This window comes from Coregonus clupeaformis, chromosome 14 (genome assembly GCF_020615455.1).
Source record: "Coregonus clupeaformis isolate EN_2021a chromosome 14, ASM2061545v1, whole genome shotgun sequence".
Taxonomy (NCBI): domain Eukaryota; kingdom Metazoa; phylum Chordata; class Actinopteri; order Salmoniformes; family Salmonidae; genus Coregonus; species Coregonus clupeaformis.
In genome coordinates, this window is record NC_059205.1 from 910,086 (window position 1) to 1,053,341 (window position 143,256).

Sequence of the window (143,256 nt, forward strand, 5' to 3'; positions counted from 1 at the left end):
AGGTGCTCTGTAACATCCACCATAAATGCAAGGTCCTGCATCCATTCTGCGGAATGAAATTCTAACACTGGTTTGCCCTTTTCTTCCATGAACTGTTCAATTTCTTCTCGTCAAAGAAACGCCTCAGCACAGCACCTCGGCTTAACCATCTTACCTCAGTGTGGTATGGCAGGCCATAGATGTGGTCTTTCTCTCTGAGAAGGCTGTCAAACTGATGGTGATTCAGGCTTCTGGATCGGATGAAATTAACAGTTTGGACGTTAAATACGATTCCAATGGAGTTTCCCCATCTCCTTAAGTAGCACTGCCCATATTTGACAAAAGATAGATCCCTCTAGCCATGACCATGTGAAGGTCAACAGTATTACTAATTGGAGTGGCAACTATGGACGGGATTCTTCAATGAAATGTTTGTCATTCAACAAGAGACTAGTTTTTAATGCACATTTCACTTGACAAATACTGCCCCAAACATCTTAATGTAAAATTGCGTGACAGACCGATTTGGCAAAAATGTCAATGTATGACAGATTTCTTGATTTATCTTAGTTGACTATTTTGAGGAAGTGTATACTGGCTGTTGTTGCTATGTCATCTCAAGACAAATTATAATATTGCTGCTTTTCAAGCAAATGTCTTTTAAAGAGAGTATGCAAAGCAGATGTTGGCGTAAACCAAACCTAGTATGTGGGCGCCTTAACGCTCAATCAAATGATCTACACAAATTCAAAAGTCTAAAAAGACACTGAAAAAGCACATTAATTTATGCTAAAGCACTTTGTCAACTTACTGATTAATCAAAATTATCATGTTACTAAAAACAAACCATGTCAGTTATTTTGCTCCTTTATTCAGACATTCCAATTATTGCAGGTACAGTGTTAAATAATGACAATAAAAGCTCTTTTAGAGTAAAAGGGAAAAAAAAAAAAAACGGTATAGGTGGTAACTGATTACAAAAAAAGAATCAGTTACAGTCCCAGCAAAAATATTGTAATCAGATTACACACTTTTGAAAAACTAGATTACTTCTTGGATTACTTTTTAATGCAGAACGTATGATTGCGGAAAAAATAAATACATTATGACACCTTTCTCAATGACATTCAATTCAGCATTGAAAAAAGGTTAAAGTTAAAATTTGTTCCACCTGAGCGAGTCCGACCACAAGTCAGAGACCACTGATGACGACAAATGTGTTTTATGATTCATTTTAATCTAATGCCTCCCAAGGGGAAAGTTATCGAAAGTAATCAGATTACGTTACTGAGTTTGGGTAATCCAAAAGTTACGGATTACAATTTTGAACAGGTAACTAGTAACTAACGGATTACATTTAGAACCTACCCAACCCTGCTGGCAGTTTGTATCCTACTAGTTCTGAACTGTGGAAAAGTAATGAACCGTGAATTAAAAACAAAGTGCACATCTTCTCCACTACATTAATGGATACATATATTTTTTTAAAACTTTAATTCAGAGAAATCAATATACCGTATGTATGCCTGTTGAAGGGGTAGCAATGGAAGGCAACTAGGACGCACCACAACCTTCCAGCAGCCTGTAAAGAGGCTTTAAGCAGTAAGGAATTGGGCATCTAGAAATGGAGCAACATGCTTTTTGAGATATATAGTCAAGTGAAGATGGAATGGGAAATTGGGAGTCCACAGTCTTGAATCTGGGGAGGTCGTTTCATTTTATAATTTTTATACACCATGCGAATTTTTGTCAATCTTCTTTTTCAGATGGTGTTTGTAAGCCAAGATGTCCCGGTTCCATTTGGTGATGGTCTGCTTTTCACATACCCAGATCTCCTGGGCCACCTAGGGAGAAAAGGAGAAATGGGGTTGAATAGGGACAAATGTGCATCAATCCCAGTTCTTCCAAAAAAGAATTCCCGTAAGTATATGTAAACTAGGACTATTTATGATAAGCCCATTCAAAAAAAATGTTGACTCCGGTACTGTATACTGGTGGAGTGTAATGGTGCAGCAGTAGTGTCCCAATGGCATGGAGGAGTATATTTTAACAGTGCAGCACCGGTGTATTCAGACAGTGTGGCAGTGGTCCACTAGTGTATTTAAAAGCAACCCTTTCATACAAAATAGTGTTCCAATTCTTTGATCCGCACCTGCTGGATGAGCCTGAAGTCGTGGCTAACCAGCATCATACCGCCTTCGTACGCGTTGATGGCGTCGGCCAGGGCGTCAATGGTCTCGATGTCCAAGTGATTGGTGGGCTCGTCCAGGAAGAGCATATGGGCATTCTGCCCAGCCAGCCAGGCAAAGCACACCCGGCACTTCTGCCCGTCAGACAGGTTTCTGATGGGGTTCACCTGGGAAAATGCAGAAAATTGGCACCAATGTCAGTAAATTAGGGCGGCAGGTAGCCTAGTGGTTAAGAGCGTTGGGCCAGTAATCGACAGGTCGCTGGTTCCAATCTCCGAGCCAATTAGGTGAAAGATCTGTCGATGTGCCCTTGATCAAGGCACTTAACCCAAATTGCTCCTGTAAGTCACTCTGTATAAGAGTCTGCTAAATGACTAACATGTAATGTCAATTGTCGTAAGACAGTCCCCCAATTCATATATAGGGTTTTAATTTAATTACAGACTTGAGTTGAATTTAAATTGACTACAACCCTGCAGACCTGGGTTCAAATATAAATCATTTTTTTGCCAAATACTTAAGCTACCCTAGGAGCTTGCATGGTGCAAATGGAAATAATGGAATAGTCCCAAAAGTACAAACCCCACTCCCCTGGCATGCCAGACAGGCTCAATCAAACGTTCAAAGTATTTGAAAACAGGTCTGCAACATGACAATATTTTAAGGATCACTAATGATCAAACTGACCTGCTGTTTGCCCGTCAGCCCATAGCGGCCGATGATCTTCCTCATATCCTCCCTCTCCTTGATCTCTGGGTAACACTTCATCATGTAATCCAGGGGTGAGAGGTCGAGTTCCAGCTGCTCTGTTAGATGCTTTAGAGAGGAAATAAAGAGTAGGTTCAGCCATGTGAATCAGGCAGATTTGTAAAAATGTCTAACTTCAGAAGTTGTCCCGTGACGCTTGTTAGGGGGTGGGGGGTCATAGAGCAAAACCGAGAACACCATCGTGTTTGTGCGAGTAATCTTTCCATAGAGGGGAAAGTTGGTAGACCAAACCGTTCTGACCCTAGACGTTTTCGTGAGAAGGCCGAATTTCGGGATGTCTCATGTTCTGACAAACACCGCTGTCTCTGCCACCTTTCACCGCAGATGCAGAAGGGCGACATCGGCGGAGGATTGCAAAACAAACCTGATCTCTAGCTTCAACTGACAGATTTTGATGGGGATTTTTTTTATAATGCTAATTTGATTTCCACAGGGGCGCAGACATCAACTCCAAGGTGTTAATGTATGGACATCACTATTTATAAATTGGGATGTCGCTTTTCAACCATAAGTTAAAAATAAAATCACTGGAGGACGTCTTTAACTTCAAGTAATACAATAAAAAACAAAAGATGCCACTGACCATCCCTTCATAACCACAGCACAGAATCAGTTGGTGGAGCTCCATTGTTTTCTCTCTCAAAATTTGCAGTCTACTCCAAATTTGGCATTGTAGGAACATACATGAATTAAAGGTTTCTGACAGACTTGTCAAAGACAGTTTAGGCTATTAGTGCACTTTAAAATGGTATGCTACCTGGTGATATCTGCCAATCTTGACGTGGGAGTTCTTGCGGATCATACCGTCAGTAGGGAGGAGCTGAGGACAAAGAATGACGAGACGTTAGCAGGGGCGGACCGGGGACGTTAGCAGGGGCGGACCGGGAGTAGCAGGGGCGACCGGGACGTAGCAGGGGCGGACAGGGGACGCAGCAGGGGCGACGGGACGCAGTAGGGGCGGACCGGGACGTTAGCAGGGGCGGACCGGGACGCAGCAGGGGCGGACCGGGACGTTAGCAGGGGCGGACGGGGACGTTAGCAGGGGCGACAGGACAGGGACGTTAGCAGGGGCGGACAGGACAGGGACGTTAGCAGGGGCGGACAGGACAGGGAGCAGGGGCGGACAGGACAGGGGAGCGTAGCAGGGCGGACAGGACAGGGAGTGCAGGGGCGACAGGACAGGGACGCTAGCAGGGCGGACAGGACAGGGACGCTAGAAGGGACAGGACAGGGACGTTAGCAGGGGCGGACAGGACAGGGACGAAGCGGACAGGACAGGGACGTTAGCAGGGCGGACAGGGACAGGGACGCAGCAGGGGCGGACAGGGGACGTTAGAGGGGCGGACAGGGGACGTTAGCAGGGGCGGACAGGGGACGTTAGCAGGGGCGGACAGGGGACGTTAGCAGGGGCGGACAGGGGACGTGAGCAGAGGCGACAGGGGACAATAGCAGGGGCGGACAGGGACGTTGCAGGGGCGTGACAGGGGACGTAGCCAGGGGCGACAGGGACGTTAGCAGGGGGGCGGACAGGGGACGTGCAGGGGCGGACAGGGACGTGCCAGGGGCGGACAGGGACGTTAGCAGGGGCGGACAGGGGACGTTAGCAGGGGCGGACAGGGGACGTTAGCAGGGGCGGACCGGGGACGTTAGCAGGGGCGGACCGGGGACGTTAGCAGGGGCGGACCGGGGACGTTAGCAGGGGCGGACCGGGGACGTTAGCAGGGGCGGACGGGGACGTTAGCAGGGGCGGACAGGGACGTTAGCAGGGCGGACAGGGGACGTTAAGCAGGGCGGACAGGGGACGTAGCAGGGGCGGACAGGGACGTTAGCAGGGCGGACAGGGGCTGGACAGGGGGACGTTAGCAGGGGCGGACAGGGACGTTAGCAGGGGCGGACAGGGACGTAGCAGGGGCGGACAGGACGTTAGCAGGGGCGGACAGGGAGCGTTAGAGGCGGACAGGGACGTAGCAGGGGCGGACAGGGGACGTTAGCAGGGGCGGACAGGGACGTAGCAGGGGCGGACAGGACAGGGGACGTGCAGGGGCGGACAGGACAGGGGACGTTAGCAGGGGCGACAGGACAGGGACGTTAGCAGGGGCGGACAGGGACGCAGCAGGGGCGGACAGGGGACGTTAGCAGGGGCGGACAGGGGACGTTAGCAGGGCGGACAGGGGGACGTTAGCAGGGGCGGACAGGGACGTTAGCAGGGCGGACAGGGACGTTAGCAGGGGCGACAGGACAGGGACGTTAGCAGGGGCGGACAGGACAGGGACGTTAGCAGGGGCGGACAGGACAGGGGACGTTAGCAGGGGCGGACAGGGGACGTTAGCAGGGGCGGACAGGGGACGCTAGCAGGGGCGGACAGGGAGAAGCAGGGGCGGACAGGGGACGTAGCAGGGGCGGACAGGGGACGTTAGAGGGGCGACAGGGGACGTAGCAGGGGCGGACAGGGACGCGTTAGAGGGGCGGACAGGGGACGTGAAGAGGGGCGGACAGGGGACGTTAGCAGGGGCGGACAGGGGACGTTAGCAGGGCGGACAGGGACGTTAGCAGGGGCGGACAGGGACGTTAGCAGGGGCGGACAGGGGACGTTAGCAGGGGCGGACAGGGGACGTTAGCAGGGGCGGACAGGGACGTTAGCAGGGGCGGACAGGGGACGTTAGCAGGCGGACAGGGGACGTTAGCAGGGGCGGACAGGGACGCAGCAGGCGGGGACAGGGACGTGCAGGGGCGGACAGGGGACGTAGCAGGGGCGGACAGGGGACTAGAGGGGGGGACGGAGCAGGGGCGGACAGGGACAGGGACGTTAGCAGGGGGACAGGACAGGGGACGTTAGCAGGGGCGGACAGGACAGGGGACGTTAGCAGGGGCGGACAGGACAGGGGACGTTAGCAGGGGCGGACAGGACAGGGGACGTTAGCAGGGGCGAGACAGGGGACATGCAGGGGGACAGGGACAGGGGGACGTTAGCAGGGGCGGACGGACAGGGGACGTTAGCAGGGGCGGACAGGACAGGGGACGTTAGCAGGGGCGGACAGGACAGGGGGACGTTAGCAGGGGCGGACAGGACAGGGGACGTTAGCAGGGGCGGACAGGACAGGGGACGTTAGCAGGGGCGGACAGGACAGGGACGTAGCAGGGGCGGACAGGACAGGGGACGTTAGCAGGGGCGGACAGGGCAGGGGACGTTAGCAGGGGCGGACAGGGGACGTTAGCAGGGGCGGACAGGGGACGTTAGCAGGGGCGGACAGGGGACGTTAGCAGGGGCGGACAGGGAGTTAGCGAGGGCGACAGGGACGCGAGCAGGGGCGGACAGGGACGTTAGCAGGGCGGACAGGGGACGTAGCAGGGCGGGACAGGGGACGTTAGCAGGGGCGGACAGGGGACGCGGCAGGGGCGGACAGACGTTAGCAGGGGACAGGGGACGAGGGGCGACAGGGGGACGTTAGCAGGGGCGACAGGACGATAGAGGGCGGACAGGGGACGTTAGCAGGCGCGACAGGGACGTAGCAGGGGCGATAGGGACGTAGCAGGGCGAGACAGGGGACGAGCAGGGGCGGACAGGGACGCAGCAGGGCGGACAGGGACGTAGCAGCGACAGGGGACGCTAGCAGGGGGGACAGGGGACTTAGCAGGGCGACAGGGGACGTGCAGGGCGGACAGGGACGTAGCGGGCAGGAGGCGTTAGAGGCGGACAGGGGCGTAGCAGGGCGGACAGGACGAAGCAGGGGCGACAGGGGACGTTAGCAGGGGCGGACAGGGGACGCAGCAGGGGCGGACAGGGACGTTAGCAGGGGCGGACAGGGGACGTGCAGGGCGAGACAGGGGACGTTAGCAGGGGCGACAGGGACGTTAGCAGGGCGGACAGGGGACGTAGCAGGGGCGGACAGGGACGTAGCAGGGGCGAAGACAGGGACGTTAGCAGGGGCGGACAGGGACGTTAGCAGGGGCGGACAGGCGGCAGGGGCGGACAGGGGACGTTAGCAGGGGCGGACAGGGGACGTTAGCAGGGGCGGACAGGACAGGGGACGTAGAGGGCGGACAGGACAGGGACGTGAGCGGACAGGGGGAAGGACAGGGACGTTAGCAGGGGCGGACAGGGACGAGCAGGGCGGACAGGGGACGTTAGCAGGGGCGGACAGGACAGGGACGTAGCAGGGGCGGACAGGACAGGGGACGTTAGCAGGGCGGACAGGGACAGGGGGCGTTAGCAGGGGCGGACGGCGTGCGGGGCGGACAGGGGACGTTAGCAGGGGCGGACAGGGACGTTAGCAAGGGGCGGACAGGGACGTTAGCAGGGGCGGACAGGGAGCGTTAGCAGGGGCGGACAGGGGGACGTTAGCAGGGGCGGACAGGGGGGCGTTAGGGCGGACAGGGGGCGTTAGCAGGGCGGACAGGGGGCGTAGCAGAGGGCGAGACAGGGGACGTTAGCAGGGGCGGACAGGGGAGCGTTGCAAGGCGACAGGGACGTTAGCAGGGGCGGACAGGGACGCTTGAGCAGGGGCGGACAGGGGACGTAGCAGGGGCGACAGGGGACGTCAGCAGGGGCGGACAGGGACGTTAGCAGGGGCGGACAGGGGACGTTAGCAGGGGCGGACAGGGGACGTTAGCAGGGGCGGACAGGGACGCGAGCAGGGCGGACAGGGGGCGTTAGCAGGGCGGACAGGGACGTTAGCAGAGGGCGGACAGGGGACGTTAGCAGGGGCGGACAGGGGACGTTAGCAGGGGCGGACAGGGGACGTTAGCAGGGGCGGACAGGGGACGTTAGCAGGGGCGGACAGGGGACGTCAGCAGGGCGGACAGGGGGACGTTAGCAGGGGCGGACAGGGGACGTTAGCAGGGCGGACAGGGACGTGCGCAGGGGCGGACAGGGGACGTTAGCAGGGGCGGACAGGGACGTTAGCAGGGGCGGACAGGGAGCGTAGAGGGCGGACAGGGACGTTAGCAGGGGCGGACAGGGACGTTAGCAGGGGCGGACAGGGGCGTTAGCAGGGGCGGACAGGGGACGTCAGCAGGGGCGGACAGGGGACGTTAGCAGGGGCGGACAGGGGACGTTAGCAGGGGCGGACAGGGGACCGGGATGGGATGTCTGATCAGAAACATTGATAAGTTGATAAGTTGAAGAGCCATCGAAAGTGCCCACAAATTATTCATTTAAAAAACATTTGAAAATCATTTTACTAGCATAGGCAACTGAACAGAAAATAGAAAAATGACAGTTTACAGGTGGTTTCTACTCATTGACCCTCACTTATCAGTAAAAATGGTACCACTTTAAGGTAACGCCTCATGGCATGGCCGAACAGCAGAACAATTAGTTAGCTAAATTACCATATATAAATCATAATGCCAAGACTCACCTCTCCAGTGAGAAGTTTGAGCAGGGTGGACTTCCCGGCCCCGTTGGGCCCCACAAGGGCCACTCGGGTGTCGAGGTCTATGCCAAACTCAAGGTTCTTGTATATATGGGGCTGAAACGTCAAAACAAGGGAAAAAACACAAGACAAATTCACACAAACCATAGTGAAAAACATGATTGAGTATAGTTTGGAGCTGGAATTTCTCTTTTGTCATAAATAAAAACAAATAGATAAACATTCAGTTAGGCAGAAGTGAGAGAAGGTTTGACAATCACCTACCTGGTCATCAGAGTACTTGAAGCTGACATTCTGGACCATGATGACCGGAGGGGGAATCTTCCCACAGGGAGGAAAACAAAATGACAGGGTCTACAAAAAGAGAAGAAGAAGAATGAGCTTCCTGTCCTCAGTTCTGAGGTAGGAGTTCAGGATGATTTGCAGATTGTCTGATCCCTGCCTTGTGGCCTACCACCCTGAATGGAGCTATGGGATTATGGCTTCTCTTTTGCAATTCTATAAAATAAATCTGTTATCCTGTAATTGACTAACCCCGTGGCATCCACTGTACACTTTTCTGCATCACAATTGACCATAACTATGGCTGTGAATTAATGTTCAGAAATTTCTCAAATAGAGATCACCCAAACTCTGGGGACCTGCCTTCCATAATATCCACTTTTACTATGGTCCAGAGAATGTTCTGACCATGTGACTTGCCCCGGGCTGTAGTCAAAACTAGTTACACACAAAAAAGAGCACCTGTTTCTACCCTATAAAATGGGAAGCACTGTCACCTTCATCCACCGAGTCAAAGTCACTGAACAGACTTACTTTGTCATTGGAAACGCTCTCAGTCAGGCCAGAGGCCACCATCTTCTGCAGCGTCTTCTCTTTACTCTGGGCTTGACGAGCCAGCTTGGCTGAGCCGTGCCCAAACCGGGCTATGTAGTTCTGGTGGGGTGTAAGGAGAGAAAGATGAGGGAGGTTTACAAAAATAACTGTTTGGTGAAGCACTCCCTCTCATCACCGTGTGTCACACTACTTTATTGAACTTTAAAACGGTTTGGATGAAACGACCAAGCCAAGCTGGTGGTTCCAAAATAACCCATCACTATGGCCTGATCCATCACATATTACTGCCGTCAGCCCGACTTTCACATAAATATTGCCAAACCACTAGTGTATGAGGAAGCGTGTTTAGAGAAAGTGAATCTTATATACCTTCATGTGTTTGATCTGGTCCTGCTCCCAGTTGAACCTCTTCATCTGGTTCTCTTCCAGCTCCTCCCTGGTCTTTATGTACTGGTCGTAGTTGCCCTAACCAGGAAGTAAACAAACAGTTTTTACATGAGTACCATTTTACACTTGAAATGGGATGTACTCGCACACTGGAGTCCTTTTCCTTTGTTCTTATGACTTGATTATAGTAACTTTTATTCAGAGTAACTCACCAAGGGCAAATACAATATAAAACAAGTAGATGGTTGAAGTCTGAGTAAGTATCTGGGCCTAAAACTAACTTTTGTATATCAGCCACTGTGGCAGGTAAAAAATAAATAAAAATTATATAATAATAATAATAATAATATAATATATATATATATAGTGGCTATTTGAAGAACCTCAAATATAAAATATATTTTGATTTGTTTAACACTTTTTTAGTTACTACATGATTCCATATGTGTTATTTCATAGTTTTGATGTCTTCACTATTATTCTACAATGTAAAAAAAAATTACAAATAAAAGAAAAACCCTTGAATGAGTCCAAACTTTTCACTGCTACACACACATACAAATAATCTACCAGCCACTTGAGTAAATTAGACCAACTTTTATGCCGCTGTTTCTAAAAACTAATCTTTCAGCACTCACAGCCCCCCCCAGCCAGGCAGTGTTGCTGCGCTAGGTGGGATAACTATAACGTTAGGATTCACATTTCTTTGTGCATTACCAGATATGAAACAAAACGTCAGAAATACTTTGAAAACAGCTACTGCAATATTTATTTTGCTATAAAAACACAACTCAACCTTGTGCCCATACTTGACTATTTTTATTAAAACGCTCAAACTGTAGAGCCCCGAGTGTGACCACGCGCCAACGCGGCTGGTGAATTAGACATACTTACAGGCCAATGCCAAAATCTACCCACGTTTGGCAGGTGGCCGGTGTTAATTTTAGGCCCGGGTATGTCTCCCGAGTGGCGCAGTGGTCTAAGGCACTGCATCGCAGTGCTAGCGGTGCCACTAGAGATCCTGGTTCGTATCCAGGCTCTGTCGTAGCCGGCCGCGACCGGGAGACCCATGGGGCGGCGCACAATTGGCCCAGCGTCGTCCAGGGTAGGGGAGGGAATGGCCGGCAGGGATGTAGCTCAGTTGGTAGAACATGGCGGTTGTGGGTTCGATTCCCACGGGGGGCCAGTATGAAAAATAAATAAAAATAATGTATGCACTCACTAACTGTAAGTCGCTCTGGATAAGAGCGTCTGCTAAATGACTAAAATGTAAATGTAAAATTATTCTAAACCAGATAAACACCTCATTGGTCCATGTTGGCTCATGGCAGAGTGGAGCTGCTCTTACCGTGTAGTATTTCAGCTTGCGCTCGTGTAAGTGCATGATGTTGGTGCACACGCCGTTAAGGAAGTCTTGCGAATGGGAAATCAGGACCAGAATACGTTTGAATCTGTTAAAATTGGAGAGAGAGAAAAAAATGTGGACACTTCAAAATACAGACAAATCTTGAGTTACACCAAACATGGGGATTCTTCATCCAATGTCAGGGATTATAGTCAAAGTATATAGCTAGTGGTTAGCACAGATGAGGAAACTTCATGAGCAATGTCTAAAACATCTCATCTTGGAACTAGTAGTCCCCTGTAGCTCAGTTGGTAGAGCATGGCGCTTGCAACGCCAGGGTTGTGGGTTCGTTTCCCACAGGGGGCCAGTATGAAAAATGTATGCACTAACTGTAAGTCGCTCTGGATAAGAGCCTCTGCTAAATGACGTAAATGTAACTAACAAACCCTTTGGCATCCATTCTATACTCTTTGGCACGCTGCTGGGATCAGATAAACGCTTCGGTCTAGTTTTTGTCAACGCGCCCCCGCGCTGACAACACACTGACAACACACTGACAACACGCTGACAACACGCTGACAACACGCTGACAACACACTGACAACACGCTGACAACACGCTGACAACACGCTGACAACACACTGACAACACACTGACAACACACTGACAACACACTGACAACACACTGACAACACACTGACAACACACTGACAACACGCTGCCAGGCAGGGACACTATAATTCGGCCTTTTGTTTACATCATGTCACAGCAGCAAAAAATAGCTTAAAAACGAGTAGATAGCGGAAAACAACAATGTTTACATGATTTTTTTCCCCAGTTTACCTCTGGAGTTATGGATCAATCCAAACCACAGTAGGTCATAGCAGAAACCTGACTTCAACCAATCTAAGGTGGCTTTTTCAGGTTAATAAAAGTAATGTCCTACAGCTCACACACACACACGTAAATGGCCTTACTGGCTAAGCTCCTCCTCCAGCCACACACAGGCGTCCAGGTCCAGGTGGTTGGTTGGCTCATCCAGCAGCAACATGAAGGGCTTCAAGAACAGGGCCCTGGATTCCAGGAACACACAAACAAGACCCAGGTTAGGCAACATGAAGGGCTTCAAGAACAGGGCTCTGGATTCCAGGAACACACAAACAAGACCCAGGTTAGGCAACATGAAGGGCTTCAAGAACAGGGCCCTGGATTCCAGGAACACACAAACAAGACCCAGGTTAGGCAACATGAAGGGCTTCAAGAACAGGGCTCTGGATTCCAGGAACACACAAACAAGACCCAGGTTAGGCAACATGAAGGGCTTCAAGAACAGGGCTCTGGATTCCAGGAAAACACAAACAAGACCCAGGTTAGGAATTTTAAAACAGTTACTTTTTTTGGGGGCGCCTATCCCACCCCCCCAAAACATGAAAAACAGGGCATTTGCGAATGAAAAACACCTATTCACTCTTTAGGTGTGATTTAGATATTTAACATCTTACACCTTTTAAATCTATAATTGTTTTTATGACTAAAAGCATTTGGGCAAAGTGAAACTCAACACAAGAGAGGCGTGCACAGAACTGTAGGGATCAGTTAAACGCTTCGGTCCGTTTTTGTCACTGCGACGTTGCACTGTAAACATACTGCTTGGCGGTGCCGCTATCATTCGGCCTTTCTTTACATCATTTCCAAACAGTTCTGAGCCCAAAGCCTTATAAATATATCCCATAGTTGGAGTGTTTTGTTAGGAATCTAAGTTATCTATTCAAGTAAACAAGTGGAAAAGAAAGTTTGATGTTATTTACCCAATTCCAAACCGCCCTTCAGAACCCTTGCAGCCCGGCCCCTACCCCTTTCATGAAGATCTGACAGTTTTCTGCAGCGATGCTTGAGAGTGTCTATGAAAAAGACTGGGCTCAAGGCCTGTATTCATAAAGTGTCTCAGAGTAGGATTGCGGATCTAGGATCAGGTCCCACCTGTTACGATTCAAAAGTTAAATAACGGATCCAATAAAATCAGCACTCCAACTCTGTGATGCTTTATGAATACGGGCCCAGGCTTTTGTATTGTACAGGGTGTGTTTTGTACCTGGCCAGAGCGACGCGCATCCTCCAGCCTCCACTGAAGTCCTTAAGCTTCTTCTGCTGCATGGGGGCGGTGAAGCCAAGACCGTGGAGGATCTGGGAGGCTCGCACCTCCGCCTTGTCTGCATCCAGCTCCTCCAGGCGCTCGTACAGCTCCATCAGCTTCTCACACTCGGCTTTAGGGGAGAGAGAGAGAAAAAGGAGAGAGAGAGAGAGAGAGGGAGTAGGAAAAGAGAAGGCAGATGAGAATTTGGGTAGAAGAGAGTGAAAAAGAGAGGAGCAGGATAAGAAGAGGGCGAGAGGGAGTGGTGGAGAGAGGGAGTGGTGGAGAGAAAGAAGGGAACTTTTACTCTACAGTTTTCATTTTAACTGGTTGGGGGGGTGTAATCACGGTTGTTATCCCACCAAATAAGCCTTTGTGCCCTCGCCCGATGCTACATCATGAAGGCAACACATTCTGTAGGACTATTCGGGACATGGGAGGTAGTGTACCACGCCTAGGAAGGGAAGCTGCCACATTGAGCACAGTTCCCATGGTAACGTGGAAATACTCTATAAACTACTACAACCAAGCAATCATTATAAAGCAATCACAATATCCCCACGCAAAACCTGACTCACTATAGAAGTCACCACAACAAGGTACAAAATGTTTTGCTAAACGGGAACAAATCTAAATTGCTCCATTTGAGACACTATTAGCGATGGTCTTCCTGGTTGGACAAAGTAAGCGAGGGGTGGATGCAAAACACTCACAGTCCTCGGAGGCCAGGCGCTCTGCCTCCTTCTCCAGATGGATCCTCTCCTCGTCCACCTCCATGACACACTGCAGGGCCGTCTTGTCGCTGGGCGCCATCTCGCGGGTCAGGTGGTAGATGTCAATGTGCTCTGGGATAGGTATCTCGCGGTGGCCAATGGCTGATAGCAACATGGATTTACCTGGAAAAGTAGAAAGATTTGTGAATGTGTCATTTTAGAGTCCCCATAGAGATCACATTTGTATTTCTAAATAAAGGTGGTGATAGTTCCAATAAAACGGCTGAGTTGGTTGAAAAAGGCGTCCCACAGAGACGGGTGTACCCACCACGGAAACTGACGTAGCAAAAAGGTGTCCCAAAGGCGCTGGGTCGTGTTTATTAGAGCACACCGTAGCAACAAAAAAATTTGCAACAAAAAATGGAAAATAGCGTTTCCTACCCAAAATGCTGTTTCAGAGGGGTTTCTTCCGTTTTATGCCTAGTGAACAAGACCCAGGTGGCGGTAACGACTTACCAGTGCCGTTGAGGCCAATGAGGCCGTAGCGGCGTCCCGAGTTGAGCTCCAGGCTGGTGTCCTGCAGCAGCTCCTGCCCGTGGAAGGTGAGCGACAAGCTGGCGACGTGGACGTCTGTGCTGTTGGGGTGCGACGCCAGCACGCCGGTCACTGCCCGTGCCTCAGTTTTCTTCAGCTCAAACTCGTCCATCTCCTTGGTCAGGATATCCACACCTGTGACACAGCGGGACGTTTAGTTAGTAATTTTTTTATACATGAAAAGGGTTACCCATCTCCACTGACAAGACATATGCGTGCCAGTCAACCCATATTTAACATGAGGTAACAACCACCCACTTACATTACATTTTAGTCATTTAGCAGACGCTCAAATCAAGAGCGATTTAGTGCAAGAAGAATACAAATACATCTCTGAACACCTAAAGTAACTGAAGAGGATTTAAACTTGAGCCCTTTAGTTTCTCTATAATTGGCAACTATTACCGTTGCTTTCGGCTCCATTCTGCTGGCCTTGCTCTGGTCCCTCTCCCTCTCCGTCCTCTCCTGGTTTTTTGGCCTTCTGCCGGGATTTGGCAGCTTCCTTCTTCTTCTGCGCCTTCTTCTTGGCCAGGTCGGAGGGCATGGCTGCTGCGGACCTGGAGGACTAAATTAAACCTGAAGACACAGCGAACGGGGAACAAAGTAGGGGAAACTGGGTCAGTAATGTTGTGTTGCCTGCATCTGGATTATCCGAGAAGCTAATGCGGTAGCTAAGCAGTCTTCAGGTGAAAGTCATTTTGTATTGTTTGATGCAGCGCCTACAATGGAACAGAGTAGCAAGCCAATGTTGGGTGTACACCTATTTTCCACTAGTTAGCATAAGAGTAACGTTATATAACTGCTTGAATTAAGGGGGTCGCCTGTTTGTTAGATTCATGGTGACTTGTTGCTGACCAGCTAAATGACAAATTCAATGCATTTAACCCTGATAAAGCCCTGCTTGATTGGGCTTTAGTGGAATGGCTTGCAAGTCCTCCCTTCCAGCCTTAGTTGACATCAATGATATATATTAACCCTAGCTAACATACTGGGGGCACTGTTTTGAAGCCACAACCATTTTTGTACTGCATCGCAGTGGGCCCCGTGTAGCTCAGTTGGTAGAGCATGGCGCTTGCAACGCCAGGGTTGTGGGTTCGATTCCCACGGGGGGCCAGTATAAACAATATAAAAATAAGAGCGTCTGCTAAAATGACTAAAATGTCGATAGAGACCCGGGTTCGAGCCTAGGATGTTCTTGTCCCATCGGCTCTACGACGCTTTCGGGTTAAGCGAGCAGTGTGTCAAGAAACAGTGCGACAGGGTCGTGTTTCAGAGGACGCGTGGCGTGGCTCTCGACCTTCGCCTCTACCTGAGTTGCAGTGATGGGACAAGACTAACTACCTATTGCAAAAGGGGTTAAAAAAAACATATGTAAACATCACTAAGTAAATATAAAAATTGAGTACCAATTTCATTGTCCCCACAACAAATCCATACATGTCATTTTGTGTTTGAACCATTTTATTGAAATACTGCAGAATTCCATTCATTCCTATGGAGGACTGGTCCTTCTGAGGAGCACCAATATGGCGGCCGGTGGCTTCAAAGTCTCTCATTAGCTACATCGCATTAACAATCTAGTGTCTATACACATCATTGGTTGCCATTCATATGAATCGCAATCAAAGCCGAGACGTTGAAAATTGCTAGTCCATATCTGGTTACATCGCTGCTGGATTTTACGCCAAGATCGCTGACGGTATGTAACTTGCTAATCATTCGTGCATTGAATTGGTGCCGCTGTGGTGTTAGCAACCAGTGCATTCCGGGCCTAGCATCGTTACTCAACACCAATAAATGCCAGATACCAGCATCCTTTTTCTTGTAGCTAGCCTAGCAAGCTAGTTCACGTTCTTACAGGATAGCAGTAAGCGCTGAAGAACCGGGGTAGTTAGCCAGGTGGGTAATGTAATCATTTCCTGCCATTTACCTAGTTAGCTATTTTAACCAATATCCTCCATAATTTAATCAACTAGCCAACTGCAATTGCGGTAACTAACTAGATGCGAAACTGGCGCCCTTGACCATTATATTTGGAGGCTGAAATATTGAGGCCCCTAAATTACCAAGCTAACGTTCGCTAGCTAAAGGCTAACCGTTATATTCAACCAAAGGCCAAATTGTCTAGCTAAAATTACCTCCGAATCTAGAGTTAGCAATCTTATCACAAATCCAGGAATCCCGTGTGGGCCTTCTTATCCTTTGATTTGACAGATGCCAATAATTCCGCTGGCTAGGAATCCAAAAACGATTGATGAGTCAGACTCCCAAGTAATTATTCAGGTAACTGGTGGCTAATGCCGAAGCAACTCGTGGTCCTTTTTTCACTGCATTGTGTAACTAGCTAGTTTACCGGCGGTATGCTAGCTCGACTTTAGTTAGCTAGCTAGTTACTAATCCAAACGAACAGATCCAACCAATAATGTATCACTTGCCTTCTTACTCAATTCCACATATAAAATATTATTCGTGACTATGTCAGGTGTGGTTTAAATATAATGAAAGCTCTTTCTTACCGGTCTTGTACCTGTTCACCCGCGGCGGCGACGACGTTAGAAACGCACAAGAAAGAATTAGCTCGTTGTCGAGCGTTCAACGCCGGCTCACCAACCAATGAAACGCCGAGTAGTCTTTGTAGCCCCACCTTCTCATTTTAATATAGTGCGGGTAAAATAGGAAGGGTTGGTGGGAAATGGTGTCTTCTGTACGTCATTACCGACAAAACAGTATCAAGACGAGAAATAATTCATTATTAACACATAGTGTGGAGTGGGCCTCACAAGTCAGCGTCAGAACACGTTTTAGGCTACATAGATATCCTGGAAAACAAACATTCGGGGGGGGGGGTCAATTCAGGAAGTAAACTGAAATACCAATTCAATTTTTTCTAATTGAGGAACATTGGAATTGTTAGTGCAGTCTTCTATATTGGTTTGCGGCAGTTTTTGAAATACATGGCATGACAACATTGAATCATAACAACAGCAAATACATATAACCCGTAACCAAATACATCTATCTACAAATTGCACTGGGAGGACTGGCTTTAGCAGTCAAGGTTAACCCTAACCTTAACCTCACTAAAACTATACCTAACCCTTGTTCCTAAACCTGACCTTAAAGCCGAAATCCGCATAAGGTGAAACAGCGCCACTGTTCGCCCCAGAGCATTTGTTAATGTTTTATAGATTAAACTGAGGCGCAGAGCATCCAGCATCGTAAAAAAAAATACTTTTCAGTACACACTCTGCTGTTTTATGCAATTACGTGCAATGATGTCAGAGGGAAGCAAACACTGTTCATTGTTTAAAGTAACTTATTTGTTGAAGTAATATCGCAAACAGGCCTGGCAGTTTCACCAAGTACGGATTCCAGGTTTAACCCTAATTAATTTTGACCCCAATACCTGATCTTAAAGGGGCAATCTGTGATTGGTATGTACATTTTGGGACTTTTCAATTAATTATACTATTGATTTTTGAAGAATATAACTTATAAATGCCTCATGAGCTTAGTTCAACTGTCGTACCCCATCAGAACCAAAAATATAAGCTTGTTTTACAATTAAATTGTTTACAAACCATGGAGTAAACAAACACTGTAGACTATAGCCTCAAAACATGGTTAAAACCATCATTTTGATCTCATGGATGGTCAGTCCTTGCATCCATAGCTCTATGAATTTGAGAGTGGTTGCATTTCTCCAGCTGTTTGGGGGAAGAGTGGCGGTGTGGCACTTGTTTAAACTGAAGATTTCCCCTTTAAGTTTTCGTTCTGCCAATCTTATATACACTTCCTATCTAAAAACAAGGGGTAGACTTTGCATATTTTGAACCCGATTGAACATCTCTGGAGAGACCTGAAAATCGCTGTGCAGCGATGCTCCCCATCCAACCTGACAGAGCTTGAGAGGAACTGCAGAAAAGAATGGGAGAAACTCCCCAAATACAGGTGTGCCAAATTTGTAGCGTCATACCCAAGAAGACTTGAGGCTGTAATCGCTGCCAAAGGTGTTTCAACAAAGTACCAAGTAGGGTCTGAATACTTATTTAAATGTGATATTTCCTTTTTATTTTAATTTTATTTTTTATAAATGTGCACACACACAAACTGTTTTTGCGTTTGTCATTATGGGGTATTATGTGTAGATTGATGTGAAAAACAATATTCAATCCATTTTAGAATAAGGCTGTAATGTAACAAAATGTGGAAAAAGTGAAGGGGTCTGAATACTTTCCGAATGCACTGTATATCTTGATTAGATAATTATTCAACCCCCTGAGTCAATACATGTTAGAATCACCTTTAGCAGCGACTAACAGCTGTGAGTCTCTCTGGGTAAGTCTCTAAGAGCTTTCCACACCTGGATTGTGCAACATTTGCCCATTTATTATTTTCAAAATTCTTCAAGCTCTGTCAGATTGGTTGTTGATAATTGCTAGACAACAATTGTCAGGTCTTGCCATTGATTTTCAAGCATACAGTGGCATGCAAAAGTATTCACCCCCCTTGGCATTTTTCCTATTTTGTTGCCTTACAACCTGGAATTAAAATGGATTTTTGGGGGGATTTGTATCATTTGATATACACAACATGCCTACCACTTTGAAGATGCAACATATTTTTTTGGGTGAAAGAAACAATAACTAAGACAAAAAAACAGAAAACTTGAGCGTGCATAACTATTCACCCCCCTTTTGCAGCAATTACAGCTGAAAGTCTCTTGGGGTATGTCTTTATAAGCTTGGCACATCTAGCCACTGGGATTTTTGCCCATTCTTCAAGGCAAAACTGCTCCAGCTCCTTCAAGTTGGATGGGTTCTGCTGGTGTACAGCAATCTTTGTCATACCACAGATTCTCAATTGGATTGAGGTCTGGGCTTTGACTAGGCCATTCCAAGACATTTAAATGTTTCCCCTTAAACCACTCGAGTGTTGCTTTAGCAGTATGCTTAGGGTCATTGTCCTGCTGGAAGGAGAACCTCCGCTTGCTACAGACTCCCCTCAGCCCCGAGCTGTGCCCTGGACACCATATGTGAACTGATTGCCCCGCATCTATCCTCAGAGTTCGTACTGCTTGGTGACCTAAACTGGGATATGCTTAACACCCCGGCCAACCTACAATCTAAACTAGATGCCCTCAATCTCACACAAATTATCAACGAACCTACCAGGTACAACCCAAAATCTGTAAACATGGGCACCCTCATAGATATCATCCTGACAAATGTACCCTCTAAATACACCTCCGCTGTCTTCAACCAGGATCTCAGCGATCACTGCCTTATTGCCTGCGTCCGTAATGGGTCCGCGGTCAAACGACCACCCCTCATCACTGTCAAACGCTCCCTAAAACACTTTAGCAAGCAGGCCTTTCTAATTGTCCTGGCCCGGGTATCCTGGATGGAAATTGACCTCATTCCGTCAGTAGAGGATGCCTGGTTGTTCTTTAAAAGTGCTTTCCTATCAATCTTAAATAAGCATGCCCCATTCAAAAAATTCAGAACTAAGAACAGATATAGCCCCTGGTTCTCCTCAGACTTGACTGCCCTTGACCAGCACAAAAACATCCTGTGGCGTACTGCATTGGCATCGAACAGCCCCCGCGATATGCAACTTTTCAGGGAAGTCAGGAACCAATATACACAATCAGTTAGGAAAGCAAAGGCTAGCTTTTTCAAACAGAAATGTGCATCCTGTAGCTCTAACTCCCAAAAGTTTTGGGACACTGTAAAGTCCATGGAGAATAAGAGCACCTCCTCCCAACTGCCCACTGCACTGAGGCTAGGAAACACTGTCATCACCGATAAATCTACAATAATCGAGAATTTCAACAAGCATTTTGCTACGGCTGGCCATGCTTTCCACCTGGCTACCACTACCCCGGCCACCAGCTCTGCACCCTCCGCTGCAACTTGCCCATGCCCCCCCCATGCTTCTCCTTTACACAAATTCAGACAGCTGATGTTCTGAAAGAGCTGAAAAATCTGGACCCCTACAAATCAGCTGGGCTAGACAATCTGGACCCTTTCTTTCTAAAATTAGCTGCCGAAATTGTCGCAACCCCTATTACTAGCCTGTTCAATCTCTCTTTCCTAACGTCTGAGATCCCCAGAGATTGGAAAGCTGCCGAGGTCATCCCCCTCTTCAAAGGGGGTGACACTCTAGATCCAAACTGTTACAGACCTATATCCATCCTGCCCTGCCTTTCGAAAGTTTTTGAAAGCCAAGTTAACAAACAGATCACCGACCATTTCGAATCCCACCGTACCTTCTCCGCTATGCAATCCGGTTTCCGAGCTGGTCATGGGTGCACCTTGCCTAGCAGTGATTTATAGATGACCTGGAGCCAGTGGGTTTGGCGACGAATATGCAGTGAGGGCCAGCCAACGAGAGCATACAGGTCACAATGGTGGGTAGTATATGCCTTGTTGCAAACAGGATACATGTTTTGGAATATTTTTATTCTGTGCAGACTCCCTTCTTTTCACTGTCAGTTAGGTTAGTATTAGGGAGTTACTATAATGTAGTTGATCCATCCTCAGTTTTCTATCACAGCCATTAAACTCTGTAACTGTTAAAGTCACCATTGGCCTCATGGTGAAATCCCTGAGCGGTTTCCTTCCTCTCTGGCAATTGAGTTCGAAAGGACACCTGTATCATTGTAGTGACTGGGTGTATTGATTCACCATTCAAAATGTAATTAATAACTTCACCATGCTCAAAGGGACATTCAATGTCTACTGTCTACCAATAGGTGCCCTTCTTTACGAGGCATTGGAAAACCTCCCTGGTGTTTGTGGTTGAATCTGTGTTTAAAATTCACTGCTCGACTGAGGGACCTTACAGGAAATTGTATGTGTGGGGCACAAAGATGAGGTAGTCATAAAAAAAATCATGTTAAACACTATTATTGCACACAGAGTGAGTAAATGCAACTTATTATGTGACTTGTTAAGCACATTTTTACTCCTGAACTTATTTAGGCTTGCCATAACAAAGGGGTTGACTACTTACTGACTCAAGACATTTCAGCTTTTCATTTTTAAATAACTTGTAAACATTTCGAAAAACATAATTCCACTTTGACATTATGGGGACCAGGACCCCCCAAAAAATCTCTATTTAATTCATTTTAAAATCAGGCTGTGTAACCAAACAAAATGTGGAAAAAGTCAAGGGGTGTGAATACTTTCTGAAGGCACTGCCCCCAAAAGGAAAAAATCCCACTCTAACCCCAATCTATTTGAATAGAGGACTAGTTGGAAAAAAAGAGGTCCAGACGCTTTCTTACAGAGGTTTAGATTTTATTCAACTCTGTAGTGAGAACATGGTTTCCAAAATGAAACTTTGCACAGAGACCCTGGAGAACAACGGGGTGAGAGCTTCACGTTCATTGGCGTTAATGACCAAATGGTCCTCAGTCCTTCCACTAGGGACTAGATGTGTTGGAGCCTGAGAAGACAAAAAAATGAATAATAAGTAGTTAATTATACCGAAATAGTATGAAGGACTTGAAAAAAATGCGTAATAAATATATATATTAAAATAGTATGAAGGAAGGTGGGAATGTGAGTGTGCCTGCAGGTGTGTGGATTTATGCTTAAGCAAGAGATGAAATGCCTCTGTCAATTATCTCTCAACAAGCTGTTCTCCCTGACGAATGCTTCACATTCCAAAAAACAAGTCTGAGTTAAGATATTGCTCCATTGAACTTGCCACCACAATAGAGGCATTTCGATATCATGAAGAGTGCCTTGTACCTCCTCGTGTTTTGAACAGGGCTGTAGACTTTACCTTGGAGTTCTGGGCTACCGGAGGGCTCTGAATGGGGAGGAAGGAGGGTTTGTTTCCCCTCTGGCTCTGATGCACCTGTGCACCTGTTGAGAGGAACACTGTGTCAAAAGAGGTCATGCTATCTCACCCATTGGAATACATTGCGTGGAGTTCACCTTGCAATCATAGCATAAACACAAATGAAAATGATGTATTTACCACGTCATGTGTCAAATTTTGCCTGCTCGGCTATTAATCTTCTTCTTTGATAGGTTACCTTTGAGGTTAGCTACCCTAACCCTACTCACATGGAAGGGTGGTAGCGTCTCTCCTCCCCATCCAAGATGCAGTGGTAGGTGCCGATCTCCAGCTCCAGACGCATTTTGTTGCCCAGCAACGTCTCATAGTCGCGGCGCTGCTGTTCGACGTCGCCGCGGACGTCGCCCAGCTCCGACTCCAGCTTGCCAATGACGGATGCCAGGTTCTGCAGCTCGATGTCGTGCCAATGCGTGGCGTCGTTCAGCGAGTTCTCCAAACCGCGCTTCTGTTGGAGCAATAAGAACAACGTGAAGGCTCAGGCCAGACCGCGCTTCTGTTGGAGCAATAAGAACAACGTGAAGGCTCAGGCCAGAATTCAACCGTTAATAACCACAAAGAAACACGCTTCATATCGCACAAAACAGCAACAAATATTTATGAAGATGGAAATGTCCACAATATATCAATCTTTGAGAGCGGGAGGTGTGCTGACTTCGAAGCGGTTGACACCTCCAACCCCCCAGCCTCCCCTGGATCTTACAGCCAGCATCACGATATGTATGTACCAGTGCTCTGATGGACTCAGTTTGGGCCTGCAGACTCTGGATCTTACAGCCAGCATCGTTACACTCCGTCTTCAGACTCTCGAGCTCCTCCTCCTCACGACTCAGATTACTGCCCACACTCTCTGCCTGCTGAACTCACACACACACACACACACGCGCATATATACACACACGCACTCGCACACATATACACACACACATATACACACACACACACACAAATGTACAGCCGTCAATCTACATCAAAGAGCAGGTGTGTTTCATTTGTTTTGACTGGCCCCTTTAGTAAACACAATAAACCTCAAGCTGACCTCAGACTAGATAAACAACTGACAGACATGTAAATAAATGTCAAGTACACCTTAATCTATTAAAAGTAAATGGTTGTTTCCCCCCCCTGTTATTCAGGTGTTATAGATTGTACACATGAGGACCTACAGTATGAACTTACCTTGTATTCCAGGTAGGCATCGGTCTCGGCACGGTTCTTCTCGATGACTCTTTCCCAGTGGGAGCGAATGTAAGCCAGTATCTGGTCCAGATTGGTCTCAATGGGAGTGTCCGGCTCGTCCACCTCGCCGCCTACCATCTGCTTGTAGAGCACCCTCACGTCCTGTAGGGGGCAGCAGAACGCAACACTAACACACCGGGTTCATATAAATCAACTAATGATCTTGATTTGAGATCATTAGCTCGATGAGGTGTAGGCTCTCACTCTATGGAGGCGAAATGATTGTCAGTGGAAAATGTTAGCAGTTAGGGTTTCAATTCAGTTAGGGTTTCATACCGTATTTATTCCTATGCTGGGTAAGTCAACTAAATGAATATCCGAAAATTGTCTTGTGGATTCTAAGTGAGTAAAATCCCATCAGCTTGTATTCTGAGTGGATTATCTGGTTTATGTGCTTTATTGTTTTATGCTGGACCCACTTCCTCATGGCTGCAGGCCAGGTCCCGAAGCTCAGCCCTCATGCTGTCCATCTGGCTCTCCAGGTCCGACTTGGTCATGTTGGCATCGTCAATCACCTTGTACAGAGAGCCGATCTCCTCCTCCACCGCCTTCCTGAAGGGCTGCTCATCCTCATACCTACAGGACCACAGAAGGAAACGGAGACAGAGGGAAAGTCGAAAGTCAAGGTGATCTTCTCCTCGACTCTCCAGGTTCTGACGTTTTGCGAAGGAGGTGAGGAGAGAGGATGTGAGGGGATGAGAGAGGATGCAAGGAGGCGAGGAGGCGAGGATGCGAAGAGAGAGGATGCGAGGAGAGAGGATGCTCACCGGTCCTTGAAGTCCTCAGCGTTGGCCTGCACATTCTCTGTCTGCAGCATTAGCCTGGCAGTGTGAAGGATGGACTCACTAACCTGTGGGGTCAATTTAGCAAATTGTCAGTCTATCCACTACAGGGCAACAGATGCTCTGAAGTCCAACTTAGGGTGCATTTTTCCATAAATGGGTGTTCTGCATGCATGTATAAAGCACTATTACTTGTTATAAACTGGGTCATTTGAGCCCTGGATGCTGATTGGCTGAAAGCCGTGGTATATGAGACATTATATACTGGGTGGTTCAAGCCCTGAATGCTGATTGGCTGACAGCCATGGTATATTAGACTGTATACCACGGGTATGACAAAACATTTATTTTTACTGCTCTAATTACGTTTGTAACCAGTTTATAATAGCAATAAGGCACCTCGGGGGTTTGTGGTATATGGCCAATATACCACGGCTAAGGTCTGTATCTAGGCACGTTGCGTCGTGCGAAAGAACGGCCCTTAGCCGTGGTATATTGGCCATATACCACACCCCCTCGGGCCTTGTTGCTTAATTATACACACCTTTATAATGTCTTAATATAATGCTTATGATATCTGTGGTCCTCTGTAGCTCAGCTGGTAGAGCACGGCGCTTGTAACGCCAAGGTAGTGGGTTCGATCCCCGGGACCACCCATGCACAAAAATGTATGCACGCACGACTGTAAGTCGCTTTGGATAAAAGCGTCTGCTAAATGGCATATTATTATTATATATTATTATTATCTTCAACGGACTCAAAATGTCTTATTTAATCAGGATCCTTATGGGAGGATAACAAGACCAGACATTTTGAGCAGTGGTGTATTGGAGGGTTAAAGCAGGTAAACACCGAATACACACCTTGTTTATATTGCGCAAACATTTACCCACCTGTCGCTGAAAACCACGTTGAAAATATAGGGAGTGTTCATTTATTCACCGCGAACGGTGATCAGCGTTTACCCACCTATTTTCTATACCACTACATCACTGATGCCTGATGCCTCACACATGCCTGTATCAAATCTTAGTGTGTTATAATGGCATCATAATGGCATCATAATGCATCATAATGGCATCATAATGGCATCATAATGCATCATAATGGCATCATAATGCATCATAATGGCATCATAATGCATCATAATGGCATCATAATGCATCATAATGGCATCATAATGGCATCATAATGGCATCATAATGGCATCATAATGCATCATAATGGCATCATAATGCATCATAATGGCATCATAATGCATCATAATGCAATATGCCTCATCTATGGAAGCATCTGTTATACTTCAACATGCTAATAGTCTCACAGCGCAATAAACAATTAAGGATCCGCTGGGCCCGGTTGTATAAAACATCTTAGTTAATTTCCCCCATATCTTTCCCTTAAAGTTTCCTTAACTTTAAATCAGAATCAATGTGTGTCTTGAATGAATCTATTTTGTGATCTCTTTTGAAGAGACTTTCAGTCAGTGAATCAGGTCATCTCCATGGTAACCAGAGACTCTTTCTGCCTTACATGCCTTCAAACTACCATAAAACCCTTAAATGATGTCTTTACCTAAGGAAATGTTTGAGGGGCTCTATGCAACACCCTTAAACAGTTCCTTTAGGTGAGGGAAAATTATTCCATAAGGGAAACGCTTAAGATGTTTTATGCAAACAGGCCCAGAAACACTGCATCGAGGTTAGACTCCCCTAAATTAAAGCACTATCCAATGCAAAGCCTGCCACAATCTCCAGCTCCGACCACCCACTCAATCAGTGCTTCAACCTAATGTCATCAGGTGGCAGGTATAGAACAGTATAATGCTGCATCACTGTCATCAGGTGGCCGGTATAGAACAGTAGAATGCTGCATCACTGTCATCAGGTGGCAGGTATAGAACAGTAGAATGCTGCATCACTGTCATCAGGTGGCAGGTATAGAACAGTAGAATGCTGCATCACTGTCATCAGGTGGCAGGTATAGAACAGTATAATGCTGCATCACTGTCATCAGGTGGCAGGTATAGAACAGTAGAATGCTGCATCACTGTCATCAGGTGGCAGGTATAGAACAGTAGAATGCTGCATCACTGTCATCAGGTGGCAGGTATAGAACAGTAGAATGCTGCATCACTGTCATCAGGTGGCAGGTATAGAACAGTAGAATGCTGCATCACTGTCATCAGGTGGCAGGTATAGAACAGTAGAATGCTGCATCACTGTCATCAGGTGGCAGGTATAGAACAGTAGAATGCTGCATCACTGTCATCAGGTGGCAGGTATAGAACAGTAGAATGCTGCATCATTGTCATCAGGTGGCAGGTATAGAACAGAAGAATGCTGCATCACTGTCATCAGGTGGCAGGTATAGAACAGTATAATGCTGCATCACTGTCATCAGGTGGCAGGTATAGAACAGTAGAATGCTGCATCACTGTCATCAGGTGGCAGGTATAGAACAGTATAATGCTGCATCACTGTCATCAGGTGGCAGGTATAGAACAGTATAATGCTGGATCACTGTCATCAGGTGGCAGGTATAGAACAGTAGAATGCTGCACCACTGTCATCAGGTGGCAGGTATAGAACAGTAGAATGCTGCATCACTGTCATCAGGTGGCAGGTATAGAACAGTAGAATGCTGCATCACTGTCATCAGGTGGCAGGTATAGAACAGTAGAATGCTGCATCACTGTCATCAGGTGGCAGGTATAGAACAGTAGAATGCTGCATCACTGTCATCAGGTGGCAGGTATAGAACAGTAGAATGCTGCATCACTGTCATCAGGTGGCAGGTATAGAACAGTAGAATGCTGCATCACTGTCATCAGGTGGCAGGTATAGAACAGTATAATGCTGCATCACTGTCATCAGGTGGCAGGTATAGAACAGTAGAATGTTGCATCACTGTCATCAGGTGGCAGGTATAGAACAGTAGAATGCTGCATCACTGTCATCAGGTGGCAGGTATAGAACAGTAGAATGCTGCATCACTGTCATCAGGTGGCAGGTATAGAACAGTAGAATGCTGCATCACTGTCATCAGGTGGCAGGTATAGAACAGTAGAATGCTGCATCACTGTCATCAGGTGGCAGGTATAGAACAGTAGAATGCTGCATCACTGTCATCAGGTGGCAGGTATAGAACGGAAGAATGCTGCATCACTGTCATCAGGTGGCAGGTATAGAACAGTATAATGCTGCATCACTGTCATCAGGTGGCAGGTATAGAACAGGAGAATGCTGCATCACTGTCATCAGGTGGCAGGTATAGAACAGTAGAATGCTGCATCACTGTCATCAGGTGGCAGGTATAGAACGGAAGAATGCTGCATCACTGTCATCAGGTGGCAGGTATAGAACAGTATAATGCTGCATCACTGTCATCAGGTGGCAGGTATAGAACAGGAGAATGCTGCATCACTGTCATCAGGTGGCAGGTATAGAACAGTAGAATGCTGCATCACTGTCATCAGGTGGCAGGTATAGAACAGAAGAATGCTGCATCACTGGCATCAGGTGGCAGGTATAGAACAGTATAATGCTGCATCACTGAAGCCTCAGCAGGAGCTTCTTAACTTAATTCCAGGATATGGTACAGGTAATGGACTTGTATATAGCTTACATTCGTGTGTTTTATTTCTCATGTGTTTTTCAACAGTCTACTGTTGTATTCTGCGCATGTGACAAATAAACTTTGATTTGATTTATCAACCTTGCGAACAATTCCAACAACTCCCTCTCTTCTTTACCCGTCTGTAGATATCTTCCCTGTCCTTCTTCACCCCTCTCCTCCCTCTCTCTCTCCCATCCTACCTGTCCGTACCCTCTCTTCCCATCATCCTCTCCTTCTCATCCTTCCTTTCTTACCTGTCTTCAGAGGTCCTCCCTTCTCTACCGCTCTCCTCCCTCTCTCTCTTCCCCCTCTCTCACCCCCCCTCTTACCAGTCTGTACCCTCTCTTCATTTTCAAATCCCTCTTCCATCTCTCTCTCTCTCCCTCTCTCCCTCTCTCTCTCTCTCTCTCTCTCTCTCTCTCTCTCTCTCTCTCTCTCTCTCTCGTTCTTCCTTACTTACATGTCTGTAGACGTCCTCCCATTCCTGTCTGAGGGGGCCCCAGGCTCCGGCGCTGGATGACTTACGATCCAGGCAGTGTTTGATCTGCTCCTCCAGCTGCTGGTTGAGCTGCTCCAGGGCTCGCACCTTATCCCTGTACTCCATCAGGCATCCGTTGAGGCTCTCAGCGCCCCCGGGGTGTTGCCTGCCACTGGTCCCGGCCCCGTGGGGCATCACAGGCGCGACCGTGGTCCTCAGCCCCTGCAGGAACACACTGCTGATGCCTAGGGCGCGTCGCGACACACGCGTGCCCATGCTGGAGGCGGCAACCATGGGGGCCGTCCCGACAAAGACACCCCGGGGGGCATTGCTGATGCCTGTGGTGCCAACCCTGGTGTTGGCGCTACCTGGGCGCTCCTTGGCGGCAGGTTGGCTCAGGAAGGAGGATCGACGTCTCGGCAGAGGCATGGCCCTTGTTCTTGGAGAATGCGGGTATGAGATGGGATAGAGTGGGAGCGTGTGGGTGTGGGGGTGTGGGGGTGTGTCAGAAGGCTAGGCTAGTCACCCTGCATGGACATCGTTGATGGGCTTAAGAATCTGTTCGGTGACCTGTTGTGTCTCTGGGCGCATGGCTCTTTATTGTGGCCTGGGCTTCTGGAAAGCAGAGGGGCTTATTGTTCCCATGTGGTGTTTGTGTTGTTATTGTGACAGTGGGACTGGCTCAGGTTGGTGGATTGGGGCTCTTTGTGTGTGGCTGCTGGTTGTTCTTTTTTTGCTGACTCAGCATTGGAGCCCTCTCAGGAAAACTCCATCGAGTGCTGGCTTGCCCACCCCATCCCCAAGCACACACCGCCACCGGTACTTCGTCTGACTGGACAAAATCTGACTGGAGATGCTTCTACCTCCTCTTTTTGTATGTGTGAGTGTGTAGTGTGTGTGCATGAGTGAGTGAGTGAGTGAGTGAGTGAGTGAGTGAGTGAGTGAGTGAGTGAGTGAGTGAGTGAGTGAGTGAGTGAGTGAGTGAGTGAGGGAGTGAGTGAGTGCCAAAATCCCAAAGTATCCATTTAATATGACAGACTGGAGAAGAGCCAAAGGAATGTTCAGTATAGCCTGTTTTTGAAAAGGCCATAGTTGGGATATGTTTGATTCAAATACAGTCAATGAAGGAATTAACTGAAATCTGATTAATGAATTGAAAAAATTAACTGGTATTTTAAGTGTTAAAGTGTTTAAATTTCAACACATGTCCTGAATTGACCACCCTGGAGATGTCTGAGCACGACTCCTGTCTCTGGGTGTGGTCTTCTTAGCCACAGAAACATACTAGACGGTCCAGTGAGTACTGTCAAGAGTACTGTCAAGACTTCATGTGGTATTCTGTAGAAGGCTTTATTAGCTTCGTGGGGAACAAAGGCCATGCGATGATGCCATACAACATGGACCATAGAGCGCAGGTTGAACACCAGAGACAATAGAGTCACCACTCACCATTCCTGAATTCTCTCCAGTGTGAGTGAGTGGAATGGATGGTTTTTCTGCCATGTCACGTATACCAGACAAGCTAACGTGTGCACGAGTTGGTGTCATAAGAAGAGAATGGCCCATTGAAATCAGGTGAAGTGCGTTTGATTTCAGTGATCAAAACAGACAGGTGTAAAACTCAAAAAAGTTTAATGGAAATGTCCTGTTGTGCCGTGCGGTGACAGAATAGATCAAGTCATATCATCTGGATCGAATGGTACAGTTCCCACATATGCTGAGCACTTGTTGGCTGTTTTTCCTTCACTCTGCCGTTCAACTCATCCCAAACCATCTCAATTGGGTTGAGGTCGGGGGATTGTGAAGGCCAGGTCATCTGATGCAGCACTCCATCACTCTCTTTCTTGGTAAAATAGCCCTTACACAGCCTGGAGGTGTGTTGGGTCATTGTCCTGTTGAAAAACAAATGATAGCCCCACTAAGCCCACTAAACCAGATGGGATGGCGTATCGCTGCAGAATGCTGTGGTAGCCATGCTGGTTAAGTGTGCCTTGAATTCTAAATAAATCACAGACAGTGTCACCAGCAAAGCACCCCCACACCATAACACCTCCTCCTCCATGCTTTACGGTGGGAAATACACATGCGGAGATCATCCGTTCACTCCAGTATCTATGCTGCAATAGTCTGTGTGCCGGGGGGCTAGGGTCAGTCTGTTATATCTGGTGTCCTCTGTGAATTGAAGTTTGCTCCCTCTAATTCACTCTCTCTCCCTCTCTCCCTCCCCTCCCGGAGGACCTGAGCCCTAGGACCATGCCTCAGGACTACCTGGCCTGATGAATCCTGGTTTCCCCAGTCCACCTGGTCGTGCTACTGCTCCAGTTTCAACTGTTCTGCCTGCGGCTACGGAACCCTGACCTGTTCACCGGACGTGCTACCTTGTCCCGGACCTGCTGTTTTTGACTCTCTCTCTGAATGCTTGGCTATGAAAAGCCAACTGACATTTACTCCTGAGGTATTGACCTGTTGCACCCTCTACAACCACTGTGATTATTATTTGACCCTGCTTGTCATCTATGAATGCTTGAATATCTTGATGAACAATCTGGCCTCAATGGCCATGTACTCTTATAATCTGGGGGGTGTGTATTTAGTGTATTTAGTTTAGCCTTCAAAAGAGGTTGAAATCCACGTTTTAGGGGATTAAGCTAAATAAGGCGGTCCTTCCCCAGCACCTGCACTTTAGAGCCAACCTACCTCTCACCTTGATTTCAGAAATCACTTATGTACCATTTAGTGTTCGAGCAATTTGTGTTTCAGCTGCGGTTTGTGCCTGAACTAACCTCACGAGCAGGTTTTAGAACGATAAATAATAATTTATCAAGGAATGTAAGCGACATCCTCTACACATTATCTTATTACGATTCAACATTTTATTTATTTCACCTTGACATAATAATAATATAATGTACTCTGAGTGGCGCAGTGGTCTAAGGCACTGCATCGCAGTGCTAACTGTGCCACTAGAGATCCTGGTTCGAATCCAGGCTCTGTCGCAGCCGGCCGCGACCGGGGAGACTCATGGGCGGCGCACAATTGGCCCAGTGTCGTCCAGGGTAGGGGAGGGAATGGCCGGCAGGGATGTAGCTCAGTTGATAGAGCATGGCGTTTGCAACGCCAGGGTTGTGGGTTCGATTCCCATGGGGGCCAGTATAAAAAAATAAAAAAAATGTATTCACTAACTGTAAGTTGCTCTGGATAAGAGCGTCTGGTAAATGTAATAATATAATGTGGCATTTAGCAGACACTTTTATCCAAAGCGTGTTACAGTCATGAGTGCATACATTTTACATGTGGGTGGTCCCAGGAATCAATCAGACTCATCCGGCGTTACAGGTGCCCTGCTCAACCAACCGAGCAATTTATAATACTAGGCTGTGCCATGATCAACTGTAAATTAAACAGGGTAATATATTAACTCTCACTAATTGAAAACTAGGTTAGCCTAGGCTACAATGGAAGTCCAATATTTGTTTAGCATTTCCATGTAAAACAAAAGCTATTCATTAGAAATCATTAAATTATGGAAACATCTTCATTTACAATCATTTCTGTAGCGTAATTTCTGCAATTGAGTGCCATAAAATAGAAACCTGGAAGGCAATTTTTATTGATTTATTATGTAACTACAATCTCATCTTTATTTAGGCTACATTAATCTTTGCAATTCCACATGAGAACCCCTCATGGTTATAAGGAATCACAGCATTTGTACAATTTGACAGTTTACCTGTAATGAGGGCGAAGCCTGAAATTATAATAACAAGACAAACATATTTTGCTAAATGACAAAAAAATAAAATAATTTGGCCATATATACGGAAGCGCGCCACATTGGTTCATGTGTCTAAAACCGCACCTGCCCCTTTCCCATCATTTATGAGAGACCGCTGATTGGACAGACAACTTGACTTGTAAACCGTAAACAGTTTTGCAGCGATTCAGCTGAACTCATTCTTGTTTGGACAGATTAATCACATTTAACCTAATGCACGGCTGTTCTCTCAACCAATGATGTGACTGATTTTAGTACACTGCTCAAAAAAATAAAGGGAACACTTAAACAACACAATGTAACTCCAAGTCAATCACACTTCTGTGAAATCAATCACTTCTCAGTTCCTATGCTTCCTGGCTGATGTTTTGGTCACTTTTGAATGCTGGTGGTGCTTTCACTCTAGTGGTAGCATGAGACGGAGTCTACAACCCACACAAGTGGCTCAGGTAGTGCAGCTCATCCAGGATGGCACATCAATGCGAGCTGTGGCAAGAAGGTTTGCTGTGTCTGTCAGCGTAGTGTCCAGAGCATGGAGGCGCTACCAGGAGACAGGCCAGTACATCAGGAGACGTGGAGGAGGCCGTAGGAGGGCAACAACCCAGCAGCAGGACTGCTACCTCCGCCTTTGTGCAAGGAGGAGCAGGAGGAGCACTGCCAGAGCCCTGCAAAATGACCTCCAGCAGGCCACAAATGTGCATGTGTCTGCTCAAACGGTCAGGGTGGTATGAGGGCCCGACGTCCACAGCTAGGGGTTGGGCTTACAGCCCAACACCGTGCAGGACGTTTGGCATTTGCCAGAGAACACCAAGATTGGAAAATTCGCCACTGGCGCCCTGTGCTCTTCACAGATGAAAGCAGGTTCACACTGAGCACATGTGACAGACGTGACAGAGTCTGGAGACGCCGTGGAGAACATTATGCTGCCTGCAACATCCTCCAGCATGACCGGTTTGGCGGTGGGTCAGTCATGGTGTGGGGTGGCATTTCTTTGGGGGGCCGCACAGCCCTCCATGTGCTCGCCAGAGGTAGCCTGACTGCCATTAGGTACCAAGATGAGATCCTCAGACCCCTTGTGAGACCATATGCTGGTGCGGTTGGCCCTGGGTTCCTCCTAATGCAAGACAATGCTAGACCTCATGTGGCTGGAGTGTGTCAGCAGTTCCTGCAAGAGGAAGGCATTGATGCTATGGACTGGCCAGCCCGTTCCCCAGACCTGAATCCAATTGAGCACATCTGGGACATCATGTCTCGCTCCATCCACCAACGCCACGTTGCACCACAGACTGTCCAGGAGTTGGCGGATGCTTTAGTCCAGGTCTGGGAGGAGATCCCTCAGGAGACCATCCGCCACCTCATCAGGAGCATGCCCAGGCATTGTAGGGAGGTCATACAGGCACGTGGAGGCCACACACACTACTGAGCCTCATTTTGACTTGTTTTAAGGACATTACATCAAAGTGTGATTTTGTTGTCAGCACATTCAACTATGTAAAGAAAAAAGTATTTAATAAGATTATTTCATTCATTCAGATCTAGGATGTGTTATTTTAGTGTTCCCTTTATTTTTTTGAGCAGTGTATAATCTTTCTAAAGCAGAGCTAAGCTAACGACACTGCAATAGCCCCTACCTGTTTTCAAAATAAGTGGCCTTGCGTGAAAACGCATTGAAGTCCAATCACACATGCTCTCTGTTTGGGTACACTACTGGAACAGGGCATTGAATGGGAAGGTATGTAATCCATTCTAAATCTATGGGTTCAACCTGTTGTCCATCTCTAAACTGTCATGGCTGCCTCAGCAGCTCACTCTGATGCAGCATCCTTTAATATTATAGTGGATGTTAACTAAAGGATCATCTTTCTGTGGCATGTTGTCCCAACCAGCACATATCCATTTAGGAATTTAATTGGGTTCATCTCATTTGAAGTGAATTACTTTACTGTCTGTCTACATCAGGGGTGTCAAACGTCCGGCCCGTGGGCCGGATCAGGCCCGCAAACGGGTTTAATCCGGCCCGCGAGATGATTTTGTAAAGTATAAAAATGAGCTGCAATTTTTCAATAAAAGAAACTGCTGTTCCAATTGTGTCCACTGGATGGCGCAATAGCAATTGTGTTAAGCAAGCAAACTGTTTATACCGGGGCAGAGCAAATAGGTCAAGCAAGTGCAGCCAGTCCGGATGAGCTTTGTTTTGCCCGCGATATTTATTACGGCTTCTACTTTTAACATTATGTGCTTTGGCACCCTCATTGCCCCAATATGTCTCTGTCAAAAAAGAGAAAAGTGGACGCAGAGTGCAGAGTGTTCCAAGAAAAATTGTCATCCTTCTATTTATTCACGGAATTGAATGGGAAAGCTGTATGTTTGGTGTGTTCACAGCGTTATTTCTGAGAGACATTACGCGTTATTCAGGGATATGAATGGCTGGCGAAATGTTGCAGTGCTGAAAGAATATAACCTTCGTCGCCACTATGTGAGTCTTCATGCCGACAAATATGACAACTTTCAAGGACAGCGGAGAAGAGAGAAGGTGAATGAACTGTTGGTGGGTCTGAAGAAACAGCAGTCTGTGTTTACTCACAGCCGAGACATCAGTGACGCTGCAGTGAAAGCTAGCTACCTCATTGCTAATGAAATCGCAGTGGCTTCAAAACCATTTAGTGAGGGTGAATTTGTAAAAACATGCATGATGAAGGCAGCAGAGATTGTGTGCCCTGAAAAGCACCAGGCTTTTTGCAAATATCAGCCTGACAGAAACACAGTTGCAGACAGGATTTCCGATCTTTCAGTGGATTTGGACAGCCAGTTGAAGCAAAAAGTAAAGTCATTTATTGCGTTTTCGGTTGCAATTGATGAAAGCACGGACATTACAGATGTTGCACAACTGGCCATTTTCATCCGCGGAGTTGATGACACATTGACCGTCACCGAGGAGTTCGTGGAGTTGGTGCCGATGACAGATACAACGACAGCAGCTGATATTTTCACTGCACTCGTCGGAGCGCTGGACAGGGTCGGAGTGGACTGGTCCCGCGCTGTCAGCCTGGCTACAGATGGTGCGCCCTCAATTATCGGGAAAAAAGCAGGCGTTGTGACAAAGTTCAGAGAGAAAGTGCAATCTGCAAATGGAGGACGTGATTTTTGGACTTTTCACTGTATTTTGCACCAGGAGTCTTTGTGTTGCAAGTCATTAAAGATGGATAACGTCATGAATAAAACAAAGCTGCGCTCAAGGCTCACGCACAAGCACTTGAATCACATCCTGAAGTTGGCTGCCACTCAGGATGTGACACCTGATATTGATGCGCTGGTGAAAGCTAAAAGATGCCAGGTATCAGGAGTCAAATAAACTCTGCAACCCCACTTAAAGTGCTGCATGAGACACCCTGATATAGTTCTGTGATCTGTGATATACTTCTGTGAATCACTGAGGCATTGTGTGTTTGTGTGTTGTTTGTCCTCAGAATTTCAAATAACTTGAGGTGTTTTATGATTAATAGTGATGTTGTGCTTTTGTGCACACTGTCCTCAGGCTCCAGCTTTATGTTTATATGTTTTTATGTTGATGTGCTATTGTTTTTAATTGATTTTATTTTATTTGTATATTTAACCTATTCTTGACTCTGTGGTTCTTGCACTTGTTTGGGGAACAGGATTTCATTATTTGTATCTACATTTCTGCCTGAGAAATGACACCCTGATATAGTTCTGTGATCTGTGAAACAGTTATGTGAATCACTGAGGCATTGTGTGTTTGTGTGTTCTTTTTCATTTAGAATTTTCAAATAAACTTCAGGTGTTTTATGATTAATAGTGATGTTGTGCTTGTACTATTTTGGACACACTGTCCTCAGGCTCCAGCTTTATGTTTTATGTTGATAGTATTAAAACAAAGAAAACAATCTGAAGTTGTTGTTTTTAAGTTATATATACCATGATTTTACCGGTCCGGCCCACTTGGGAATAGATTTTCCTCCATGTGGCCCCTGAGCTAAAATGAGTTTGACACCCCTGGTCTACATAGTAAAGTGAAAAGTTGTAATACATGTATAGGCCTACAGCTGCATGAGGAATCACAAGAGGGAACTGGGGCGGCAGGTGGGCACAGATATGAAAAAGTCGAAGTCAATAGGAGTTGCATTTTTTCCCCCATACAACACTGATATACAATGAGTGTACAAAATATTAGGAACACCTTCTATTTCCATGGCATAGACTGACCAGGTGAATCCAGGTGAAAGCTATGATCCCTTATTGATGTCACTTGTTAAATCCACTTCAATCCGTTTAGAGGAAGGAAGGGAGACGGGTTAAAGAAGGATTTTTAAGCCTTGAGACAATTGAGACATAGACTGTGTATGTGTGCCATTCAGAGGGTGAATGGGCAAGACAAAATATTTAAGTGCCTTTGAACGGGGTATGGTAGTAGGTGCCAGGCGCACCGGTTTGAGTGTGTGAAGAAAAGCAACACTGCTGGGTTTTTCACACTCAACAGTTTCCTGTGTGTATCAAGAATGGTCCACCACCCAAAGGACATCCAGCCAACTTGACACAACTGTAGGCAGCATTGGAGTCAACATGTGCTTGGCCAGCATCCCTGTGGAACGCTTTCGAAACCTCAAGTCAATATTAGAAAGGTGTTCCTAATGATTTGTACTCTCAGTGTATATATCGGCTTCATGAAAACCTTGCAACCGTGTGAATGTTCACTTTTCTGTTGACTTCTCACGGTTCTATGAAGTCTAGACAACGGCTTGCTGATTGCCCATTGGGCCAGGTGTGAATGTTCCGGGAGGCCTAAACCCACCCAACCAGTTTCCATCCACTGTCAATGGGCCATGCTCAACTGAGAGCCTGTGAGAAGGTCTGTGAAAGGCACAATCATGTATGTCTTTTTACATAAAAGTGTAAGTTAACAGGAAGGGATAAACCAATATCACGATATGCCTTGCTCATATCGATATATCAAGCGATATTGATATCATGGATATTGGTGCCCACCACTAGTTTTTATGATTATTATCACTAGTCAAGGATCATATCACCTCTACCTTACCTGTCACCCTAGACCCACTTCAATTTGCTTACTGCCCCAATAGATCCACAGACGATGCAATCGCCATCACACTGCACACTGCCCTATCCCATCTGGACAAGAGGAATACCTATGCAAGAATGCTGTTCATTGACTACAGCTCAGCATTCAACACCATAGTACCCTCCAAGCTCATCATTAAGCTCGAGGCCCTGGGTCTGAACCCCGCCCTGTGCAATGGGTCCTAGACTTCCTGACGGGCCGCCCCCAGGTGGTGAAGGTAGGAAACATCTCCACTTCGCTGATCCTCAACACTGGGGCCCCACAAGGGTGCGTGCTCAGCCCCCTCCTGTACTCCCCGTTCACCCATGACTGCGTAGCCAAGCACGCCTCCAACTCAATCATCAAGTTTGCAGACGACACAACAGTAGTAGGCTTGATTACCAACAATGACGAGACCGCCTACAGGGAGGAGGTGAGGGCTCTGGGAGTGTGGTGCCAGGAGAAATAACCTCTCACTCAACATCAACAAAACAAAGGAGATGATTGTGGACTTAAGGAAACAGCAGAGGGTGCACCCCCCTATCCACATCGACGGGACCGCAGTGGAGAAGGTGGAAAGCTTCAAGTTCCTTGGCGTACACATCACCGACAAACTGAAATGGTCCACCCACACAGACAGTGTGGTGAAGAAGGCGCAACAGAGCCTCTTCAACCTCAGGAGGCTGAAGAAATTTGGCTTAGCACCTAAAACCCTTACACACTTTTACAGATGCACAATTGAGAGCATCCTGTCGGGCTGTATCACCGCCTGGTACGGCAACTGCACCGCCCACAACCGCAGGGCTCTCCAGAGGGTGGTGCGGTCTGCCGAACGCATTACCGGGGGAAAACTACCCTCCCTCCAAGACACATACAGCACCCGATGTGGCCAAAAATATCATCAAGGACATCAACCACCCGAGCCACTGCCTGTTCACCCCGCTATCATCCAGAAGGCAAGGTCAGTACAGGTGCATCAAAGCTGGGACCGAGAGACTGAAAAACTGCTTCTATCTCAAGGCCATCAGACTGTTAAATAGCCATCACTAGCACATTAGAAGCTGCTGCTGCCTATTGAAATCACTGGCCACTTTAAGAAATGGAACACTAGTCACTTTAATAATGTTTACATATCTTGCACTACTCATCTCATATGTATATACTGCATTCTATTCTATAATATTCTACTGTATCTTAGTCCATGCTGCTCTGTCATTGCTTGTCCATATATGTATTCTTAAATCCCATTCCTTACTAGCTTTGTGTGTATTGGGTATATGTTGTGAAATTGTTAGATATTACTTGTTAGATATTACTGCACTGTCGGAGCTAGAAGCACAAGCATTTCGCTACACCCGCTATAACATCTGCTAAACACGTGTATGTGACAAATAACATTTGATTTGACCTTTTGAAGGGTGAGTTACTGCAGAACCGCCGAGCCAGATGCAAGGGGTTTTTCCTCGGCTGCTCCACTGAGTGAATTCATCCAGTGCATTGTTGTCCTCAGCATTGTGGACTGCTACCAGATGAGCACCAGACTTCTCTGATTTGCAGTGAGTCTCTGTGTGTGTGTGTGTGTGTGTGTGTGTGTGTGTGTGTTATGGAAACAAAGACAACATATTTAGGGTTGATTCAAATGAATGATGCTTTGGTGTTAAATTGCACAGCACAGATACAGAACCAGTGGGCACAAACTTATTAAATCAAGGTTGTTACCATGTAATTTCAACAACAAAAATCAACGTTTTCCCTTCTGAATGACATTGAATCAATGTGGAAAAGTGACTGGATTAGTAAAAAGTCATTAACCGTACAGTATAGGAATTGTTGTATTTTTTTCACCCAATGCTTAACCTAAATCTATTGACATGGTTCAAAATGTTGTTTATTTCACTTTGAATTCATGTTATTTGACAACTCAATCAAAATGTAAATCAAAAACTAGACATTGAACTGACATCTGTGCCCAGCGGGGAGGCACACCACTGTATGTCTACCTTTAACTGACATCTGTGCCCAGTGGGGAGGCACACCACTGTATGTCTACCTTTAACTGACATCTGTGCCCAGTGGGGAGGCACACCACTGTATGTCTACCTTTAACTGACATCTGTGCCCAGTGGGGAGGCACACCACTGTATGTCTACCTTTAACTGAGAGATAATTGGTATGTGGGCCAAAACCCGAGAGAAGTCTGAATTTACCTCAGCTGCCGTATAGTCCAAAATCTGGTTGAAATGCTTAACCCAGTAGGAACCCAGTTTGTACCAACTAACATGGCCATGGCATGGCTCAATGACAAACGTATTTATTGGATCAACTGTTGAATTATCTAAAAAGAGGGAGAACAAGGGAGATAGGAGAGAAGGCAAGTGATACAAGCAGACAGAGATAATATTATAGCAAGTAAAACAGAGGTAAGGCTGTAGGGGGGAGTTGGGTACAACTGGTGGGTCCATCCACTGTCAATGGGCCATGCTCAACTGAGAGAAGGTCTGTGAAAGGCTGTAGGGGGGGGAGTGGGGTACAACTGGTGGGTCCATCCACTGCCAATGGGCCATGCTCAACTGTGAGAAGGTCTGTGAAAGGCTGTAGGGGGGGAGGTGGGGTACAACTGGTGGGTCCATCCACTGTCAAAGGGCCATGCTCAACTGTGAGAAGGTCTGTGAAAGGCTGTAGGGGGGAGGTGGGGTACAACTGGTGGGTCCATCCACTGTCAAAGGGCCATGCTCAACTGTGAGAAGGTCTGTGAAAGGCTGTAGGGGGGGAGGTGGGGTACAACTGGTGGGTCCATCCACTGTCAATGGGCCATGCTCAACTGTGAGAAGGTCTGTGAAAGGCTGTAGGGGGGGAGTGGGGTACAACTGGTGGGTCCATCCACTGTCAATGGGCCATGCTCAACTGTGAGAAGGTCTGTGAAAGGCTGTAGGGGGGGAGTGGGGTACGTTGTGCCAAAGGGTTAGTTGAGCAACCCCTTGTTTCTAGGGAAACCATACACAAAATATATTAAATTAATGTGACCAAATATTTAGGAAGAGGTCATCATTTCATGGAGTCTGTGAAGGAAGAAACCACATGGGAAAAGTGTTGGTAGTCAAATAAATGTATTGTGTTGTAGGTTTCATGATGCTTGAAATCCAAATCAAAGTAGATCATTTTAAGATTTGTTTCATACATCAGTTGAGGTCTCTATAAGCTCGCTTTGTGCACAGGGGCATTGTCATGCGTGATTCATCACTCCAGAGAACGCGTTTCCACTGCTCCAGAGTCCAATGGCGGTGAGCTTTACACCACTCCAGCCGACTCTTGGCATTGCGCATGGTAATCTTAGACTTGTGTGCGGCTGCTCGGCCATGGAAACCCATTTCATGATGCTCCCGACGAACAGTTCTTGCGCTGACGTTGCTTCCAGAGGCAGTTTGAAACTCGGTAGTGAGTGGTGCAACCGCGCTTCAGCACTCGGCGGTCCCGTTCTGTGAGCTTGTGTGGCCTACCACTTTGCGGCGGAGCCATTGTTGCTCCTAGACGTTTCCACTTCACAATAACAGCACTTACAGTTGACCCGGGGCAGCTCTAGCAGGGCAGAAATTTGACGAACTGACTAGTTGGAAAAGTGGCATCCGATGACGGTGCCACGTTGAAGGTCACTGATCTCTTCAGTATGGGCCATTCTACTGCCAATGTTTGTCTATGATGATTGCATCTGTAGTGATTAGCGAAGTAGGTTAGCTTGCCTCTAGCATCGCCGCTAAAACCCCCAGGATTACCGCTAAACTCTGTATTCATCCTTGATTATTAAATTCCGTTGTAGAAGAGGGAAGAGGAGAGTGGATGGTCCTCCGCCTTTTCGTAGCTAGCTGTGCTGTGTGTTCTGTAGTGATTAGCGCAGCTACCCTGACCCTGACTTTTTGGTGTGTTTGATGTGGGAGAGTGTGGGCTGTGCCAGGGACCGTGTGGGCTGTGCACACGGAGGAAGGTGGAGCTGTACGCGCCCGATTAATCAATATTTATAAGGAGCCATACGTCAGTGTTCGGAGGGTGGAACTAAACCAGCAGTTCCACACTAGGACAGGAATTACATTGAAATAGTGCCCGCAACTTCCTCTGGAGGGGTCCTTTAATCAATAATCATCGCCTGACTTTTTTCTTTCTTTTTTTACCTGGCCTCAAACTAATATTTAGCAAGCAGATGGGGACAAGCGGGTCTACAAATACCAATACAACTCTTGTGTCAGCCTACAAAAACACCCAATCACCGTGTCTGCACATTTGTTGTTGTTTTTTGCTAGTTAGCCAGTTATTAGCCAAGTTCTAGCTAATTTCTGGTCAGCAATGGGGGAGTGATTGCTTCGTACAAGAGCACAAAACATATATATTTCTAGCCATCTTTGAAAAGCAAGTTAGGTAAAAAAGTGTTGTTTTTCTCCTAAAGGGGTATTTTGAGTCAGGCTTGAATATGCTAAGAAGCCAATAGACAGAGGGTAGCCAACATATTTTCTTATTCTCTGTATGGTAATAATAATGATACTTTTATTTCTTGCTTCACACAACACTATTTTCTATTTTTGGACAAGTTTTCCTACCCGTCAGCAAGTTACAATTATAGACGCATGTTCACTCAATAGGTCTCACATCGAGGTTATTAAAAAGCAAGCGAGTAAGTTTAGGATCATTCAATAAGTTCTACAATTATCATGGAACTTTAAGGCATCAACTTGAATGCATCGCTAAACAATGGATATATAGCGTTTTGCAAAAAAACTAATTTTAATACACACCTAAAATCTATGATTAAAAAATAAGAGAACAGTAATATTTGACATTGGTGGATATAGTGCTTTGGAAATAAACTCTTCATTTACAGTTTGAGAAATGATGAATACTGTAAAATTCTATATTTTAACATCATGAATATATCAATTGACATCAATTGACTTTGGAATATAAAACAACTATACCAAATCATATGAATGTGACTGTAAATACCACATCGTCATCCTCCATCAGCCAGTGTGCTTCAATAGGACAAAGTGGAAAATGTCACTCTTTGTATTACCATTTGGAGTTATGGTCCCAGCAAACATGACCCCATTGACCCCATGTAGGTATTCAGTGGGCAAGGTGGGCACGGGCTAGCCCACACCTGCCCAACAAGGGCTAGCCTACACCAGCCCAACACAGGGTAGCCCACACCTGCCCAACACGGGCCATTCATGTTTTTTTGTACAGGGTATTGGTATTTTCATGATGTCTTAACAAGTTTGTAACATAACAACCTCCCTTTATTTTCTGCCTAAAAGATAGGAATGATATGTAGGGGATCGAAGGACCATGAAGAATGAAACAAGTGGTATTTACATTGAATGAAGGTAGTGACCACTGCAGGTTGTCCGGGTAAATCAATGTAAATAAATGTGCTCAAATAACAGTACAGAGCTATATAATGGTTATACAACATGAATACCATTAACTTGAGCAATGTACATTAATAATGAGAAGAAATAAAAACCTTTCCCAGTAATGGCAGGACGTATGCAATCCAGATTGTGTATCAAAGAGCACATGTAGGCAAACTGGTGATGTGGCATTCAACCTTCCAATATGAGAGCAATAGTATTTGCCAGAGGGGCAATCTTTAGAGTGTGATTGATTTGCAGGTGAAGCGCCGGCTACACAGATAACTTATAGTGGCAATGTTAGGTTAAGCTGAAATCCTGCATATATGTTTTCACACAACGTGCAGGTATGCCCCACCTGCCGCATGGACAGGTGGGCACGCTACACCCTCTTACCTGGGAAGACTCCTAAAAAACGGCGTCCTAAAATGCCCGCAGAGGCTTTCAAGACCAGGCAGTATCCTCTGCATCTCCACCTGAATTCCAGGTTTTATGAGCATCAGGAATGAGAACCCGCTGGGACATATTGCATAGTGGGGGGGGGCCATGGGAAAAAGTCATTATAGATTTTATAACAAAGTTATAGTAACCGATACCGTGTTGAAGTGAGGCAGTTCATTTTTTTAGCAATGATTAAAGGCTGAATTCGAACTCAAGCATTAAAAGCATACCATAACTGACATACAGGTAACTGACAAAATAAAGGAAACACCAACATAACGTTTCTTAATAGGGTGTTGGGCCACCGCGAGCCGCCCCCATTCTCATCGACGGGGCTGTAGTGGAACAGGTTGAGAGCTTCAAGTTCCTTGGTGTCCGCATCCCCAACAAACTATTATGGTCCAAACACACCATGACAGTCGTGAAGAGGGCACAACAAAGCCTATTCCCCCTCAGGAGACTGAAAATATTTGGCATGGGTCCTCAGATCCTCAAAAAGTTCTACAGCTGCACCATCGAGAGCATCCTGACTGGTTGCATCACCAACTGGTATGGCAACTGCTCGGCCTCCGACCGCAAGGCACTATAGAGGGTAATTTGTAAGTCGCTCTGGATAAGAGCGTCTGCTAAATGATGTAAATGTAAATGTAGTACGTACGTCCCAGTACATCACTGGGGCCAAGATTCCTGCCATCCAGGACCTCTATACCAGGCGGTGTCAGAGGAAGGCCTTAAAAAGAATCAAAGACTCCAGCCACCTTAGTCATAGACTGTTCTCTCTGTTACCGGAGCGCCAAGTCTAGGTCCAAAAGGCTTCTTAACAGCTTCTACCCCCAAGCCATAAGACTCCTGAACAGCTAATCAAGGCTATCCAGACTAACTGCATTGTTGGTTAAGGGCTTGTAAGTAAGCATTTTACTGTAATGTCTACACCTGTTGTATTCGGCGCATGTGGCAAATAAAATTTGATTTGATGTCAATTGCTTAATTAACTCAGGAACCACACCTGTGTGGAAGCACCTGCTTTCAATATACTTTGTATCCCTCATTAACTAAAAGTTTAAGCCATTGGGGGGGGACATCTTTCAAAATTCATGAGTTTATGAGAAAGTATGTAGTTTGACAGGCAATTCATTGCATTTAAAGTTACAAGAGCGAAAAGAGACTAAAAATAAAATAGAAAGCCACCAATCAAAAGGGCAGGTGCTCCAACGACCCCTAGAAAATCACCAATCAAAAGGGCAGGTGCTCCAACGACCCCTAGGGCTCTATCTGTACCTGATTTGGGGGTGTGGTCACAAGCCCCATCCTGTTCCTCCACTCCCTCAACCCCCACTCCCTGGCTCCACAGTATATAAATCCAGATCTGCTTGCTTCGGAATCTGCTCTCATAGACAGCTCTCTCCCATTCTCTACATCTGCTGCCTATGCTGTGATCCTCAGCTGCACATCATGTCCATGGCTTGGTCCTCCAGGATGTCGGCCGGTGGTGGCCTGGGCCTTTCTGGGGGCGGTGGAGCCAGGTTGGGCTTTGGCTTTGGGGGAGTTGGAGGTGGTTTTGGGGGAGGTGGCGGAGGAGGCTTGGGCATGGGGCTGGGCTTGGGAGGAGGACTGGGTATGGGGTCTGGGCTGGGGTTGGGTGGGGGAGCAGGGGGTGGACTGGGTTTCGGTGGTGGCTTAGGTGGAGGTGGTGGTGGAGGTTATGGTGGAGGTGGTTATGGTGGTGGAGGTTATGTTGGAGGTGGAGGTTATGGTGGTGGTGGCGGCGGAGCCCTGATGGCCAGTCCTGCCTTCGCTATGGGACGCACCATGGCAGCGGGGGGGGTCAGTGCTGGGTCGGCAATGGCATTGGGTACCTCTCTGGGCCCAGCATTGGCTCCTATGCGGTCCCGGCAGGCAGAGAAGAACATGCTGTCCGGTCTCAACGAACGCTTCTCCTCGTACATGGGCACAGTGAGAGCCCTCCAGCAGGAGAACGCCACCCTGGAGGCCAGACTGTCCCAGTTGACGGGGGGTGCGGACATGGGGTCTCCCGAGTCCTCCGGGACCACCACCGCGGAGTACGAGGCTCAGCTCGGCGAGTACCGCGGTGTCCTGGAGACTCTCACCCTGGACACCATCAAACTGGAGATCGAGCTGGACAACGTCCGCGGCACCGCCCACGAACTCAAGGCCAAGTGAGTGTCCGTATTTTATTTCACTTTCAGAGAATATTTAATATCTTGGTTGGAGCACCAGCACAATACAACTATAAATAGGATAACTTAGTCCACCTTTATTTAGCCAAATACGGTAAGTAATTGAACATTCAGGAAGCAGTTATTACTTTATTCGGTTGATACAACTACATGAAAACTGTAAACGGTGATCCTTTAAGATTCCTCAATTTGTTGAAACTATGCCTTGACCGGATAGCTTTTATGTTGAATGACACTTTTATCCTAGTCCCATATTCATCTGGCCGCTCTATAGACAAGCTTGGGCTTAGATGGAACTGCACTGTACAGCTGTATGGTGCATTAAAAAGGTTGCATGTTGTTGCAGGTTTGACTTTGAGCAAGGAGTGAAGTTTCAGCTAGACTCTGACATTTCAGCCATGAAGAAGGTAAAGAGAGTAACCTATGTCCGAAAATGTACACCGTATCCCAGTAACAAAGATACATGTATTTTACTGGGATACGGTGTACATTTTCGGACATACACAAAAATTCCCTACTCTCCCTCAAATTTGTACAGCTTGTAGATGTACCACTATCACTCTTTCTTACCAGGACATAGATATGGCATCTGAATTACGCATTGATTTGGATGCCAAGTACTCCAGCTTGAAGAACGAACTGGACTTTGTCACCAAGATGCAGGAGGAGGTAAAGAGAATTAAGTGTTAACGTTAAGTAAATTAAGTATGATTATACTAAATTAAGTATGAGTATAGTAAATTAAGCATGGGTATAGTAAAATAAGTATGAGTATAGTAAATTAAGTATGAGTATAGTAAATTAAGTATGAGTATAGTAAATTAAGTATGAGTATAGTGAATTAAGTATGAGTATAGTAAATTAAGTATGAGCATAATAAATTAACGATGTTATTATTTTGATATCTGGTTGTCGAAGTGTATGTGTTCATTGCAAACACCTGCCTCTGTCCACCTGCCTCTGTCCACCTGACTCTGTCCACCTGCCTCTGTACATCCCTGTCCATTGTCTATCCACACAGGAATTATCCACTCTGCAGTCCAAACTGGGCACCACGGCTATGGACACGTCTGTGTCCATGATCGAGGTTGACACGGGCAAGTCCTTCGACATCTCCAACGCTCTCAACAAGATCAGGGTGGAGTACGAGAAGTCGGTGCAGCAACACAGAGACGAGGCGGACGCTTACTACAAACTGAAGGTGTGTATAAACATTTAATTAGCGTCAACGATTTCCTGCACCTATCTAACCAGTTACCTCAGACAGACCAGGCAAGGCAAGGCAAGGGTAGGCAGTCTGTTTGTCATAACAAAGCATCCTTTTTGATACTTTCTTGTAATCTGTATAGTTTAACACTACTCAGTGACAACTACCTGGTACCAAGTGACAAAATGGTGCTTGTTTAAAATTAGCTAATCCCAAAAGAACGTAAATATCAAGTAAAATAGTGTAAACAATAAGTTTAACCGGCGGAGTGTCTCTCTCTCCTCTTGCAGATGGAAGAGATACAGACAGCTACCGCCAAGAGTTCAGAGGCCGTCTCAGAGGCCAAGATGGAAATCTCAGGGGCCCGGAAGGAGCTGCAGGCTCTCAGTCTAGAGCTCCAAAGCCTGGTCACTGCGGTGAGCGGACTATGGGGGCCGAGATCGCCACTTGAGATCTGCGTACGGCATCCACATTAGGAAGTCGTCAATCCATTTTTCTTTTTTCATGCGAAAGTCTCTCTTTGTCATCAATGCATGATTTATGTAGAGACCTGTCTTGTCTTGTCTTCCTCTCACTATTGCGTGTCAACATGTACCCACGTGTATTTTGGGTCCCTCTGGTGTGACCTCTTTACAGAAAAGTTTTGGGGGGTGGGAGGGGACCCCTAACATTTTGATCTCAAAGTCTTGGTCTTATCCATTCAATCATGGACTACAACTGCCACTCATACCTCACAGTGACACAATAGAACTGCGAACACATAGATTACCATCACAGAGCCAATTTCAGAAGAGAAACCACCTACAGTAAAACAACTGAGAAAGACCTTGCACCTTGTGCAAAATGTACCTCAGTCAACAAAGCAAAACCATTTTTCACACGGTTCGCCGGCTACAGCAACTGTTTGCTTCAGTAACCCTGCTTCCCGGCAGATCTCCATCAGACTTTACTATAAATCACGCCAAAAAGTAGTATGCAGAAGACACAGGAAGTGGTTCAATCTGTATCTGGTTATCTCTGAGTGACAGGAAAGCCCCTTCTGCCACAGATGACACCAGCTCTGAATGTACCAGACAGACTTTCTCAGAGGGAACTGCCACTAATTCAGTTGCAGTCATTGTTTTTTTCTGTTGAAAAAATACTGTTCCTTCCTTAAACAAGAGATGATTTTCACTGTCTAAAGGTCTTTGCTCATCCAAGACATTACAATATGCAAATACTATGGCTACTATAGCTAAATACTGGTGTAGAGTTCATAATCTCTCTAATTATTCTCCATCTCCATTTATTCCCTGTCCTCCTTTCTTCTCCTCTCCCATCCCCACACCCTCTCTTCTCCTCTCCCATCCCCACACCCTCTCTTCTCCTCTCCCATCCCCACACCCTCTCCTCTCCTCTCCTCTCCTCTCCTCTCCTCTCCCTCTCCCTCTCCTCTCCTCTCCTCTCCTCTCCTCTCCTCTCCTCTCCTCTCCTCTCCCTCTCCTCTCCCCTCTCCTCTCCTCTCTTCTCCTCTCCCATCCCCACACCCCTCTCTTCTCCTCTCCCATCCCCACACCCTCTCTTCTCCTCTCCTCTCCTCTCTTCTCTTCTCTTCTCTTCTCTTCTCTTCTCTTCTCTTCTCTTCTCTTCTCTTCTCTTCTCTTCTCTTCTCTTCTCTTCTCTTCTCTTCTCTTCTCTTCTCTTCTCCTCTCCTCTCCTCTCCTCTCCCATCCCCACACCCTCTCTTCTCCTCTCCTCTCCCATCCCCACACCCTCTCTTCTCCTCTCCCATCCCCACACCCTCTCTTCTCCTCTTCCCTGTCGCAATTAATATTTTCTCACATAATCTCCTTCACTCCTTTACCCCCCCGCTCCGACCCTACTCTGTCCTGAATCCCCGCCCTCGCACTCGTCCATTCCTCTGCTCTCTCTCTCCACCCCTCTCTCCAGAACATGTCCCTGGAGCAGAGCTTGGCGGAAGCCCATTCCCAGTCTAGCATGGGTGTGGCCGGGTACCAGGGTCAGATCTCCAGCTTGACGTCTGCCATCGAGGTGGCCAAAACGGACCTCCACAAGCAGATCCTGGCCTACCAGGAGCTTCTGGACGTCAAACTGGCTCTAGACGGGGAGATCTCCACCTACAGAACTCTGCTGGAAGGAGACCACCTCAAGTAAGTACAATCAGTACATACAGTATTAGAAGGATACTGTGAGATTCTGGCAATTGTGTTATTCTACTTCCCCAGAGTCAGATTTGTATTTGTATTTATTATGAATCTCCATTAGCTGCTGTCCAGCAAACCTAAGACAATTAAGGACGCTATATATAAGTTATACAAGTCGTGGATACCATTTTGTATGTCTCTGCGTCCAGTTTGAATAAAGTGGTGTAGATGAAGGCATGTGTACTGGTTTTTAGTCAAACTTTAACATAATATAATGTAATCTAAAAAAGACTGTGAGGAGGCTGTTTACTGTCATATTTTCACTCTTTTCACTCCAGATTACCTGAGACATCCAGATTTACAGCATCTTCCTACAGTTTCTTAGGTGAGAGAAATGTTTAACAAGGGGTATATAGTGGAGGTGAACAGAATGGTCAAGCACACCCAGAATGGCAGTGCGAGCACCCATAGGGCTTTCAGTCAGTGTTGACTTTTTAATTGCACAAAAAAAATTTTTTGTATCCAAATGGATGGCACACAACAGTAAAGAAAAATTCTAAATATATTTTAAAAAACACTCAGGATGGGCCCTTTCTAAAATCCTATATCCATTTTTTCAATTGACTAATCGATTTATCGATTTATCTGAGCTAATCCATTGTGGAGATGTCCCAGTCAGACGACCTGATGGATGGTTTATCTGTAGGACCACAGGAGCTGACCTGTAAGGGGGCAGGAGGACTGGGGAGTGTGGAGGGAGAGTGTAGGGGGCAGGAGGACTGGGGAGTGTGGAGGGAGAGTGTAGGGGGCAGGAGGACTGGGGAGTGTGGAGGAGAGGGGGGGCAGGAGGACTGGGGAGTGTGAGGGAGAGTGTAGGGGGCAGGAGGACTGGGGAGTGTGGAGGAGAGTGTAGGGGGCAGGAGGAGTACTGGGGAGTGTGGAGGGAGAGTGTAGGGGGGCAGGGGACTGGGGGGGGAAGGCAGGAGTACTGGGGAGTGTGGAGGGAGAGTGTAGGGGGCAGGAGGAGTACTGGGGAGTGTGGAGGGAGAGTGTAGGGGGCAGGAGGAGTACGGGGAGTGTGGAGGGAGAGTGTAGGGGGCAGGAGGACTGGGGAGTGTGGAGGGAGAGTGTAGGGGGGCAGGAGGAGTACTGGGGAGTGTGGAGGGAGAGTGTAGGGGGGCAGGAGGACTGGGGAGTGTGGAGGGAGAGTGTAGGGGGGCAGGAGGAGGACTGGGGAGTGTGGAGGGAGAGTGTAGGGGGGCAGGAGGAGTACTGGGGAGTGTGGAGGGAGAGTGCAGGGGTAGACAGAGCCCTCACTCACCTGCACATTTCCATCCTGCAGGCTGGGACGCCCCTCGCTCCAGCACTCCTCAGGGCTCCCCTTTACCTCCTACCCAGGCTAGATACAAAGGCAAGTTCACACACATAGAGGGAGCCTCAGGGTAGGAGAATGGTTGCCTCTCTGATTTGGAAAACTGCCTGGCCCTTCTGGTCATATTATTTTCAGAACTATTTTCTCCGATGACGTCTGTAACACATTTAGCAATGGGGAAGTTGCCCAACAGCTTTTTTTTGGGTCACAACATCTCATGAGGAAAGAGACGTGAATATGGCTAAACAACTGATCTCCCTCGCTATCTCTCCCTCGCTATCTCTCCCTCGCTATCTCTCCCTCGCTATCTCTCCCTCGCTATCTCTTCTGTGCTCTTTCTCTATCCCCACACCTGGTTTTCCTTTCATAACTCTCTTTCTAGCTGGAGGTGAGGGAATTCACATTAAAGAGATCATAACAGGTCAGTAATTTTGGGATGGTATCAACGTATCATAACATGTGTCTGACATGTTATGCAATGCAGACCGCATTAAACATAAACACTGAGTGTACAACTCAATATTAGGAAGGTGTTCTTAATGTTTTGTACACTCAGTGTACATGCCTTCTACATGTTATCATGTCATCATGTAAAGCCATTAGTCAATACACACTGAGTATACAAAACATTACACACCTTCCTAATATTGAGTTAATTTTGTGCCAAACCTACTTATTTAACCGTAACATTTGTAATATTGTTTTCCTTCACTTGCTCCCCTTAGAACACACAGAGACCTCGCTGATCTCTGAACCCGCATCCGCAGATGAATCCGAATCCACCTGATTCCACCAGGGTACCTTTGGACCGTTGGACGTTCAGTTGTGAAAAAGCAACTCTTTTAACCACACCCTCTAGCTTCTCTGTCAATCTATGCCCCCACTTCCCCCCCGATTTGTAGACTACACAATAAACATTGCATCTTAGATCTGTCTCCCGGCTCGTTTTATGTTACATTATACGTTCTTGGAGATGTTATTATAAATTGATGAGTGTCAGCGCACTCATCAATTTACTGTGTTTTGATTAGAAATTACATAAGTTGCGCAGTTATTGTGTTTGTGAGTAGAAATAGGATAAGGGTTGGAGGATGCATGTGAGAATACCAGTGTGTGTGCACTTCTCTCTGTCATCTCTATCTTGTTCCTGAAATATCGTTGTTTTTGTGGTCTTCGCTTGACGTGCGAAAAGGCCCCAGATAAAGTAAACCGTACAATGTTCTGAACAGCCAACACCCCCCCCCCCCCCACCACACGCAACTGCTGTGAAAAGTTTGTCACGCTGCACAGGAAGTCATAGAGGACTGACTGTTGTCACGACAACCCTGCTGTGAGTGCGGCGTTCGTCAATCTGAGGTTTGGTTATTTGTTTTGCACTGATTCATATCTTGCATATTCATTTATGAAATAGTAGTTGAGAACCTGCAGCTGTACTGGATGTTTTAGCAAAAAAATTTGCTAAGGGTAGTATTAGCTTATTGTAGGGTAATTATTGGGTTTACAGTACATGATAATGGAAAAATTACAAATGTACACAATTACGCAAACAGTTTTATTATTACGGTGTAATGAATTATTTACTGTAAGTAAAATGTAATACATTTAGTAATTACTCATATGAGCAGGTAGTCCATATGGTAGGCCCAGAGATAATATTTTGTGTATATTGCCCATTTGTATCAAGTTATAGTAATAAAGACAATGCAAAGTGTTACCAAATTACAAACTTCAAAAATATGTTTTAAAAGCACCGCAAGAAAGCATTGGAAAGATGAACTAACTATTGAAAAAAGTGTTATAAAACAAATTGGGCTTGTCATACGTGAGCAGCTACTGTCAGTGTTTTGTCAGTGTGTCTAGAGCCACGATTCTCTACATTTTACATTTACGTCATTTAGCAGACGCTCTTATCCAGAGCGCATACATTTTTCATACTGCTCCCCCCCCCCCCGTGGGAATGGAACCCACACGTTGCAAGCGCCATGCTCTACCACCTGGGCTACACAGGGGGCCTACGTGTAGCTCAGTTGGTAGAGCATGGCGCTTGCAACGTCAGGGTTGTGGGTTCGTTTCCCACGGGGGTGGGGGCAGTATGAAAATGCTGCTAGGCGCTAAAAACGTCTTATTTTTGGCTACTAGCTTTGGCCACAGTTTTCCTCCCTTGTTCTTCACTTTCTGTTTGTGTCTGCATCTGGTTACCTAGGACACACTTTAGAAAAAAAAAAGGGTGAGCTCGAAAAGACCGTTTAGTTTATAAAGTGGGTATTGGCTACATTGCACGACGTTGATATGAAAAACAAAATCCAAAATTAGACCTAATTGATCAGAATAACCTACTTTAACAACATCAGTTTAAGCTAAATCATCAACAATGGCATACTGCAGGCACAGTTTTTGTCAGTGAATATCTTGAATGAACCGTTGTGGCTTGACGTCATTCACTTTTACCAAAGTAGTTTTTTTTTTAAACATGTGCACGCATTAGAAAATAAGTTATACTGTCATCAGTATAATTTCCACAGGATTGCAGCTTCTTTTTTTCTGCAAATATTGTAAAAGCTCCAATAGGCTGTTACTCAGTTGAATAGCTGCCCATTTCTGTGCTCTCAAGGAGTTGTACAAACTTTTGAGCAGAGGCTGAGGGCTCCTGCTGTGTCTACCCACACCAGACGTGCGCACGTGTGAACATCAACAGAAACCAAGATGTGGCCCACAGACTGACCCACTTCCTCTGATGTGCGCCATTCTCCTCTCAATGTAAACACGTGCCAAATTGAGGGCATTGTTGTCACAATGACATGTTTGTTGACATTACTAGGGCAAGATGATGGACATTGATACGGTGTACATTTTAGGACATACCCACTTTCAATGACATTATACTTCCTATGACGGATGTTGCTACTCCCATACAGTACAGCGATGGACCCAATAATCTCTATTATAAACTGGGGGGGTTCGAGCCCTGAATGCTGATTGGCTGACAGCCGTGGTATACCACGGGTATGACAGAACATTTCCTTTTACTGCTATAATTATGTTGGTACCCAGTTTATAATAGCAATAAGGCACCTCTGGGGTTTGTGGTATATGGCCAATTTGCCACGGCTAAGGGCTGTATCCAGGCACTCCGCGTTGCGTCGTGCGAAAAGAACGTCCCTTAGCCGTGGTATATTTGCCATATACCACACCCCCTCGGGCCATATTGCTTAAGTATACCATCAGCTCCCCATAGAGTTGCAGACGTTTTGAGTCTTGTCCTTGATTGTGTTCGAAGACGGTGTGGAGGAAAAACGGGACCTCTCTTTCGAGGAAGCTATTTCGAGTTGACCACAGGATGATGAGTCAGATGCGCATGTGAAGCAAACAGCAAAACAGACTAAACAGTGCATTCGGAAAGTATTCAGACCCCTTGACTTTTTCCACATTTTGTTACATTACAGCCTCATTCTAAAATGGATTAAATTGTTTGTTTTTTTACCCTCATCAATCTACACACAATACACCATAATGACAAAGCAAAAACTGTTTTTTAGAAATGTTTGCACATTTATTGATTTATTTGTTGTTCAAATATCACATTTACATAAGTATTCAGACCATTTACTCAGTACTTTGTTGAAGCACCTTTGTTGTGTTGTTATACCAGCTTCATTGCATGGGATTGATTGCAACACTTTTCTCATCGAATCTCAGTATTACCAAATCAGGTGTACCAAACACAGTAATGTAAGACTAGGTTGGAAATCTAATGGCATTAACAATCATGTTTCGGATGTAACTTTACCCCCATTGATCTGTTTAATATCACTTTATTTTAACACTTCGTCATAAGGTCTACATAACACTGTCATAATGATGGCATGACAGATGTTATAAACAGTCAAGTTAGTATCAGCTTATGGCAACTGGCTTTACACTCTCAGGACACAAACTGTTATCTAGGTATTTGTATTTGTATGGTTGTCAGGGTGGACTCTATGGTTGTCAGGGTGGACTCTATGGTTGTCAGGGTGGACTCTATTTGTATTTGTATTTATTATGGATCTGCGCAGCAGCTACTCTTCCTGGGGTCCAGCAAAACTAAGGCAGTTATACATTTTTAAAACATTACAATACATTAATTTCACAACATATTAAGTGTGGGCCTGCAGGCCTCTTCTCTACTACCACTTATCTATAACACAAAATCCATGTGTACATGTGTGTATAGTGCGTATGTTGTCATGTGTTTGTATGCATATGTCTATGTTTGTGTCGCTTCACAGTCCCTGCTGTTCCATAAGGTGTATTTTCATCTGTTTTTTTTAATCTAATTTTACTGCTGGCATGAGTTACTTGATGTGGAATAGAGTTCCATGTAGTCATGGCTCTATGTAGTACTGTGCGCCTCCTATAGTCTGTTCTGGACTTGGGGACTGTGAAGAGACCTCTGGTGGCATGTCTTGTGGGGTATGCATGGGTGTCCGAGCTGTGTGCCAGTAGTTCAAACAGACAGCTCGGTGCATTCAACATGTCAATACCTCTCACAAATACAAGTAGTGATGAAGTCAATCTCTCCTCCACTTTGAGCCAGGAGAGATTGACATGCATATAATTAATAATAGCTCTCTGTGTACATCCAAGGGCCAGCCGTGCTGCCCTGTTCTGAGCCAATTGCAATTTACCTAAAAGTCTTTGTGGCACCTGAGCAGTAGTCCAGGTGCGATAAAACTAGAGCCTTTAGGACCTGCCTTGTTGATAGTCCTGTTAAGAAGGCAGAGCAGCACTTTATTATAGACAGACTTCTCCCCATCTTAGCTACTGTTGTATCAATATGTTTTGACCATGACAGTTTACAATCCAGGGTTACTCCAAGCAGTTTAGTCTCCTGAACTTGCTCAATTTCCACATTATTCATTACAAGATTTGGTTGAGGTTTAGGGTTTAGTGAATGATTTGTCCCAAATACAATGCTTTTAGTTTTTGAAATATTTAGGACTAACTTATTCCTTGACACTCATTCTAAAACTAACTGCAGCTCTTTGTTAAGCGTTGCTGTCATTTCAGTCGATGCGGTAGGTAACACCTATAGGGTTGAGTCATCCGCATTCGTGGACACACTGGCTTTACTCAATGTCGTTAGTAAAAAAAACACACAAAAAAACGTATGTCTAATTTCCATTAAGTTATACTGCTTTTCCTGCCAATGTTTTTCAATATGTCTTGGCCCTAAAGCATGTGCAGATTCACTTGATATGAGAGACAGGTGAAATATCATTATTCGTTAACACACGACGGGAGGCCTAAAAAAGGCGAGTCTAGGCAAGCATGACAGTGTCGAATCACCATATAACGTACAACTGATAGCATCCAGGGGTTATCCAGTCAGAACCGATTAGAGACGTGAGCCGAGACGGGATGATATTACTAGACTAGACATTTTGAAATTACTTCAAAAAGAAAAGAGGACCAAGCCACTCTTCATATAATTAATTAAAAATATTTTATTTATATGTGGATTGTTCAACGGAAACAAAGATTAAAAAACTCATGACGCGTTTCGGCTGCATGGCCTTCGCCAGGGAGTACAAGGATATGATAATACAATGTCCTCTTTTGAATAGCTTTTTCCAATCATAGGCCCCCAATGTACATTACGAAATTCCAAATGTTTTTTCAAAGTGTTATAACGCCAACACATATCATAACGGTGTTGGACCGTGCCTACAACTAAAATACCCTCAATACGTTGTCACGTCTTCAATTCATCTGGTTGTTTACAGCTCGATCGTCACATGATAGCAGGCCTGACACTTGTGGAACAGCAAGAAGACAACAAGTACAGTAACACCTTGAGCAATTCTTAACTTGACGGCGTCTGGTTTGAGTGTATCGCCTTACTAATCTGCTCCAGCGTCGACCCGGCGCCTTGACAAGTAGAGACAGACAGCTACTAAATCACCATGCATATCATATATAATAACATATAATAAGGATTTAGGACATAGCACAATAGGATTCTACCACCACCCATGTTGCAGTCTTATGTTACAGTGTCTTTTCAGACACTTACTGTATAGCCTCGATTGCTCTTTATGCTCTTAAGGGCGGCAGGTAGCTTAGTGGTTAAGAGCGTTGTGCCAGTAACCGAAAGGTCGCTGGTTCTAATCCCCGAGCCGACTAGGTGAAAAATCTGTCGATGTGCATTTGAGCAAGGCACTTAACCCTAATTGCTCCTGTAAGTCGCTCTGGATAAGAGCGTCTGCTAAATGACTATTTATTTATTATTATTATGCAATGCTGGTTTTCATCCTTCCCCTCTAAAATCAGGGAATGATTCAGACCTGGGAAACCAGGTGAGTGGATTTACTCAATCAACTACAGTAATATAATGAAATGGTAAACCATGGTGCCTGAAGTAACAAACCTAAGTAATTTAGCACAGTATAGGCCTTCGTTCCTAACAGGAGGGAAGAGATTGTGTGCGTGCGTGTGTGTGCCCTCGGCAAAAAGCATTCTTATGCTTATACTACAGTCAAAGAAATCTAAAGCACATGGCTGTCATCCTGGAGATTTTCAAAAAGAAATCTCTGAACCGAACTGTAAATATAAGTACACCACTGAGCATTGTGCTGTAAATCAGCACTTGAACATAGGTGTTCTGAGAAAGCTTTCTTTTTGCATAGATATCAGATGGGTCTTCTGCTGAGACTAAAAATGGGATTTCCTATGACTCATCCATTGTATACAGGTGGCTACATACACAATTTCATAAATGACTAAAATCCCTGAGAAGTTGCTTCAGTTTGTACGCACGCTGCAGGTTTGCATTAGCGAGAGGCGGCAAAACACCCAAACGAACACTAGAATATCACCCTGCTTTGCAACCTGATTTCACGCACGTCATTTGTGGTTTAGCTGAAATCTTTAAAAGCCTCTGGAGAGCAAACAGTTGCCAGACAGTTCCCTAAAGCAACTCAGTGATAACAACCAACAAGCATTTTGAATTGAAGCGCCTGTTTGACCTCTCACTAGCAGAGAACCACAGTAAGTAACATTTTCTGAACAGCTGTTCTCGTGCAGTGTTCTCAAATGTATTAATAACATTTAAAAAAGATAGCAGACTTGAAATTGAAGTATTTTTGCATGCATTACTATAAAGTATGCACTTTATCATGCTGTAATATTGTTGTATTTTTAATCTTTACATGTAATTAAGAAATAGATTATCCACCAACAGCATGTTTGTTTGTTTGTTTGCAATATTAATAAATTAAGATTTAGATACTTCATTGTCCTCCGATAGGAAAATTAATTCTGAACGATGTGCAATCAAAATGATCAAAATGAACGTCTTGACACGTTGTCTTGTGGTAGTTCAGTCAGATTGAATGCAGGTGATAAGGCATGGTAAAACAAGGAGGACGTGTTCTTGCCTAACTATGTACAGATAATCTAGAATTTGTTCAACTTTGACTATCTACAAGCAGGAGACTGTGTGAGAAGAAGCATTAGATTCCTATATAGGCCTGACAACATTCCACCATGACATATACTGTGTGTTATTTTCCTGACTAGTTTGTTGTTTCTCTGTCACCTCTCTTTTCAGATGCCAGTTATAGGTGATATGGTGACTTCACCAATAGATTCAGAGGTAAACAACTTGTACACTATACATACAGTACCAGTCAAAAGTTTTTACACACCTACTCATTCAAGGGTTTTTCTTTATTTTTTAAAACTATTTTCTACATTGTAGAATAACAGTGAAGACATCAAAACTATGAAATAACAAATATGGAATCATGTAGTAACCAAAAAAGTGTTAAACAAATCAAAATATATTTTAAATTTGAGATTCTTCAAAGTAGCCACCCTTTGCCTTGATGACAGCTTCGCACACTCTTGGCATTCTCTCAACCAGCTTCATGAGGTAGTCACCTTAAATGCTTTTCAATTAACAGGTGTGCCTTGTTACAACTTAATTTGTGGAATTTCTTTCCTTCTTAATGCGTTTGAGCCAATCAGTTGTGTTGTGACAAGGTAAAGGTGGTATACAGAAGACAGCCCTATTTGGTAAAAAAACAAGTCCATATTATGGCAAGAACAGCTCAAATAAGCAAAGAGAAATGACAGTCCATCATTACTTTAAGACATGAAGGTCAGTCTATCCTGAACATTTCAAGAACTTTGAACATTTCTTCAAGTGCAGTCGCAAAAACCATGAAGCGCTATGATGAAACTGGCTCTCATGAGGACCGCCACAGGAAAGGAAGACCCAGAGTTACCTCTGCTGCAGAGGATAAGTTCATTAGAGTTACCAGCCTCAGAAATTGCAGCCCGAATAAATGCTTCACAGAGTTCAAGTAACAGACACATCTCTGAATCAGGTCTTCATGGTCGAATTGCTGCAAAGTAACCACTACTAAAGGACACCAATAATAAGAAGAGGCTTGCTTGGACCAAAAAACACGAGTAATGGACTAGACCGGTGGAAATCTGTCCTTTGGTCTGATGAGTCCAAATTTGAGATTCTTGGTACCAACCGCCGTGTCTTTGTGAGACGCAGAGTAGGTGAACGGATGATCTCCGCATGTGTGGTTCCCACCGTAAAGCATGGAGGAGGAGGTGTCATGGTGTGGGGGTGCTTTGCTGGTGACACTGTCTGTGATTTATTTAGAATTCAAGGCACACTTAACCAGCATGGCTACCACAGCATTCTGCAGCGATACGCCATCCCATCTGGTTTGCACTTAGTGGGACTAGAATTTATTTTTCAACAGGACAATGACCCACACACCTCCAGGCTGTGTAAGGGCTATTTGACCAAGAAGGAGAGTGATGGAGTGCTGCATCAGATGACCTGGCATCCACAATCCCCCGACCTCAACCCAATTGAGATGGTTTGGGATGAGTTGGACTGCAGAGTGAAGGAAATGCAGCCAACAAGTGCTCAGCATATGTGGGAACTCCTTCAAGACGGTTGGAAAAGCATTCCAGGTGAAGCTGGTTGAGAGAATACCGAGAATGTGCAAAGCTGTCATCAAGGCAAAGGGTGGCTACTTTGAAGAATCTCAAATATAAAATATATTTTGATTTGTTTAACACTTCTTTGGTTACTACATGATTCCATATGTGTTATTTCATAGTTTTGATGTCTTCACTATTATTCTACAATGTAGAAAATAGTAAAAAATAAAGAAAAACCCTGGAATGAGTAGGGGTGTCCAAACTTTTGACTGGTACTGTATATATTTTTTTAAATACAATTTAAATACAAATATTGTTTGTGTGTTATATTTCAATGAAATAGCAATTTTCTTCACTTCAATTTTTTAAATGTTTATTCATAACAGTTAAATTACATGCATATAGTTTTTCATACATGCTCTTATGAAACAAAATGTTGGAGACCCCTGGTCTATATAAGTACGTGTACAGTATTTTGGCACCCTTGCACTTTTCTTAAATAATTCCATATTTCTTCTAAAAGAACTTGAAATTGCAAAATACTTTTGGTCTCCACACCTTGTTGGATTTTCAACATTGCAGAATAAATTATATTTTTGTAAACTTAAGTTTACCATTTTAATTTAGAAAATAAAGACAAATGGCATGGACTAAATGATTGGCCCTTTGGGGCTAGTACTCGGCTGCAGCAGCCATTGGCCAAGATAACTGCCAACAAATGCTTATTGTAGCCATCAATGAGCTTGCTGCACCTTTCTATTGGCAATTTGGCCTACTCTTCAGCAGCAAACTGCTCTAAATCTTCAATGTTTAAAGGGGTCCCATTCACCAACTGCTGTTTTCATCTCTCGCCATAGGTTATGGATTTGATTCAGATCTAGACTCTTCACTGGCCTCACCAGGACAGTCCAGTGTTTCTTCTCAAACCATTCCAGAGCGCTTTGTATGTGTGTTTGGGGTTGACCCACAACCTTCAACAGAGACACAGTTTTTGGACACTGGGTTGAACATTGCACTCCAAAACACCTTAATCATCCGCAGATTTCATGATGTCTTGCACACATTCAAAGCCCCTAGTACCAGAGGCAGCAAAGCAATCCATCAGCATTATCAAACCTGATTGTAGAGGGGGTGTTATTTTCTTTGAGCGCTTCATTTGGTCATTGGTAAACATAGGAAGACCACAATGCTGAAGGAAACAACAAGAAAGCCTGATTGAACTTCTCAAAAACCCACTCAAACAAGCCTACATCCCACGGAACAAAAGGGTGGACCAATTAAACAAAATATGAGCGCTTTGGCAATACAGATCACCACTGTGTTTATTGACGGCCAAATTAAGCATTCAATGAAAAGAACACCCTCCCTACAATCAAAGATGGGGGAGGTTTAATAATGCTGTGGGGTTGCTTTGCTGCCTCTGGTATTGAGGGCCTTGAACGTGCGCAAGGCATCATAAAATCAGCAGATGATCAGGTGTTTTGTAGTCTAATGTTCAACCCAGTGACCAAAAACTGGGTCTCCATTGATGGTGGTGGATCTTCCAGCAGGACAACGACACCAAACACACATAAAAAAAGCACCTAGGATTGGTTAAGAAGAGATGCTGGACTGTTCTGGAGTGGCCAGCCAAGAGTCCGGATCTGAATCACATCCAAAACCTAAGGCGAGATCTGACAACAACAGTTGGTTGAGGGCACCCCTCAAATATAGATGAATTAGAGCAATTTGCTGCTGAGAAGCCATATTGTCAGCAGAAAGGTGCAGCAGGCTCATTAACGGCTACAAGAAGCGTTTGTCTGCAGTTATCTTGGCCAAAGGCTGTGTAACCATTTTGAAAGCTAATTTCCTGCAATTCTACACATTTTGCTCTCATATGCTATCTGTTGGCCTCCCTACCTCCAGGGGGACCCCCAACCCCCCCTGTGTTCCCGTTCGGTAATCCGGCCCTGATTAAAATTGCAAACTCAAGTTTACAAAATTAAAATGTATTCTGCAATTTGTGGTGACAAAGTTATAATTTTTAAACAACATATTTTACAAGAAATAGGAAATCATTTGTTTAAAGTGCAAGGGTGCCAATATATTTGTCCACAACCGTATATTCTGCTCATATCATTTACTTGCACAATTGGTCCACATGTCCAACAAGCTATGTTGTCCTGCCTTACACACAGGCGTACGACTACGACTCCGGCTTCACCCCCACGGTTAGCGAGGATGACTTTATGTGCGACAAATCTGCCGTCAGGGCTTTCCGAGGCCAGTACGAACCGCCTCTCTACTGGACCATCTTCATCCTGGGAGGCCTGGGCAACCTGACCGTGATGTGGATCTACCTGCACTTCCGCCAGCGTCTCAAGACCATGACTGATGTCTACCTGTTGAACCTAGCTGTGGCCGACCTCTTCTTCCTGGGCACTCTACCCTTCTGGGCCGTGGAGGCCAGCAATGGATGGTACTTCGGCTTGGGCCTCTGCAAGGTCAACTCGGCCCTCTACAAGATCAACTTCTTCAGCAGCATGCTGCTGCTCACCTGCATCAGCGTCGATCGCTACGTGGTCATTGTCCAGACCACCATGGCCCAGAATTCCAAGAGACAGCGGCTGAGCTGCAGCAAGTTGGTGTGCGCCTGCGTCTGGCTACTGGCCGTGGCGTTGGCCCTGCCCGAGTTCATGTTCGCCAACGTCAAGGAGCTGGAGGGCCGGGACTACTGCACTATGGTCTACTGGAGCAACGAGAACAACCGCACCAAGGTCCTGGTCCTGGCGCTTCAGATCTGTATGGGCTTCTGCCTGCCCCTCCTGGTGATGCTGTTCTGCTACACCGGCATCATCCGCACCCTGCTCAAAACCCGCAACTTCCAGAAGCACAAGGCGCTGCGCGTGATCATGGTGGTGGTGGCTGTGTTTGTCCTCTCCCAGTTGCCGTACAACAGCGTGCTGGTGGTGGAGGCCACCCAGGCAGCCAACAGCACCGAGACGGACTGCGACGCGGCAAAGCGATTCGACGTGGTCGGCCAGGTGCTGAAGAGTCTGGCCTACACGCACGCCTGCCTCAACCCCTTCCTGTACGTGTTTGTGGGCGTACGCTTCCGCAGAGACGTCCTCAAGCTTCTCCGCATCTACCGCTGCTGGCCGGCCCAGGGGGTCCTCAGCAAGATCCAGGGAGGCCCCGGGCGCTCATCAGCCATGTCCGACACGGACACCACACAGGCACTCTCGCTTTGAAGGCACGGTCATAGTACAAACTTTTGCGTGCGACCAGAAGTCTCTCATTACAATTGGGGGGGACTATGCAAACAACGCTCTATTCCACGATGCAAGGTCTTGCAACGGAATGACAAACCAATATGGCTAACAGTCCCAGTGAGAGAGGTTGTACTGTCCCCCCCACCGGTTGCCCACTCTTGCATCAGACTTAGACTTCTTTGATTATCTGACCATGGCTGAGGCTGAGGCAGTGACATGGGGAGAAGAGGTCGCTTTTTGAGAGCTGGAGAAACTTCAACAAAGACCTCTTGGCTCTTGGGTGCATTGCTAGAAGCATTGGTCATGATAGGACTTTTCTTTGGCTGGTCTAAAGACCTTCTCAGTTTTAGCTGCTGACCACAAACAATGGACAGTCACAGTCTGGTTGGGGCTTTGTGTTTGATGATTCCAGTGATGGGAAGAGAGCTACCCATGACAGAATAGAGCCTGTACTGGTACAACGCATTTGCATTGGTCTTTAGTGTTCTGTAAATTCAGCCATGTTGATTTTTTTGTGCCTTTCTTTTTCTTTTGCATTTGTATAGAACTTCTTTGCAATGATGGATTCTGGGACAGCCCACAATGTCCATGCCCATGCTATCTCAGTTTTTTTTTATTTAAGTCAGACATTTTTTTCTACTTCTATCTCTATGAGTTTATTGTCAAACTGAAAAGGTGCCTCCAATCCCCTACTGTGCTGTAGAGTGTATAGTCTGCCTACGATCACCTACTGTGCTGCAGAGTGTATAGTCTGCCTACGATCACCTACTGTGCTGCAGAGTGTATAGTCTGCCTCCGATCACCTACTGTGCTGTAGAGTGTATAGTCTGCCTCCGATCCCCTACTGTGCTGCAGAGTGTATAGTCTGCCTACGATCACCTACTGTGCTGCAGAGTGTATAGTCTGCCTACGATCACCTACTGTGCTGCAGAGTGTATAGTCTGCCTCCGATCCCCTACTGTGCTGCAGAGTGTATAGTCTGCCTACGATCACCTACTGTGCTGCAGAGTGTATAGTCTGCCTACGATCACCTACTGTGCTGCAGAGTGTATAGTCTGCCTACGATCACCTACTGTGCTGCAGAGTGTATAGTCTGCCTCCGATCCCCTACTGTGCTGTAGAGTGTATAGTCTGCCTCCGATCCCCTACTGTGCTGCAGAGTGTATAGTCTGCCTACGATCACCTACTGTGCTGCAGAGTGTATAGTCTGCCTACGATCACCTACTGTGCTGCAGAGTGTATAGTCTGCCTACGATCACCTACTGTGCTGCAGAGTGTATAGTCTGCCTACGATCACCTACTGTGCTGCAGAGTGTATAGTCTGCCTCCGATCCCCTACTGTGCTGCAGAGTGTATAGTCTGCCTACGATCACCTACTGTGCTGCAGAGTGTATAGTCTGAAATGGTGTAAAGCGCTGCTCATGCTCAGACAGCTTTGTGGCAAGTGGGTCTATGTTATAATGTTAATTGGCAATATTAGCCAGTCATTACGATCTACTATTAATATTATTTTATCAATATCTTTGTCAGGACCATATCAATGAGCTGATCACTTATTTAAAACACTTTCTAAGTAGGAAACCCCTTATTTGTGATGAGTATGTTTAGCTTTCACAGTGAGAGTGAACAAGTGTCATAAACAAAAAAAAGTTGTATAAAATGTATATTATTGAGACTTCCCTGTTCACAATGACAATTACATCATAATGATTGTAAATAAACAATTTATTTTTATATATTTTTATGTCTCTATTATTGAATTTTCCACATTTTGTAACGATTTACTTTGACTACATATCCATAACGCATTTATTACAAAATCTAAAAACGTTACATGAACGTGTTTTAACCGCATTATTAAAGGTTAATTCAATATATCCATAGCACATCTACAGCGCATTCATGTCATGCTACGCAAGAGCTCATATTTAGGTATCTTAATAGATGCGTCATTACAATGACAGTGTAGTGTCATCCTTATGGCTGTTCTCAAACGTGTGCTTCTGCCACACCAGCGTTGGTGAATATTCCAAAAGGCCAAACCACGTTTAGAATATTATGCTGATAGACAGCCTGTACCAGCCTCATTTTCCCACCGGACGGTAGAGGCCCTTAACTTACCTTCTTCTTCTCACTGAGGTCAATGGTGCATGAAGATCCCCACAGGGGTTGAATCCTCAGGGGTACATTTTACTGATCAAATTGTGTAGTTGAGGGTCATATCACAAGTCTTTCGTAACTCATGAATTCTATGCAGTCAAAGTAAAGTAAAATCAATTTTTCCATTCATATAGCATTTCTTGCTAAGCCCTTAATGGTAATTAACTCTGCAGTTTGCCACTCTGATCTATACCACCGACATTAAAGGTCTATGTTTGAATTGTATGCAGTCAATGGAATGTAGTTTAGGAAAGTTAAATCAGGAAGGCTGGTCTGAATGCTCGTTAAACTTCTTCAAGCAGCACAACAAAATTCACTCTGTTTCCTGTTCTATGAGCATAGTGGGAATGAATAATGAAATAATTGTATTTCCTATTACCACATCATTTACGCAGCAGAACTCTCCTTCATCGCAACACAACCGTTTAAATCTCAATATAAACCACTCAAGTGTTGCTTTAGCAGTATGCTTAGGGTCATTGTCCTGCTGGAAGGTGAACCTCCGTCCCAGTCTCAACTCTCTGGAAGACTGAAACAGGTTTCCCTCAAGAATTTCCCTGTATTTAGCGCCATCCATCATTCCTTCAATTCTGACCAGTTTCCCAGTCCCTGCCGATGAAAAACATCCCCACAGCATGATGCTGCCACCACCATGCTTCACTGTGGGGATGGTGTTCTCGGGGTGATGAGAGGTGTTGGGTTTGCGCCAGACATATCGTTTTCCTTGATGGCCAAAAAGATCAATTTTAGTCTCATCTGACCAGAGTACCTTATTCCATATGTTTGGGGAGTCTCCCACATGCATTTTGGCGAACACCAAATGTGTTTGCTTATTTTTTTCTTTAAACAATGGCTTTTTTCTGGCCACTCTTCCGTAAAGCCCAGCTCTGTGGAGTGTACGGCTTAAAATGGTCCTATGGACAGATACAATCTCTGCTGTGGAGCTTTGCAGTTCCTTCAGGGTTATCTTTGGTCTCTTTGTTGCCTCTCTGATTAATGCCCTCCTTGCCTGGTCCGTGAGTTTTGGTGGGCGGCCCTCTCTTGGCAGGTTTGTTGTGGTGCTATATTCTTTCAATTTTTTAATAATGGATTTAATGGTGGTCCGTGGGATGTTCAAAGTTTCTGATATTTTTTTATAACCCAACCCTGATCTGTACTTCTCCACAACTTTGTCCCTGACCTGTTTGGAGAGCTCCTTGGTCTTCATGGTGCCGCTTGCTTGGTGGTGCCCCTTGCTTAGTGGTGTTGCAGACTCTGGGGCCTTTCAGAACAGGTGTATATATACTGAGATCATGTGACAGATCATGTGACACTTAGATTGCACACAGGTGGACTTTATTTAACTAATTATGTGACTTCTGAAGGTAATTGGTTGCACCAGATCTTATTTAGGGGCTTCATAGCAAAGACGGTGAATATATATGCACGCACCACTTTTCCGTTATTTATTTTTTAGAATTTCTTGAAACAAGTTTTTTTTTTTTTTTTCACTTCACCAATTTAGACTATTTTGTGTATGTCCATTAAATTGTATATCAGCATAATATTCTAAACGTGGTTTGGCCTTTTGGAATATTCACCAACGCTGGTGTGGCAGAAGCACACGTTTGAGAACATTTACATTTACATTTACATTTTAGTCATTTAGCAGACGCTCTTATCCAGAGCGACTTACAGGAGCAATTAGGGTTAAGTGCCTTGCTCAAGGGCACATTAACGTCATTTAGCAGACGCTCTTAGCCAGAGCGACTCACAAATTGGTGCGTTCACCCTATAGCCAGTGGGATAACCACTTTACAATTGGGGGGGGGGGTAGAAGGATTCCTTTATCCTATCCCAGGTATTCCTTAAAGAGGTGGGGTTTCAAATGTCTCCGGAAGGTGGTGAGAACAGCCATAAGGATGACACTACACTGTCATTGTAATGACGCATCTATTAAGATACCTAAATATGAGCTCTTGCGTAGCATGACATGAATGCGCTGTAGATGTGCTATGGATATATTGAATTAACCTTTAATAATGCGGTTATAACACGTTCATGTAACGTTTTTAGATGTGTAATAAATGCGTTATAGATATGTGTTGAATGTTGAATTTTAATAAATATTTGTCTCACAAATGTGCATTAAGAAGTAAACATATTTATTCCCTCACAAATGCACAAATACCCGGACGAACACACAGACACACTTCCCACCAACATATTGTTTTGTTGCTGTGGAAAATATTATAACAGTGATTGTTGTTTTTAAGGTTGTCGTTTCGCCGCTGTCTTGCGGCAAATTCAGAAGTCGCAGTGAGAGTACGCGTCGTCAGAAAGAATTGAAAATGTGGCATAGTTCACACAGTGACTATGTCTTGTGGGGCTGTAGGCTTTGCACCAGGCAGAAAAAATACACAGACACATGTAGTGTATTGAGATTATGATGGTGTTAAATGTTTTTTAAGTGGAACTGAAAGAATGTTGATTTTAGTATCAAGAGGGAATGTTTTAGTGTAACGCCACATACAACAGACAGGAAGTGTGTTGTAGACAGGGGAGACTGGTGATTGGCCAGAAGAGGGAGCCCATCTTTTTGCATTGTTTATAAATAGGGGCTAGACTACAGAAAGGGCAGAGCAGCCATTCTGAGGCGTCGTTCTCCGGGTGTCATGTCACCTGTCACTTATGCTGAAGTTTGTGATCTGAATAAACTTATGATCAAGGATTCAGTATGAGCGGACTTCTTTGTTTATCAGCAATAATTGCCACCACTCACTCGATACGACAAATGGCGCCCAACGTGGGGCTGGTCTGCATCTCTCCTCTGCTTCATTTGTAGCCGCCAAGCTAACTCAAGCTAACTCGGTCTGAAGTGCCAGAAAAGGGTGAGTTTTCCTCACAGCTTTGGAGATTGTTAGTTTTGGATGCTATGTGATTGTACACTGGAGAGATGTACCATACGACCGTGCCTCGGGTGGCATTATTGCTGATGACTGGGGGTCTGGCTAATCATTATAAATTTTTAAAAACAGCGCAAAAGTGGTTAGAGTTTATGGATTGTTTATAGAGATGTGTTGCTTGAATAGTAAGTCAAGAACAATCGGGGCCAAGATATGTATACAAGTTAGGACATTGCAGGATTTGATAAGCCCTCGTAACAAACGGGGCGACCGCATGGTGGGCCATAAATCCTGGTAACGCGTTATGGGTTTCAGGTCAGTCTTAGACTGGGGTTTGGTTGAAGATTTATTGGGGGTTGCTTGCCTATCTTCTGTCCGACGGGATATCTGCGTGGGGGGGACCGCTCATATAAATAGTCATACTCACGGCAGCCTAAATTTAGGACAAAGGAAACAGTAATTAAAGACGCAATGTCGGGTACATTGTTTTTATGCTACATGGTGCATACAGGTTAAGGCTAAAGGCTAATGCTAAATGCTAATATGCTGCATGCTAACATGTGACCGTAGAGGTCCACTGCGATGGTAATAAAGCCTCTTAAATTATGTTTGTATGTGGAATTCAAGTTATATGTTTTGTGAGCGCTGTTAAATGTTGTTTGACTATGAGGGGGAAACGGGGGTACAGCCGGACTGTTAACCGTCTATTTGGGGATTGGGGAGAGATCTAAGAATCTCCCTTCCACGGTGAAAAAGTATTTTTGAATGTATCGCGCATGCGTGGGATTTTACTAAACAACACATCTGTTACACTGCAGGGGGAGACAGGGAGACACAGACGTGGGAACAAAGAGGAGAGATTTTAACACGAATCTTATAGTTTAAAGCGGCTGCGGTTTGAACATGAAACTATTTGTTGAGATGTAGTGAATTTATACATTAAATATATGTTGGCGAAGTATAATTAATTAAATAAAATGACGGATTAAAATTAAATAAAAATGTTTTTGAGCGATCTATTTAGTCCTGAGTTAAATGATGGATTAAAATAAAATATGTAATGAATTAAATTAAGTCTTAAAGCGAATGTGAACGAAGGAATATTGAATGGTTGGAAATACTCAGTGATTGCATTAACTACTAAAATGTTATTCTGTGTCTCTGTTCTTCTGTCATATGAGAGGAACGATACGCGAGGGGAGAGAGGAGATACAGGAAGTGATGACGTGACATCACGTGACGCGGCAGAGGATCGGATCAGATATCAGGCTAGTTCACAAAATCATCCCTTACAAAATATGTGATGTTATGACAATTTACCATAGGCTTGGCAAATGATTCATTAAAAATTGCATTTTGGAGGCTATGTGCATCACTGGGTTTGATTGGAATTGTGTTGGAAATCAGGTACTGACATTGTTCTGCAATTAAGATACTTGGGTGCATATTAAACAATGGAATTTATAAAAATCAAAGGGTTGTAAGGTTAGAAGGCTTTGTTTTTGGGATTGCTTTGAAGTTGACTAACTTACATTTACTTTCCTGATGGGTTGTGGTAAGATAGCCACTAATTGATAAATTGGTGACATAGGATATAGGAATAAAAATTGGTTTTAATTATTCATGATTTTTAATTGATTTATTAAAAAAAAAGGTCCCTGACCTGTTTGGAGAGCTCATTGGTCTTCATGGTGCCGCTTGCTTGGTGGTGGTGTTGCAGACTCTGGGGCCTTTCAGAACAGGTGTATATATACTGAGATCATGTGACAGATCATGTGACACTTAGATTGCACACAGGTGGACTTTATTTAACTAATTATGTGACTTCTGAAGGTAATTGGTTGCACCAGATCTTATTTAGGGGCTTCATAGCAAAGACGGTGAATATATATGCACGCACCACTTTTCCGTTATTTATTTTTTTGAATTTCTTGAAACAAGTTTTTTTTTTTTCACTTCACCAATTTAGACTATTTTGTGTATGTCCATTAAATTGTATATCAGCATAATATTCTAAACGTGGTTTGGCCTTTTGGAATATTCACCAACGCTGGTGTGGCAGAAGCACACGTTTGAGAACAGCCATAAGGATGACACTACACTGTCATTGTAATGACGCATCTATTAAGATACCTAAATATGAGCTCTTGCGTAGCATGACATGAATGCGCTGTAGATGTGCTATGGATATATTGAATTAACCTTTAATAATGCGGTTATAACACGTTCATGTAACGTTTTTAGATGTGTAATAAATGCGTTATAGATATGTGTTGAATGTTGAATTTTAATAAATATTTGTCTCACAAATGTGCATTAAGAAGTAAACATATTTATTCCCTCACAAATGCACAAATACCCGGACGAACACACAGACACACTTCCCACCAACATATTGTTTTGTTGCTGTGGAAAATATTATAACAGTGATTGTTGTTTTTAAGGTTGTCGTTTCGCCGCTGTCTTGCGGCAAATTCAGAAGTCGCAGTGAGAGTACGCGTCGTCAGAAAGAATTGAAAATGTGGCATAGTTCACACAGTGACTATGTCTTGTGGGGCTGTAGGCTTTGCACCAGACAGAAAAAATACACAGACACATTTTTAAAAAGTCATTTTAGCAGACGCTCTTATCCAGAGCGACTTACAGTTAGTGAGTGCATACATTTTCATACTGGCCCCCCCACCCGTGGGAATCCAACCCACAACCCTGGCATTGCAAGCGCCATGCTCTACCAACTGAGCTACACGGGACTACATGTGACCACATGTGCTCTATCTGATAATCTTCATTATTTTTGTTAATCCCTGTCATCCTCATTCAGTTAACGTGAACCAAACCTGCACATAGTGTATCACTCTGTATATCTATATCGCTCATGGTTTGCAAAGAGTAATGGCACGTACTAGGCTGATGCAGGAGGCATACTTATGTGGCAGCTCATTGACTCCATCTAGTGGACAAATAGGGAAGCTGCAGCCTGGTTTTCCAACACACTTCCCTACTAGATGCATGCACAATCTTTTCCCTCCCGGTGATTTATTTTCTACGAGATGGAGAAAAACACAAGTTGCTCAAAATGAGTCATAGCTTGATGGAGCCAGATGTCTTTTGGCTAATTGATCAATCGATACAAATGATTTAATGCCCAAAACTGTGCCTGGTTTTCCATAAAAATCTGTGATCTTGCGACAATCAATGCCTTAAAAGCGTAAAACATTCTTATAGCATTGTGATTATTTTTTGCTACATCTAGCTACTTCCATACTGTCAAGTGTCCAATCTTCAGACGGTTTATCACAAGCTTGTCATAAAGTCTCAGCATAGCAGTGCTGATCTAGAACCAGGTCCCCCCCCAGTCCATTTATTGTAGTCTAAAAGGCTAAACTGATCCCAGTTCAGCACTCCTACAGTACTCTGAGACTCTTTATGAATACAGGCCCCTCCCAGATATAATACAGGCCCCTCCCAGATCAGTCAATGACAACGGTCTGTCTTTTAGAATGGTTCTGCCTCTAAGAAACCCCTGTTTTAAAGGCCAATTGCACAGGGCAACCCAATTTAGCACGTACAGTGCCATGAACAAGTATTTGGGCCCTAGCTTTAATTTAATTAATATTCTCTACTTTTGCATATTTTTGATACTGAATGTTATCAGATCTTCAACCAAAACCCGATTGAACAAATAGCACAACAATGGCATACTTATTTAATTTATTTCATAAACAAAGTTATGCAACACCCAATGCCCCATGTGTGAAAAAGTAATTGCCCCCTTACACTCAGTAACTGGTTGTGACACCTTTAGCTGCAAAGACTGCAACCAAATGCTTCCTGTAGTTGTTGATCAGTCTCTCACCTAGCTGTGGAGGAATTTTGGCCCACTCTTGCATGCAGAACTGCTTTAACTCAGCGGCATTTGTGGGTTTTCATCTGCCACAACATCTCAATTGGGATTAGGTCTGGACTTTGACTGGGCCATTCCAAAACTTCAAATGTGTTGCTTTCTAGCCATTTTCATGTAGACTTGATAGTGTGTTTTGGATCATTGTCTTGCTGCATGACCCAACTGCGCTTCAGCTTCAGCTCACAGACGGATGACCTGACATTCTCCTGTAGAAGACCATGGTGCTTGCCTACGGAGCTATGAGGGGAACGGCACCTCCGTACCTTCAGGCTCTGATCAGTCCCTACACCCAAACGAGGGCACTGCGTTCTTCCACCTCTGGCCTGCTGGCTCCCCTACCTCTGCGGAAGCATAGTTCCCGCTCAGCCCAGTCAAAACTGTTCGCTGCTCTGGCACCCCAATGGTGGAACAAGCTCCCTCACGACGCCAGGACAGCGGAGTCACTCACCACCTTCCGGAGACATTTGAAACCCCACCTCTTTAAGGAATACCTGGGATAGGATAAAGTAATCCTTCTACCCCCCCCTTTACTCCAACCCCCCCCCCAAAAACAAAAAAAACAAAAAAACAAAACAAAAAATAAATAAAAAATAATAAATAAAACATTGTAAAGTGGTTATCCCACTGGCTATAAGGTGAATGCACCTATTTGTAAGTCGCTCTGGATAAGAGCGTCTGCTAAATGACGTAAATGTAAATGTAAATGTAGAATTTTCTGATACAGAGCAGAATTCATGATTCTTTCTATTAAAGCAAGTCGTCCAGGTCCTGAGGCAGCAAAGCATCCCCAAACCATCACACTTCCACCACCATGCTTGACCGTTGGTATGAGGTTCTTACTGTGGAATGCAGTTTTGGTTTTAGCCAGGCATAATGGGACCCATGTTGTCCAAAAGGTAGACTCATCTGTCCATAGAACATTCTTCCAAGAGTCTTGATGATCATCCAGGTTTTTTTTGGCAAACTTTAGTAAATTCTTTGGATGACATGGGTCCCATGATGCCTGGCGAAAACCAAACACTGCATTCAATATCAAACATTCAGTATCAAAAACATACAAAAATAGAGAAAATCAGAAAAGGGGCAAATACTATTTCACGGCACTGTACGTATGTTTGACCATTTTCTGTTTAAGTATCATTGTGACTGATTGACATTTCTTTATTATTATAGACTCTAGAGAAATGCCAATCACTGTTATTTCTAGCAGACATTTAAAGAACAATTAGATCTTCTTGGTTTCAAGAGTGAACTTTCTAGAACATTTATTCAGTATCACCACTTCCTAAGTTACATTATGCACACAATGTGCTCAATTCAATCTGTATCGCTGAAGCGTCACAGATTGCGGCAGGTAGCTTAGTGGTTAAGAGCGTTGTGCCAGTAACCGAAAGGTCGCTGGTTCTAATCCCCGAGCTGACTAGGTGAAAAATCTGTCGATGTGCCCTTGAGCAAGGCACTTAACCCTAATTGCTCCTGTAAATCGCTCTGGATAAGAGCGTCTGCTAAATGACTAAAAAAATAATAATATATATATATATAAATAAATGTAAAGGTAATTTCCGTCACTGGAACATTGCCTTTCAATTTCAATCGAGCTATAATGCTGAACTACTGTGATATTCTGCGATACGGATTGAATTCAGCCCTCCAGCTAGTGCTTACTCTGCCCTTAAGGCCTTTGTGTGAGTTTACCTGACTGGAGAATAACTATTTGGTCAAAACGTGTTGCAGTATGCGTCCATCCTGCTGTAACGTCCTAATATGCTGATCTGCTCCTATATCTGTATATACAGTTGAAGTCGGAAGTTTACATACACCTTAGCCAAATACATTTAAACTCAGTTTTTCACAATTCCTGACATTTAATCCTAGTAAATATTCCCTGTCTTAGGTCAGTTAGGATCACCACTTTATTTTACGAATGGGAAATGTCAGAATAATAGTAGAGAGAATGATTTATTTCAGCTTTTATTTATTTCATCACATTCCCAGTGGTTCAGAAGTTTACATACACTCAATTAGTATTTGGTAGCATTGCCTTTAAATTGTTTAACTTGGGTCAAACCGTTGGGTAGCCTTCCACAAGCTTCCCACAATAAGTTGGGTGAATTTTGGCCCATTCCTCCTGACAGAGCTGGTGTAACTGAGTCAGGTTTGTAGGCCTCCTTGCTCGCACACGCTTTTTCAGTTCTGCCCACACATTTTCTATAGGATTGAGGTCAGGGCTTTGTGATGGCCACTCCAATACCTTGACTTTGCTGTGCTTAAGCCATTTTGCCACAACTTTGGAAGTATGCTTGGGGTCATTGTTCATTTGGAAGACCCATTTGCGACCAAGCTTTAACTTCCTGACTGATGTCTTGAGATGTTGCTTCAATATATCTGCATACATTTCTTTCCTCATGATGCCATCTATTTTGTGAAGTGCACCAGTCCTTCCTGCAGCAAATGTCCCCAACAGCATGATGCTGCCACCCCCGTGCTTCACGGTTGGGATGGTGTTCATTGGCTTGCAAGTGACCCCCTTTTTCCTCCAAACATAACGATGGTCATTATGGCCAAACAGTTCTATTTTTGTTTCATCAGACCAGAAGACATTTCTCCAAAAAGTACAATCTTTGTCCCCATGTGCAGTTGCAAACCGTAGTCTGGCATTTTTATGGCGGTTTTGGAGCAGTGGCTTCTTCCTTGCTGAGCGGCCTTTCAGGTTATGTCGAAATAGGACTCGTTTTACTGTGGATATAGATACTTTTGTACCTGTTTCCTCCAGCATCTTCACAAGGTCCTTTGCTGTTGTTCTGGGATTGATTTGCACTTTTCACACCAAAGTACCTTAATCTCTAGGAGACAGAACGCGTCTCCTTCCTGAGCGGTATGACGGCTGCGTGGTCCCATGGTGTTTATATTTGCGTACTATTGTTTGTACAGATGAACATGGTACCTTCAGGTGTTTGGAAATTGCTCCCAAGGATGAACCAGACTTGTGGAGGTCTACCATTTTTTTTCTGAGGTCTTGTCTGATTTCTTTCGATTTTCCCATGATGTCAAGCAAAGAGGCACTGAGTTTGAAGGTAGGCCTTGAAATACATCCACAGGAACACCTCCAATTGACTCAAATGATGTCAATTAGCCTATCAGAAGCTTCTAAAGTCATGACATCATTTTCTGGAATTTTCCAAGCTGTTTAAAGTCACAGTCAATTTAGTGTATGTAAACTTCTGACCCACTGGAATTATGATACAGTGGATTATAAGTGAAATAATCTGTCTGTAAACAATTGTTGGAAAAATTACTTGTGTCATCCGGAAAGTAGATGTCCTAACCGACTTGCCAAAACTATAGTTTGTTAACAAGAAATTTGTGGAGTGGTTGAAAAACGAGTTTTAATGACTCCAACCTGAGTGTATGTAAACTTCCGACTTCAACTGTATATAGTATATCTCCAGGCCCATCCCTCAGCTGTTTACCAAAACATAGGCAGGGTGTCCGCTTTGTTATAGTTTCAATTAAGGATTCTAGCTTCATTCATTTCAGATGAAAAACACAAATGTGAAAAAATGTATGGATAGGCTATTGCGTTTAGACACTAAACTATCTAGCACCAACGGGTTATAATCTATTTGAGGCGGGGTAAACAGGCGACATTCCTAGGACTGGGAAGTTCCCGTAGTTCATGTGTTACCATGGCTTCAGTCACCATTGTCGAATAGCTAGCTAATGGAGTACATTTCGATGTGCCATAGCCCATATCATGTTGTTGTAGAAGAGCTGTCATATGATCTTGTTGTAGAAGATATGTGTCGCATGACAGAAAGACCAACACAAATCTTAGATGATTTAAAATAACTTTTGGGTACGCGTTGTAACATTGTATCTTTCGGAAATACAAGTCAATATAGGTTATGTACGAGGAAAGAGAAAACGAATTCCTAGCTACAGGTAAAATATATGAATTGATCTACTGTAGCTAGCGTGCTGAAATGATAACGGAGAGAAAGAGGAATGTTTGATAAATGTCCGTGTCATGTGGATGTCCAAATATTAACCACGTCTGGAATCCAAGTTCCAACACCGGTTCACTGTAATGATCAAACGGCAAGAGTCAGACAAACGTCAACCCTCAACATGTCAACAGCTCGTAAGCACGGTTTAGCTGAGACGCATCTCTCGACGCCAGGTAGGCTAGCCTAGCATGTCTTTTTCTGAAATTATTATTTCCACCTGATTTATGCCGGTTTTAACTGAAATATTGCTCACATAACTTTAAATTTTTCTAGGAGCTGTATCTGGCCAAATACACCAGGTGAGTGACAAAACAGGCTCATCACACCGCTTTTTGAATAAAGCAAATTAAAAGGCAGTGTAAGCGTGTAACGTTAATCTTATATAATTAAATCTTCATTATGATTTGCATATTGAAAGTGTGCTAACAATTAGCCTAAAGGGTGCAAACTGGTTGCCAGTACTGAAAAAAGGTATTGGATGCTCCACAAACAATTAAATGAATCTCACAAATGTTTAGATCCAAATACCAATAAAGGTCTATTGACTGAAACGTTGGTGTGCTATCCAAGTTTGTGGAGCATCCAACATCAGTGTGCTGAACTTTCCATTTGATTTATATATTTGTTCTCTCTCCATGCACCTGTAAACACGAGCTGTTCGTAGCCAATGTATACTTTTCATTGACATTCTGGTAAAGGCTACCAAAAGAAAAACAAATTACGGCATCAATTCTTACTGAGTAATTACCATTTTACTATGTCATTATACCTACCATATAGGATAATTAAGTGCTACTAAAGTTTGATTACGGCTTCCCATAACCTAAATAGGTACAGTGCCTTGAGAAATTCACCCCTTGCACATTCAACTAATGGGGAAAAAGATCACATGGTTTAATTAGAGAGAAACTCATTGGAGACCTTAATTAAAACTTGTATAATACGTGTCTTTATTTAACATGTTTTTCTATTGCACTACGCAGCTCTCCAACCTTATCTAATGCTGATCTCATATGATCTCATATTTGGGCTTCCTGTAGCTCAATTGGTAGAGCATGGCGCTTGCAACGCCAGGGTTGTGGGTTCGATTCCCACGGGGGGCCAGTATGAAAAATGTATGCACTCACTAAAACTGTAAGTCGCTCTGGATAAGAGCATCTGCTAAATGACTTAAATGTTAAAGTAGGGCTTTATAAAAAATAATAATAATAAGAATGAATAGTTATTCGTTCTCAGATCTTGCCCCTGAATTCAAATGGACGAAGTCTACCAACTGCTTTATGATCAAAATGAATGAACCGTCTATTGCCCACAGGACTTCTATATCTCTCAGCTGATTCGTCAACTTGAGGACTTGGACATATCAAGTGGCATCAGAGCACAGAAGGTGATAACTGTAAACGTACTTACTATAGTTTAGAGCATTTAGATGTACAGCATGTATTGTAAGTCTAATCCATTTTACAGTTATGGATGTTTCCAGACAAGGAATTGTTACCGGTTGTGTGTGACCATTTCAACAAATCCCTTTGCCTTTAGTGTAGCGTTGTTTTTAATGCCTTTAATACAAATTACTTTAAAATTCATTTTAATACATTCATCTTTTATTTATTTTTTAGACATTTCCATCAACACTCAATTCAAGTATCTACCCGACCACCTGCTGTAGCCCATCAGAGTCTACATCAGTGTAAGTAGATCAAATATTTTTAAATGCCTGCTCACTACCCTACTCGGTGACAGCTGGGCTATTCACAGGCCGAATTAGATCTTCAGTGTGTCGGAATATTACCCTCTGGCTGCTCCACCACGACCGATGGTTCATTACCAGTCACCTGTATAGAAGACAATGGGATATTAAATAATGGGCCAGTCGTTACCTTGATGGAGGGCAAATCAATCAACAAATGTATGCCAGCCCGTCCGACAACAGTTGGCGTCATATTTCATCTGCCCGTCGCCAAAATACCTAACCTTATTATCGAATAGGTTTTCATTGGAATACATTAAAAAATTAAAAGCATTTTGTGCATCCAAACTCAAATAGTTTATTTCACCCCATTTCTTGACTATCAAAAAAGGAATATTCCACTCAAAATATACCCAAACATGATTTACCTTGGCTGTTGTCAATTCACTAGGACAGTTTTTAGGTAAACGTTTTGTTTAGATAGGCTACTTAAAAACGCCACATTTGGTTTTGTCAGGATTTTCCAAAGGTGTAAATTAAACACCTTTCAGGTTTATGGAGTTCGAAATTAAAAATAAATGTTTATGTAATTATTTAAATTATTCTATCAGATCGCCATACTACTTAGCCCTTTGCCATCTGTATGCCCTTATCTTTAGTCAGAGCCAGCCACAGAGAGCCCAGTTCAGGATGATCCACAGACGTCCAACAATCGACATCCATCATCTCAACAGCAGGCTACGGCACCGGAGATCCACCAAACATAGCCAAGGGGAGGGCCGGGACACGAGCTCGAGTGAGTCTCTGTTGAAAATCACACCTGTCCAGGTGGCTTACACTGCCAGTCCGAGGGACAGGAGAAGGAGCAATGGGGAGAGGAGGGTAAAGACATTCTACTGTTGGGGCCCAATGAATGACAGAGCAGGGCTTGGGTCAGGAACCAGCGCTGATGGCTCGAAGCGAAACGGTAGCAGCACACCGGCGGACATCCACTCTGACGCCAGCGATCTATCCGAACAAGAGAAAGGGGGCGCCCAGGCCCACGAGTGGGTCACGCCCGCAGTGGCGCTCCGGTTGAGGCCTGAACCTTTCGACCTGGACCATGACTTACACTTCCCGGCGTCGTCGGAGGCCCAGTCTCCATTTGCGGAGGTGCTCCCCGCACCTCTGGAAGTGCTGGATCTGACCCGGAGTCTGCCCAGCACGGCCGAGTGGGAAAGTCGCCAGAGCCTGCACATGCGAGAGCCTTCATTGGCTGCCATCGTAAGCAGACTATCTGAGATGGAGGATCTGCAGGCGGCCACAGTACAGCGAGAGCTGACCAAAACGGGCCGGTGTCGGCCGGCCACGGCCGTCAGCTTGACCAGGAGTACTTCTCGCTTGAGGAAAGCAGATTTTCCGGGATCCAAACCGGTATTTGTGCCAACTGGGGGGTATGGTTCAGTTGTGTCCAGTTTTACGGAACTGAGCCTGTCTCGCGACTCGCGCCCTAGGCAGACTTGTGCTCCTTACAAACAGAACCACATCAGGGTGGGCTCAAGGCCACATACGGTCGTTAAAAGGCCCTGTTCCAGCTCAGCCAAACTAAGCAGGACAGAGACCCTTGTCCAGGTCCAGTCTTGGGGTGAGGGATCGACACCAAAACCTACAGGTTGCACCAAAATCAGAAAAGCCAAAGCTAACAAGAAAGGCACATTGAGCTCCCACAGAGTGTCACCACCGAACTCTGCAAAGAAAACTAAAGCCAGGGACTTGAGAAAGGCTTAACAATTGGAGACTGGGATTACTCCGACTATACATTTAGGAAGATCAGCCTTTTCCTTTGACAGGGTGTTCCTGATCACTGCACAATGTTTTCAAAGTAGAACATGAGAGCCAAGTGAACCAGTGTACCAGTCAATGAACGTACAAAATATCTGGTTGGACCTTACCTGAACCCTTTGGTGTCATAATGATATACATTTACATTTTAGTCATTTAGCAGACGCTCTTATCCAGAGCGACTTACAGTTAGTGAGTGCATATATCATTTTTTCATTTTTCATACTGGCCCACCGTGGGAATCGAACCCACAACCCTGGCGTTGCAAACGCCATGCTCTACCAACTGAGCTACATCCCTGCCGGCCATTCCCTCCCCTACCCTGGACGACGCTGGGCCAATTGTGCGCCTCCCCATGTCAAAGTCAGGCAATGTTATCTACGTAGGTACTGGAAGCTAGTAGACTAGTGGGAATTAGCATGCCTAAATAACACTTTGTACAGGGTTCAAATTATACAGACTCTTTGGGGTGTCAACATCTTGACTATTTTGAGGGTGCCCACACTGATGTTTAAATTCTTATTATTTTAGCACCTCTTAAAATTCAAACCACGGTTGAGTCATGTTTGTTTTAAGTCAGTTGTCATAAGCAGACAGGCTAAGTCATTGTTTTTTGACATCTTGACATTATGGCAACGTGATTATGTGGGCTATGACAGCGTCCAAGTAAACTGTTACCAAAGACCTCAATCTTCAGATAGTCCGTGCCTATGTTTACTATAGTAATACACAAATGACAATGAACACAAGTTGTTACGTTCTCAATAGAGGACAGAATATGCATATTGATGTTATATCATAAGGAAACAGTGGTGTGCAGTCATTTGGGTTGGATGACATGAATAAAGTGAAGGATGTAGTCAAACGTGTTACATAACATTTAAAAAAAATACATTTCTGTTTGAACATTTTCTGAGAAATATCCACAGGGCTCATCGTTGAACATCTCCCTGGTTTCGAGTTTTACATGGGCACCAAAGCAGAAAGAGGAGACTGAGGGAACCAAGGCAGGGAAGAGAAGTTCCGACTTACCCTGAAAAACAAACACAAAATTGCAATGTTACCAGTGATAACATGAATCTGGCCATATTTCTCAATAACAAGAAAAAGTATTACCTTATTGTTGGTCACTTTGGCATAGACAGCCACATTAAAACTCAAGTTCAATCAAACTAATACAATTTATCATGATTGCCTTATACTTTCTCAGAATCCTTAAGCAAAACATTGAGTTCATGAACAAATCTCAAAAGTCTATAATGGGTCCAAAATCTCACCCAATGTGTCTAATACTGATTCATTATGGTAACAATGTGTCTAATACTGATTCATTATGGTAACAATGTGTCCAATACTGATTCATTATGGTAACAATGTGTCTAATACTGATTCATTATGGTAACAATGTGTCTAATACTGATTCATTATGGTAACAATGTGTCTAATACTGATTCATTATGGTAACAATGTGTCTAATACTGATTCATTATGGTAACAATGTGTCTAATACTGATTCATTATGGTAACAATGTGTCTAATACTGACTCATTATGATAACATTTGATAACTGAAGTAGATGCTGATAACATATTTGAAAATCAGCAAATCAGGTCATGACATCATGTCTACTCAAGATTGACTTTGCAAAATGACATCATACATGCCCCGTCTTCCTGCTTACAGACATCAACGACGGAATAAATAAAAAATCTGCCAAGACTGCCACATTTGCCTCTTCCTAATTTGCACCCTCCCTTGAGCCTTGCCCACATGGGGGAAAAGCCACAAGTGTCAGTCTCAGAAGATTTCAATACTGTTGTTGATTTCTGTATGCAGGAATTTGCCCCGCTTTGTATGATGATGTCATAGTGATGAGTCCGCCTTCACAAATACAGTAACTCTCTCTAAAAACAGAAACCTTTGTCCAGAGGTGGTTCCTTGCGAGACTCTTCTCTAAAAAGGGCTGCACCTAGAATATATAGAGAACAAGTATCTTGGTTCAACTTTGACAATACAAGTCAAGCTACCTGACACCTTGTGGCAATCTGGAACCAGTTTAGAGCCATATGAGTAACCAAACACAGTCGGGTACATAGGCAGCTTGGAATGACACTTTGTTAACCATAAAAGTGTCTGTCATGTGTAGACAAATACCAAGGATTAAGCCTTAACATCTTGTGAGCGCACATGTTTGGAACCACTACTTTTTAATGGTTGAGTGTCTATGATAAAGGCCTTCAAGAAAACAGTAAGCGAAATTAATTCCCCATATTGTCTTTTACATCACCCCCCAGTGTTGTTGTTGGCTTTTAGTATCTAATAAAAAGCATGAGCACACCCAGAGAAAATTATTTTGTGTAGAGGTGCTGACTATTGGCGAATTAACTGTAAGCTATAAAAATAAATAGTCGCACACTCTCTCTCTCTCTCTCTCTCTATATACACATATACATACTCACAGCAATTTATTGGGCGTTTTACCCAATAAATTGCTGTGAGTATTATATATATATATATATATATATATATATATATATATATATATATATAGAGAGTGTGCGACTATTTTTATAGCTTACGGCGTTTAGTATCTACACATGCCATCATAAATGACCTTGATAAGTGGCCTTGTGGAGGTCTTGTCTCTCTGAAAGTGGAGCCCAGGCTGGAGGTGCTGGACTGTCTCGCTCTCAGCCACCACAGGAAACATCATTGTGGGGGGGAAAAAACAGCACAAACATCAGCGTCAGTGAAACAGCACACAAAAATGATGTTGTCTTCTGCTCCTTTGGTTTGAACTAAATCTAGCATGTAAGGGCCGAATCCTAACTTTAAAGATCTGTACGCGTCAAGTTAGGCTCACAGATCTCCAAGTTAGGATTTCAGCCTAACAGCTGCTGAACACCAAAAGTATTCTTAGTTTAGGTTTTTGGTGGATTAGCTTTAAAAAAAGAACGCATTTCAGTTCATGGTTGACACTTTAAGGGGCCTGAACATTGGCATGTGTATGTATGGAAGACATTCATGGAAAAGGCATACATACTACATTAGCTACTCATTTAGGCTGTTTTATTTCTGTTATAAGAACATCATAATATATATATATATATATATATATAGAACATCAAATAAAGTAGAGGCAATTACCGCTCATAACAAAGCAGACTCAAAGCTCAGAGCAGGAATATCCCTGTATCAAAAGACAACATGGTCATACAAACATGAAAACCAATGATAGATAGCAGAGGGAAACAAAACACTTAAATATCCTTTTTTTTTTTTTAGAGAACACACCTAAAACAATTGCAACACATGGTTTTTGTATACGTAGCAAGACTGCTATCCTCACAGTTTCTAACATCGTAAAGGGAACGCAGGGAAAACAAAAAAAAAAGGTACTCATTACAGTAGAGCAAATCAAATGTACCTGTTCCATTTACAGAAGCACACTGAAGGTGATAGCTTGTTGGATAACCCCCCCCCCCCCCTCCCTCCCTCCCCGACCCAACTTCCTCTCCACAATTTGGATGCGTGACTGATCTTTGCCATAGTGATTTGTTTTAGGTTATATAGGTTTATATAGGTTTATTTTAGAACCCATGGTTTCTTGACATGTAAGAGATTAAGGTAAACCATGTCTACAGGGGGATCTGGCTAAAACAATGTGTAATAAAAAATAAAAATAAATAAACATGAGGTAATAACAAGTTGATGGGTTTTGTTTTTTCTAGGAGGAGGAGGGGGGTAGCTTACCTTCAATGTACTGAAAGTGGTATACAACCTGCTTTAAAACATGAGGAGGGACCATCCCTGCAGGGGTGCTCAAGTAGAACCCAAGGACCCCCAACCGTTTGGGTTTTCGGCACTGACAGACCTACAGGCAGCAGCAGAACGGGCATGCGGACCAGGGCCTGCACAGACACACCAGGATGTGGGGACAGGGTGGGTGGGGGGAGCGCTCGGGGCTTTCAATACCTGGAGGAGATGTGGATATAGACATCATTTATGCTGGCCCTGCACCACATCAACATGTAACAGTAAGTCAAAAGGAGCTGCCAAGGTTGCAGGAGTTTAGTCTACTCACTGTACAAATATCCCATTCAAAAAAAGGTTAAAGGGCATTGGGTTACCCTCTCTGTGCTTGTCACAGCCTTGGCAACTCACAAATGACCGTTAACCCCAAAAACCCTTCCCAACAATCAGTATAAAAAAAATGTGTACTAACCCTAACCCTTCCCTACAATCAAAATTAACATTTTTACAGCAAAAATTATCTTCCACCTTCAGTCACCTGCAAGGGGCCAATCAAAAACTGAAGATCTGAGTGGATGAAAGTCCAACTCGAGTGGCTTACTGTCCATGAGATAGAGGGCTTATAATGAGACAGAACTCTCTTGACTTGCAGAGAGGCTGAGCCTGAACACATGTTGTGCAGCAGACATGAGCCCTACTACGGTTATATAATACAATCCACAAGGTCGATGAAAAATGGGAGAGTGTGTGTGTGTGTGTGTGTGTGTGAGTGCCAGCTCAAATAAATCAATTTCTTGGCCTGGGATGGGATCCAACCATAGTCAAACTAAGAACTCAGTACTGGTTGCTGCAATCAATGTGTGACTGTGTACAGAAGGAAGCGGTCAGAAGATCTTCTCCTGGATGTAGGGGTGCTGCAGGGCCTGGTTGATGCTGATCCTCTTGGCCGGGTCCAGCATCAGGGTCTGGTCCAGCAGGTCCTTGAGCTGGGCCACCTTCTTGCGCTGGTCCTCGGGCAGACGCTGACTGCCCACCATGTCAGCTAGCAGCTCCTTAGTGGGGTTGATGGTGCTCATCACTGTTACCTTCTCCTGTGGATGGGTGGGACAGAAAAAGAACAGGAGGGGGAGATCGAGGGAGGGCAGGAGGGAGAGGGAGAGAGAGAGAGAGAGAGAGAAAGATAGAGAAGGACAAACGGAACAGATAGGGGTGTGGGAGTTGGGTGGGGCGGGGCGGGGCGGGGCAAGAGATCAGAGTCAAGTAAGAACAGTGTGGGAGGAAAACAAACGGTTTTAAAAAGACAGAGAAAATAAAGGAATGAGGAAAACAAAGATGGTAGAGAGAAAATTAGAGAAACGGGGGGGTGGGGGGGATTGTAATAGGAGGAAAAGGAGAATGAAGAGGGAGAGAAAAAGGGAAATGTGGAAAAGGAGTAAGAGGACAGAAGGCAAAAGTTTTGAGGCAAGCAACACTGAAGCATACATGAGAGCATCAGCTGTTCCGGATGACTGTGATCACGCTCTCTGTTGCAGAGTAAAACCTTTAAGCAGGTCAACATTCACAAGGCCGCAGGGCAAGACGGATTACCAGGACGTGTACTCTGAGCATGCGCTGACCAACTGGCAAGTGTCTTCAGACATTTTCAACATGTCCCTGACTGAGTCTGTAAAACCAACATGCTTCAAGCAGACCACCATAGTCCCTGTGCCCAAGAACACTAAGATAACCTGCCTAAATGACTACCGACCCGTAGCACTCACGTCTGTAGCCATGAAGTGCTTTGAAAGGCAGTTCATGGCTCACGTCAACACCATTATCCCAGAAACCCTAGACCCACTCCAATTTGCATACCGCCCCAACAGATCCACAGATGATGCAATCACTATTGCACTCCACACTGCCTTTCCCACCTGGACAAGAGGAACACCTACGTGAGAACGCTATTCATTGACTACAGCTCAGCGTTCAACACCATAGTGCCCTCAAAGCTCATCACTAAGCTAAGGACCCTGGGACTAAACACCTCCCTCTGCAACTGGAACCTGGACTTCCTGACGGGCCGCCCCCAGGTGCTAAGGGTAGGTAACAACACATCTGCCACGCTGATCCTTAACACAGGGGCCCCTCAGGGGTGCGTGCTCAGTCCCCTCCTGTACTCCCTGTTCACCCATGACTGCAAGGCAAGGCACGACTCCAACACCATCATTAAGTTTGCCGACGACACAACAGTGGTAGGCCTGATCACCGACAACGATGAGACAGCCTATAGGGAGGAGGTCAGAGACCTGGCCGTGTGGTGCCAGGATAACAACTTCTCCCTCAACATGACCAAGACAAAGGAGATGATTGTGGACTACAGGAAAAAAGAGAGGACTGAGCACGTCCCCATTCTCATCGACGGGGCTGTAGTGGAACAGGTTGAGAGCTTCAAGTTCCTTGGTGTCCACATCACCAACGAACTATCATGGTCCAAACAAACCAAGACAGTCGTGAAGAAGGTACGACAAAGCCTATTCCCCCTCAGGAGACTGAAAATATTTGGCATGGGTCCTCAGATCCTCAAAAAGTTATACAGCTGCACCATCGAGAGCATCCTGACTTGTTGCATCACCACCTGGTACGGCAACTGCTCGGCCTCCGACTGCAAGGCACTAGAGAGGGTAGTGCGTACGGCCCAGTACATCACTGGGGCCAAGCTTCCTGCCATCCTGGACCTCTATACCAGGCGGTGTCAGAGGAAGGCCCTAAAAATGGTCAAACACTTCAGCCACCCTAGTCATAGACTTTTCTCTCTGCTACCGCATGGCAAGCGGTACCGGAGCGCCAAGTCTAGGTCTAAAAGGCTTCTTAACTGCTTCTACCCCCAAGCCATAAGACTCCTGAACAGCTAATCATGGCTACCCGGACTATTTGCATTGCCCCACCCCCATCTAATAAGCTGCTGCTACTCTGTTTATTATTTATGCATAGTCACTAACTCTACCCACATGTACATATTACCTCGACAAACCAGTGCCCCTGCACATAGACTCTGTACCGGTACCCCCTGTATATAGCCTCCCTACTGTTATTTTATTTTACTGCTGCTCTTTAATTATTTGCTATTTTTTACCTAACACTTTTTTTTTTTTTCTATTCTTAAAAACTGCATTGTTGGTTAAGGGCTTGTAAGTAAGCATTTCACTGTGAGGTCTACACCTGTTGTATTCGGCGCATGTGGCAAATAAAATTTGATACCATAGAGACGCTAAGCTGCTAGCCATCAAGCTAACGAAGTTGGTACCAGATGAGTTTTGCAATGGAGCCCTGTTTGACTGGAGAACTAAATGAACGGTTCCAGCGCTGTATCTATTATGCTTTGTTTCGGGACAAACCGGATCACTCAGAGTTCCAATGCGGCAATTGTTAACTTACAGAGGATTATAGCCTTGAGGTGGCTTCCTTCATTACGCAGGTCGCCAGCCTACGTAAGAAACTGGGGAAAAATGCAGAGTGGAATGTTAACATTTTCTACGCCGGTGGCTGGACGGCGTTCGCGCTTGTTGGATGCATCTCCGCCTTGTCGTTTGTCGTTATCCGACTGGCCGGTGTTGCCCGGAGCTACACCATCTGATAGTGCCGTCGAAGGAGCACAGCATGAGGAGAAAGGCAATCAACGATGGTCGCATGTCACGAGCCGTGGAAGCCGAAGACAGCGACCTCCCGCAAAGCAGTCTACACTCCCAACGAGAGGCCCGGAGCGGGATACAAACAACGAATAGTTTCGCCGTCCTGGAGCCTGATCTTCCTGCACCTTCGTCACTGGGGGTGTCTGTGTCTGCGGCCGCGGTGCCTACTCCTACGATTTCGAAGTCGACAACCTTCCGTCCCTGCTCTGGATCGAGCGGGCCTTCTCCATCTGTCGGAGGCCTGCATCCTGTGAAGGGTGGGAGGATTTTCCTTGTCCTTCTCGCCAGCTGTGATTTTGGGCAGCTCCATGGTAAGAAATGTGACCGTTCCTGGTGCAAAAACAATGTCCTATCCCGGAGCTCGAGTAAATGACATTACTAAGCTGCTCCCGAATGTACTACGCCAGGATATGGACATCAATTCTATCGTAGTCCATGTGGGTTTTAATGACATTATGAAGGGCAGCTCTGAACAGTTGAAACTGGATTTTAAAGAGCTGATTGACTCTCTGCTAGACACTAACAAAAAACCCATCATATCTGGCCCTGTGCCCTCTCTGAATCGTGGCATTGAACGCTTCAGCAGGATTCTTGCTCTTCACAACTGGCTACGTGATTATTGCAGCTCAATGGGGTGTAACTTTTGTTGACAATTCCGATACCTTTTGGAAACAAAACACGTTTTATAAAGGAGGATGGGATCCACCCAAATAATTTGGGTTCCTGGGGGGTATTCATGTTAACATTCCCACTCAGACAATATGAGAGAAAACAACAACCTCCTACCCTTTCAGTAACTCGGTCTACTTCGGTGTACAGGAAGTTGAGGTTCTGGTCAAAGTGCTGGTCCTTGAACACACCTTTCCTGATCATCTGTGGAGGGGTAGAAAGAAAACAGTTGGGGTCAATTCCATTTCAAATTATTCCATTCAGGAAATAACCAGAAACTCAGATTTTAGATTCCTCAGATTTTTCTTGAATTGGAAATTCAGTAACACTTCTGAATAAATCGGTTTTCTGCTGTAAATATCCATTAGTATGGTGAAGGGAGTGTTTCTGTGGTTGGTGGTTTTTGGTCTCACCTTGTTAGGCATCTTGCCCTTGAGGTCCATGGCGAGCTTAATCATGTGGTTGTTGGTTTTCCCTGGGAAAAGGATCTTACCCGTGTACAGCTCATACAGAGTGCAGCCAACAGACCACATGTCGATCCCGTAGTCGTAAGGCTTCCCGATGACTGCAAGGACAGATACAGGCTTTAGGGGACTTGGACAAACTATGGCAAATTAGTATGTTTGATGAGCGTTGTGTTCATAAGGGCACAACATTTCAAAAAGTTTCAAAATTTACACAAAAAAAAGAAAAAAGAAAAAGAAAAAGGTAGTCCCTCCCTATTTTACTCAGTTTTTCTTCAGTTTGGTGCTAAACACGACAGTTGAACATTTTCCCTAAAAGTTAGGACCTACAGCAGCGGTCACCAACTGGTTGTGGAGAGCTACTGGATCCACTAACTCAACTAATCAAGGACTTGATGAGCAGGTGATTAGTTAAATATAGCTGGGCTGGAGAAAAAGCCTCAACCCAGTATAGCAGCTCTCCAGGTCAAGGGTTGGTGATAAAAAGGAGAGAGTGACAGGATTTTTTAAAAAAAAAGAACAGAACACAGAAGAGAAGAGAGTCTCACTAATCTCAGGCGCCCTGTAGAATCGGCTGACCAGGTAGGGAGTGATGTCATTCTCCGCCACGTGCGACGCCGAACCAAAGTCACAGAGCTTGAGGATGGTTTTCGACTCGTTCACCTGTTGAAAACAAACCAATAAATAAAAATAAAAATATATGCCACTTGACCTATATAAAACTCCAGCCAACATGTTGAAAAAGGTCAAAGGTGACACCCAATATCTCCCAGCATTCCCTTTTCACCAATTTAATTTATTGGAGAGATCAAGCACAATGACAATTGACTTGCAATCAAAAGTAGAACTGAGAGGCAGAATTGAATAATCGTATTTTACCATTACGTCACCGTGGAAAAGAGCGCTACGTGCTACTGTCAACCGGTAGATAACTAGTCAGCATCTAGTTATTTAATGGTTAATTAGCAAGTGAGATGACTCCGCGGTAAACTTAAGTCTTAGGCAAGTGATAAAACATGAACATATGCATTTTAGAGAGAGTCAGAGGATTGGCATTGTATAATGGTCATCTCTATGCTAGTTAGCCGTGTTTACCCCCGTCAAACAGCACATTGTTCACACTGGGTGGGTTCAATTAAGACTGAACCGAGGTGCACTGGGATACAGCCCGTCACGTGACCGGGCAAACCTGGTAAGGGTAGAGCGCCCTGCTCAAAAGTAACAGTTATCTCCGCAAGCGGGTCTTAATACCAACAAGGCATCATATCGTGATGATCGTTCGGAAACATACAACCTGCTTTAAAAACATGTATTTTCCATTAAAAAGTTTGTTAAAATTTTCACTTTCACTGTGACTGTGCTTAGTGAAATAGGGTTATTGGTGCTCTCTGGGGGCTACGGTGGGTTAGAGGTGACTGTCTCTCTGGGGGCTACGGTGGGTTAGAGGTGACTGTCTCTCTGGGGGCTACGGTGGGTTAGAGGTGACTGTCTCTCTGGGGGCTACGGTGGGTTAGAGGTGACTGTCTCTCTGGGGGGCTACGGTGGGTTAGAGGTGACTGTCTCTCTGGGGGCTACGGTGGGTTAGAGGTGACTGTCTCTCTGGGGGCTACGGTGGGTTAGAGGTGACTGTCTCTCTGGGGGCTACGGTGGGTTAGAGGTGACTGAGTCTCTCTGGGGGCTACGGTGGGTTAGAGGTGACTGAGTCTCTCTGGGGGCTACGGTGGGTTAGAGGTGACTGAGTCTCTCTGGGGGCTACGGTGGGTTAGAGGTGATTGAGTCTCTCTGGTGGCTACGGTGGGTTAGAGGTGACCGGTCTCTCTGGTGGCTACGGTGGGTTAGAGGTGACTGAGTCTCTCTGGGGGCTACGGTGGGTTAGAGGTGACTGAGTCTCTGGGGGCTACGGTGGGTTAGAGGTGACTGTCTCTCTGGGGGCTACGGTGGGTTAGAGGTGACTGAGTCTCTGGGGGGCTACGGTGGGTTAGAGGTGACTAGTCTCTCTGGGGGGCTACGGTGGGTTAGAGGTGACTGAGTCTCTCTGGGGGCTACGGTGGGTTAGAGGTGACTGGTCTCTCTGGGGGGCTACGGTGGGTTAGAGGTGACTGAGTCTCTCTGGGGGCTACGGTGGGTTAGAGGTGACTGTCTCTCTGGGGGGCTACGGTGGGTTAGAGGTGACTGAGTCTCTCTGGTGGGCTACGGTGGGTTAGAGGTGACTGAGTCTCTCTGGGGGCTACGGTGGGTTAGAGGTGACTGTCTCTCTGGGGGCTACGGTGGGTTAGAGGTGACTGAGTCTCTCTGGGGGCTACGGTGGGTTAGAGGTGACTGAGTCTCTCTGGGGGCTACGGTGGGTTAGAGGTGACTGTTTCTCTGGGGGCTACGGTGGGTTAGAGGTGACTGTCTCTTGGGCTAAGGTGGGTTAGAGGTGACTGTCTCTCTGGGGGCTACGGTGGGTTAGAGGTGACTGTCTCTCTGGGGGCTACGGTGGGTTAGAGGTGACTGTTTCTCTGGGGGCTACGGTGGGTTAGATGTGACTGAGTCTCTGGGGGCTACGGTGGGTTAGAGGTGACTGTCTCTTGGGCTACGGTGGGTTAGAGGTGACTGAGTCTCTCTGGGGGCTACGGTGGGTTAGAGGTGACTGAGTCTCTCTGGGGGCTACGGTGGGTTAGAGGTGACTGAGTCTCTCTGGGGGCTACGGTGGGTTAGAGGTGACTGTCTCTCTGGGGGCTACGGTGGGTTAGAGGTGACTGAGTCTCTCTAGGGGGCTACGGTGGGTTAGAGGTGACTGTCTCTCTGGGGGGCTACGGTGGGTTAGAGGTGACTGTCTCTCTGGGGGCTACGGTGGGTTAGAGGTGACTGTCTCTCTGGGGGCTACGGTGGGTTAGAGGTGACTGAGTCTCTCTGGGGGCTACGGTGGGTTAGAGGTGACTGTGTCTCTCTGGGGGCTACGGTGGGTTAGAGGTGACTGAGTCTCTCTGGGGGGCTACGGTGGGTTAGAGGTGACTGAGTCTCTCTGGGGGCTACGGTGGGTTAGAGGTGACTGAGTCTCTCTGGGGGGCTACGGTGGGTTAGAGGTGACTGAGTCTCTCTGGGGGCTACGGTGGGTTAGAGGTGACTGAGTCTCTCTGGGGGCTACGGTGGGTTAGAGGTGACTGTCTCTCTGGGGGGCTACGGTGGGTTAGAGGTGACTGTCTCTCTGGGGGGCTACGGTGGGTTAGATGTGACTGTCTCTCTGGGGGGCTACGGTGGGTTAGAGGTGACTGAGTCTCTCTGGGGGCTACGGTGGGTTAGAGGTGACTGAGTCTCTCTGGGTGGCTACGGTGGGTTAGAGGTGACTGTCTCTCTGGGGGCTACGGTGGGTTAGAGGTGACTGAGTCTCTCTGGGGGCTACGGTGGGTTAGAGGTGACAGTCTCTCTGGGGGCTACGGTGGGTTAGAGGTGACTGAGTCTCTCTGGGGGGCTACGGTGGGTTAGAGGTGACTGAGTCTCTCTGGGGGCTACGGTGGGTTAGAGGTGACTGAGTCTCTGGGGGCTACGGTGGGTTAGAGGTGACTGAGTCTCTCTGGGGGCTACGGTGGGTTAGAGGTGACTGAGTCTCTCTGGGGGGCTACGGTGGGTTAGAGGTGACTGTCTCTCTGGGGGGCTACGGTGGGTTAGAGGTGACTGTCTCTCTGGGGGGCTACGGTGGGTTAGAGGTGACTGTCTCTCTGGGGGGCTACGGTGGGTTAGAGGTGACTGTCTCTCTGGGGGGCTACGGTGGGTTAGAGGTGACTGTCTCTCTGGGGGCTACGGTGGGTTAGAGGTGACTGTCTCTCTGGGGGCTACGGTGGGTTAGAGGTGACTGTCTCTCTGGGGGCTACGGTGGGTTAGAGGTGAATGTCTCTCTGGGGGCTACGGTGGGTTAGAGGTGACTGTCTCTCTGGGGGCTACGGTGGGTTAGATGTGACTGAGTCTCTGGGGGGCTACGGTGGGTTAGAGGTGACTGTCTCTCTGGGGGGCTACGGTGGGTTAGAGGTGACTGTCTCTCTGGGGGCTACGGTGGGTTAGAGGTGACTGAGTCTCTCTGGGGGCTACGGTGGGTTAGAGGTGACTGAGTCTCTCTGGTGGGCTACGGTGGGTTAGAGGTGACTGAGTCTCTCTGGGGGCTACGGTGGGTTAGGAGGTGACTGTCTCTCTGGGGGCTACGGTGGGTTAGAGGTGACTGTCTCTCTGGGGGCTACGGTGGGTTAGAGGTGACTGAGTCTCTCTGGGGGCTACGGTGGGTTAGAGGTGACTGTCTCTCTGGGGGCTACGGTGGGTTAGAGGTGACTGTCTCTCTGGGGGCTACGGTGGGTTAGATGTGACTGAGTCTCTCTGGTGGCTACGGTGGGTTAGATGTGACTGAGTCTCTCTGGGGGCTACGGTGGGTTAGAGGTGACTGAGTCTCTCTGGTGGCTACGGTGGGTTAGAGGTGACTGAGTCTCTCTGGTGGCTACGGTGGGTTAGAGGTGACTGTCTCTCTGGGGGCTACGGTGGGTTAGAGGTGACTGTCTCTCTGGGGGCTACGGTGGGTTAGAGGTGACTGTCTCTTGGGCTACGGTGGGTTAGAGGTGACTGTTTCTCTGGGGGCTACGGTGGGTTAGATGTGACTGAGTCTCTGGGGGCTACGGTGGGTTAGAGGTGACTGTCTCTTGGGCTACGGTGGGTTAGAGGTGACTGTCTCTCTAGGGGCTACGGTGGGTTAGAGGTGACTGAGTCTCTCTGGGGGCTACGGTGGGTTAGAGGTGACTGAGTCTCTCTGGGGGCTACGGTGGGTTAGAGGTGACTGAGTCTCTCTGGGGGGCTACGGTGGGTTAGAGGTGACTGGTCTCTCTGGGGGCTACGGTGGGTTAGAGGTGACTGTGTCTCTCTGGTGGCTACGGTGGGTTAGAGGTGACTGTCTCTCTGGGGGCTACGGTGGGTTAGAGGTGACTGTCTCTCTGGGGGCTACGGTGGGTTAGAGGTGACTGTTTCTCTGGGGGCTACGGTGGGTTAGATGTGACTGAGTCTCTGGGGGCTACGGTGGGTTAGAGGTGACTGTCTCTTGGGGCTACGGTGGGTTAGAGGTGACTGAGTCTCTCTGGGGGCTACGGTGGGTTAGAGGTGACTGAGTCTCTGGGGGCTACGGTGGGTTAGAGGTGACTGAGTCTCTCTGGTGGCTACGGTGGGTTAGAGGTGACTGTCTCTCTGGGGGCTACGGTGGGTTAGAGGTGACTGAGTCTCTCTGGGGGCTACGGTGGGTTAGAGGTGACTGAGTCTCTCTGGGGGCTACGGTGGGTTAGAGGTGACTGAGTCTCTCTGGGGGCTACGGTGGGTTAGAGGTGACTGAGTCTCTCTGGGGGCTACGGTGGGTTAGAGGTGACTGAGTCTCTCTGGGGGCTACGGTGGGTTAGAGGTGACTGAGTCTCTCTGGGGGCTACGGTGGGTTAGAGGTGACTGTCTCTCTGGGGGGCTACGGTGGGTTAGAGGTGACTGAGTCTCTCTGGGGGCTACGGTGGGTTAGAGGTGACTGTCTCTCTGGGGGCTACGGTGGGTTAGAGGTGACTGTCTCTCTGGGGGCTACGGTGGGTTAGAGGTGACTGAGTCTCTCTGGGGGCTACGGTGGGTTAGAGGTGACTGAGTCTCTCTGGGGGCTACGGTGGGTTAGAGGTGACTGTCTCTCTGGGGGCTACGGTGGGTTAGATGTGACTGAGTCTCTCTGGGGGCTACGGTGGGTTAGAGGTGACTGAGTCTCTCTGGGGGCTACGGTGGGTTAGAGGTGACTGTGTCTCTGGGGGGCTACGGTGGGTTAGAGGTGACAGTCTCTCTGGGGGGCTACGGTGGGTTAGAGGTGACAGTCTCTCTGGGGGCTACGGTGGGTTAGAGGTGACTGAGTCTCTGGGGGCTACGGTGGGTTAGAGGTGACTGAGTCTCTCTGGGGGCTACGGTGGGTTAGAGGTGACTGAGTCTCTGGGGGCTACGGTGGGTTAGAGGTGACTGAGTCTCTCTGGGGGCTACGGTGGGTTAGAGGTGACTGAGTCTCTCTGGGGGCTACGGTGGGTTAGAGGTGACTGAGTCTCTCTGGTGGCTACGGTGGGTTAGAGGTGACTGAGTCTCTCTGGGGGCTACGGTGGGTTAGAGGTGACAGTCTCTCTGGGGGCTACGGTGGGTTAGAGGTGACTGAGTCTCTCTGGTGGCTACGGTGGGTTAGAGGTGACTGTCTCTCTGGGGGCTACGGTGGGTTAGAGGTGACTGAGTCTCTCTGGGGGCTACGGTGGGTTAGAGGTGACAGTCTCTCTGGGGGCTACGGTGGGTTAGAGGTGACTGTGTCTCTCTGGGGGCTACGGTGGGTTAGAGGTGACTGAGTCTCTCTGGGGGCTACGGTGGGTTAGAGGTGACTGAGTCTCTCTGGGGGGCTACGGTGGGTTAGAGGTGACTGAGTCTCTCTGGGGGCTACGGTGGGTTAGAGGTGACTGTCTCTCTGGGGGCTACGGTGGGTTAGAGGTGACTGAGTCTCTCTGGGGGCTACGGTGGGTTAGAGGTGACTGAGTCTCTCTGGGGGCTACGGTGGGTTAGAGGTGACTGTCTCTCTGGGGGCTACGGTGGGTTAGAGGTGACTGTCTCTCTGGGGGGCTACGGTGGGTTAGAGGTGACGTCTCTCTGGGGGGCTACGGTGGGTTAGAGGTGACTGTCTCTCTGGGGGCTACGGTGGGTTAGAGGTGACTGTCTCTCTGGGGGCTACGGTGTGTTAGAGGTGACTGTCTCTCTGGGGGCTACGGTGGGTTAGAGGTGACTGTCTCTCTGGGGGCTACGGTGGGTTAGAGGTGACTGTCTCTCTGGGGGCTACGGTGGGTTAGAGGTGACAGTCTCTCTGGGGGCTACGGTGGGTTAGAGGTGACTGTCTCTCTAGGGGCTACGGTGGGTTAGAGGTGACTGAGTCTCTCTGGGGCTACGGTGGGTTAGAGGTGACTGAGTCTCTCTGGGGGCTACGGTGGGTTAGAGGTGACTGAGTCTCTGGGGGCTACGGTGGGTTAGAGGTGACTGAGTCTCTCTGGGGGCTACGGTGGGTTAGAGGTGACTGAGTCTCTCTGGGGGGCTACGGTGGGTTAGAGGTGACTGAGTTCTCTGGGGGCTACGGTGGGTTAGAGGTGACTGTCTCTCTGGGGGCTACGGTGGGTTAGAGGTGACTGAGTCTCTCTGGGGGCTACGGTGGGTTAGAGGTGACTTAGTCTCTCTGGTGGCTACGGTGGGTTAGAGGTGACTGTCTCTCTAGGGGGCTACGGTGGGTTAGAGGTGACTGAGTCTCTCTGGGGGCTACGGTGGGTTAGAGGTGACTGAGTCTCTCTGGGGGCTACGGTGGGTTAGAGGTGACGCACCAGGATGTTGTCAGGCTTGATGTCGGCGTGCAGGATGTTGCAGCGTTTCAGCAGCTTCAGGGCCAGGAAGAGCTGCTGGCTGTAGGAGCGCACAGCCTTGATGTGGAGGCCCACGTCTTTACCGTACTTCTTCAGCACCTCGCGCAGGTTCATACTGAGGAGGAGAGAGAGTAGAGAGATACCACTTACAATATAGGCGTGCGTCACAAAATGATACCCTATTCACTACATAGTGCACTACTTTTAATCACAGAAGTAGTAGTAGTACACTATGTAGGGAATATAATAATAATAATAATAATAATAATAATAATAATAATAATAATAAGCCATTTAGCAGACGCTTGCGTGCATACTTTTTTTTTTGTGTATGGGTGGTCCCGGGGATCGAACCCAGTATCCTGGCGTTACAAGCGCCGTGCTCTACCAGCTGAGCTACAGAGGACCACATAATATGGTGCCATTTCAGACAGTTCTGTAATGCGTCTGTACATACATGTGCTAAAAATAATTGAGACCCTGGTTAGAACAAGACAATATCTACTCAGCGGTGAAACATGGAACAGAGATGGGCTGGAAATTGCTAGGGACCTCACGATACGATATGTTTGTATTTTAGAATAACCTCCATTGTCAGAATAAAAGAAAAGAAAATCACAAACAGAAAAGTATTTTTTTTTTTTTTTTTTTTTTACACACCTACTCCCAACTTCTCCAAGACAGGTAGGATGTTGGTACCTGTTGTAGGATGTTGGTACCTGTTGTAGGATGTTGGTAGCCAGCCACACGATAATGTGACTCTCTCATCTCACTGAATGAATGACAAATGAATGAATGACAAAATGGATGAATGGGCGATAATTGTGCACCTTACTTCACAATCGAATTTAAAAAATGAGGCCTAACTGAACGATGAGGGTGAAGAGGTTGATTTACTTTAAGAACAGCAACAGAGTGATGATGAGTTTTTGTTACGCCTATTTATTAGCGTTGGGGCTCACGTTAATAATTTGACCGCGCGCCTTGCAGGGTTGATACCGTTCTCTTTTATGTTTTACTTTGTAAAAAAGAAGCTGTTACAGGACTGTTTTATTATTACTGTAACTCTATTACTAAACACATGTATTGTAAAGGAAACAAAAACATGATGTGTGTTGCAGTAGAATCATGCAAAACATATCCTCGACTCTATCCAACTTGATGAGCGGGAAACAAATGACGGCGGTCAGTCTGCACAGCCGGCCCATCGTAACTAATTTCACACATAAGAGTTAGCCTATAGACAAGATTAAATTGACAATCTGACGCGTGACAATAGTAGGCCTATCAGTTGTCAATTTGTACATGAAGAGACGGGCGAATCTTTGTAATTTACAAATGCATGGAAAAGGAGCATCACTTGATCAAATCCTCCTTCAGAGTCACATGCAGGTAAAACATTGTGATTTCTATACAGTATCTGAAAGAGCATATTCTGCAGTTTCTATGACATTTTACCTTTGTCAAATAACTCATAATTCAAGAGGTTCAGCTCTATTTCCAAATGTCCCTTTTCCAGTAATATATCCATGCTGTCCATGCATTCAGCACATGACCACTCACGCAGCAACATTTATCTGGCTACTAAGCAAAAACTATGAACATAATAACATTACAATTAAAATACGCTATTTATTGAGGCAATTCATCCTTTACATCCTCTTTTTTTGTGATTACGATCTTGTCTCATCGCCGCAACTCCCCAACGGGCTCGGGAGAGGCGAAGGTCGAGCCATGCGTCCTCCGAAACATGACCCACCAAACCGTGCTTCTTATCACCCACTCGCTTAAACTGGAAGCCAGCTGCACCAATGTGTCAGAGGAAACACCGTTCAACTGATGACCGAAGTCAGCCTGCAGGCACCCGGCCCGCTAGAGCACGATGAGCCAAGTAAAGCCCCCCCGGCCAAACCCTTCCCTAACTCGGACGACGCTGATCGAACCCCAGGCTGTAGTGACACCGCAACACTGCAATGCAGTGCCTCGACCGCTGCGCCACTCGGGAGGCCACAAACCAATTTTTTTTTTTTCTAGGACAAAACATATCAATTTTTTGTTTTGAAATCTTTCCACAAATCTCTATTCATGAAATTAATCCTTTACAATAGTTTATACACTATTTATCAAGCGTTGGTGCTTATGTTTGGGCACCTTGTGGGTTGATATGGATCTGATGCATATGCTAAAGGAGATACCCGGCAACGTTCTCTGGCAGCTACCTGTAGGCTGAAAGGCCAGGCGGTTCTAGAGTTTAAAAGAAGATGAGAACAAGCTTTAGGATGAGAAATACTGGAGGTACTTTGCGGCTACAGCCGACTAGTGCTAGCTAACGTTAACTGCCTAGCAAAAAAATTATAAATCGATACTTGGGAGTCACAGTGTTGATATAAAATGGGCAAAGATAATATCACCATACTCTACTACAGGGTTCTTCAATTCCGGTCCTGGAGGGCCGAAACACTTCTGTTTTTTTATTTCTACCTGGTAGTTAATTGCACTCACCTGGTGTCCCAGGTCTGAATTAGCCCCTGATTAGAAGGAGAGGATGAAAAACAGAGGTGTTTCTGCCCTCCAGGACCGGAATTGAAGAACCCTGCTCTACTGTATCGATTTCCCCCATCCCTAGGACAGAGAGCAGCAGACTCTCTCAGACGTCAAACAGCCTCTTCGCATTCAATAAGAACATCTCTTTTCAGACTCCATCTTCAGCAGCAACCAAAAATGATCAATTGAAACCACATTATTTTACACAGGGAGAGCAAAAACCTATGCGGAGGGGCCCCCAATGCCTACACAATTTAGAAGGGAAACGCTGTACTCAATCTAGGGGTGCCAGTGACCTGGAGGGTGTACCTGAGAGGCTCGAAGACCAGGCAGAGGTGCTGCTTGTGGTAGAAGTGTCGGAAGAGGCGCAGGCAGTGGAACTTGTCGTCCGGGTCGGCATCGTTGAGTTTCTTCAGGAACTCCAGCTCCTTGAGCCCAGTCTTCTGCCTGTTGGGACAGAGAGTCTAAAGTCTATCCCTATCCCTAACCCACTGGTGTGCCAGTAGGTCAGGTCCCCCCCCGGAGAGCTACTGGGTGTACAGGCTTTTGTTCCAGCCCTGCTCTGACACACCCGACTCAAATAATTATGTCTCAAATAATCAAGTACAGGTTAGTGGAATCCGGTGTGTTAAGAGCGGGGCTAGAACAAAAGCCTGTACACCCAATATCTACCACAATAGTAACTGAGGTAGATATGTAACTAGGAATACAGTGACAGATAATACAGTAACAGCAGTGTATGTGATGAGTCAAAAAAAAGTGGGGAAAATAAGAGTCAATGCAGATAGTTAAATAGTTAACCAAATAGCTACCCGGCCTAATTATTTACCAGGCTTATGGCTTGGGGGGCAGAAGAAGCTGTACAACTTTTGGAGGATCTGAGGGCCCATGCTAAATCTTTTCAGCCTCCTGGAGGGGGGGAAGAGGCATTGTCGTGCCCTCTTCACGACTGTGTTGGTGGGTGCGGACCATGATAGATCCTTTGTGATGTGGACACTGAGTAGCGTGCTCGTGCCCTCCGTTTCCTGTAGTCCACGATCAGCTCCTTTTGTCTTGCTGACGTTGAGGGAGAGGTTGTTGTCCAGGCACCACACTGCCAGGTCACTGACCTCCTCCCTGTAGGCTGTCTCATTGTCACCGGTGATCAGGCCTACCACCGTCGTCTTGTCAGCAGTCGTACATGGCCACGCAGTCGTGGGTGAACAGGGAGTACAGGAGGGGAATAAGCACACACCCCTGTGGGGCTCCCATGTTGAGGGTCGCGCTTGGCCACGCAGTCGTGGGTGTACAGGGAGTACAGGAGGGGACTGAGCACGCACCCCTGAGGGGCCCCCCGTGTTGAGGGTCAGTGCGGCGGATGTGTTGTTGCCTCACCAGCTTTTCTAATGTATTTTTCGTCGGACCCCAGGAAGACTAGCTGTCACTATCGGCGTCGGCTAATGGGGATCCTAAATCAAATCTAAAATAAATAAATCAACCTGTGGGGCGGCCCGTCAGAAAGTCCAGGATCCAGTTGCAGAGGGAGGTGTTTAATCCCAGTGCCTTTAGCTTAGTGATGAGCTTGGAGGGCACTATGGTGTTGAACGCTGAGCAGTAGTCAATGAAAAGCATTCTCACGCCTTGTGAATGTTAACCTGTTTAAAAAGGTCTATGGAGAGCGTGATCACACAGTCGTCCGAAACTGCTGACGCTCTAATGCATGGTTCAGTGTTGCTTGCCTCGAAGCGATCATAGAAGGCATTTAGCTCGTCTGGTAGGCTCGCGTCACTGGGCAGCTCGCGGCTGGGATTCCCTTTGTAATCAGTGATAGTTTGCAAGCCATTCCACATCCGACGAGCGTCACAGCCGGTGTGGTAGGATTCAATCTTAGTCTTGTATTGACGCTTTGCCTGTTTGATGGTTCGTCGGAGGGCATAGCGGGATTTCTTATAAGCGTCTGGATTAGTGTCCCGCTCCTTCAAAGATACAAGCCTCTTGTCAAAATATAAGATACAAGCCTCTTCCATGAAACAAAAGCACAATGATTAGGGACCGTTCACATTATGAGACAGAGCTGTGTTCATTAGTGCACAACGTAGCAAAACATATTGCAATGGGCAAGTTCAGGTAGTATCTCCCCCGTTTCAAAAATGTTTTTCTGCCTACTGAACGGGGTTCAGGACTAGCTTTTGGTAGACGACACTCACATGAGCTCGTTGTTCCGAATAATCTTAATGGCAACCTCCTGGCTGGCGCGGGCCACGTCTCGCGCACGGATGACGTTGCTGAACACGCCCTGCCCCGTGTAGCCATACACGCTGTACCGCTTGTCCAGTATCTCCCCGATATTGAGTCCTGTCAAATATCAAAAGACATTGAATGTATTAGCTAACTGGTTATGAATAGGTAGGGATTGACCTTAAGCGTTGCCCCTGTTGCAAGTAAACAAAAACTGCAAAGAATTCCAGCAGGCCTAAAACGGATCTTTATCGTTCACTCCCATTGTTGACGTGAAAGACTGACAATTTATGGGATTTACGGCAGCCGGGCAAGTGAGCTTGTTCTGTGGTTGCGCCATTAGGAAGGTGATAAAAAATAAATAAATCCAGTAGCCTAACATTGCGGCTACACGGTTTCTTTTTGCTACACTGGAAGTGTAACTTTTGGTCAGCGCGAGCAGAACACTAGCCACTTTTGCTCTCATGCGTGAGCTGCGCGTCGTAATCTTGAAAATACTTACATTTTACGACTCAAAACAGTGTAAGCCTTTCGCAGAGCTGGCACGGTTACGCTCTTGTTGAAATGAACAGGAGTGTCTCAAGCTCTGCAAAAGTTACGTGTCCGATGTAGCACGTGAGTAAAACAGATTTTTTCTGCTTCCTCATTGTCGTTTGATTTAGCGACCAACAAGAAATGGCAATTTTGCATGTAAACAACCATCTTCACATTTTCATGCAAATCAAATCAACGTTTACTGGTCGCGTACACTGATGGCAGATGTAAAACACATAATCCAGAAAAATAAAAAAGACATTAAGAAATATCAGAGACCGGAATATAAATATTCACTGAACAAAAATATAAACGCAACATGTAAAGTGTTGTTCCCATGTTTCATGAGCTGAAATTAAAGATCCCAGAAATCTTCCAGCCGCACAAAAAGCTTATTTCCCTTAAATTTTGTGCACACATTTGTTTACTTTCCTGTTAGTGAGCATTTTTCCTTTGCTAAAATAATCCATCCACCTGACAGGTGTGGCACATCAAAAAGCTGATTAAACAGCATGATCATTACACAGGTGCACCTTGTGCTGGGGACAATAAAAGGCCACTCTAAAAGTGCAGTTTTGTCAAACAACACAATGCCACAGATGTCTAAAGTTGAGGAAACGTGCAATTGGCATGCGGACTGCAGGAATGTCCACCAGAGATGTTGCCAGAGAATTTCATGTTCATTTTTCTACCATAAGCTGCCTCCAACGTCATTTTAGAGAATTGGCAGTATGTAAAACTGGCCACACAACCGCAGACCATGTGTAACCACGTGCCCTTGATCTCATTTTACATTTTAGTAATTTAGCAGACGCTCTTATCCAGAGCAACTTACAGGAGCAATTAGGGTTAAGTGCCTTGTTCAAGGGCACATCGACAGATTGTCACCTAGTCGGCTCGGGGATTAGAACCAACGACCTTTCGGTTACTGGCACAACACTCTTAACCACTAAGCTACCTGTCCACCCACTTCTCCACATTGGCTTCGTCACCTGCAGGATCGTCTGGGGGGGGGGGGGATATTTATGTCTGTAATAAAGCCCTTTTGTGGGGACAAACTCATTCTGATTGGCTGGGCCTGGCTCCCCAGTGGGTGGGCCTATGCCCTCCCCCTGCCCAGTCATGTGAAATCTATAGATTACGGCCTAATGAATTTATTTCAATTGACTGATTTCCATATATGAACTGTAACTCAATAAAATCTTTGAAAATGTTGCATGTTGCGTTTATATTTTTGTTCAGTAGTGATTCATGAATGAATAAGCTAACAAACAAACGAAGGAACAAAGAAGGAAGGAGCTTAATGCCAAATGGACTTACGGTAGTAGCCCTCTGCGTCTGTCCAGTTGTCTCGGAGGTTGGGGTTCTCCTTAAAGTCCTTTCCGATGCCTGCTGCGCGAAGCCTTGCACTCTGCAGTGGCCACAAATCACTTAGTGTTAGTATGACGGGAGACCAATGGTTTTTCCAATGTTTGTTTTTTTCCTTTTAAGAAATCAGTTATAATTTTTCTGATGGGAAGCTGTGCTTGATTGAGCTTGCCTGGCGCAATGGAACCAAAGGAATAGTCCCAATAGTGCAAATGTTGTCCATCTGGCACCCCAAGCAGGCTCATTTAAAACGCTCAAACTATTTGAAAGAAAAAACTAATACTATTTGAACCCAGGTCTAACCCAGGTCTGACTGTCAGGCTACAATACAAAACCACAGTTGAGGTGGTATTCTGACTTGAGATTGACGCGCCAAACTTTCGGTCCCCCACTGACCTCAATTAATGATTTACGCTAAAGTCAAACTTGCGTGCTTATCTCGACTCTGAATCGGACAAGTCGCCTCACAGAAAGGTCACCGGAGAAAACGCTGTGGCCCGGTTTCAAATTACCCACTGACAGACGCGTGTTTGGACAGTAACAACACAAGAGCGACCCGGGACACTGACACCCCTCTTTGCAACCCTATCTGCCAGGATCCTATTCCATAAAATCAACTTCATTTAAAATGTTGAAGACACATTGGCACACGTCATGGTGGTCAGAGTCCACACGACACAATCAAAGGAACAAGAGGAGTACTCACGTCAAAGTAGGCGGCAAACATGTCATCCGATTCGGTGAACATATCGGGGGCAGAAGGTTTTTTGGGGTTGGTTCCTTCTAGGAAAGAAAGGGGGTAGAGTTTAAACTCGAGCACTGCTAAACTGTAAAAGCACTTTGTGACAACTGCTGATGTCAATATGACTTTAAAAAAATATATATTTCATTGATTAAGAAGTCAGAGTATATTAGAAATTAACATCATAATAAGTAATTGAGTAATAGAGTTATGAACTACATTTGAACTCGATCAACGTCTATCACCCACTTCTATTGCTACTACTGGGCCTACTACTACTACTGGGCCTACTACTACTACTACTACTGGGCCTACTACTACTACTGGGCCTACTACTACTACTACTACTGGGCCTACTACTACTACTGGGCCTACTACTACTACTGGGCCTACTACTACTACTGGGCCTACTACTACTACTGGGCCTACTACTACTACTACTGGGCCTACTACTACTACTACTACTACTACTACTACTACTACTACTACTACTACTACTACTACTACTACTACTACTACTACTACTACTACTACTACTACTACTACTACTACTACTACTACTACTACTACTACTACTACTACTACTGGGCCTACTACTACTGGGCCTACTACTACTACTGGGCCTACTACTACTGGGCCTACTACTACTACTACTACTACTGGGCCTACTACTACTGGGCCCTACTACTACTACTACTGGGCCTACTACTACTACTACTGGGCCTACTACTACTACTACTACTACTACTACTAGGCCTACTACTACTACTACTACTACTACTACTACTACTACTACTACTACTACTACTGGGCCTACTACTACTACTACTACTGGGCCTACTACTACTACTACTACTACTGGGCCTACTACTACTACTACTACTACTACTACTGGGCCCTACTACTACTACTACTACTACTGGGCCTACTACTACTACTACTACTGGGCCTACTACTACTACTACTACCACTGGGCCCTACTACTACTGGGCCACTACTACTACTACTACTACTACTACTACTACTACTACTACTACTACTACTACTACTACTACTACTACTGGGCCTACTACTACTACTGGGCCTACTACTACTACTACTGGGCCTACTACTACTGCTACTACTACTACTGGGCCTACTACTACTACTACTACTACTACTGGGCCTACTACTACTACTACTGGGCCTACTACTACTACTACTACTACTACTACTACTACTACTACTGGGCCTACTACTACTACTACTACTACTGGGCCCTACTACTACTACTACTACTACTGGGCCTACTACTACTACTACTACTACTACTACTACTACTACTACTACTACTACTACTACTACTACTACTACTGGGCCTACTACTACTACTACTACTACTACTACTACTACTACTACTGGGCCTACTACTACTACTACTGGGCCTACTACTACTACTGGGCCTACTACTACTACTACTGGGCCCTACTACTACTACTACTACTACTACTGGGCCTACTACTACTACTACTACTGGGCCTACTACTACTACTGGGCCTACTACTACTGCTACTACTACTGCTACTACTACTACTGGGCCTACTACTACTACTACTACTGGGCCTACTACTACTGGGCCTACTACTACTGGGCCTACTACTACTACTACTACTGGGCCTACTACTACTACTACTACTACTGGGCCTACTACTACTACTACTACTGGTCCTTTACAGACAAGTAAAATGCCCGTTCAGTGGCGCTTCCAAACCATCTCCAGGGAAGGTTTTGTGTCTGCATTTAAAAAGCCCTGGTGTCCCCTTACAGACAAACCAACATGACGTAGCCAAATGCTGCTACTGCCGATGCTACTACTGCATCAGACAAAACACCCATCTGGGTCAGATACTTCATGGTATTAACAGAGTAATCTATGGTTTCCATAATGTACTGAGCAAACTAAATCCAGCGTAAATCAATTAGTTGAAAGTATTTCATATAGGTCCAGGTCTTAGTTTGTCTGATGTGCACACACGCTTATATGAAAGGTACATATGTTTACCATCTTTCTCCTGTTCGATGAGGTTGTGCTTAGCCTTGACGTTTTCTTCGAAGGTGTCCATGTTTTCCCGCTCGTACTCTTTGACGTCGGCCGTCACACGCTCCAGGATGCCGTCTGGTGAGGGCGAGCGGCTGCGCTGGCTGCTCTGGGGGCTGCCGGGGTCCGACGGTGCCGACATATTACTGTCCTCGTTCCCTCCCTTGTACTTCTGTTCACAGAAGAAAAACACACACGCGTGAGCAAAAAAATATGCAAGCACCGGCACGAGAACATGTACACTAACAAGTCACAAATACATACGCACACAGTACACATGTCAAATCAAAATCAAAATTTTTAAATTTGTCACACGCGCCGAATATACAACAGGTGTAGACTTTACCGTGAAATGCTTACTTACGAGCCCTTAACCAACAACGCAGAGTTAAAAAGAAAATTAGCACACAAAAAAAAAAAAAAATAAGAAAGAAATGGTAACACATAATAACAATAACGAGGCTACATACAAGGGAGTACCGGTACTGAGTCAATGTGCTGGAGTACGAGGGAGTAATGAGGCTATATACAGGAAGTACCGGTACTGAGTCAATGTGCAGGGGCACGAGGGAGTTGAGGTGATTGATGTAATATGTACATGTAGCTAGGGGGTGTGAGTGTGTGGCGTCAATATTCACGTGTTTTTTGTGTGTGAGCGTATGTAGTGAGTGTGCATGTGTTGGGAGTGTCAGTGCAGTATGGGAGTGGGTGGGTCGTTTCTAGTGAGTGTGCATAGAGCCAGTGCATAAAAATGGGGGTCAATGCAAATAGTCCGGGTAGCCAATTGTGCCACCGTTTGAGCTTTTGCTTGTGAGCAGGAGGATAGAGTTATGGGCAGCTTTGCCAAATGGAGGGTGAGCTTTGTATGCGTCTCTGTGTGTGGAGTAAAGGTGATCTAGAGTTTTTTTTTTTCACCTGTAGTTGTAAAGGTGACATGCTGGTAGAAATGAGGTAAGACTGATTTCAGTTTCTCTGCATTAAAATCACCGGCCACACACATGTTCATGTTTGCTCACGGCCCTATACAGCTGGTTGAGTGCGGTCTTAGTGCCAGTATCGGTTTGCGGTGGTAAATAGACAGCTACGAAAAATATAGATGAAAACTTCGTAAATAGTACGGTCTACAGCTTATCATGAGGTATTCTAATGCCGTCGAGCAGAACCTCGAGACTTCCTTAATATTACAGATTGTGCACCCGGCTGTTAAAGAGACACAACACATAGGATGTTACAGTACTTCAGATCACGTTGATAGGATAGTCGCAAACGGAGCTCATCTAGTTTATTCTCCAGCGATTACAATCTATTTGTTCATAAACATGATACCTTTGAGAATTTGCACCCTTTTCTAAATCATAAAGCAAAAAAAAAAAAAGATGGATAACAGTTGTCATATTTACAACAAGAAAAACTATGGTCATAATTATTGGTATTCTTAGTGGTGTGCTGGGAGGGAATTCTGTGTTGTTGGTGGACAGGGAGAGAGAGGGGGAAGGTTGGTGGACAGGGAGAGAGAGAGAGGGGAAGGTTGGTGGACAGGGAGAGAGAGGGGGAGGTTGGAGGACAGGAGAGGAGAGAGAGGGGGAGGTTGGTGGACAGGGAGAGCGAGGGGAGGTTGGTGGACAGGGAGAGAGAGGGGGAGGTTGGTGGACAGGGAGAGCGAGGGGGAGGTTGGTGGACAGGGAGAGAGAAGGTTGGTGGACAGGGAGAGAGAGGGGGAGGTTGGAGGACAGGGAGAGAGAAGGTTGGTGGACAGGGAGAGAGAAGGTTGGTGGACAGGGAGAGAGAGGGGGAGGTTGGTGGACAGGGAGAGAGAGGGGGAAGGTTGGTAGACAGGGAGAAAGAGGGGCAGGTTGGTGGACAGGGAGAGAGAGGGGGAAGGTTGGTGGACAGGGAGAGAGAGAGGGGGAAGGTTGGTGGACAGGGAGAGAGAGAGGGGGAAGGTTGGTGGACAGGGAGAGAGAGAGAGGGGCAGGTTGGTAGACAGGGAGAGAGAGAGAGGGGCAGGTTGGTAGACAGGGAGAGAGAGAGAGGGGGAAGGTTGGTGGACAGGAGGGAGAGAGAGGGGGAAGGTTGGTGGACAGGAGAGAGAGAGGGGGAAGGTTGGTGGACAGGGAGAGAGAGAGAGGGGGAAGGTTGGTGGACAGGGAGAGAGAGGGGGAAGGTTGGTAGACAGGGAGAGAGAGAGAGGGGAAGGTTGGTGGACAGGGAGAGAGAGAGGGGGAAGGTTGGTGGACAGGGAGAGAGAGAGGGGGCAGGTTGGTGGACAGGGAGAGAGAGAGAGGGGGAAGGTTGGTGGACAGGGAGAGAGAGGGGGAGGTTGGTGGACAGGGAGAGAGAGAGAGAGAGAGAGAGAGAGAGAGAGAAGGGGGCAGGTTGGTGGACAGGGAGAGAGAGAGGGGCAGGTTGGTGGACAGGGAGAGAGAGAGGGGCAGGTTGGTGGACAGGGAGAGAGAGGGGGAAGGTTGGTGGACAGGGAGAGAGAGGGGAAGGTTGGTGGACAGGGAGAGAGAGAGAGGGGGCAGGTTGGTGGACAGGGAGAGAGAGAGAGAGGGGCAGGTTGGTGGACAGGGAGAGAGAGAGGGGCAGGTTGGTGGACAGGGAGAGAGAGAGGGGCAGGTTGGTGGACAGGGAGAGAGAGGGGCAGGTTGGTGGACAGGGAGAGAGAGGGGCAGGTTGGTGGACAGGGAGAGAGAGAGGGCAGGTTGGTGGACAGGGAGAGAGAGAGGGGCAGGTTGGTGGACAGGGAGAGAGAGAGGGGCAGGTTGGTGGACAGGGAGAGAGAGAGGGGCAGGTTGGTGGACAGTGAGAGAGAGAGGGGCAGGTTGGTGGACAGGGAGAGAGAGGGCGAGAGAGAGGGAGGGGAGGTTGGAGGACAGAGAGGGGGGAGGTTGGTGGACAGGGAGAGAGGTTCGGGGGACAGGGAGAGAGGATCGGTGGACAGGGAGAGAGGATCGGTGGACAGGGAGAGAGAGGGATTGACTCCCTTGGCACTAAGCATGTGGAAGTAACACAAAACCTGGGATTAGGGGTGTGGCCAGAGCACAGGCACGGCACACAGTGTCCAACGCCATTCTAATTGTCGAACTAACAATCAAAACAGCTGAGTGTGTCACGTTTGCATGCTGTGTATGACAACGGCCAATAAAGAAACGGTTAAAATATATACTGTAGCAACATGGCTGTGTGGCTCTGTTAAGTTAGGTCGGTGCAGAGGGGATGATGTCAGAGGTCTTTTTACCCACCTGGACGATGGCCAGGCGCTGTAGCCTCCTCTGTTCGATGAGGGCCTCCTCGTCCTCCTCATCAACGTCGTAATCTTCCAGCCTATTACAGGACACGTCAACTCTCAACACACACATACAACGTGGTCGTCCACCCCACACCCATAAACAATAGCTCATATTGCTAAAAAATTGGGTGGTTTCACTAATGAAATTGAAATGGATTAATGTTGTATCATTTGTGTATGAACGATACATTCAACAATAAGCAACTAAAATTCACTCCCTAGTGAACTGCCTACACTTCATCTTCAGAGTCCTCCTTGTCAGCCTTCATTCCTTCCGAGAGGCTGCCCTTGAACTTGTCCTCTCTGTCCCGGCTCAGCCTCTGCCTCCTCTCCTGGGATCTGGAACCCCAATGTGGCCTCCGTCCCATCCTGTCCCGATCCAATGACCTACGTAGAAGAGTCACAGGAAAGAAAAAAGCAAAAGCCTGAGCATCTTACAGGTGCAATATGTACGATTTCCTGATGTTCAAATGGTCATTGCAATTACAGTGCATTCAGAAATATTCAGACCCCTTCCACTTTTCCACTTTGTTACGTTACAGCCTTTATCTAAAATGGATTAAATATAACAAATTCCTCATCAAATCTACACACAATACCCCATAACAACAAAGTGAAAACAGGTTTAGATATTTTAGCAAACGTATACAAAAAAAATTATAATACCTTATTTACATAAGTATTCAGACCCTTTGCTATGAGATTCGAAATTGAGTTCAGGTGCATCATGTTTCCATTGATCATCCTTGAGATGTTTCTACAACTTGATTGGAGTCCACCTGTGATAAATTCAACTGAATGGACATGATTTGGAAAGAAACACACGTACAGTGGGGAGAACAAGTATTTGATACACTGGCGATTTTTCAGGTTTTCCGACTTACAAAGCATGTAGAGGTCTGTCATTTTTATCATAGGTACACCTCAACTGTGAGAGACGGAATCTAAAACAAAAATCCAGAAAATTTTGCATTTGCATTTTATTGCATGACATAAGTATTTGATACATCAGAAAAGCAGAATTTAATATTTAGTACAGAAACCTTTGTTTGCAATTACAGAGACCATACGTTTCCTGTAGGTCTTGACCAGGTTTGCACACACTGCAGCAGTGATTTTGGCCCACTCCTCCATATAGACCTTCTCCAGATCCTTCAGGTTTCGGGGCTGTCGCTGGGCAATACGGACTTTCAGCTCCCTCCAAAAATGTTCTATTGGGTTCAGGTCTGGAGACTGGCTAGGCCACTCCAGGACATTGAGATGCTTCTTACGGAGCCACTCCTTAGTTGCCCTGGCTGTGTGTTTCGGGTCATTGTCATGCTGGAAGACCCAGCCACGACCCATCTTCAATGCTCTTACTGAGGGAAGGAGGTTGTTGGCCAAGATCTCGCGATACATGGCCCCATCCATCCTCCCCTCAATACGGTGCAGTCGTCCTGTCCCCTTTGCAGAAAAGCATCCCCAAAGAATGATGTTTCCACCTCCATGCTTCACGGTTGGGATGGTACTCTTGGGGTTGTACTCATCCTTCTTCTTCCTCCAAACACGGCGAGTGGAGTTTAGACCAAAAAGCTCTATTTTTGTCTCATCAGACCACATGACCTTCACCCATTCCTCCTCTGGATCATCCAGATGGTCATTGGCAAACTTCAGACGGGCCTGGACATGCGCTGGCTTGAGCAGGGGGACCTTGCGTGCGCTGCAGGATTTTAATCCATGACGGCGTAGTGTGTTACTAATGGTTTTCTTTGAGACTGTGGTCCCAGCTCTCTTCAGGTCATTGACCAGGTCCTGCCGTGTAGTTCTGGGCTGATCCCTCACCTTCCTCATGATCATTGATGCCCCACGAGGTGAGATCTTGCATGGAGCCCCAGACCGAGGGTGATTGACCGTCATCTTGAACTTCTTCCATTTTCTAATAATTGCGCCAACAGTTGTTGCCTTCTCACCAAGCTGCTTGCCTATTGTCCTGTAGCCCATCCCAGCCTTGTGCAGGTCTACAATTTTATCCCTGATGTCCTTACACAGCTCTCTGGTCTTGGCCATTGTGGAGAGGTTAGAGTCTGTTTGATTGAGTGTGTGGACAGGTGTCTTTTATACAGGTAACAAGTTCAAACAGGTGCAGTTAATACAGGTAATGAGTGGAGAGCAGGAGGGCTTCTTAAATAAAAACTAACAGGTCTGTGAGAGCTGGAATTCTTACTGGTTGGTAGATTATCAAATACTTATGTCATGCAATAAAATGCAAATTAATTACTTAAAAATCATACAATGTGATTTTCTGGATTTTTGTTTTAGATTCCGTCTCTCACAGTTGAAGTGTACCTATGATAAAAATGACAGACCTCTACATGCTTTGTAAGTAGGAAAACCTGCAAAATTGGCAGTGTATCAAATACTTGTTCTCCCCACTGTATTTATGTATGTATGTATCTATCTATATACAGTGGGGGAAAAAAGTATTTAGTCAGCCACCAATTGTGCAAGTTCTCCCACCTAAAAAGATGAGAGGCCTGTAATTTTCATCATAGGTACACGTCAACTATGACAGACAAATTGAGCATTTTTTTTTCCAGAAAATTACATTGTAGGATTTTTAATGAATTTATTTGCAAATTATGGTGGAAAATAAGTATTTGGTCACCTACAAACAAGCAAGATTTCTGGCTCTCACAGACATGTAACTTCTTCTTTAAGAGGCTCCTCTGTCCTCCATTCGTTACCTGTATTAATGGCACCTGTTTGAACTTGTTATCAGTATAAAAGACACCTGTCCACAACCTCAAACAGTCACACTCCAAACTCCACTATGGCCAAGACCAAAGACCTGTCAAAGGACACCAGAAACAAAATTGTAGACCTGCACCAGGCTGGGAAGACTGAATCTGCAATAGGTAAGCAGCTTGGTTTGAAGAAATCAACAGTGGGAGCAATTATTAGGAAATGGAAGACATACAAGACCACTGATAATCTCCCTCGATCTGGGGCTCCACGCAAGATCTCACCCCGTGGGGTCAAAATGATCACAAGAACGGTGAGCAAAAATCCCAGAACCACACGGGGGGACCTAGTGAATGACCTGCAGAGAGCTGGGACCAAAGTAACAAAGCCTACCATCAGTAACACACTACGCCGCCAGGGACTCAAATCCTGCATTGCCAGACGTGTCCCCCTGCTTAAGCCAGTACATGTCCAGGCCCGTCTGAAGCTTGCTAGAGTGCATTTGGATGATCCAGAAGAGGATTGGGAGAATGTCATATGGTCAGATGAAACCAAAATATAATTTTTTGGTAAAAAGTAAACTCGTCGTGTTTGGAGGACAAAGAATGCTGAGTTGCATCCAAAGAACACCATACCTACTGTGAAGCATGGGGGTGGAAACATCATGCTTTGGGGCTATTTTTATGCAAAGGGACCTGGACGACTGATCTGTGTAAAGGAAAGAATGAATGGGGCCATGTATCGTGAGATTGAGTGAAAACCTCCTTCCATCAGCAAGGGCATTGAAGATGAAACGTGGCTAGGTCTTTTAGCATGACAATAATCCCAAACACACCGCCCGGGCAACGAAGGAGTGGCTTCGTAAGAAGCATTTCAAGGTCCTGGAGTGGCCTAGCCAGTCTCCAGATCTCAACCCCATAGAAAATCTTTGGAGGGAGTTGAAAATCCGTGTTGCCCAGCGACAGCCCCAAAACATCACTGCTCTAGAGGAGATCTGCATGGAGGAATGGGCCAAAATACCAGCAACAGTGTGTGAAAACCTTGTGAAGACTTACAGAAAACGTTTGACCTGTGTCGTTGCCAACAAAGGGTATATAACAAAGTATTGAGAAACTTTTGTTATTGACCAAATACTTATTTTCCACCATAATTTGCAAATAAATTCATTAAAAATCCTACAATGTGATTTTCTGGATTTTTTTTTCTCATTTTGTCTGTCATAGTTGACGTGTACCTATGATGAAAATTACAGGCCTCTCTCATCTTTTTAAGTGGGAGAACTTGCACAATTGGTGGTTGACTAAATACTTTTTTTCCGCACTGTATATGGTCCCACAGTTGACAGTGCATGTCAGAGCAAAAACCAAGCCATGAGGTCAAAGGAATTGTCTGTAGAGCTCAGAGACAGGATTGCGTCGAGGCACAGATCTGGGGAAGGGTACCCAACAATTTCTGCAACATTGAAGGTCCCCAAGAACACCGTGGCCTCTATCATCCTTAAATAGAAGAAGTTTGGTACCACCAAGACTCTTCCTAGAGCTGGACGCCCAGTCAAACTCGGGGGCGAGGGGCCTTGGTCAGGGAAATGACCAAGAACCCGATGGTCACTCTGACAGAGCTCCTCTGTGGAGATTGGGGCACCTTCCAGAAGGACAACCATCTCTGCAGCACTCCAGCAATCAGGCCTTTATGTTAGAGTGGCCAGACGGAAGCCACTCCTCAGTAAAAGGCACATGACAGCCTGCTTGGAGTTTGCCAAAAGGCACCTAAAGGACTCTAAGACCATGAGAAACAAGATTCTCTGGTCTGATGAAACCAAGATTGAACTCTTTGGCCTGAATACTAAGCATCACGTCTGGAGGAAACCAGGCACCCTCCCTACGGTGAAGCATGGTGGTGGCAGCATCATGCTGTGGGGATGTTTTTCAGCAGCAGGGAGACTAGTCAGGATTGAGTGAAAGATGAACGGAGCAAAGTACAGAGACATCCTTGATGAAAACCGCTCCAGAGCGCTCAGAACCTCAGACTGGGGCGAAGGTTCACCTTCAAAACAGGACAACAACCCTAAGCACACAGCCAAGACAACGCAGGAGTGGCTTTGGGACAAGTCTCTGAATGTCCTTGAGTGGCCCAGCCAGAGCCCGGACTTGAACTTGATCGAACATCTCTGGAGAGACCTGAAAATAGCTCCGCGGCAACGCTGCCCATCCAACCTGACAGAGCTTGAGAGGATCTGCAGAGAATAATGGGAGAAACTCCCCAAATACAGGTGTGCCAAGCTTGTAGCATCATACCCAAGAAGACTTAAGGATGTAATCACTGCCAAAGGTGCTTCAACAAAGTACTGAGTAAAGGGTCTGAATACTCATGTAAATGTGACATTATTATTTTAATTTTTTATAAAATGTGCAACAATAAAAATATAAAAAACTTTTTGTTTTGTCATTATGTGTATTATCCATTTTAAAATAAGGCTGTAACGTAACAAAATGTGGAAAAAGTCAAGGGGTCTGAATACTTTCCGAATGCACTGTATAACCATTGAATCTTGAAGAAAAACATCATTAGGGTGGTGGTTAGAGGGTCGGGCCAGTAACCGAAAGGTTGCCGGTTCGAATACCCGAGCCAACAAGGTGAAAAATCGGTCTATGTGCCCTTGAGCAAGGCACTTAACTGTCATTTGCTCCAGGGGCGCCATACTACTGTGGCTGAACCTATTCGGTGACAATAAAATAAGAACTATCATAGCCTCAAAATAGGTAAGTTGCAACACTTTAAAATAAAGAATGACGTTTCGGTCAGACCTTCATCAGACAGAGAATGGGAAATAAATAATAATAATAATAATAATAATAAGCCATTTAGCAGACGCTTTTATCCAAAGCGACTTACAGTCATGTGTGCATACATTTTTACATATGGGTGGTCCCGGGGATCGAACCCACTACCTTGGCGTTACAAGTGCCATGCTCTACCAGCTGAGCTACAGAGGCCCATCTGTATATATAGACTCACAGACATATACAGTTGAAGTCGGAAGTTTACATACACTTAGGTTGGAGTCATTAAAACTAGTTTTTCAACCACTCCACAAAATGTATTGTTAACAAACTATAGTTTTGGCGAGTCGGTTAGTACATCTACTTTGTGCATGACAAGTAATTTTTCCAACAATTGTTTACAGAAAGATTATTTCACTTATAATTCACTGCATCACAATTCCAGTGGGTCAGAAGTTTACATACACTAAGTTCACGGTGCTTTTAAACAGCTTGGAAAATTCCAGAAAATGATGTCATGGCTTTAGAAGCTTCTGATAGGCTAATTGACATCATTTGAGTCAATTGAAGGTGTACCTGTGGATGTATTTCAAGGCCTACCTTCAAACTCAGTGCCTCTTTGCTTGACATCATGGGAAAATCTAAAGAAATCAGCCAAGACCTCAGAAAAAAATGTGCAGACCTCCACAAGTCTGGTTCATCCTTGGAAGCAATTTCCAAACGCCTGAAGGTACCATGTTCATCTGTACAAACAATAGTACGCAAGTATAAATACCATGGGACCACAAAGCCGTCATAACGCTCAGGAAGGAGACCCGTTCTGTCTCCTAGAGATTAACGTACTTTGGTGCGAGCAAGGAGGCCTACAAACCTGACTCAGTTACACCAGCTCTGTCAGGGGGAATGGGCCAAAATTCACCCAACTTATTGTGAGAAGCTTGTGGAAGGTTACCCGAACGGTTTGACCCAAGTTAAACAATTTAAAGGCAATGCTACCAAATACTAATTGAGTGTATGTAAACTTCTGACCCACTGGGAATGTGATGAAAGAAAGAAAAGCTGAAATAAATCATTCTCTCTACTATTATTCTGACATTTCACATTCTTAAAATAAAGTGGTGATCCTAACTGACCTAAGACAGGGAATTTTTTACTGGGATTAAATGTCAGGAATTGTGAAAAACTGAGTTTAAATGTATTTGGCTAAGGTGTATGTAAACTTCTGACTTCAACTGAACACAACACAGGTGGGGATAGTACAGTTATCAGACATATGGGGAGAAAAGTACCTCCACCCACCTCCTCCTGAATGGAGACCTGCTGCGTCTCCTGGGAGAGCGACACCTCCGCCTGAAAGGTGAGCGGCTGAACCGTCGAGCTGGGCTGGCATCCCTGCGGCCCCCTGCCTCGTCCTGGCGCCGCATCCTGAAGACCACGCAGCAACAGGACAAGGGCTTACACATTCAATATTTTCCACGCATTACCTAAAGGGTTTGTGTGATTTGATTTGGACACGATTCAATGTGTGGATGATGTAAACTGGACTACGTTTGGTAGGGAATATCGCGCATGACTACATCTCCCATGAGCACTCACACCAGCACTCATTTCTTATTTCCTGGCACAGATTCTGCTGATAGACCCTTACTGGAAATAGCAGCTGTCTACTTGCAATTAGAGCGTTGGGATTAGTAACTGAAAAAGTCGCAGGTTCGAATACCCAAGCAGACAAGGTGAAAAATCTGTCTATGTGCCCTTGAGCAAGGCACTTAAACCCTAATTTGCTCCAAGGGCGCCGTACTATGGCTGACCCTGTAAAACACATTTCACTGCACCTATCATACTACTATGGCTGACCCTGTAAAACAACACATTTCACTGCACCTATCGTACTACTATGGCTGACCCTGTAAAACAACACATTTCACTGCACCTATCGTACTACTATGGCTGACCCTGTAAAACAACACATTACACTGCACCGATCATACTACTATGGCTGACCCTGTAAAACAACACATTACACTGCACCGATCATACTACTATGGCTGACCATGTAAAACAACACATTACACTGCACCGATCATACTACTATGGCTGACCATGTAAAACAACACACTGCACCGATCATACTACTATGGCTGACCCTGTAAAACAACACACTGCACCGATCATAAAACTATGGCTGACCCTGTAAAACAACACACTGCAGCTATCATACTACTATGGCTGACCCTGTAAAACAACACACTGCAGCTATCCCGTGTATGTGACAATACATCTTATTATTATTATTATTATTTTAACTGACATGTGGTTTTAAATGTGAGCCCTTAACCAGCCTCGGTGTGGTGTCTAACACACCCCCAGTATTACTAGGGGTGTATTCACTAGAAACTAAATGGAAACAACCAGCTGAAACGGAGAAGGACTAACCTAAATTCGCCCCATAAGAAATGCTACTTTTTCATGTTGCAAAACGTTTTGCTACAGTGTGCAATAATGAATACGCCCCCACCCCCCACCCCCCAAGCTTCCCATCCCAATACTCATGGTCTATCCCGGGAGGAAAGTGACAACCCGGACCTAATGGTTTTCACAATATGTTACCAGTAAATTAATTTGTGGACCCTGTACCTGGTTGTGAGAAGATACATCTCCTCCTTGAAAACAAAAGCATGTTTATCTGTATCAAACGCAAAAGGCCAAATTTCTTAACTCATCAACTTGGATTACTTTTTGTGATTCATGTGTGGAATCGACATGAGGCCAAACAATGTTCTGACCTGCCAGGTGAGAGTCTCAGTCGGTCCACCTCTCTCCTTTGACACTCCGGGGAGCGCGGGTGGCCCCCTCTGGGTGGTGGCGGTGACCTGACCCATCGCTCGGCTGCCTGGGGACCTGAAGAGGAGGCCCGGGGGTCCCGGCACTGTGATGGGGACGTGCTGCGCTGCAGCTGGGGGGCGGGGCCTGGCGGCCTCCCTCGCAGGCCAGGAGAGCAGTTCTCATTCCCAGAGGAAGCGTCCTTGGCGGGGGACTTGATCGCCTTCTTGTGTTTGTCCTGGTTTTGAGCAGGCTGCTTGCTAGTGCCAGGAGGAGACTTGGACACCCGTGCCCTTTCCTTAAAGCAATCCGCACTCATGGAATGTCTCCTGCTGTCTCTATCCCTGGATGTGCTCATCCCTCTCATCTGATCCTTGATCTTGCTGTCAGTCTTTCTCTTCCTAGCGTCTTTATTGGGATTTTTCTGCTTAGCTTTGCCGGCATCTGCCGACTCTCGCTGGACTCTACCAGCGTCTTTAGCGGTCTGCGAGCCTGAGCCAGCCCCAGCCCCAGTTTCCCCTCTCCGCAAGTGCTGCCCGTTGCACACCCTCTCCCCCTGAATCTCCCCATCCTCCTCCTCCCCAGAGTGGTATCCCTGGAGTATGAGCCCCATGCCCGACTGTACCCCCCTGCCCCCCTCAGTCATTTCACTGTCTAGCTCAGCTTGGATCAGGGCCCGCTGTTTCTCCAGCTCCTCCAGAAGCGCCATCTCGTCGTCTTCCAGTCTCGGCTGCTTGGAGGAGCAAGAGTATGGGAAAGCGTTGTCGTCGCCACCGGTGGGGAAGCCGTCGGTCGAGGGGCCATCTTTACGCCTGTGCTTCTTGTGCTTGTGCCGGTGCTTGTGGCGCCGCTCTTTGTCCTCAGGTGAAGACTGCTTGTGTCTCTTCTGTTTGCTGCGGTGCTTGTGTTTCTTTTTCTTGGCCTTGGCTGAGCTCGCGGCAACGCTGAGCTTCAACGAACCGGCTTCGGCCTTCCCGGCGGCGCCTCCCTCCTCCTCTGACAGGTCCTGGTCTTCCTCTTCATTACCACTCCTCTCTGCATCCTCTCCCCTGCACACGACAGGATATTGGAAAGATTAATGTAATGATTAAATCAACTGGAATGCCCCATGGTAATTGGTTCATTTTGACAACTATTGCTGGTTCATTCCACAACTACTAGTGGTGTAACTTGTGTGTTTCTCAAACCTTTCTTTGGGGACCCCCAGTCGTTTCACAATTTTGTTGCAGCCTGAACAAGCACACCTGATTCAATTAGCTAGTCAGGGGCTTAATGATTGACAAGTTGAATCAGACGTGCTAGCTCTGGAATAGATTAAACGGCTGGGGGTCCCCGAGGAGAGGTTTGAGAGGCACTGAAACTAGGTCATAAGCTAGCTGGCTAACCTTGTCCAGTATTTCTCCGAGTTTCACAACTATGACATTGGCTTGTAAGCTAGCTAGCTAGTAGCGAAACAGGCTCAAGCGCTAACAACGCTTATAAGACATTATTAATTGAACAATAACTGTTTATGACCACACGCAGAATAACCCATAGTGAAAACTATACATTTTAGCTACCTAAAGCACAATTTAAAGCATTACTTACGGTTGTTTTTTCTCGCTGTCACCAGTTAACGTTATGAAGTCAATGGCAGCCATTTTCACTGAGGGGGTTCGATTAATCTCGCCCGTGTAGTCGTGTTTCGCAGCGGCTGAAAGTTGGTTGCGTTCGATTTTAAACTGGCTGCCTCCCGGGCGGGAGCCAGGTGCCCCGTTCAAAGCCCACGGCGAAGTCGGCTCAAAACAAAAGTGTTGTAATTAAGCATGTGTTGTAATTAGTAGGATTCTGTGTTTTCCCATACAAAAGTGATTGTTTTTGATAACAACGTTTTATCTGCCTTCCCAATTAAAAATAGTTAGGCTATTCAAACATGTATTTTATGGAAAATATATGTTTTATGTTTCTGGACGATGCACCATGCTGCCTTGTTGACAAAATGACCGTGCGGCACCGATTATTGTTCGATTTGAAGATGGAGCTCCTCGCAAGTGTCCCGCGACTCAGCGTAATCGAATCCGCCCATTGTTTATTTTGGACATGCGCAATGGATAGGAAAACAAGACTAACCAAAGCGCTGTCGTTAAAGTTATGACCATTTTTATTTTTGTCTCTATCCCCGATATTAGAGATTTGTCAATAATGAATATTCTTTGTACGTATATTTTGATGTTACAAACTATTATACAATTACTTATTAAATAAAATGTTTCAATAAGACAATAAGTAATGTATAGCACAGAAACGAAGCATTCCATTGACAGTGGTCCCTAAAAAGTAAGCATGGGGTTGGCTCATTTTCAAGTTCGTTTCGGGAGTCGGACACACGTGTTGCCAACTTCTCAGTAAGGAAAGTAGCTATTGGCTTCCCTAAAAGTCGCTAAATGACGTCATCACCTAATTTGCATAGTTGTGCATGTAATTGTGAGGAATAAAGTCATGGGAGAGAGGAATAAAGTCGTGGGAGAGACAAAAAGTGAGTAAAAAACACCCTAAATATGTTTAGAACTACAAATTAACTCTCTTCTTTTTGATTCTTGTTTTTTTATGTCACAATTCCAACCATCCTCCTTTATCCGGGCTTGGGACCGGCAAAAGTTACCCAAAAGAGACACTCTGGCTGAGTTACTTAGTTTGTTTTAGTAAAAAAAATGTTTAGTTTAGTTTTCTTAAGTTTGGTTTGGTTTTTAACCTTATGTTCCACTTAGGAGCCTACAACAAGTCACAGTAAAACATGAACATTTTTAACCATAACATTTGTAAAAAAAAATTGTATACAATCAACATTAACAATCTAAATAGACCAAAAAGAGACAATAGAAAAAACTGTCAATGGCAATGTGAGAAAATGATGGTAACTAGTCTGGCCCTAATTTTTTTTCAGACCCCCCTCCACACACACACACACAGGCTGTGCTGGCTCACAGAAAGAGTGGGTCATCGTCCTTTTGGTCAAGGCTCTCTATGGCAGGTTCAGCAACTAAGGGAGCTGACTTAAATGAGTAAGCAGCTCATGTGCCAAAAGGCTGCAAAACATTATCAGGCAGCTGGTGCTCATAGCAAGCCTCACCAGACAGCTTCAGTCCATATCGAATGTACAGGATGGAGTTAAGGGTCTGCAAGGACATCCGATTTCTAAGTTTGCTTTTTACCACACTCATCTGGCTGAATACTCTCTCGACTTCAGCGTTCGAGTGTGGCAAGGACAACACAGACACAGCAGCCATGGCAAGATCTTGAAACGGGTTGATATCAGCTGCATCCCTGAACTTCCAAATCTCACTCCAGAAGCCCAGTGTGTTTTTTGTCTCATTCCATTTACTAAGATGGATGGCACGCCATTGCTGGACAATCTTGTCTATCTCTACAGGGGAGTAGCCAAGGAGCTTGGCTATTTTTTCTATTTCTCCAGGGCTCTTATTGTGCTTTAGAGTTTCCTCCACATTGAAAACTGACATGTACTGCAATGCTTCGATGTTGTCCGGCAGTCTCACCCTCAACTCATTAGTGAGGGAGATGGTGAAGGCTACACACCGCTTTTGGACATTGTTTTCATCCTCAGGCGCAAGGTGGAGCTCAGCTGCCTTTGACTCAAAAAGGTAACCAAGGTACGGTTTGGGACTGATGTATCCATCTATTGGCCCTTTGAGTACATCAACATTTGCCAGTGGATTCAGCACCCTGCTGCTCACAGACTTGATCAGGCTAACCAAGCTGTCAAGTAGCTTAAGAGGATCTACTTGCTCTCCCTCAAAAGCCTTGATGGCCAACTGTACCTCACCCAGCACTGACTTCAAAAAGTCAGATACAATATGTTTTGAGGATCACTGTACATGGAGTATAAAACCTCAGCCATGAGCTTGACGCCTTGATAAGTTCCTTTCCTGAGGATGGCTCACCCCTCACAGTTCTGGGGGATTTCAACCTCCCTACGTCTACATTTGACTCATTTCTCTCTGCCTCCTTCTTTCCACTCCTCTCCTCTTTTGACCTCACCCTCTCACCGTCCCCCCCTACTCACAAGGCAGGCAATACGCTTGACCTCATCTTTACTAGATGCTGTTCTTCTACTAATCTCACTGCAACTCCCTCCAAGTCTCCGACCACTACTTTGTATCCTTTTCTCTCTCGCTCTCCTCCAACACTACTCACTCTGCCCCTACACAGATGGTAATGCGCCGTCGCAACCTTCGCTCTCTCTCTCCGCTACTCTCTCCTCTTCCATCCTATCATCTCTTCCCTCTGCTCAATCCTTCTCCCTCCAATCTCCTGATTCTGCCTCCTCAACCCTCCTCTCCTCCCTTTCTGCATCCTTTGACTCTCTATGTCCCCTATCCTCCCGGCCGGCTCGGTCCTCCCCTCCAGCTCCGTGGCTTGATGACTCATTGCGAGCTCACAGAACAGAGCTCCGGGCAGCTGAGCGGAAATGGAAGAAAACTAGACTCCCTGCAGACCTGGCATCTTTTCCTCCCTCCTCTCTACATTTTCTTCATCTATTTCTGCTGCTAAGGCCACTTTCTACCACTCTAAATTCCAAGCATCCGCCTCTAACCCTAGGAAGCTCTTTGCCACATTCTCCTCCCTGCTGAATCCCCCCTCCTCCCTCTCTGTGGATGACTTCGTCAACCATTTTGAAAAGAAGGTTGACGACATCCGATCCTCGTTTGTTAAGTCAAATGACACTGCTGGTCCTGCTCACACAGCCCTACCCTATGCTTTGACTTCTTTCTCCCCTCTCTCTCCAGATAAAATCTTGCGACTTGTGACGGCAGGCCGCCCAACAACCTGCCCGCTTGACCCTATCCCCTCCTCTCTTCTCCAGACCATCTCCGGTGACCTTCTCCCTTACCTCACCTCGCTGATCAACTCATCCTTGACCGCTGGCTATGTCCCTTCCGTCTTCAAGAGAGCGAGAGTTGCACCCCTTCTCAAAAAACCAACACTCGATCCCTCTGATGTCAACAACTACAGACCAGTATCCCTTCTTTCTTTTCTCTCCAAAACTATTGAGCGTGCCGTCTTTAGCCAACTCTCTTGCTATCTCTCTCAGAATGACCTTCTTGATCCAAACCAGTCAGGTTTCAAGACTGGTCATTCAACTGAGACTGCTCTACTCTGTGTCACAGAGGCTCTCCGCAATGCTAAAGCTAACTCTCTCTCCTCTGCTCTTGTCCTTCTAGACCTGTCTTGGATTGCGTCCTACCTGACCGGTCGCTCCTACCAAGTGGCGTGGCGAGAAGCTGTCTCCGCACCACGTGCTCTCACCACTGATGTCCCCCAGGGCTCAGTTCTAGGCCCTCTCCTATTCTCGCTATACACCAAGTCACTTGGCTCTGTCATATCCTCACATGGACTCTCCTATCATTGCTACGCTGACGACACACAACTAATCTTCTCCTTTCCCCCTTCTGATAACCAGGTGGCGAATCGCATCTCTGCATGTCTGGCAGACATATCAGTATGGATGACGGATCACCACCTCAAGCTGAACCTCGGCAAGACGGAGCTGCTCTTCCTCCCGGGGAAGGACTGCCCGTTCCATGATCTCGCCATCACGGTTGACAACTCCGTTGTGTCCTCCTCCCAGAGTGCGAAGAGCCTTGGCGTGACCCTGGACAACACCCTGTCGTTCTCCGCTAACATCAAGGCGGTGACCCGATCCTGTAGGTTCATGCTCTACAACATTCGGAGAGTACGACCCTGCCTTACACAGGAAGCGGCACAGGTCCTAATCCAGGCACTTGTCATCTCCCGTCTGGATTACTGCAACTCGCTGTTGGCTGGGCTCCCTGCCTGTGCCATTAAACCCCTACAACTCATCCAGAATGCCGCAGCCCGTCTGGTTCAACCTTCCTAAGTTCTCTCACGTCACCCCGCTCCTCCGCACACTCCACTGGCTTCCAGTTGAAGCTCGCATCTGCTACAAGACCATGGTGCTTGCCTACGGAGCTGTGAGGGGAACGGCACCTCCGTACCTTCAGGCTCTGATCAGTCCCTACACCCAAACGAGGGCACTGCGTTCATCCACCTCTGGCCTGCTGGCTCCCCTACCTCTGCGGAAGCTCTGGCACCCCAATGGTGGAACAAGCTCCCTCACGACGCCAGGACAGCGGAGTCACTCACCACCTTCCGGAGACATTTGAAACCCCACCTCTTTAAGGAATACCTGGGATAGGATAAAGTAATCATTCTACCCCCCCTTTACTCCAACCCCCCAAAAATAAAATAAAAAAATAACATTGTAAAGTGGTTATCCCACTGGCTTGTAAGTCGCTCTGGATAAGAGCGTCTGCTAAATGACGTAAATGTAAATGTAAATGTAGCAGTGTTCACTGGACTTGGTGACTGCGAAATGCAGCCTAAGCTCCTCCCACTGGTCCAAAATGCGTGAAACCACGGGTTCAATGGAGAGCCAACGTGTGGCACACGCCTTGGTTATCTGTAAAGGTTTCTCCCCACAGTTGATGGTCTCATATATGGCCTTGTAGGCCTCCCTGCGCTTTGGAGACACTGAAAACCAGTTATAAGTCTCTCGTACCAAGTACTCCACACTACGGGGGATGGTGTCATTGGAAGAATGACTTACAGCAAGCTGCAGAGAGTGGCACACACAGCGAATAAGAACCAGATCTTTGAGGCCATACTCCTCCTTCAGCACTTTATGGACCCCATTGTTAATCCCCGTCATAACAGAGGCATTGTCAGTCCCCAGGAGTTTCTCTTTTTAAAGACAACACTTCTTGAGGAAAGCCACAACAGCACGGGCTATAGATTTGGCATCTCCTACCTCCAACTCAACAAGCCCCAGAAATGTTGATACAATTGTCTGCTTGGTGTCACTAAAGTACCTTATCACAACCCCCAGGTACTTAGAAACACTTACATCCGTGGACTCATCGAGTATGAAAAAAAATTAAAATGTATACACTCACTAACTGTAAGTCGCTCTGGATAAGAACGTCTGCTAAATTACTCAAATGTAAAATGTAATCGAGGAGGAGGCTGAAACGCTGGTCACCCACATCTGCGACCAACTTTTTCAGAAAGTATGGTGCTAGAACACCATTAATCATTTATGTGCACTTTGTCCTGAGCATTTTGAAGTGGGTAGCAGCAGTGGAGTCTGATAAAGCAGCTCTACGTGCTTCTCCAATGTGATCACATGCCAACATGGAACAGTGTTCAGCGATAGCTAATGCCATGGTGGCTTCAGCCTTTTTTTCAGAGTCAATTTAACTCTAAATGGCAGCTTGTTTTGGGTGGAACTGTTATAAGGCTTTGCCTTTTGAGTATGTTTTTGAGTTGTCATGTGTTTTTTTTACATCACTAAGTTTGGAGTAGAAATCAGCTTTACAATACGGGCAGTATGCCCCTGTATCATCTCCAATAAACGGCTTCAACCAGCCTTTGAATTCAGGGTTTGATTCCCTCTCCTTTCTGTATTTTTGAGTGTACAGTTTAGACTGAGACAGGATGAGCTAGCCAGCTAGATGTTTAGCTTATGTCACAGAGAGGCACACACACAGTGGACGAGGTGAGTAAGTGACTGAGGCTGTGGGAGTCAAATGCAGTGATTTTTATTTTTGTGCAGTGATTTATTTTAGACAAAGAACATTTTACATTTACATCCTGCCCTGAATGTAAGCCAGGGCGGGATCAGCCAGGGGCGGATTCATTTGCAGTCTGGACGCGGAGGGGTCAACATCTCCTGCTCTGACTGCAGCTGGGAGGGACTGCTGCGCGAGGACTGGGCCGCCTGTGAGTGCTTTGGGACGGGGGTGAGGCCCGGGGCCCACGCCACGGCAGCACCCGCTGCTCGTTGAGAAGAGTAAGAACGATACGTGCTTTCATGTCAGAGTCTCGAAAAGTCTCCAATAACGGCAGAAAAAGTCGCTAGATTTGTTGCTAGTCGATTTTTTTTGAAAATGTGTCGCTAGAGGGGTCTGAATACTCGCTAAATATAGCGACAAAGTTGCTAAGTTGGCAACACTGGGACTCGGACGTTCTTCTTCTTCAATGAGGTTTAACGGCGGTTGGCATCCAATTTGTTGCATTACCGCCACCTACTAGACTGGAGTTCAACTCCCTTATCTTTTCTTGAAAAATAAAATAAAACAAAGCAAAGAAATCTAACACTACACTCACACCTTCAACACTACAACTAATAATTAACCCCACCCTTCTCCACTGTTTAAATATACTCACTCCTACCTCATGCCCTCAACCTGAATTGATGGGACATCACCACTTAACACTCCCAGTAACTCTTCTGATGTCAAGTCTCGCACACCCAAATATCTCTCTGCAGCTGCCACCACAACCTCAATTTTCTTCGACTTACGTTCCATCCCTGCAGTACAATTAATAACCATTGCTATAAATGCTAAAAATCCAATCTTACTGAAACATATATCACTTGTTGGCCTATCCCTCTGTACTGGTACATACAGTTGAAGTCGGAAGTTTACATACACTTAGGTTGGAGTCATTAAAACTTGTTTTTCAACCACTCCACAAATGTCTTGTTAACAAACTATAGTTTTGGCAAGTCGGTTAGGACATCTACTTTGTGCATGACACAAGTAATTTTTCCAAAAATAGTTTACAGACAGATTATTTCACTTATAATTCACTGTATCACAATTCCAGTGGGTCAGAAGTTTACATACACTAAATTGACTGTGCCTTTAAACAGCTTGAAAAATTCCAGAAAATGATGTCATGGCTTTAGAAGCTTCTGATAGGCTAATTGACATCATTTGAGTCAATTGGAGGTGTAGCTGTGGATGTATTTCAAGGCCTACCTTCAAACTCAGTGTCTCTTTGCTTGACATCATGGGAAAATCAAAAGAAATCAGCCAAGACCTCAGAAAAAAATTGTAGACCTCCACAAGTCTGGTTCATCCCTGGGAGCAATTTCGAAACGCCTGAAGGTACCACGTTCATCTGTACAAACAATAGTACGCAAGTATAAACATCATGGGACCATGCAGCCGTCATACCGCTCAGGAAGGAGACGCGTTCTGTGTTTACAGACCTTAGCCGTGGTATATTGGCCATATATCACAAACCCCCTGAGGTGCCTTATTACTATTATAAACTGGTTACCAACATAATTAGAGCATACCCCTGGTATATGGTCTGATATACCACGGCTTTCAGCCAATCAGCATTCAGGGCTCGAACGACCCAGTTTATAATGTGAGTTATAGCACACTGTAAGTCTCTGGATAAGAGCGTCTGCTAAACGACTAAAATGTAAAATGTAAATGTATATAAAACATTTTACTGCCACTGACAAATAATGAGTTCAGGGATTTTTGGTGGGAATTCAGGTATTCAATTTATTGTCAAATGTCACTATTTTTTCTTAGAGTGCCCTCATACACATTTTCTTATTGTTTTGAGATATAAAAAAAAAATATTTGTGTTAAAATAAAGACAATTATATGTTCCTCATTTGCATAAATACACTGGGTGCAAACATTAATATATGAACATCAATTTGAACAGGGCTGCAACCACCAACACATTTGCTCTGTCTACCCTACCTGCACTCACCTGGACTGTCTAGACTGCCTATAGAGAAAGCATCCCTATATAGAGAAAGCATCCCTATATAGTTTCCATGATGGCGTCTGTGAGCACACGGGCAGCGCCATTGAGGCCATCTCCATTTTGAAGTAGTCCATTTTCTTCTTCACGATTGGCTGAACCCTCCTGATGACCCGGTTGGACATGAATCCAACAAGGTCACAAGGAGGGATCAGCCAATGAAGTGGGAAGTCCGACCTTGTTGACTACATTAAAATGGTGCAAGCCCTCAATGGTGCTGCCCGTGCTAATAGGACCTGGTCGAAGTGTACCGCTGCAGAGCGTGCCAGTTCACTGGTGGCCTAAAAGCAAGCATCCACGCACACGTACTGGAGAGGCACGACTTGAGAAGGACTGTGGCCTAGAGGTGGGAGTTGAACTGGTCCAAAATGGCTCCCAAGGCTACAACCTGGAGGATGTCCTCCATTCTGGCTCAAAGGATGCTGATGACGATCAGATGGATCATATGGGCTTGGAGCACATGTCCATCCTGCTCCCCATGTATGGCATACTGCCCAATATCAATCCCCGGTCATGTGACATGGCCCTGAGCTCCAACTCGGACGGGAGCCTACACGTTGCACAGACCTATGAGGTAAGAAATACATTTTCTAGGGGGGGGAACTTGTGTTTCAGATGCAGTGAAAATAACAGTCAAGAGTGGATTAGTCACTAGGGGATAGAAAGGTGGACTAGTAAGGAGAGCGTGTTCCTATTGGACACTGCCGGCTCCGTCAACCTGTCCTGTCCAATGGGCTCGGTGGTGATGAATGAGACTGAGGCCAAGGATGAGGAAATGGCCCAATCAGCTCACCTCATGACCCTAGGCCTCTGTCGCATCTCCACAGCCAAACAAGGGCCTCTCAGGCTGAGCGGGTACCCAGCTTTCCTCAACTCCCGTCGGGCAAGAGGGCTTTTAGTTGGACACCTCCCTGGATGACAAAGTGCTCCAGCCCCAGGGGCAGCAGTCACCACCTCCCCCACTCGAAATGCCACGGCGGGGATCGGGGCTTCAAGTGCCTTCAGTGTGGCTGGACGTTGGCCAGGTGGGGGGAGATGGAGCGCCACTGGAGGGCCCATGGGAATAGGAGGCGGCGGGGGGAAAGAGGGAGAGGGGCTCCAGGCCCCACGGCTGCCAGGTTTGTCCCCGGAAGTTCCGGAGTGTCGAATCCAAGGATGCCCACGGGCGGAGCCCTCACCAGTGGCCTAAAATGTGTTGTTTAACAGCGTCAGCCATAGCAGTGCGATAGGTGCAGTGAAATGTGTTATTTTACAGGGTCAGCCATAGTAGTACGACGCCCCTGGAGCAAATTAGATTACATGAATGTATACTCGTTTAACCCAATTGTCCCATGTCTGTCTTCCAGATAAGCTGCACAAACATATTCTTTGAGAACACAAAGCCTTTGGGGACAGACTGACAGATGCGGGTGGACTGAACACCCATGTTGTCTAGGTGGCTTACCTGTTCCCTCCCTGCACCATAGGCCCTCCCTGCACCATAGCCCCATAGCCCCATAGCCCCATAGCCCCAGAGCACCATAGCCCCATAGCCCCATAGCCCCAGAGCACCAGAGCCCCAGAGCACCATAGCCCCAGAGCACCATAGCCCCATAGCCCCATAGCCCCAGAGCACCAGAGCCCCAGAGCACCATAGCCCCAGAGCACCATAGCCCCCAGAGCACCATAGCCCCATAGCCCCATAGCCCCAGAGCACCATAGCCCCAGAGCACCATAGCCCCAGAGCACCATAGCCCCAGAGCACCAAACCAACCTTCTCATCGTGTGCACACAAAATATTTTCAAGCATTTGGTCTGGACATGGGCCCTATTTGAATTCTGTAAAAATGCATCCTTCCTTCCTCCCTTCCGTAAAGTAATCACTCAGTAGACGACACAAGGGCTCCTCCACATGGCTTTCAGGAAGGATGCACTTCTAATGAATTTGAACAGGGCTCCTGTTAGCTACTGTATCAAATCTATTCTGATGAATTTTCACAAGTTGGTCTTTGAACACAGTTGAGTCAGTCGAGTATCTCAACCATAGGTTTTTGACCATTAAAGGAGCAATCTGTGATTGGTACTTCCATTTTGGACTTTTAAAGTAATAATATACCCATTGATTTTTGAAGAATATAACTTATAAAAATGCGTAATGAGCTTAGCAACTGTCATACCCAATCAGCACCCAATGTTTTTTGTAAACAATGTAATTGTAAACGAACACTTTAGAGCCATTTTTGTTGTTGTTGTTGATATATTTAATATAATGGGTGGTCAGTCCTTGCACTAATGGTTCTGCTCATGAATTTGAGATTGGTTATATTTCTCCCATCCATCCCTCTGCTGTTTACCAAAACAATGGCGGGGTATCCAATTTGTAGTTGTTTGAACTGCAGATTGCCCATTTAACGTTCCCCCTCTCCAACTCACATGCGTGCTTCGAGGAAGTTCACCCACAAAAGCAATTACCTACAAGATCTACAAGGAGTGGAGCCAACCGAGGAAGAAGAGGAGGCTGACGCAGACGAGAAGAAGGAGGGGCAGAAAGTGGCGGAAAGAGTTCTGCTGTGCCCTTTGCAACAGGTAGTCACTTAGAGGTGTCAGTAACACATTTTACCACAAGGGGTCAGAGTTCAGTTTATTTGTGGAAGATCATTACATTTACATTTGAGTCATTTAGCAGAAGAGCGACTTCTCACAGTAGTGAGTGCGTAAATGTTTTCATTCGTACCGGTCCCCCCGTGGGAATCGAGCCCACAACCCTGGCATGGCAAGTGTCACGCTCTACCAACTGATCCACACAGGACCTTTATGACCTTTTATAATAATAGGTCATTTAGCAGACGCTCTTATCCAGAGCGACTTACAGGAGCAATTAGGGTTAAGTGCCTTGCTCAAGGGCACATCGACAGATTTTTCACCTAGTCGGCTCAGGGATTAGAACCAGCGACCTTTCGGTTACTGGCACAACGCTCTTAACCACTAAGCTACCTGCCGCCCCGTGACCTCAAGCCTATTTCAGATGCTTTGTCTGTTGACTTGTCTGTGTGTTTTCAGACCATATACACTTGCTGTAAAACTCAACCGGAATGACGCGTAATATAGGACCACATGGTGATATAATGGAAGCATATATCAAGTAAATGCGTGTGTTTGAGAGAGAAGTACACAGAGAAAAGCCCACGGTATACAAACTACAACCCCCTAAGGCCTAATGTGTACACAATTGGATTAAGCATTGATGCAGTGCCTATAAAGCTTTCATCATTTGTAGTTCATTTTAAAGTATGACCATGTTATGAATAAATCTCAATGAGCCTTGTGTCCTGCCATGACAGGAAATTCTCCACCACATGGACATGCACCAGGCCCGTTGAGTGTCCCCAGAGCCCCAGAGCACCATAGCCCCAGAGCCCCATAGCCCCAGAGCCCCATAGCCCCATAGCCCCACAGCACCATAGCCCCATAGCCCCACAGCACCATAGCCCCACAGCCCCATAGCCCCATAGCCCCATAGCCCCACAGCACCATAGCACCACAGCACCATAGCACCATAGCCCCATAGCCCCACAGCACCATAGCCCCACAGCACCATAGCCCCACAGCACCATAGCCCCACAGCACCATAGCACCATAGCCCCACAGCACCATAGCCCCACAGCACCATAGCCCCACAGCACCCGGCTCAAGCCCTCACTGGTACAGCACCTCCATGTTCATACACGTCATGTTTTTAGACCATATCCAGTCATCCTAGCTGTTGGTGTAGTCAGCACAAGGATACCTACACGTACACACACGATACCTACACGTACACACACGATACCTACACGTACACACACATTTAAATGTGTCCATTTTAGTAATTTAGCAGACGCTCTTATCCAGAGTGACACACACACACACTCACTGGTACTTAGTGTTATTCATTACAAGTGTAGTAAAGGCACATTACTGTGTGTGTGACTTTTAGATATCAGACGTGTGTCTGTTTTGGAAATTATAGTAGAGAGACAAGAAACATTTGTTTTTTTTACAGAAAAGCTGGACATGCAAAATCCCTGTGTCGGGAACACTGTTGGAGGGAGTCACTGGACCCTCAATCATTTCCCCATTGTTCGCTGGTTGTTACCAAGGGGGGAAATGTCGCTGTGGCCCAAATTTATTACAGAACCTTTCCCACACATTCTGTCCCAGCAAGTGCTTTGAGAGCTGTGTGGCCATGGTAACACCAGTGAGATTACATAAAATGCCATGGGGTTGAAGAGTGGAATGTTCAACCCATATAGGCCAATGTTCCATTCCACTGACATGATATGTACATCAAAAAACATAATATTTAGTAGAATGCAGTGTTTCTCCTAGATATTTTCCTAAAGTGGGGGCCAGGCCCCCTTGAGAAACATGCGGGAAAGCAGACACCGATATTTACAATATATTGTAGATATTTATTTTAAGGAATTGGGATGCACTGGGAAACAGAGCAAGTAATATGAGATAAGCAGTTTGTTTCTGAACAAACGTGTTTGTTGTCGATTGTTGGAAAGCTACTGAACCCCACAATAGGTGGCATTTTTAATACACTGCTTATCGTGTGACCAAGAGGGTTGAAGCAGCATATGTTGCCAGCCAAGTCTGGCATTGAAACCCCATTATTAAGTAGCTACCTACTCTGGCCGAAAAAAAAAGAAAAAAAAAAGTTATCGACAGTAGCTTTGGGTTTAAAAAAGGTTTTTCTCTACTAAGCAGAGCTCCCAACCCGTCCTTGAGGGGCCACAATCACATTGTTGTACTTGGCTTTAAAGACCCCCTGTAGAGACTAGTAAAAAAAAAACATGTTCTGTGCTCACCCATAATGTTGTACGGGGTTTTTAAGTCTGTCAATATGTGATAAAAGGTACTGGTTTTAAGTTTTAATGTCACGTGCACAAGTACAGTAATCAATAACAGAGCAATACTAAAAATAACTTAAGGTAGAACAAAAAACACACGAGAAATAAAAATAAGAAGAACATGAGAAAGTAAGTAAGCATACTATATACAGACTCAGTCAGTTCCAGTACCATATTTACAATATTTATTGTATCTGTGATCTCTGACCTGTCGACTATCTACTGTATCTACCTGTAGGTGAGAATGATCTCTGACCTGTAGGTGAGAAGCCTTTCAGTGTCCCTACTCCTTCATCGACAGCAGCCCCCTGCGCCAGCAATTACATTTACATTTACATCATTTAGCAGACGCTCTTATCTAGAGCGACTTACAAATTGGTGGATTCAACTTACGATAGCCAGTGGGACAACCACTTTATTTTATTTTTTTATTTTTTGGGGGGGAGTGGGGGAAGAAGGATTACTTTATACTATTCCAGGTATTCCTTAAAGAGGTAGGGTTTCAAGTGTCTCCGGAAGGTGGTCAGTGACTCCGCTGTTCTGGCGTCGTGGGGGAGCTTGTTCCACTATTGGGGTGCCAGAGCAGCGAATAGCTTTGACTGGGCTGAGCGGGAACTGTGCTTCCGCAGAGGTAGGGGAGCCAGCAGGCCAGAGGTGGATGAACGCAGTGCCCTCGTTTGGGTGTAGGGACTGATCAGAGTCTGAAGGTAAGGAGGTGCCGTTCCCCTCACAGCTCCGTAGGCAAGCACCATGGTCTTGTAGTAGATGCGAGCCTCAACTGGAAGCCAGTGGAGTGTGCGGAGGAGCGGGATGACGTGAGAACTTGGGAAGGTTGAACACCAGATGGGCTGCAGCGTTCCTGATAAGTTGTACACCCGCACACACACACAGGAGAGGCCCTACTGCTGCCAATACTGTCCCTACAGCAGGTAAATACACACACACACACACACAAATAGCTCTTTAGAGTTCATGTTAATCGTTTGCAAAGTCTCTCTACTCCTCAATGGCAGCCTCTGTCTACCTCACCAGTCTCCCACACACTAGCCCACTGTAAGAAAGCGCTCTCTTTGTCTGTCTGTCTGTCTGTCTGTCTGTCTGTCTGTCTGTCTGTCTGTCTGTCTGTCTGTCTGTCTGTCTCTCTCTCTCTCTCTCTCTCTCTCTCTCCCTCTCCCCCCTCTCTCTCTCTCTCTCTCTCCCTCTCCCCCTCTCCCCCTCTCTCTCTCTCTCTCTCTCCCCACCTCTCTCTCTCTCTCTCTCTCTCTCTCTCTCTCCCCACCTCTCTCTCTCTCTCTCTCTCTCTCTCTCTCTCTCCCCACCTCTCTCTCTCTCTCCCCTCTCTCTCTCTCTCACCCAGAAAATAGCTTTAGCCTCCACGTACGGTGCCACCTCAAAGGCGAGTCTTTCCCCTGCCTCCGTACGCTACGCCACCAGCTGCTGCGCCACGTGCGCACGCACCACCCCCCCGTATTAGGACCAAGGACACCCAAACGCTCAAAATCCTCTCCCTCTGCAGGAAGATCCCAGCAATCCTGACAAAGGCCTTTCTTTGAGCTGTGTTCGGTAGGCACCAAACCAAAGAAAACGGACTGATATAGGGAGGGACTAGCTGGACTTGTCCAATAAGAAACGCTTATTTTCCTTTTCTGTTGCATGGCCTAGTGAACATGACCCTGGTCTTGTATGTAAATGTGTAATGAATCTTATTAAACAAGCACATTTATTTTACGACACCACATACTACTTGATACTGCTTGTATTAAGAAAATGACATGGTAAAATGGTCATTACACAGTAATAACCTATTAATTTTCTTTGAAGTTTATGAAGTTGAATCTATGAAGGTTCTTTCAGATTCATTCAAACAAAACAGACACCACTAAGTAACATTTGGTACCAGGTAGTTACATAGGAGTATATCATTGGTACTTACATAGGAGTATATCATTGGTAGTTACCAATTGCATCATTCCCCATTTCCTCTGTCTTTCTCTTCAGTGGTGTAGTGGTGCATGGAGAAGTGGGTACACTCTAATTGTGTCCCCCAAAAATCCAAACTGCCCTCCCGGCGAAAATTCTATGACAAACAGTGACATACACTCTGAATGACTTAAAATGATAAATCCCATATTGGTCTTTCACAGTCAGGTCAACCCAAGCTGTACTGTGCAGGTAGGCTAACGAAATAGATAAATGAGTCAATTCAACGGTTTCAGATTTTTTCCTTAAAAAAAAAAGAAGAAACAAACAAACAACAAAACTGAATGTTTTATGAAATACTTTTGAGGTCTGGGAAAAATCTTTGAAATGTAGATTTTTTTGTGTGTAGTTACCCTTTAATTATATTGGTCTGGCACCTAGCAGTGTTTGGTTAGTGTGTTGCCGTAGCACACATGAGATGGAGTTTGCAAAACAAATGGCCACTGGATTGATGTAAATAATCATATCATTCTGCCAGGTAGGCATATGTTACTTTGTAGCTAGTTAACGTTCAATTGAGAAGGTTTTTGGGAAAGCCTTTCCATCTACCAGAAGAAGGTTAGGCCTAGCATTTAGCGTTGCTATATTTTTCCTGTTCCTTAATTGTTTGAAACCTGGACATTTTACTTCATATTATGAGGCATGTTTTACTTGCTTCAAAGTAGCCTATAGCCAAAATCCCACCACAGAAATGTGGAGGCAATTATTTTTTTTATAAAGACCTCATATTTGCTCTCCTGTTCTAAAAGGCTTTCAAATGAACTCTTTCATTGCCACCAGCCAAAGGCAGTATCCTAGTCATAATAGCAACCCCATGATCGTTATTGCATCTTTAGGTCTCCCCTCTTTCTAAATTCCTAACAGATATTTCCATCTCTGTCCATGAAGAAACCGCTCACATGTGCAGTGCGGATTTTTAAACTGTGTTTTCCCAGCAAATTGCATTTTGAAAACATTTGCTCCGAGGACTACCGCCGTGTGCACATCGCTGCTCTTAAAGTTTGAAGAAATAATAGTTGATCAACATTTGAAGCTAAACATTCTGATCTGTTCCATCAGCCGTATTAGTTGATACGGCGTATAGCCTGCCTCTACTACACTACTTTGATACGCATCGTGGGGATTAAGAAGTGAGTATACCCAATACCCATAACAAAAAGTGGGGATATGGTGTATAACTGTGTATACCTTCCACTACACCACTGCTTACAGTTACAAGAGAGATGAGCAGTGCCTTTTGACATTATAAACAGAATTCAAAATATTAGAAAATACATGACTTGTCATATAATTTTTTATAACTGCCTGTGTGTGCATACTTCTTTTCTGAAAACTGTAAGCATCTACCTGAAGAGAGGGACTTTATCTGGTGCTGTGGTAGTTCTAGTAGTAGTAGTTTCCCAAGTACTGTGGTAGTACTAGTAGTAGTAGTTTACATTTTACATTTACGTCATTTAGCAGACGCTCTTATCCAGAGCGACTTACAGTTAGTGAATACATATATATATATTTTTTTATACTGGCCCCCCGTGGGAATCGAACCCACAACCCTGGCGTTGCAAACGCCATGCTCTATCAACTGAGCTACATCCCTGCCGGCCATTCCCTCCCATACCCTGGACGACGCTGGGCCAATTGTGCGCCGCCCATGAGTCTCCCGGTCGCGGCCGGCTGCGACAGAGCCTGGATTCGAACCAGGATCTCTAGTGGCACAGTTAGCACTGCGATGCGGCACCTTAGACCACTGCGCCACTCAGGAGACCAGGTACTGTGGTAGTAGTAGTAGTTTACCAGGTACTGTGGTAGTACTACTAGTAGTAGTAGTAGTAGTAGTTTACCAGGTACTGTGGTAGTACTAGTAGTAGTAGTAGTTTACCAGGTACTGTGGTAGTACTACTAGTAGTAGTAGTAGTAGTAGTAGTTTACCAGGTACTGTGGTAGTACTAGTAGTAGTAGTAGTTTACCAGGTACTGTGGTAGTACTGGTAGTAGTAGTAGTTTACCAGGTACTGTGGTAGTACTGGTAGTAGTAGGATTTACCAGTACCCAAAACCATTCTGTGGTTTTATAGTATACTGTTGGTTTAATGATGGCAAACAACCAATAACACGGGGGGACCAAATATTTCCCCCATAGTTTGCTTTGCTTCTTCTAACAGAGGGAAATGCAGCCATTGCCAAAATGATTTGGAAACGATTCCAACACACTCTCTCATTAGAGCTAGTATCCAAGGAGACGCTGGTGAGGTTACATAATAATGTGGGGTTACATAATAAACGTGGGGTTGAGGGACTGACTGTGGCTGGAATTTTCCCCCCATCCCATACGTTTCTCTTTTAACCACTGTTATTTATATCTCAGCAACAGCACATCATGGGGAATGGTTGTCTGTCTGTGTAGATTTACGTAGAAATTCAACTCTTTGTTATTCAGCACAGGGAGCTACAGATAAGTTGTTTGCATGGACAGTACATTAGGCTATGTTGAAGTTGTATGCACTATTGCTGTTGGATGTAAACTCTTTTGCAAATCATGTCAAACTACTGTCTTTAGTTGTGCTTGACTGTTGCAATGGAACCAATAGAAAAGTCCCAAAGTGCAAACAACCAGGAACAAGACTGGGACAAGACCCTGGAATTGTATCCACACCAGCCCACATCAACCCCCCTACACACCCTACCCTAGACACAGGCACTAGTGCTGACACATAACATTGGCAGTGCAGTACAGTGTTTCTCAACCATTTCTGTACCAGTGACTGGCGAGACATGATCCTCCTCCTCTTGTTTAACCAGCTCATGTTTAAAACAAATACAACATGTAAAAAACACTACTGGCGGTATAACTTACCACTATAACTGTTCCTCTGTCTGGAGACACAACTCACCACTATAACTGTTCCTCTGTCTGGAGACACAACTCACCACTATAACTGTTCCTCTGTCTGGAGACACAACTCACCACTATAACTGTTCCTCTGTCTGGAGATACAACTCACCACTATAACTGTTCCTCTGTCTGGAGATACAACTCACCACTATAACTGTTCCTCTGTCTGGAGATACAACTCACCACTATAACTGTTTCTCTGTCTGGAGACACAACTCACCACTATAACTGTTCCTCTGTCTGGAGACACAACTCACCACTATAACTGTTCCTCTGTCTGGAGATACAACTCACCTCTATAACTGTTCCTCTGTCTGGAGATACAACTCACCACTATAACTGTTCCTCTGTCTGGAGACACAACTCACCACTATAACTGTTCCTCTGTCTGGAGATACAACTCACCTCTATAACTGTTCCTCTGTCTGGAGACACAACTCACCACTATAACTGTTCCTCTGTCTGGAGATACAACTCACCACTATAACTGTTCCTCTGTCTGGAGATACAACTCACCACTAAACAGTGGGGGAAAAAAGTATTTAGTCAGCCACCAATTGTGCAAGTTCTCCCACTTAAAAAGATGAGAGAGGCCTGTAATTTTCATCATAAGTACACGTCAACTATGACTGACAAAATGAGATTTTTTTTCTCCAGAAAATCACATTGTAGGATTTTTAATGAATTTATTTGCAAATTATGGTGGAAAATAAGTATTTGGTCAATAACAAAAGTTTCTCAATACTTTGTTATATACCCTTTGTTGGCAATGACACAGGTCAAACGTTTTCTGTAAGTCTTCACAAGGTTTTCACACACTGTTGCTGGTATTTTGGCCCATTCCTCCATGCAGATCTCCTCTAGAGCAGTGATGTTTTGGGGCTGTCGCTGGGCAACACGGACTTTCAACTCCCCTCCAAAGATTTTCTATAGGGTTGAGATCTGGAGACTGGCTAGGCCACTCCAGGACCTTGAAATGCTTCTTACGAAGCCACTCCTTCGTTGCCCGGGCGGTGTGTTTGGGATCATTGTCATGCTGAAAGACCCAGCCACATTTCATCTTCAATGCCCTTGCTGATGGAAGGAGGTTTTCACTCAAAATCTCACGATACATGGCCCCATTCATTCTTTCCTTTACACGGATCAGTCGTCCTGGTCCCTTTGCAGAAAAAACAGCCCCAAAGCATGATGTTTCCACCCCCATGCTTCACAGTAGGTATGGTGTTCTTTGGATGCAACTCAGCATTCTTTGTCCTCCAAACACGACGAGTTGAGTTTTTACCAAAAAGTTATATTTTGGTTTCATATGACATTCTCCCAATCCTCTTCTGGATCATCCAAATGCACTCTAGCAAACTTCAGACGGGCCTGGACATGTACTGGCTTAAGCAGGGGGACACGTCTGGCACTGCAGGATTTGAGTCCCTGGCGGTGTAGTGTGTTACTGATGGTAGGCTTTGTTACTTTGGTCCCAGCTCTCTGCAGGTCATTCACTAGGTCCCCCGTGTGGTTCTGGGATTTTTGCTCACCGTTCTTGTGATCATTTTGACCCCACGGGGTGAGATCTTGCGTGGAGCCCCAGATCGAGGGAGATTATCAGTGGTCTTGTATGTCTTCCATTTCCTAATAATTGCTCCCACAGTTGATTTCTTCAAACCAAGCTGCTTACCTATTGCAGATTCAGTCTTCCCAGCCTGGTGCAGGTCTACAATTTTGTTTCTGGTGTCCTTTGACAGCTCTTTGGTCTTGGCCATAGTGGAGTTTGGAGTGTGACTGTTTGAGGTTGTGGACAGGTGTCTTTTATACTGATAACAAGTTCAAACAGGTGCCATTAATACAGGTAACGAGTGGAGGACAGAGGAGCCTCTTAAAGAAGAAGTTACAGGTCTGTGAGAGCCAGAAATCTTGCTTGTTTGTAGGTGACCAAATACTTATTTTCCACCATAATTTGCAAATAAATTCATAGAAAATCCTACAATGTGATTTTCTGGAGAAAAAAATTCTCAATTTGTCTGTCATAGTTGATGTGTACCTATGATGAAAATTACAGGCCTCTCTCATCTTTTTAAGTGGGAGAACTTGCACAATTGGTGGCTGACTAAATACTTTTTTCCCCAATGTAACTGTTCCTCTGTCTGGAGATACAACTCACCACTATAACTGTTTGTTAGGCCTACTGCTGCTAGGTAGCTCTCTCTCTGCTCTCTCCCTCCCCTCTGTCTGTCCTTGATTGCAGGAGTGAAGTCTGGTGTGCGGGAGTCAGGGTTCCAGCTGCAGCTCATTCACCATAATCACCTCAGCCTTTAAGACCCGGTCAAACTTACCACTCATCGTCAGATCATAGTCAAGACGACCATGTTAGTCTCGCTGCCGACTCAACCTGTTTATTTTTGCTCTTTGTGTTTTGGCCTGTTCTATTTACTTTTCTCCTGTGCCACAGATATTTGGAACCCTGACTCCTGCCTCCGCTTCACTCCTGCCACCACCATCCTGCTCTCCACTACCGGACCTCTCTTTTGGACTCACCACGGACACTAGGACATTACGGTACCACACCTGCCCTGACCTGGATCTGTTACCCTCCCTGTAACCTGGACTTGCTCTTCCCCTATTATTGGAAACCTGGACTATTGAACATTTTAAATAAACCTGTTAAACCTTCTCTGGCTTGGTGTACTTGTCTGCATTTGGGTTCTAATACTGGTAAATCATAACAGTATGATCTGACCATCATGAACCCAGCAGACAGTAGCTTGGATACCACCCCAGAGTGCACTCAAATTTGGACTGCCATAGCCAATCAGGGCATTTTACTTGGCCAACATGATACCCTGTTTAAGACGATTGCTGAGGACAGTCAGGTGCTGCTTAATCAGGTTCAATTACTCACCAATCAAGTGTCTGCCCTTACTACCCCTTCAGCCCAGATCAGAGAGCCTTTTGTTCCTGCTCCAGAGCGCTATGACGGGAACATGGGAACCTGTGGCGATTTTTTGACTCAATGCTCGTTAGTGTTTGAACAACAGCCCCTCACCTACGCCTCAGAAAGAGCCCGTATTGCCTACCTTATCAACTCTACTAGCGGTTCCGCTCGTGCCTGGGGATCCGCGGTCTGGGAGAGTCAGTCGGACATTTGCAACGCTTACGTTGCCTTCACCACTGAGATGAGGAAGGTTTTTGACCACCCCGTGCACGAGGCAAGGAGGCTGCGAAACGGTTGTTTTCTCTTCGGCAGGGGGCTCGCAGTGTGGCGGAGATGGCAGTGGAGTTTCGGACTTTAGCAGCAGTGAGTGGTTGGAATGACGAGGCATTACAAGGAGTGTTCATCAATGCTTTGTCTGAGACTTTAAAAGATGAATTGGTGTCATATGATGAATCGCCTACGCTGGATAATCTTATTTCACTCACCATCAGGTTGGATAATCGGATTCGGGAGCGCCGCCGGGAGAGGAGTGTTAGTTCCAAGCAACCTGTCTGTCATCAACAAACTCCTCCCCGCATCTTCCCTACGGAGAAAGCCGTGTCTTCCCGAGTCGATACGAGGAGCACTGAACCCGAGCCATGGAGGTGGGTCGTGCACGGTTGTCCTCAGAGGAGCGTGCACGTCGCATTCAGGCTCGGGTCTGCCTGTATTGTGGAGAAGCTGGTCATTTCGTTCCTTCCTGCCCAGTTCGTCCGAGAAAAGGGCCGGCTCATCATTAATGGGAGAAGTTTTGGTGAGCCGAGCAGCGGATTCTTCCTCTTCTCCCCGCATTCTGCTCCAGGCATCCCTCCAGTGGCAGTTCCAGAATCTCTCTGTTAGTGCGCTGATTGACTCTGGTGCAGACGAAAGCTTTTGGATAGAGAGTGGGCTCAACAAATGGATTTGGAGACTGTTCCTATGGACTGTCCGCTGCAGGCTAAGGGTCTGAATGGACAATTGTTGACCCATATTACCCATCAGACTGTTCCTGTTTGTCTTAGAGTGTCGGGAAATCATCAGGAGAACATTCAATTCCATATTATCGACTGCCCACAGACCCCTCTGGTCCTTGGTATCCCCCTGGCTCATAAGACACAATCCACACATTGATTGGGTGACAGGTAGAATTGTTTCATGGAGCACATTTTGTCATGTGAATTGTTTGTGTTCTGCTCTGACTCCTGCCAGTACTGTGCCTCGACCTCCACTGGAGTCCATGGATCTTTCTAATGTTCCTGACGTGTATCATGACCTGGCATCCGTTTTCTGCAAACACAGAGCTACTTCTCTTCCTCCTCACCGGCCTTACGACTGTGCCATTGACCTCCAGCCAGGAGCCCCGCTCCCCAGCAGTCGCCTGTACAACTCTCCCGGCCGGAGACGGAGGCTATGGAGAACTACATTCGGGACTCCTTGGCGGCAGGTATTATGCGTCCTTCCTCGTCACCTGTAGGAGCGGGATTCTTTTTTGTTGCTAAGAAGGATAAGACCCTCAGACCCTGTATTGATTACCGTGGACTTAACAACATCACCATTAAGAACAAGTATTCTCTGCCTTTGATTAATTCTGCTTTTCCCCTCCTTCATGGTGCTACCATCTTTACGAAACTGGATCTACGAAATGCGTATCACCTGGTGCGCATTCGTAAAGGTGATGAATGGAAGACTGCCTTCAACACACCCTTGGGACATTTTGAGTATCTGGTTATGCCTTTTGGGTTGTCTAATGCCCCTGCTGTTTTTCAGGCACTAGTCAATGATGTCCTTCGGGACATGTTGAATCGGTTTGTTTTTGTCTATCTGGATGATATCTTGATTTTCTCAGAGTCCTCCCAGGAACATGAACTGCATGTGCGCCAGGTGTTGCAAAGGTTGTTGGAGAACAAACTGTTTGTGAAGATGGAGAAATGTGAATTTCATGTGTCTGAGACCTCTTTTTTGGGTTACATCATCGCTCAGGGGGAGTTGCGGATGGACCCAGCTAAGATCTCTGCTGTCACGGACTGGCCAGCCCCCTCTACCCGCAAACAACTTCAACGATTTCTGGGGTTTGCAAACTTCTATAGGAGGTTCATCAAGGACTACAGCCGCATTGCGGCGCCACTCACCGCTCTCACCTCCATCTCACGACCGTTCGCTTGGAATGAAGGGGGCCGAATCAGCGTTCGAAGAACTGAAACATCGCTTCGCCTCGGCTCCCATTCTGATGCAGCCGGACCCGACCGCCAGTTTGTCGTGGAGGTGGATGCATCCGACACTGGGGTAGGTGCGGTGTTGTCACAGCGTTCTCCTGAAGATAACAAACTGCATCCCTGTGCTTTTCTCTCAAGGAAACTTTCTCAGGCAGAGAGGAATTATGATGTTGGCAATCGTGAACTGCTCGCCGTTAAGCTGGCTCTCGAGGAGTGGCGACATTGGTTGGAGGGGCGGAACAACCCTTCATCGTTTGGACGGATCATAAGAATCTGGCTTACCTCCAGTCAGCGAAGCAGCTCAACCCCCGTCAAGCCAGGTGGGCACTATTTTTTGGGAGATTCAATTTTTCTCTGTCTTACCGTCCTGGGTCACGCAACGTCAAGCCTGACGCCCTGTCTCGTGTTCATTCGGCTGTTGATACTGGTAGTAACCCTGAACCCATTTTGCCTCCTACCTGCAGTATTGCGGTCGTCACATGTGACATCGAGGGGATTGTTAGACAGGCTCAACATCATCAAGCTGACCCTGGGAGGGGTCCTCCTAACCGGATGTTTGTCCCTGAGTCTGCTCGCTCCCAGGTACTTCAGTGGGCTCACTCGTCTCCCCTTACCTGTCACCCTGGAGTTTCGCGGACCCTTGACTTTGTGCGACGGAAGTTCTGGTGGGCCACGATGGAGGCGGACACTCGAGCCTTCATTGCTGCTTGTACGGTATGTGCACGAAGTAAGAACTCCACCCAGGCCAGCGCTGGTCATCTACGACCTCTACCTATACCCAGCCGGCCCTGGTCGCATATCGCTATGGATTTTGTCACTGGACTTCCCCCTCGTCTGGAAAGACTGTAATTCTTACGGTGATTGATCGTTTTTCTAAGTTCGCTCATTTTTTGGCCCTACCTAAACTGCCCACTGCCAGAGAGACGGCTGATATTTTGGTTGAACATGTGTTCCGCTCTCATGGTCTACCCACGGATATTGTCTCTGACAGGGGTCCCCAGTTTGTCTCCCAGGTGTGGAAAGCTTTCTGTAAAGCTTTGGGCATTACATCCAGCCTGTCCTCTGGATATCACCCCCAGACCAACGGGCAAGCCGAGAGAGCGAACCAGGAGATGGAGACCGCTCTTCGGCTGTGTCACAGGGTCTAACCCTGGGTCATGGAGCTCCATGCTCCCCTGGGTGGAATATGCTCATAACACCTTGACTAACGCTTCCTCTGGTTTGTCTCCTTTTCTGTGTGCTCTGGGTTATCAACCTCCCCTGTTCCCTTCTCAAGAGAGGGAACTGGCGGTACCCTCGGTGCAGTCCCACATGCGCCGCTGCTTCAAGGTCTGGAGGGAAGGCCAGGGTAGCTCTGTCCCGAGCTTCGGCGTACATGCAGAGGCAAGCCAACCGTCACCGGTCCCAGGCTCCCGGTTACTCTCCTGGTCAAGAGGTATGGCTGAAGTCACGGGACCTTCCATTGAAGGTGGAGTCTAAGAAGATGGCGCCTCGTTTTATAGGACCGTTCAAGATACTGTCTATTGTTAACCCCTGCGCGGTTAAGCTACAGCTTCCTGCCTCCCTACGGGTTCATTCCACCTTTCATGTTTCCCAGATTAAGCCTGTGTCGGTTAGCCCTCTGTGCCCGCCCTCTCGTCCCCCTCCTCCGCCCAGGATCGTGGGTGGGGGTCCGGTCTACACTGTCCGGCGACTTCTGGATGTTCGCCGCCGGGGTCGTGGTTTCCAGTACCTGGTGGATTGGGAGGGTTATGGTCCTGAGGAACGTTCCTGGGTGCCCAGGAGCTTCATTGTGGATCCTGCTCTGGTCCGAGAGTTTCATAGGTTACATCCCGATAAACCCCGTCGGCCGCCAGGTGGCGTCCGTAGAGAGGGGGTACTGTTAGGCCTACTGCTGCTAGGTAGCTCTCTCTCTGCTCTCTCCCTCCCCTCTGTCTGTCCTTGATTGCAGGAGTGAAGTCTGGTGTGCGGGAGTCAGGGTTCCAGCTGCAGCTCATTCACCATAATCACCTCAGCCTTTAAGACCCGGTCAAACTTACCACTCATCGTCAGATCATAGTCAAGACGACCATGTTAGTCTCGCTGCCGACTCAACCTGTTTATTTTTGCTCTTTGTGTTTTGGCCTGTTCTATTTACTTTTTCTCCTGTGCCACAGATATTTGGAACCTGACTCCTGCCTCCGCTTCACTCCTGCCACCACCATCCTGCTCTCCACTACCGGACCTCTCTTTTGGACTCACCACGGACACTAGGACATTACGGTACCACACCTGCCCTGACCTGGATCTGTTACCCTCCCTGTAACCTGGACTTGCTCTTCCCCTATTATTGGAAACCTGGACTATTGAACATTTTAAATAAACCTGTTAAACCTTCTCTGGCTTGGTGTACTTGTCTGCATTTGGGTTCTAATACTGGTAAATCATAACACTGTTCCTCTGTCTGGAGATACAACTCACCACTATAACTGTTCCTCTGTCTGGAGACACAACTCACCACTATAACTGTTCCTCTGTCTGGAGACACAACTCACCACTATAACTGTTCCTCTGTCTGGAGATACAACTCACCACTATAACTGTTCCTCTGTCTGGAGATACAACTCACCACTATAACTGTTCCTCTGTCTGGAGACACAACTCACCACTATAACTGTTCCTCTGTCTGGAGACACAACTCACCACTATAACTGTTCCTCTGTCTGGAGACACAACTCACCACTATAACTGTTCCTCTGTCTGGAGACACAACTCACCACTATAACTGTTCCTCTGTCTGGAGACACAACTCACCACTATAACTGTTCCTCTGTCTGGAGACACAACTCACCACTATAACTGTTCCTCTGTCTGGAGATACAACTCACCACTATAACTGTTCCTCTGTCTGGAGACACAACTCACCACTATAACTGTTCCTCTGTCTGGAGACACAACTCACCACTATAACTGTTCCTCTGTCTGGAGATACAACTCACCACTATAACTGTTCCTCTGTCTGGAGACACAACTCACCACTATAACTGTTCCTCTGTCTGGAGATACAACTCACCAC

The 143,256-nt window shown here is 46.0% G+C and overlaps 6 protein-coding genes and 1 long non-coding RNA gene across 11 annotated transcripts; 3 read left to right on the forward strand and 4 right to left on the reverse strand.

The window, feature by feature from the left end:
- Positions 1-830: 830 nt before the first annotated feature.
- LOC121580588 (ATP-binding cassette sub-family F member 2-like) lies at positions 831-16,920 on the reverse strand. The gene is made up of 15 exons (XM_041895549.1): positions 16,835-16,920; positions 14,724-14,894; positions 14,241-14,453; positions 13,725-13,907; positions 12,973-13,144; positions 11,858-11,953; positions 10,884-10,986; positions 9,518-9,613; positions 9,128-9,247; positions 8,576-8,665; positions 8,297-8,407; positions 3,694-3,756; positions 2,856-2,984; positions 2,132-2,335; positions 831-1,823 (listed from the first exon to the last, which is right to left on the reverse strand). The coding sequence occupies exons 2-15, from the start codon at positions 14,860-14,862 to the stop codon at positions 1,707-1,709; spliced, it is 1,836 nt and encodes a 611-aa protein (XP_041751483.1). The 5' UTR covers positions 14,863-14,894; positions 16,835-16,920; the 3' UTR covers positions 831-1,706.
- A 4,708-nt stretch (positions 16,921-21,628) lies between these two features.
- On the reverse strand, positions 21,629-29,210 carry LOC121580586 (phakinin-like). Of its 2 annotated transcripts, XM_041895547.2 has the most exons (8): positions 28,290-29,208; positions 24,197-24,279; positions 23,849-24,005; positions 23,370-23,531; positions 22,919-23,047; positions 22,403-22,638; positions 22,116-22,198; positions 21,629-21,773 (listed from the first exon to the last, which is right to left on the reverse strand). In XM_041895547.2, exons 1-8 carry the CDS (start codon positions 28,734-28,736, stop codon positions 21,751-21,753), a joined length of 1,320 nt encoding a protein of 439 aa, XP_041751481.2. In that variant the 5' UTR covers positions 28,737-29,208; the 3' UTR covers positions 21,629-21,750. The 2 variants fall into 2 exon arrangements, with proteins under 2 accessions (XP_041751481.2, XP_041751482.1); XM_041895548.2 differs by lacking the exon at positions 21,629-21,773 and having other exon boundaries at positions 22,115-22,198; positions 22,372-22,638; positions 28,290-29,210.
- A 15,012-nt stretch (positions 29,211-44,222) lies between these two features.
- Positions 44,223-50,850, forward strand: LOC121581398 (thread biopolymer filament subunit gamma-like). 2 transcript variants are annotated; one of them, XM_041896907.2, is made up of 9 exons: positions 44,226-45,179; positions 45,547-45,607; positions 45,774-45,869; positions 46,222-46,401; positions 46,698-46,823; positions 48,337-48,557; positions 48,890-48,936; positions 50,306-50,344; positions 50,649-50,850. In XM_041896907.2, exons 1-9 carry the CDS (start codon positions 44,455-44,457, stop codon positions 50,708-50,710), a joined length of 1,557 nt encoding a protein of 518 aa, XP_041752841.1. In that variant the 5' UTR covers positions 44,226-44,454; the 3' UTR covers positions 50,711-50,850. The 2 variants fall into 2 exon arrangements, with proteins under 2 accessions (XP_045080804.1, XP_041752841.1); XM_045224869.1 differs by lacking the exons at positions 50,306-50,344; positions 50,649-50,850 and adding an exon at positions 49,894-50,251 and having other exon boundaries at positions 44,223-45,179.
- Positions 50,851-56,875: 6,025 nt separating this feature from the next.
- On the forward strand, positions 56,876-62,157 carry LOC121580585 (C-C chemokine receptor type 9). The gene is made up of 3 exons (XM_041895546.1): positions 56,876-56,952; positions 57,515-57,559; positions 61,053-62,157. Exons 2-3 carry the CDS (start codon positions 57,515-57,517, stop codon positions 62,103-62,105), a joined length of 1,098 nt encoding a protein of 365 aa, XP_041751480.1. The 5' UTR covers positions 56,876-56,952; the 3' UTR covers positions 62,106-62,157.
- Positions 62,158-74,787: 12,630 nt separating this feature from the next.
- LOC121580584 lies at positions 74,788-78,797 on the forward strand. The gene is made up of 5 exons (XM_041895545.1): positions 74,788-75,255; positions 75,356-75,381; positions 76,398-76,469; positions 76,702-76,772; positions 77,432-78,797. The coding sequence occupies exons 1-5, from the start codon at positions 75,081-75,083 to the stop codon at positions 78,537-78,539; spliced, it is 1,452 nt and encodes a 483-aa protein (XP_041751479.1). The 5' UTR covers positions 74,788-75,080; the 3' UTR covers positions 78,540-78,797.
- A 494-nt stretch (positions 78,798-79,291) lies between these two features.
- Positions 79,292-82,069, reverse strand: LOC123492346. The gene is made up of 2 exons (XR_006661700.1): positions 81,208-82,069; positions 79,292-80,562 (listed from the first exon to the last, which is right to left on the reverse strand). It is a non-coding gene; the product is annotated as an uncharacterized LOC123492346 (long non-coding RNA).
- Positions 82,070-82,096: 27 nt separating this feature from the next.
- Positions 82,097-117,323, reverse strand: LOC121580583 (serine/threonine-protein kinase PRP4 homolog). Of its 3 annotated transcripts, none has more exons than XM_041895544.2 (15): positions 117,239-117,323; positions 115,615-116,700; positions 114,128-114,253; positions 107,562-107,696; positions 107,281-107,362; positions 104,000-104,207; positions 101,923-101,999; positions 101,169-101,259; positions 99,284-99,431; positions 97,407-97,544; positions 94,515-94,668; positions 87,696-87,810; positions 87,097-87,248; positions 86,801-86,887; positions 82,097-83,437 (listed from the first exon to the last, which is right to left on the reverse strand). In XM_041895544.2, the coding sequence occupies exons 1-15, from the start codon at positions 117,289-117,291 to the stop codon at positions 83,231-83,233; spliced, it is 2,859 nt and encodes a 952-aa protein (XP_041751478.1). In that variant the 5' UTR covers positions 117,292-117,323; the 3' UTR covers positions 82,097-83,230. The 3 variants fall into 3 exon arrangements, with proteins under 3 accessions (XP_041751478.1, XP_041751477.1, XP_041751474.1); XM_041895543.2 differs by having other exon boundaries at positions 101,923-101,996; positions 107,562-107,714; XM_041895540.2 differs by having other exon boundaries at positions 107,562-107,714.
- Between the last annotated feature and the right edge of the window lie 25,933 nt (positions 117,324-143,256).

Excerpts from the sequence above, each read along its gene's own strand:
- LOC121581398 (XM_045224869.1), top strand. The coding sequence starts at position 44,455 with ATGTCCATGGCTTGGTCCTCCAGGATGTCGGCCGGTGGTGGCCTGGGC. Across the intron at positions 46,824-48,336 it reads TCCAAAGCCTGGTCACTGCG|AACATGTCCCTGGAGCAGAG; the intron begins GTGAGCGGACTA and ends CCCTCTCTCCAG. Across the intron at positions 48,558-48,889 it reads CTGGAAGGAGACCACCTCAA|ATTACCTGAGACATCCAGAT; the intron begins GTAAGTACAATC and ends TTTTCACTCCAG.
- LOC121580585 (XM_041895546.1), top strand. The coding sequence starts at position 57,515 with ATGCCAGTTATAGGTGATATGGTGACTTCACCAATAGATTCAGAG. Across the intron at positions 57,560-61,052 it reads CTTCACCAATAGATTCAGAG|GCGTACGACTACGACTCCGG; the intron begins GTAAACAACTTG and ends CCTTACACACAG.
- LOC121580588 (XM_041895549.1), bottom strand. The coding sequence starts at position 14,862 with ATGCCCTCCGACCTGGCCAAGAAGAAGGCGCAGAAGAAGAAGGAAGCT. Across the intron at positions 14,454-14,723 it reads GAATGGAGCCGAAAGCAACG|GTGTGGATATCCTGACCAAG; the intron begins GTAATAGTTGCC and ends GCTGTGTCACAG. Across the intron at positions 3,757-8,296 it reads TCAAACTTCTCACTGGAGAG|CTCCTCCCTACTGACGGTAT; the intron begins GTGAGTCTTGGC and ends CTTTGTCCTCAG.
- LOC121580583 (XM_041895540.2), bottom strand. The coding sequence starts at position 117,291 with ATGGCTGCCATTGACTTCATAACGTTAACTGGTGACAGCGAGAAAAAA. Across the intron at positions 107,715-114,127 it reads AGGTCTCCATTCAGGAGGAG|GTCATTGGATCGGGACAGGA; the intron begins GTGGGTGGAGGT and ends TCTTCTACGTAG. Across the intron at positions 83,438-86,800 it reads TAGACCGAGTTACTGAAAGG|GAGAAGGTAACAGTGATGAG; the intron begins GTAGGAGGTTGT and ends ACCCATCCACAG.
- LOC121580584 (XM_041895545.1), top strand. The coding sequence starts at position 75,081 with ATGTTTGATAAATGTCCGTGTCATGTGGATGTCCAAATATTAACCACG. Across the intron at positions 75,382-76,397 it reads TATCTGGCCAAATACACCAG|GACTTCTATATCTCTCAGCT; the intron begins GTGAGTGACAAA and ends TATTGCCCACAG. Across the intron at positions 76,470-76,701 it reads GTGGCATCAGAGCACAGAAG|ACATTTCCATCAACACTCAA; the intron begins GTGATAACTGTA and ends TTTATTTTTTAG.
- LOC121580586 (XM_041895547.2), bottom strand. The coding sequence starts at position 28,736 with ATGCCTCTGCCGAGACGTCGATCCTCCTTCCTGAGCCAACCTGCCGCC. Across the intron at positions 24,006-24,196 it reads GCTGAGGACTTCAAGGACCG|GTATGAGGATGAGCAGCCCT; the intron begins GTGAGCATCCTC and ends GTGGTCCTGTAG. Across the intron at positions 23,048-23,369 it reads ATGCCTACCTGGAATACAAG|CAGGCAGAGAGTGTGGGCAG; the intron begins GTAAGTTCATAC and ends GTGTGAGTTCAG.